We start from the raw sequence: 121,896 nt of genomic DNA, 5'->3' as shown, positions 1-121,896 counted from the left end.
CAGGAAGGGCCCCCTCCTCCCTGTGCCCGAGGTCCCCAGAGGCGGGTGCACAGGTCGCCCTTGCCCCAGCCGCCACAGGGCTGTGGAGGGAGGTGGGGAGCTGGCGGCATCCGGCTGAGCAGGGGGAGGCAGGGAGGGAGAGGGAGGGTGGAGGTTAGCGTGGGAGTGGGAGGGAGTTAGGGTGGGCTCCTGGGTCCCTGGAACCCCAATTCCCCAAAGCCGGTGAGTGAGCCTTCTCGCCCTGACAGCATAGCATTGGGGCAATCAATTGCTTGCTCTGCACTTCTGTTTGTGTGTCTTGTTCTCTTTCCTCCTTCAACATCTTGTCTGTCTTTCCTGAACTCGTTTTCCCACCCCCTTCTCCTCCGTCACAGCCAGAGGCAGAGAGTGGCCTCCTTGGACAGCTGCCCCTCCCCCCTGCCCCCTTCCCCAAGGGAGGCAGGGCAAGCTGGTTTCTCAAGCCCCCAAAGTTCCACAACTGACTTACTCTGTCCTAAGCCCCAACTGAAGATACCTCCAGCTCCCCTGGCCTCAAGCACGGTTCCAGGCCAACCAGAACACAACTGGGGGACCACCCAGAACTAGAGGGCCTGGGGCAGCTTTAGCTCTTCTGTTGGACTGTCTGCCCCCCCCCCCCCCACACACACACACACACTCCTCCCACTACACTGTGGTGGGGACAGAACCAGGGCCTCCAGGACCTGCTACTCCTGGATGCTCTAGAGAAGTGGTTCTCAACCTTTCATCTCATGGCACACATAAATAATGAGTAAAATCCCTCAGCACACCAGTGTGTGTGTGTGTGTGTGTGTGTGTGTGTGTGTGTGTGTGTGTGTGTATGCCAAAATAGGTATACCTTTGACTCGTTCACACCAGATGGCTATTGCTGTGTTGGCTGTTGTCCTTTTTTATTTGACAATCTAAGGGAAAGAGGTCATTGCCCCTGACTCCATAGTCAGGTACTGCGTGTTTAAAAATACTCGCAGACAGCAGTGTGCGCCGGCACCCCAGTTGGAAATGGCGGCCCCGGGTGTCAGGGAAGCATCGCCGTTGCCCTCGCGCTTCCCTGGCCCTCCCGGCGCCACCTGCGAGCACTCACACCTGCACTTTCCTGGAGGTCTGTCTGCCAGCCTGTCTCGGGGAGTCCCTGATCGCCCCCCCACTGCTGGACCCCCTGTCAGTCAGGGTCTGGGTCAAAGCCTGTGAGGCCGCTCCCTAGGACCGACCCAAAGCCCAGGAGGATGGTGTCCCTGTGGGCCTGGAGGCGCAGCGATCCCTCGGCTCCCCAACAGCTCCTCCCGCTCAGAGCCGGCACTGGGGACAGAAGCGGCCTGGGTAGGGGTGGGGTAAGTTGGCTGCGGCGCGCTGGGCTGGGCAGGGCTGCGCTGACCCCTCCCCAGCCGGGGCGGGACCCCAGGAGCAGCGAGGGAGCCAAGCCCCGAAGAGGACCAGACACCGGAGAGGCGAGATGGCGGGAACCGGTCTCGGGGCCCGCTTGTACCGGCAGATCAAGAGGCACCCCGCGGTGAGTTCGGGCCCCGGAGCCACAGATTCTAACGCCCAACTTTTCGCTGCCCCGGCGCTCCCCGAGTCCCCAGTACCGTCTTGCCTACCCCCCCCCCCCCAGTGCTCTAACCTTTTCCAGGGTGTCCTCAACTATCCCTGCAATGTGCCCCTCCCTGCGTCCCTGAACCCCCCGGGAGAGGCCCGCCGTGGGGTGGGGTGAGGGAGACGGGGCTGGGTCCCAGGTCCCCGCTCCCAGAAGGGAGGGAGCAGGCCCCTAGGCGGGGTGGGGGTCGCCCGGCAGGAAAGCGCGTAAAGGGCGACGGGAGCTGCGGGGAGGGGCGGCGGGGGAGGGGACTGACGGACAGTGTCCCCGATCTTCCCGCAGCTCATCCCGATGATCGGCTTCATCGGCCTGGGCATGGGCAGCGCTGCGCTCTACCTGCTGCGGCTCGCCCTGCGCAGCCCCGACGTCTGGTAAAGGCCGGGCTTGGGACGTTGGCTTGGGCCCTGGATGGGGCAAGAGGGGGCAGGGCAGGGCGCCTCTCCGGAATGGTGGGAATCGGTGGGCCTGGCAGGGACCCCCTGCAGCGCCCCTGCCCCCGCCCCCGGCACCACCGGGCTGGAGCCCCTCTCCCCCTGGGCCCACCCAACCGAACCGCACTCTCCTCTGTGGCTCCAGACTTGCCCCGGCTGCCATGGCAACGCTGTTCTGCCGCCGCAGGCGGCCTATGGGTACCTCCACATCCCTGCGGGGCCTGGGGATGTGGCCAGGCAGCGTCTGGGGGTGCGGAAGGGGTGATATGAGACTACACTGCCCCCCCCCAGGCAGTGGGGCTGGGGGGTCCTCTGAACTCATCGGGACAGCCCCAAGTTGTCAGAATTGGGACACATCACAGAAGCCCCAGCCCCTCGGATCTGGGCTCCGCTGGGCTGACCCAGGGTGGCCAGGCGCAGTCGGGAGCCCCTGGGCTGGGTTGTCAGTCCCTCCTGTGGTCTCGCTGACAATGGTGACAGCCTTCTGGTCTCGTCAGCCACTGCTGATGTTCCCCTCCCCGTCAGTCTTTGGGAAATGCCCCCCCCCCCCCAGGGTAGGGCCGGGGTGCTGGGGCAGAGGGAGGGATGCTGGTCTACCTTCGGCTCTAGAGTCCTAGTTCCCACAGAGAAACCCCAACCCTCCCCCACTCTCCACAGCTGGGACCGAAAGAACAACCCAGAGCCCTGGAACCGCCTGAGCCCCAACGACCAATACAAGGTGCCTGCAGGGGGCCCTGGGCTGCACCCCCATCCTCATTTCTGGGTCCTGGGACGACCCCTTGGCGCCTCCCCCCCCCCTAAAGGGAGGCCTGGGGCACTCAGTGCAACGCCCCCCCCCCTTCCATAGTTCCTTGCAGTTTCCACGGATTATAAGAAGCTGAAGAAGGACCGGCCAGACTTCTGAGCCTGGCTGGGTCGGGTGGATGTCCTACACCGACGTCAGCCAGCCTCCTCCTTCCCGCCACTCAGCCCCCAGCCTCCAGGGCGCACGCTCACCGCCCGGTCCAGCTCCTGAGTACACAGGCCTGGTTCCCACGCCTGCGGGGAGGCGGCTCCACCCCCACCCTCTTCCCTTGCTCCCTGCAGCGGAAGCACCCCTGACCCTCAGCTTGAGTCCCACGCAGGGGGGTGGGGGTGGAGGGTTAGGAGGTGGGGCCCCAGTGGGTTGACGCAAAAGGCCCGAGGGGGCCCCTGTGCTAGGCTACAGGAGCCTCAGAGGGTGTGGCGCAGGCTACGTGAGGAGCGTGGCAGACGTGAGCCAAGAGCAAGCAGGGGCCTCTGAGTGCCAGGCGACGTGGCAGGCCCCACGTCTGCCCAGGCTCTGGGCTCCCTCCCAGGGAGGCGCTGCTCTAGCTCATTGCCTGCGGCCCAGCCTGCTCCGGAGGAGGCACCGCTAAGCCCAGGGAGGGGCGGTGGAGCCAACCCGCACCCCCTCCAGCCTCGCACCTGGGCCTCCCCCTGCCATCCCACCCCTCCTCGCTCCCCTCTGTCCCCTGGGATCAAACAGAAGCAGCCATGGGCAAAATACAATTTCATTTAACAAATTGAATTTGCTGCGCCTGCTAATCACGTCTGGTGTCGGCTCTGATCAGAGACAGAGAGAGGAGGCTGCAGCCCCCCGGGGTCCTTGTGGTGGTTGTGGGAGGGAATCCAGGAACAACACATGGAGGGAGACAAATCGCCACTGGCCCAGGGGACCGCTCCCACAGTGATAGACGCTCGGGTCAGGTTAGCATTTTATTAGATAAAAACAGAAAGGAGGGTGTCTACCCACCCCTTCCTCTGGCTCACGAGGGTGACCCCCTGTCCCCAAGAAAGAACAGGGAGGCCATAACACTGAGATAACGGGAACCCGCAGGGCAGAGAGCCCCCGCTTCCCCGGTCTCCTTCTAAGTTTTCTTACAAAAAGGAATTTCAGCTACAAATTCTGGGAAGGGAACTACATTTGGCTCTTCCCCTAAGTGAGAGGCCTTCTCTCCACCAGCACAAAACTGGAAGAGAGTTGACCCCTCCACTGGTTCAGCTGAGGGAAGGAGAATAACTCCAGTCTCTGAGCCTCATCTCCTTGGTCCCTTCAGTGCTCATCAAAACCAGGCATGGGGAAAGCCCTGGCAAACTGCTCCACCCGCTGCCTGAGGTCAGCCAGCCGTTGTCTTGTTTCTGGGTCATTGAGCAGGAAGGATTTGAAATCCTGTAGTTTGGCTGGAGAGGGGTGAGGAGAAGTGGTCAGAGCTTTAGGGAAGGTGTGAGATCACGGGGGAGGCAGACAGTGAGTGTAAAGGGGCTGGCAGGGGCTGGGGTGGGGTCAGCCTACTCACTGGTCTTGCTCTTCACATCCAAGCCAACCTTGACCCCTTCATCTATAAACGCCACAACTCTCCGGAAGTCATCCTCACGGAACTGTCGAGAGGTCAAGGCTGGTGCCCCTGGGAGAGAGGCAGAAGAGGATTAGCATGGCCCACGCCCCCCTCGCAGCCACCCTCCCCCCTGGACCCCGGGTCTCACCAAGCCGAAGGCCCCCTGGTGTGATGGCACTTCGGTCTCCGGGACAGGTGTTCTTGTTGGCTGTGATGGACACAAGCTCCAGCACCCGCTCAGCCCGAGCCCCATCCAGGCCCTTGGGCCGCAGGTCCACCAGCACCAGGTGGTTGTCGGTGCCACCTAAGGGGGGAAGAGTAAACAGAGAATGGTGAGTCCCGGGCCTTTGTCTGGGGCTACAGAGGCTCTCACCCAACCTCCTGGCTCACCAGACACCAGCGAATAGCCTCGATCTAGCAGGGCATCAGCCATGGCCCGAGCATTCTTCAGAACCTGCAGGGAGTACTCCCGGAACATGGGGCTGCAGGCCTGGAGAGGAGACAGCAGCACCTGGGACCCCGAGTCCTGCCCCTTCTACTCCTCCACCTCCAGCATAGTTGTGACTTGTCTTGAGGCCTCCCCTCCTGGCCCCTCCCTCCCAACAGCTCCGTCTTCAGTTAGCAAGAAGCCGGGTCTGAGCATCCAGATGCCCACCACCCGACAATGGTAGGCTCCCCAACCTGCTTTAGGGCCACGGCCACGGCAGCAATGGCATGGTTGTGGGGGCCCCCCTGCAGGGACGGGAACACCGCGAAGTTGATTCGGTCCTCAAACGTATAAGGGATCTCCCGGCCAGTCTTGGGGTCCACAGACTGCACCCCCTTCCGGTAGAAGATGAGTCCTGACCTGTGTGGGAAGAGAGTGGTCAGAATCTAAGCTGAAAAAAAAAGGGCAAGGGATGGGGAGAGCAGAGGAAGCCGGCTGGCCCGCGCCCCCGAGGGCATCAGGCCACCTCAGTTGTGCCGGGTGTGCTTGGCTCCAGGGGTTGAGGGGAACAGAACCTTCCTCCCACCTCCCACCCTCCAACTCCCTGCCGGGGAACTGCCACATGGGCAAGAAAAGGAGAATCCTCAGACTGGGCAGAACTCTTTAGGTGGAATGAGTTCCTCCCTGATCCACCAACAATGCCCTGGGAATACGGCACGAAGGCAGGGAAAGGCAGGGCCTGACCTCGGGGAGCCTGACCTGGCCCCTCGAAGGGTCTTGTGAGTGGTCGTGGTGACAACATCCGCATGCTTGAAAGGTGAAGGGATCACCTTGGCAGCCACCAGGCCACTGATGTGGGCCATGTCTGCCAGCAGGTGAGCCTTGACCTCATCACACACCTGGGCAGGAACAGGAACAGGCCTCAGTCTGGGGAGGGTCCAGACAGGCCTGCCCCAGCCTGCCCCTCCTCCAAAACCTCCCCACCACCCCTGGGGCAGGGGCAGGTGCCCCAGCCCTCCACCAACCTCCCTCATGCGGGCGTAGTCAATGAGGCGAGCGTAGGCACTGGTACCAGCAATGATGAGCCGGGGTCGGAAGAGTCGAGCAGTGACTGCCAGCTGGTCATAGTCAATGAGGCCAGTTTGGGGCTGGACAGACAGACAAAAAGCTAAAGTCCTTAAAAAGAAGCAGTGCAGCTCACCTTCATCCTGGACCTTAAAGGCTGCTCAGGGCTTCAGCCTCTTGCTTTTCCCAGGAGAGGTCCCTAGGCCTTGAGCAGCTCCCACCCCAGACCCTAGAGCACGCACTCACATTCAGCTTATAGGGCATAGACTCAAAGAAGATGGATGTGGCTGAGATCCGCTTGACATCAGACATATAGCCATGGGTGAGACTGGGAGGGGAGGAGAGGAAGTGAGAAGGCTTCTAAGTGGAGTAAGACCCACTCCTTTCCTGCCCTGCTCCGAAGGCCTCGTCTCTGGAACACCGCTCCTAGCATGCACCACCCTCACTGCTCTGCCCACTCTGTGCTGGGCACGGGTTACTGGGGTCTCAGCTTCCTCCTGCACTGTACCTCGAAGGACAGGGAGAGGCCTGTTCCATCTGCATGGCACATGGCAATAAATAACTCCTCTCTCATCACCATATGGCCCAGTGAGCCTGTCAGCCACCCACCCCATCCGTACTCACTGGCCACCGTCGGGCAGGTCCAGCCCCATGATTCGGTCGTGAGGCTGTAGAAGGGCTGTGTAGGCAGCCAGATTGGCTGGGGACCCCGAATAAGGCTGGACATTGACTCCCCACTGTGCAGGATCCAGGTCAAAGGCCTCCAAGGCCCGGCGCTGACACAGCAGCTCGATTTCATCCACTACCTCTGCTCCCCCGTAGTATCTGCCATGGGAGGGGGGCATATCAGGGCAGAGAGAAAGGGTTCCACCATCCCCCTCGAAGTAGCAAAGGAGCGGGAAGGCTACTCCTCTAAACGCACTGGGAGGGTGCAGGCAGGTGTCCCCCACTGGGAGCACCAGCCCGGAGGCTGCCCTCCAGCCCTCTGGTGCCTAGCCCTCACCTCTTGCCAGGATAACCCTCCGAGTACTTGTTGTTCAGACAGGACCCCAGGGCCTCCAGCGCAGCTCGGCTGCAGAAGTTCTGGGGTGAGGGGTGGGGGCAATGTCAGAAGGTACAGAGCCCCTTTTGAGAGACTCCCACAGCCCACCCTGCCAGAGCCCAGGCCGCAAGGAGCTGAGCTCTACAGAAAGCTCTGTTCATTCAGGGTTCCTTGTCAGGCTTGGGGCCCGGCCAAAGGCAGCATCCTCAGAAACCTAGCTGCCATGATAGGTGTCCCCAGCAAGCCCACCTGTCCACGCGTACCTGTGCTTCCAGGTTTCTCTTTTCTCTTGGGACAGGGAAGGGACCAGACTTGACTGTAGGGGCCCTGGAAGGCTCTGGAAGCTCTCTAATGCCCCCATCCCATAACCCAGGCTGCCTCTGCCTCTGCTTCAGAGGACAGCAAGAAGAGAGAGAGATAAGGCCCAGCAGGAAGGCCCTGAGTCTGAGAGGGAGATCTGGAGAAATAGCAGTAAGATGACCTGTGGCTTCCTGTACCCATGGTGGCCCAAGCCTTGGCCCCTCTCCCCAGACCCCACCTCTGAGGCAATGAGTTCTAGGCCACGACACTGCCTGTCCTTCTCCCTCTGCAGCAGCTCCCACATCTCAGGGTCACTATCCGACAGGCTCTCCTGGCCTGTCCAGCCCCTGCTTGCTTCTCCAGCCTGGGTCTGGGCTGCTTCACTGTGCTGGCGCCGCATGGCCATCCGGACCAGCTGACCATGTCTCCGCAGAGGCTACGGCAGGAAAAGCCAGGGTCAGGTAAAAGGGTTCCGACAGTCTCCCAACAACCATCAGCCATGCCTATGAGGCCCTCTGGCTCCAAACCCAACAGCCAGCTGTCCGGCCGGCCTGTTCCAGTTTTCACCACCCCCACCTCCAAAAGCCAGTTCTAGAGCCAAGGCTGAGATCAATGTCCAGGGGGTGGTTCTGATTCCATCCATTCACCTCACCGCAGAATCTCCCTCCGCTAGACCCTGAACTACTCTGCAAAGCCAGAGGACAAAGTTTGTGCTCTAGAAGCTAGAGGTTCCAGAACCTCTCCACTCACTGGAACAAAAGGGTCTTCCCTGTAGGGGTTCCATAAACTGATATCCCAGTCAGCGGGGAGGAGACCAAGTTGCAAGGGATTCAGAGAACAGGCTCACCATAGTTAGAGGTGGTTTTCAGAACATTGCGGGTAGCCATCCAATGTTCTGAAAACCAGGGTAGATTTTTAGCAGTCCCAGGGGGAGAGTGGTGGGGGCGGGGGTGGGGGGCTGATGGCAGGGAAGCCAAAAACCACACTCAGTCCTCTGCCCGGCTCCTTTCCACCTCCCTCCAGCCCGCAGAGCCGCAGGACCCCTGATGCAAGCAGTAGGGCTCAGTTGCATCATCTGCACGGCTCAGAGCTTGCAGGGAAGACAGCTTGCTGGTCCAGACTGGGAATCCCGCTGTTCGCCGGCACAGGAGCCGCGGGCAACTGTTACAGTTCCCTCCCCAACTGCCACGTAAAATGGATGGTCACATGGCCCTGGGGCTTCTGATTACCGGAATGGAGGAGGGGGGGTCCCCAGTATACCCCGCGTGCACCCGAGGGTCTCGGGGATTCCCTAGTTGCGCGTCCGCTCCCGGAAGACCCAGACCATGTGAGTGGAAAAGCCAGGAGAACCCCATAGTTTGTGAATGGATATTACGGTAGGAGGGGAACTTGCTTTCAACTGATCACCCAGACTCCGGAGCCCCATTCTTACCCGAGTGGCCCAGAGCAAAGAGAAAGGCAGCATCGCAACCCGAAGTCGCAGGAAGTCCAGCCACCAACTCTAGCTCGGAGAAGCAAGGGGTCCGAAAAGGCTGACCCAAGAGCGCATGCGTGAGAACTGCGGCCCTAGAAGCCACAGGATTAAGGGTAGAGGCCTACGCATGCGTGAGGCGACTCCTTTATGGTCTTCTGGGAATTGTAGTTTTTCCACCTTTCTTCCGCTTCCTTTCCCGTCTGTAGCCCTAGGGTCAGAGGCTCCAGTCTGAAAGAAAAGGGATCTACTGCCGCCCCCTCTCACTGTCCTAGATATCTTCAGGTGATCCCCACCCCGCGCCCTGTCGTCCAGACAACAACCATTTATTGGATGCCTACTGAATACCTAGTATTATTAGGCTCCCTGGGAAATACAAAGACTACTATACAAGCTAGAGAGCCATGGTGGACTGGAAGTCACCTGGTTTGGAAGGGTGAGAGGCAAATTCAAGTTCCAGCTCTGGGACTCACTAGCAAATTAGCCTATCTGGCCTCAGTTTCCTCACTTGCAAATCAATAATAAAATAACATGTGGTGGGGATTAAATGAGACTTTGTTTGTACACATGCTCTGGAATGGGTTGTCCTCCCTTCCTCCTCTGACTTACTAACCTGCCTCCTCCTTGGCCATCTCCTCCTTCTGGGACACCCTGGAGCTGAGTGAGATGCCCCTGCTTGTCCTTGTACGTGTTGGAATTTGTTTACTGTTCACCTCTTGCCTTCCAGGCAGTCAGTGAGCTCTCTGTTCCCCTGGGGCTATAGATACTTGGAACAGGAAGGGATCTTCCTTTTAGCTGAGTTCCTCTGACCTCATCCTTTGGGGGAGGGACTCATTGACCTTTCCAGGAGTAGGTTCCCAAACCTGGGCATCAGAATTAGCTGGGAAATCTCATATAAATATGAGTGTGGAGCCTTTCCTCAGATGTTCTAATTCAATGGATCTTAAAGAATAGTGGACATTTGCCCACTCACGCTGACACGCATTGAAACCTCGCCTCATGATTCTAATAAGCAGTGATTTTGAGAACCATTGCCCCACATAGCAATATTACACATTCATTCATTCAACATACATGTTGAGCTTCTACTCTGTGCCAGGCATGCCATAGCCCTGGAGGTATAAGAATAGATTACTGACTGCTGGGACATCAAGAAGTGAAAAAAATGCAACAAGTGCAATTCCAGGCAGGGGCACCTCACTCTGCTCCCACAAGTCCAGATGTCTGAAGAAAAGAGTGGGAGGAGGAGGAGTAGGAGAGGATGACCTTGCCGGGAGAGGGGAGGACGATCCATCACAAAGCAAGTTCATATGCAAAATCGCATACTATTTTATTATTGCTTTACAAATGAGGAAACTAAGGCCCAGATGGGTTAACTTGCTAATTCCAACCATTCTCACTAGATTCTCATACCAGGCCTCATACCCTTAGCTCTATTTTAGATTCTCATACCTTTAGCTCTACCTCATTCCCTCCCACTCCTGCTCCAAGTTTTCTCATGTCTTTCCAGCAATAGGCCTGTGATAGGAGTCCACTGAGTTCTACTTCCTCCAGTCTCTGACCCAGAACCACTTCCCACCTCTCTCCTCCTTTCGGCACCTACCCATCCATTCATCCATCCATCCGATAGTTATTTCCCCTTACCGACTTTTCACTCCCAGGAATGTCTTTGACTCAGTTTCCTGCTGGAGCCAGTGGGCAATCCCCTGGAGAACACTGGACCCAGGACTAAAGGCAAAGGAAGGCTGAAGAGGAGGCGCCGTTCTGTGCCGCAGCTTGTCTGTACTCCCTCCTAGCCCCCTTCTGGGGTCCCGAGGGGAGGGGGTGATGGCTGAGCTTGAGAACTGCTAATGAAGCCGCAGCCAATTAACGCCCAGGCCAGGGTAGGGGGCGGATAAAATTAGCAGCCGCGGCTGCAAGTGGGAGCTGAAGGCTGGAGCTGGAGACGGGGGTGGAGAAGGTGGGCAGCTGGCTGAAGGGGGCCTTGTTTGCTGGCGGCTTGCAGCCACAACGAAGCCCCACTCTCCGAACTCTCTTGTCCCTTCCCCCACCCCCTCATCTCAGGCTCAGGCTTCACTCCCTCTCTCCCTCATCCGTCTGCAAACTCAGCGCCCACGAAATTAGGAAGGAAAAGGAAGATCGATGACTCCAGATGCCGCAAACACCGTTCCCCTTCCCCCCACCTGACGCCTCCCGCCAGCCCCACGGAGCTTAGCAGGTTGTCAGCGCTCTGCTTACGAAGTCCCAGCATCTCCTTGAATGGGAATTCAAGGCCTTTATACCTCCTCCCCCAAATCGTCCCAAATAGCCCGCTAGGAGTCCCCTCTCAGGTTCAGTCCTCATCCTATCTGCTGCATTTCGCTCTGCCCACCTCTGGGAGGAAAATCCCCCCTCTAGCAGGGCTCCGACACCAAGGGTCGTCCTCTTCTCTGTGTGCTCTGGTTTTGAATGACCTCCAAGGTGCTAGCTCCATCAATATTTGCCTCAGTTTCCCACAAGCCACGGGGTAGAGGGGGAGGGGGCCTGGCCCGGCCTCTGCCACACGTTAAAATCCACACACACCCCTCCCCTACAAAGGTCTCACAGAAACTCGTATTGGATTTCACTTTATTTTGTTTTGGAGTAGAAAAAATATCACTGAGAGGAAGCAGCCGGAAAGGGGCAGGTGGAGCAGGACTGCAGGGACGGGAGGGAGGCAGGCAGAGGGCAGGGGCCAGAGTCATCGCCTAGGCCCGGGCGTCTGCTTCCACTACCCTAATTGGGGTGTCGGAGAAAGAGGGACAGGCGTAGGGCAGGCAGGGGGCGCGGGGGAGGGGCCGCGGCTTACACACGCACATCTTTACAGTCTTTTACACGGGGACAGGGTGGAGCAGAAGAACAAGAGCCTGGGGTAAGGAAGTCAGGGTGGGAGGAGGGTACCAGGCTAGGCGTGATTAAAGCTGAGGGCAAAGGGCGTGTCCAGCCCAGCGCCGGGGACGTAAAGGGGACCCAATGTGGACACAGGGGACGCTGGGACCGCCTTTTCTGGGGCTGCGCTCTCGTTCCTTCACTTTGGGGTGTAGCTGAGGGGGCCTCAAAGGCACCCCCCCCCCGTAAGGAAAAGGGGACCCACGCCAGCAAATAGCCCCCAGAATGGAAGGGTGAAGGGGGCCACAGGAGTTGCGGGTCACTGGGAGGAGTCTCACTTAGGGAGGCTGGGATTCGGCGGGAAGCTCAGGGCTGGGGCGAGGGCGGGGCGCACTATCCAAAGTAGGGGTGCTCGCTCTGGAAGTTATAGTCTGGGCACACCTTCTGCACAAGTTTATAGTCAAAGCTGAGGAAGGAGACGAAGATGCAGATGACTTTAAAGGGCTTGGCGCAGAGCCAGGCGGCCTGACTCTGCGTGTGCTCGGTGAAGCACACCTGCGAGGGGTCGTACAGGCACGGGCGGTGCTTGCGCGCGCGGTTTGTCTTCTCATACTCCACGTGGCAATTGAAAGCGCGCGACTCTTTCGCCCCCGGCACGCCCAGCGCCCCCCCGAGGGGGCCCGCCAGAGCGCCCCCTAGGCTGCCTCCGAGCCCCGCCCCAGCAGCAGCTAACCCCAAAGGGGGCCCCAGCCCAGGGAGGACGCCCTCCAAGGCCAGCGTGGACTGCAGGGGGTGGGGGGCGGGGCCGGGCAGCCAGACGCCCCCGAACTCGACGCGCTTAGAGGGCGGCACGATGCTGACGCTGAGGTTGCCCAGGCTGGACGAATTGTGGCGGAAGTACACGCTAAAGGTCCCGTTCACGTGGTCGACGATCTTGCCCGTCACCAGCAGCGAGAACTTGAGGGTATGCACCCGGAAGTAGAAGTCCCCCCAGCCGAAGATCTTTTTGGCGCGGGCCGCTTTGATAGACGGCTTTCTCTTGGTGCGCTGCGCCGGGAGCGCCCCCACCGCCCCCACCCGGGCCAGGGCCCCGGTGTGGTTAGCGGGCCAGGCCCAGCTCCAGGCGCGGGCGGCGCCCAGGCCCTCGGAAGACTTCGGCGCCTGGAGCTGTTGGACGGGGGCGCCCCCTCCGGCCGCTGCGGGGCGCAGCTCCATGTACTGCGGCCTCCCGGACTCCGGTATCTGGGCACTGACGGCCTGTGGACCAAAAAAGAGGAAGAAAAAGAGATGCTGGAGTTGTCCCCGGCCACCCTACCCCTGGCCACCCAACCGGGGCCTTAACCATGCCAGCCCCTTCCCAAAGCCACTAGGAGACCGACTGGAGCCCAGCAGCCCGCGGGAGTGCTTTGGAGCCCTTTCAAGCTGTGTGGTCCTGGCCAAATCACCCCACCTACCCAGGCCTCAGTTTCTGCATCTGAGATGAGACTGAGAATCCCTATGTTCTTCCAGATCTCCCAGGCGGCTGCAAAAGCCCAAGCCAGTGTGGGTTTGAATAGGGGTCAGGGACTCCGTCTCCTCCAGCCCAGCCGGGAGCCTGGTTGGTTCAGGGCAGCGATTTTCAACCTTTTTCATCTCATGGCACCCATAAACTAATGACTGAAATTCTGCAGCACACCAAAAATATTATTATGGCCAATATAACAAAAAAAAAATAGGCATATTTTTTATTCATCCATACCGGATAACTATTGTTGTGTTGGCCATTGTCATTTTTTAACTTGACAATCTAAGGGAAAAGAGGAGGTCAAAGCCCCTGACTAAATAAATAGTCAAGTACTGCATGTTTTAAAAATTCTCGCAGCACACCAGAGAGCAGCGGCACATCGGTTGAAAATCGCTGGTTCAGAGTAATGAGCCAGGGAGGAGTTGGACTCAGGCAAGTGAGGCCATGACCGTTGTCAACATCCAGCATCAAGGAAGAGGTGAAGCCCGAGCGGCTTTGGCTCAGGGGATAGAGCGGCGGGCGGCCTGCGGACTGAAGGGCCTGGGTATGATTCCAATCAAGGGCACATGCCCGGTTGCGGCTCCATCCCCAGTGCGGGGGTGTGCAGGAGGCAGCCAATCAATGATTCTCTCTCATCATTGATGTTTCTATCTCTCTCTCCCTCTTCCTTCCTCTCTGAAATCAATAAAAATATATATATTAAAAAAAAAAAGAGGTGAAGACCTCCAGATGCCTCTGTGGAGACTAGAGCCCCACCCCGGCCTCATCCTCTACTCCGTCTGGGGAGGAGCATGGGAAACCAGCACAGCTAGGGAGAGCAGTGGAGAGTCCGTAAGGCTTGTGGGCTACGCGGGTGCTTCTCCCGCCTCCAGCGCTCCTGCTCCTGCTCAGTGGGGGAGGCCGACTGGTGGTGCTTCCGGGCTCGGATGGAGCGGCAGGAGGAGCCGCCCTGGCCCGCCCCCACCCGTCTCCTTGTGTCTCAGGTGGCAGCGATCTGGGAGACAGCGAGGGCTCGAGTACAAGATAGATCGAGAGGCGGGAGCGGTGGGGCCAGGCCTGGGCCATCAATTATCTGGTGGGGGGGGGGCAGGGGTGGCCAGGAGCGAAGGAGACAGTCGGTCAGAGCGAGCGAGAGGAAGAAATATGGAGATGCCGCTCCAGCCCGGGGAGAGGGAGGGAGAGGAGCTGTACATGTCAGAGTGTGTCAGTCAGACTGTGCTGGCTGTGCTGTTAGGGTGGCCCTCACTGCGTGTGGGTTCAGATTGGGAGGGAGCACTGCGTGTGTCAGTCTGGTGTGGTTGTGCTGCTGTTAGCCTAGGATGGTTGTATTGCGGGCCTGTCTACCTGGAGTGATGCCTGTGCCTGCGTGTGTGTGTGTGTGTGTGTGTGTGTGTGTGTGTAGCTATGGTGATGGGTGTGTGTCTGCCTAGGGTGGCTGTGCATGGTGGTTATGTGTGTGCCCTGGTGACTGTGTGTGTGTGTGTGTGTGTGCCTGCTTGTGGTGGCTGAATGTTTGTTGTGTCAGTCTGTGTGTGTGCGTGGGTTGTATGTGTACCTGGTTGGCTGTGTGTATTAATCTGAACAAGGCTGAGGCTGTGTATCACTTTGTGGCAGGTGCATCTGTGTGACGTGGGCTGGCTATGTGTGATCTCTGGGTGTGTCACTTGTCCTGTGTGAGTTCCTATCATCCTGTGTCCATGTGTCCAGCTCCTCCTAGAGGGTGTGTGTCAGTGCAGCCACAATGATAGGACAAGTGCGCTCCCTGACTCCCCGGGGGCGCATGTGTGAGTTGTACATTAGTGGCCCCTGCTGGCTGGGCTTGGGGTAGGTAAAGAGACCTGACAGCATGGTGTCTCCTCTGTGTGTACACACCCATGTGTATACACCAGGTGTCCACAGGGAACAGGAACGGCAGAGTCAAGCTGCTGGGCTAGAATCTCCACCGCCTGGTCCCCATCCCCGCAGCGCTGCGATCCTGGGTTATTAATGCGGCTGCCGCCACCCGATCGTCATACATATTTATCGCCCCCCACATTCCTCCTCCCATCCATACCTCCTCCCAGCTCAGGTGAGGGGTGCGGGCCGCAACAGTGATTGACTCAGACAGACGTGCTGGATGGAGCTGGCAGCTAACGCCCGAGGAGGCTGGGCCTGGGAAGGGCTGGGGAGAGGGTCCTGGGCCGCAGCAGGAGGGGAAAGGACCTCCCAGGAAGGGGCTTGGAGAGAGCAGAACTGAGCCCGGAAAGGGCACGGGAGGCGGGTGTGTGAAGCGATGAGGGAAGGGGAAGGGTGGGGAGGGGGGCCGTTTGAACTCTGTCACCTAATCTTCTCACCTCTCTGGGCCCAACCACTGCTTTTTTCTGGGGACTCCCATCAGTCCCTGAGGCCTGCTCCAACAAACTCCAAATGCCTCTGAGTCACCCCCCCCCCCCCCACACACACACACCCAGCAGCACCCAGTGCCCTGCACCCTGCCCAGGACCTGAGGGGGGCTGGCTCCGTCCAGCAACTCCTCCCCGGCAGGGGCTGGGACAGGGAGGCAGGTTTGGCTGGGTGGTGGTGGGTGCCGGGTGCCCCCCCCTCCCCCCGCTCTGATCCCAGACAAATTGACGTCTGTGCTTCTCTGATCCCTAGGCTTTGGGCACCTGCACCCCTCCGGCCATAGGAGACAGCCAGGATAAAAGGAAGAGTTGGGGGGGAGGGGCTTGGACAGGGAGGAGCGAGGGTCTGTGAGGAAACGAGCCGAGAAATGGGAACACGGAATAAAATAAAATAAAATCCTCCCTCTGGCTTCCTTGCTCGCCTGCTCCCGCTCCCTCTCTCGCTCTCCCTCTTTCACTGTTTTTCCATCTCTCTCCCCCCCCCCCCCCCCGCACTTTCAGTCTCTTTTTTTGCCTCTCAGTCTCTTCCTCACTGTTTCTAATTTTCCTTTTATGATTCTATTTTTCTCCCTGTTTATGTCTCGGTGGTTCTTTCCCCTCTATCCTTCAGGTTGTCTGTCTCCAGCTGTGGGTGGGAGTGGAAGTGAGGGGAAAGCAGGGTGACAAGGGAGCCCCTCTTTGTCCAGAACCCAGGGTGCCGTCCTCCCCCTTCCAGGACTGAGATGAGAGCAGGGTATTGTCCGCGCAGGGTCCCCCTCAGTCCAGCGCTGGTTTAATTAAGCTAATTAAACGCGGTGACATTTGCGGAGGGGAGAGGCTGGCCGGGCTGTGGGTGGGGATGGAGGGGCGCGGAGGTGTTTGGTGGCAGACAGGGATGTGGGGGTGGTGGGGGTGCGCTTCACCAGGTGCCTCCAGGCCCATGCGGGGTGGGAGCCGAGCCAGGAGCGCTTTGTCCCCAGGCAGCGAACCCACGCACCGGAGGGGAGTTGAGGCTGCCTCTTGCTGCTTAACAAACTCCATTGGGGGGGGGGGTGCTGTTTTGGGGCAGGAACGCTGGGAATAGGGGGAGGATGAGACGGTTGGCCCCCAGCCGCATTGCAGGGTGCGCCTCCCTGGGGCCTCCAGCCTGGTCGGTGGCTTCTCTCCTGCTTCTCCTGCTTCGTGGGTCAGGCAGGGCCGCTTAGGATTCCCATGGGGGGGTGGGGAGGGCGCCCATGGCTGGGGCAGGACCAGCTCTGGCCTGGCTGGGGATGAAGAGGGGAGCGTGTCCTGAGACCTTGCACCTAGAACTAGGCGGGGGCACTGCAGTCAGGGCGGGTGAGCAGCTGGGAGCTGGCTGGGGCCCAGGGATGGAGACAGGAGTGAAGACAGAAGTGGGGAGGACAGGACAGGCTGCGAGAGGAGCGGCCCAGAAATGGGGGGGCCCTGGGAGTGTGCACCTGGAAGGCCGGGGCTGGGTACAGCGATGAGGAAGGAACAAGAGTAGGATCAGGGGTGAAGATGGGAACAGGGAGGAAGAGGAGTTCAGAAATGGTGGATGGGCATTGGGCAGAGCTGGATGCCGAGAGGGGGGGACCAGGGGAATGGGATGGGAACCAAAATGAGGGTGGGGAGCAGGGATGGTGGATGAGGGATGGGCTTTGGGGAAGGGCAGGAGTGAGAAAGGGCCAGGGGCTGTAGGATGGGGAGGGGGTGCCGGTGGGAAGGGAAATGGGGGATGGGAAATGGTTACTGGGCAGAAACAGAGGTACAGAAACCTAGGGGGTGGGGTGGGGGTGGGGATGGAGACTGGACTGGGAAACCCGGGACCCGTGGGGAGAGGAGGCCAGGGAGGAGGCAGCTGAGGACAGGTGTGGGAGACGAGCAGAGGACGAGGGAGAAGCAGGGCAGGAGCAGGCTGTGGGAGGGGCCAGGCAGGTAGAGGTGCAGAAACCTCCTCCCAGACAGTATTATAGCCTGTGTGTGGAGGGGGGGACCGCTAGGGGGGCAGGCTCTGCCCTTGGGCCGGGTACCCCTCCCCCTCAGCCCCGCCTGCCCGCCTGCTCTCGGCCTGCAGCGCAAGGCTCACCGTTATCTGAATTTTGATTTTATTTTATTTTATTTCCCTGCTTCCTAGAGCCGGCGCGGTCCCCCCGGGAACGGCGCCCCCCGCCCCCCACCCCGCGCCTCACTTTATTATTGCAATAAATGTGCCTATAAAGGCGCGGGCTCGGGGCGCCGCGCGTGGGGGGGCGGGAGCCGCGGAGCGGGGATGTAATTTCCCGGAGCCGGAGCCGGAGGGGGAGTGGGCGGGGTGGAGGGGGCGGAGGGGGAGGCGAGGGAGAGGGGGAGGCTCGCCAATTTCCAGCACTCCAGGCTGCGCTCCCTGCTCTCCAGCCGCCCTGAGGTCGCTCCCACCCCGCGTCCTGAAACTCCCCACTACTCCCCAAAACGCTTGAGTCCTGGGACCCCTCCCACAGGACCCGCCGTCTCTCTATTATCTGCCCTGCCCCCTCCTGGACCCCCAGCGTGGGGAGCTGCAGGGCTCTGAACAAAGTTCCCCATCTCCTGGCCAAGGACCTGCCTCTCTGACCCTGCAATGCCCTCTCCACCGGCCTGGTCCCTTTCAGTGTGGTCTCCCCCCTTCCCGGCGACCCAGTCTCTGACCCTCGGGGTCCTCCTTACCTTGCTTCTGTCCCTCCCCTACTTCACCTCTTCTCCACCCGCCCTGTCCTGGACCCCCACCTCCGCCCCTGCGCCCACCTGAGACCCTTTCCAGCGGGTACCCCTCCCTCCCATGCTCACAGGCTTCGGCCAAAGGGAGCTGTCACAGCAACCCCCTCTCCTGTGCCCCTGGCCCAGCTGCAGCCCTGATTACCCCCAAATCCCTACCCACAGCGATGGGCCTCGCCTTGGCTGCACGTGCCTAAGTGGCCCAGCCAGAGATTAGCGGGGGGCTAGAGAGCGTTATTGGGAGCGGGAGGGGCAGGCGAGACGTGTGGCTGGGGCCAGCTGGCTCGGAGACGCGATTGGGCTTAATCATCCCCCAGGCAGGATAGAGCTGGGAGGTCCCCCAGGGCCCCACCCCTGCCCTCCCCCAGCTAATTAGTAATTAGTGATTAGTGATTAGTAACTATTGATCGCCTGCTGCTTCTCCCAGTAGACAGATGCTTTGGCAAGGAGTGGGGAAGACAGGGACAGAGAGGGGGAGAAGGAGTTGGAGACCTGAGCCCGGACCATATTAGAAAGATCCTGAAGAAGGCCTGGCCAGAGGGCAGGGCTTCAGGGTCAGCGGGAGCCGGGAGTCCCAGGTCCTGAGAGGAGACCAGGATTCTGGAGCAAAGAGGAAGGAGAAAGCTGCAGGCAGGTGACCAGGGCGGGGAAGGCAGGCTTGTGAGCACGGACAATTAAGGTTTCCCAAAGAGCTGTCCTGTAGACTGTCCCCCAGCCTCTTACCCAGTGTCAGCACACACGCACACAAGCTACACTCAGATACATGGACTCAGCCTGAGGCTTACAGCCCAATGCCACACTCAAAGCCACAAGCACGCAGACCCACACTCACAAACCCTGCACACGCACACAGACCACACAGAGGCTGCAGCACACAGGTGCACTGGAGATCCACCCTGGGGTGCACATGTGTGCACAAGCCATACTCACACGTGCACACAAGTACACACCGATCGGTACTCTGACAGACACACCAACACTTTTCTACATACACTCCCCATGCACAGTGAGAAATATCCTCACACCCACAGTCTGTACACACAGGTAACCCCCTTCTCACACACACATAAACTGGACTAAATGGCAGATACACACTTCCCCACTGACTCCAATACAAAGACCCACAGCTGCAGCTCACACACACTCAGCCAGGTCCCCGCTGCTCACAGCCTCGTGCTTACTCTCCCTCAACTCTCCACCAGATGTTTCATTCCCCTTCAGGGGGCAGAGGAAATTAAAGCAGATCTGTCCACAGGGGAGTTGATGTGATGGGGAGAGTGGAGGGGGGGGGGAGTTGAAAGGAGGAGCAGGGAGTGCCATGCCTCCCTCCTCTCCCCCAGGCCTTCACAAACAGTGGGTTCTGGGGCACGGACCCCCTGCAGTCCTCCAAGGGCAGAGCTGGGCAGCAGGTGCAGAAGAAGTCCCCGCTAGCGGAAGCAGCTTCTGTGGAGGGGGCTCCTCTGTCCACCTTCCAGCCCCTCAAGGTCACCAGGCTGGTTTGGGAGAATCGGGAAGCTCCGTCGCCAGGCTCACTGGGCAGCCCCTGCCCCGCTGGAGCAGCTGAGTGTGATTTGGCCCAGCCGGTGGGGGTCCAAGTGTTGGGGGCAGAACTACACCCCTTCACACTCTTCAGGGGCTGGGGGTTGGGTGCAGGGAGTAGGGGTTTAGGGAGCCACCTGCTTGCCCCCAGAGTAGCTAGGTCACAGAGGGAGTGCAGGAGACAGAAGTCGTGGGCCGGGGAGCTGATTGAAGGAGACCGGACCAGGGCCTAGGTCCCCCTGTGGGACACACAGCGGGGCACAGATGGCCGCGCTGTGAAGCAGGCACTTGCACTCGCCCCTTCAAAGCCAGCACCACGCACCACCCCAGCGTGCCCATGCACCCTGGTCCCCAGCCCTAGACACCCACGCCTGGCTGCCCCGACACACATGTGCACACGCTGCCCCACACTCCACGCCGCTCCGAGGAGCACGCCGCTGAAGCCTCCAAGTCAGGAGGAGGCAGATCAAGTCGGGGCTCCCTTAGCCTCGGAGTCCTCGCCCAGGAGCCGGAGAAAGAGGCAGCTGAGGAAGGGGAGGGGGGCATGCAGGGGACGGGAGGAGAGACTCCCCTTCCAGACAGCCCCTGCCCCCTGTCAGCCGGCGCCACCGAGGGGCGTGCGTGTCTGCGAGGTTGTGCAGGGGCGGTGGTGTCTCCGCGGGGAACGGGGTGGGAGGCTGTGGCCAAGTTCGGCCGCATCGGTGTGCGTCCGTGCGCGCGCGCGTGTGCTCGGGCTGTGCAGGTTCGGAACACAGCGCCCACCTGGCATGGTGACAAGTGCAGAGGGAGATGCGAAGGCGCGAGTGGAGCGGTGGAAGGACAGACAGCGCGGGTGGCGAGCGAGACTGGCGCGGCGAGGCGGCGAGGCTGACACCCTGCTGGCTTGTCGGTCTGTCTCGCACTCCCGCTCCGTCTGGCGCGCTCTGGGGTCGTGCCGCGTCCCCTCCCCCGCCGCGTCCCCCGCCCGCGCCGCCGGGTCCTAGTCGGGCCTCCACCCCGTCCTGCCCCCGACCCCCGGCCAACTTGCCCCGGGGAGCCCTGTCCTGGACGGGGAGTCTGTCTGTCCGCACCCCCCACGCCCCGCAAAGTTGGGAGCTCAGGCTGGGGGCGGCGTGGGCTGGAGGGGCCCCTCGCACTCCGGCCCTTCGCGTCCCGGACCCGGCGCGCGTCGCAGCCCCGCTGCCCTTACCTTCCTCAGGAGCCACGGGCCAAAGAGCAGGAGCAGCCATTCCGGGAGCAGCCGCATCTTCCCGGGCGGCGAGCGGGGCGGGTCCGGGCGGCGGGAGCGGGCCGAGCGCGGGGGCTCCGGGCTGGCCGCCGGGGGGACGGCCGGGGCGGCGGACGGCGGCCCGCGGACTGAGCGCGAGCAGCGAGCGCGGCGCGGGGGGCGGGGCGCGGGCGGGGGAGAAAGTTGGGTCGGACTCGGCGGCGGGCGGGGGCGGGGCTCCGCGGCGCTCCAATCCGGCCGCACCCCGCGCGCCCCCTCCCGCCCGGCGGGGGGCACCGAAGGTGACTTTCACCCCGACACGCCCCGACACGCCCCCGGCGCAGGTGCGAGGGAGAGGGCGGCGGCCGCGGCCCGGAACCCGAGGGGCTGGGTCTGTGCCCCGGCCAGGGCCAGGGCGGGGCGTGGGGCCCGAGCTCCCGAGCGGTGTCCCCGAAGGGCCCAGCTCCACCCGAACCCCTCGATGCTCGGGGCCAAGGTGGGTCCCGGGGCGAGACCAGGGCCGGGGCGAGGTGCAGGCGGGCGGGGCCTCGGGCGGCCGCCGCCGCGCGCCGCTGACGGGGATGGATGGGCGCCCCGCGGCTCATTCGGCCGGGAGATGAGAATCATTGATCACGGACGGAAACCCCATCACGTCTGTCAATAGGGCTGACAAACGGCGCCCGCCGCCGGCCCCTCCCGCCCCCAGGGCACCGCCGCGATCTCAGTATTCCTCGGCTAGACCGGCCTTTCACCTTTGCCCCTCACCCCCCCCCCCGTGACCCCCCGGCGCCCCAGTGCGCCCCTGCGGGGGGGTTGGGCAGAAAGCCCCCCTCAGCGCCGCCTTGCCTGGCCTATTGGTGTAATCTCTATTCCCTTCCCTCTCACTGTCCCATCTTTCACCATCAGCTCCTCTCCATCCCTGTCCCCTTGCTGTCTCTGTCCTTGTCTCTGTCCTCAGCCCTGTCTCTGTCCCTATCCTCTTGGCTGTTTCTTCACCAGCTCCTTCCTCCTCCTAGTCTCTCTCTCTCTCTCTCTCTCTCTCTCTCTCTCTCTCTCTCTCTCTCTCTCCAGCCCGGTCTTCAGCTGTCAGCTGTTGCTATGCACTGATGCTGTGGCTGAGGTTGTGGTATGACCCACACCTAGACAGCTAGAGAGAGGGACAAGCCAACAGATCGGAACAAACAGAGAGATAGGGGCAGGGAGAGAGATAGAGACAAGCAAAGAGACAGAGAGGCGCATACCCTGAGACACCAGCACATACACCCAGCCATGCACACAGGCAGGCCACACCACGGAGCTGAGCACACAGGCAGAGTGAAACACATTCACGCAGAGGCCAGACACGCTAGAGGCACACGGACACACACAGCTGGTTTACACGCCCTCGGGAGTGGGCACAGACAGAGACAAATGCACAGCTGCACCAAGAGACAAGTACACCCACCAGGTCTTCAGAGCCTGCCCTGCTTCCTCGCCTGGGCAGAGAGGCAAGCATCCAGACAGACGGACACACAGGCAGGTGTACGCTGGCACTGCCAGTCCAGAAGATAAGCCCAGGCGCGTACAAGCAGATAGATAGAGGGATGTGACAGACACTCACACAGAAGATCAGGGAGGCTGCGAAGATGAGGCGGGCAGGCAGCCGGCCAGCCAGGGGCAGGAGTCTGGGTGCCAGTGGAGCAGAGAGGAGGAGGCAGGAGTGGCCAGGCCAGAGGCTCTGAGGCTCCAACCAGAATCCTGAGCCCCGGCCTCAAGCCCAGGGGTGTGGCAACAGTGGGTGGGGGCCTTGGGTGCCCAGGACGGATGCCCATCACTAGGGTCTTGATCTTCTGGAGCCCAGACCCACCCCATCTTCCCTCCTTCTGCTACAATCTCAGGTCACCCACTTCTCCCTCCAGCCACACACACACACACACACACACACACACACACACCACTCCCTTCCTCCCTTCTTGGGGTCTTTGCCTGTCCCTGTATTTCTCCATCTCTGTATCTCGTCTCTCATTCTGTCTATATCGCCCCTGCCCCGGGTTCTGCCCCTCTCATCCTCCTGCTAGACCCTCTCCTTGCTGTTCCTGGGGGGCAGAGAGAGGATGCTGACTGGAGGGGTGTGCCTTCCAAGCCGCAGCTGGGGGCCCCTCTCGCTTTGCCCAGGATCTTGAGGCGACAGGCAGAGAATCAGTGGCTCCCCGGGGGCGCCAGATGTACGGCTGGCAGAGGGAGAGAGTGAGGGGGTGGGGCTGCTGGTGGTGTGGTGGGGGAGCAGGCGGGGCGCAGGGGGAGCAGGCAGGCGCTGGGGGAGGGAGAGGAGCCGCTGGCGGAGGGTGGAGGGGGTGTGGCAGAATAGCCCCTGGGAAGAAAGGGAGAGGCAGGGCTGGGGTCCGCCCGCAGGTGCATAATTAGTGTGTTGGGGAGGGGGCTGTGCTGGGCTTCAGGATGAGCGGCGCTGCAGGAGTGCATGCGCCACCTGGTGGACAGATGGGTGCACAAACCTCCCTCTCAAAGATCAAGGACTCCCCTTCTCAGCAGGATCCCTCTGCCCTTGGGCCCTTTGGGGAGACGGGGCAGTGGAAGATCTCAGAGGTGGCTTGGAGGCCGAGGTTGGAGGTGAAATCTCAGAGCTAAGAGGGAAGGGGAATGAAAGGCATGCTCCCCCTTTGGGAGTTGGGTAAGGGGCCTTTGCAGCCACCCTAAGCTCATATTTCCTGTTGAGGGGAGAGTGGGACTCAGTGTAAAGCTGTGTGACCTGCAAGAGGTCCCCTTCTCGGGTCAGGGGTTGAAGTAGACCGGGGATCCCTTTGATTGCAGCTGTCCTTTCCTGTCCACCCTGGGATGTCTAAACTGATGGATAAACTAGGTCTGCTGGTGGCCCACGGGGCCTGGCAAACTGGTTTTCCCTGCTCTCCTTCACTCCAGGACCCCCTTCTCCTGAATTCAGGGTTCTACTCTTGGCATCTGATTAATTGGTCTCCATGACATGTGAGATGGTAGCGCTTTAAGAACAACTTCAGGCAGAGAGCTGTATGGGACCACCCTGAAGGATGAGCAACCCCCTCACAAACCTAGTGTGTTCATCTCTCGTGGTGGGACTTCTCACTGGGGGATCATGTGGGTAGGGGTGGTGGTGGTGTCCCATAAAAGTGACAATGCAGAGAAACAGATCTTGGGGTTAGTATCCCAGCGCCAAGGGAAACAAGACCCAGAGAGGTGAAGTCACCTGCTCAAGGGCACACACAGGGGAGAAGCAGATCTCTCCTGTCAAGTCCAGTGTCACCCCCTTCTGCCACTGCCCAGGTGGAGGGAAAAGGGCACTCAGACTCTCAAGCCTGCCTCCAGCATGGCATGGAGCAGGGCTCCCTCTGGTGGCTGAAGCCAGAAAGCACAGCCCAGCTCCCAGAATCTCACACTCAAAGGTAGACACAAGTGGGTTTTTTTTTCTTTTCTTTTTTTTCTTTTTTTCTTTTTTTTTTTAACAGTTTTATTTATAACAATATCTGTTATTTAGTTGTAAAGGAATTCAGCAAAAATTATTAAAACGTTCCTGTCCCCAAAACGGGGCTGCCCGCGTGCCCGTCCTCTGTGTGCCCCACCTCCTCCCCAGGGGAGGGGAGTCTGGGGGACTGTTTACCAAAGTCTCCAGCCCTGGGAGCCATGTGGGGGCACTGGAGATGGGGTGCCTGTCTGGGAGGGGTACTGAGCGTGGCCATCTCAAGGTTGCCCCTAGAATGGGGACTGGGGCATGGGATGGACGCCCCAAGAACTAAAAACTCCATCCTTTCCTTCCTACCTCAGCCAGAGCCAAACCCTCCAGACAGGGGCAGCGAGGACTCTCCGCCCCAGAATCAGCCCTCAGGGAGCCGGGGGGGGGGGGTAAAGGGGGGCTACAGGGAGAGCCCTGACAAAGGGTCTTGACCAGGAAGGGGAGGCAGCACCACCAGCTCTCCCAGTGGAGGTGCATTTTGGTGGGAAGATGGGAGGTGGGGGTCCCTTATACCTGTAAGCCAAAGGAGCCCCCAGAGCCCTCCATGTCCCCCCTCCCTGAAGGCAGCATTGGGGGGGGGGTTGCTGAGGAGTGGGCAGGAAGGAGAAGAATGAAAAGAGATAATACTGTGCTCGCTCGCTTGCTCACTCACATATAAAAAGTAATTCCTTCATTTTTACATTTATACATCCCGGCGGGCCGGGCAGGGCTGGCTGGGCAGGAGGGGGCTGACGGAAGGACTTCTCTGGCAGGGGCAGGAGGCTCTCTGGGGGAAGTCCGACGGGGCGGGGGCCAGGCCTACGCCAAAGGGTCCCCTATCTCATCCTCAGGGCCCCGGCCCAGGAGTTCTCTCTTCTCATCCGTGCTGGCCAAGGAGTGGCGGCTGCCGTGACCACCCATGTAGAGTGTGGCGTACACGGGGTTGGTGAAGTTGGTGGGCTGTAAGGTGACAGAGGGTTCAGGTGGGACTCCGAGGCTGGGCTCCCTGCCTTGGCCTCCCACCCCCAAACACCCTTAGTCATCCCACCCGCAGCCTCTCATCCCTGCCCCAGAAGCCGACTCCTCTGTCTTCCCAGCCCACCTTGTCAGGGTCCAGGGCGAAGTCAGCATCCAGCAGGCCTCCCACGTCATCAGGCTCCCCGCCCTCATACATCTTGTAGGTGGGGTTCCCGATCTCCACGTTCATGGCCCCGTTGGTCATCCGCTGGTGCTGGAAGCCCTTGGCCCTGGGGAGAGGCGGAAGCACAGGGGCAGGGGCTCTAGAGGTGGACGGCGAGGGTGGTCATGACTAGAATTTCCCAGACTCCCCAGAACTCACCCCCGGACTCGCCGCTTGTACCAGAATACCACTCCAGCTACCAGAAGCAGCAGTAGCAGCAACAGCAGGGGGATGAGGATGGAGGCCATGTCTAGAGGGGAGGAGACGGGAAACAGTCCAGAAGGCACAGGAAGCAAGTCCCCCCTCCCAGTTCCAGGTCCCGGCAGCCATGCCTCCCCACCCCCTGCCACCTACGTCCGGACTGCTGTTGGCTGACCACTTGCTCTTCACACCGGGGTCCTGCCATGTGGGGTGGGCACCTGCAGACAGGAGGGCAGAGCTGAGCAGGCACGACTTCGAGCCATGGCTGCCAGGGAGATGGAGAAGGGCCATGGGATCCTGATGGTCCCACTGAGATTTGGGGAAGGGGATGACCTAGGCCTCAGTGAGGCTCAGGCCCAACTCACTGGCACTCAGGCATCATTTTGCTGTTCATGGTGCAGGACCCGCCATTGCTGCAGTGGCCAGCGCAGGTCAGACAGCTGGGGGCCACCCGGCCATCCGAGCAGCTGCAAGAAGAAGTGAGATGCTGGGCAGGGCTGGTACAGGGTGTCTGAGAGGCTGGGGCAGGGGCAGGGCAGGGCTGGTACAGGGTGTCTGAGAGGCTGGGGCAGGGGCAGGGCAGGGCTGGTACAGGGTGTCTGAGAGGCTGGGGCAGGGGCAGGGCTGGTAGAGGGTGTCTGAGAGGCTGGGGCAGGGGCAGGGCAGGGGCAGGGCTGGTAGAGGGTGTCTGAGAGACGGGTAGGGGAAGGGCAGGGCTGGGAGGAGCAGATGGGGCATAAAACTGGGACAGGGCAGGGTCTAGCCAGGCACTCACTTGCAGGTGACGTCCCCACTCTGCTTGTTGACCGTGCAGGTTCCATCGAGACAGCGGCTGCACTTATTCACTTCGCACCTGGGCCCCTCGAAGTGGGTGGTGCAGCGGCACTGCCGGGAGCCGTCAGCAGCCATCTGGCACGTGCCGAAGTTCTCACAGTAGCCAGAGCACTGCCCTGTGGGTTGGTGGGCGGACAGGAGATGCCTGAAGCCCCACCCTCATGAGGGTCTCCCATGTTGTATATGTGGGGGGAGCTGGACGCCCCAGGTCTGGGTGATGCCCACCTCAGAGGCTCCAGGGGACAAGGATGTCCTTGAGCATCCTGACCGGGCACTGACTAATCCTGATGCCAGAGGGCTCACTTGCTCAGAGGGCGTGCCCACACCCCCAGGGAGCACCAGCTACCTGGCCTGGCTGAGCTACGAACGGCCTTCCTCCCTGGAACTCACGCCTGTGGCTCCCATCCCGGGCTCTCAGGTCCCCCGCTCCCCTCGCCCGCCCCGGGGCCCGGGGGTGGCTAACTCACGGTATTGGCAGCGGTCACCCAGGAAGCCAGGTAGGCATCGGCACTGGGGCTGGTTGCCCTGGTTGACCGTGCAGGTGCTGTTGTTGGCACAGTAGCCCGCACACACCTGCTGGGTGCACCTGGGGCCCGTGAAGCCCGTGGGGCAGCGGCACGTGGGCACGCCTGCGGAGAGGATGTGTGAGTGGGGCTGCGGCCCACGGAACTCCCCGGCCCCACTGCGGAGGAGCAGGGCTGTGAGGCTCTGGGCGGGAGGCAGACAGCAGGGGGCGGGACCCTGGGCTGGGGCAGGAGGCGTGCAGGAGGCAGAGGGGAAGGTAGGGCAGGGCTGGGGATTTGCCTGAGGCGGCAGTGGGTTTGGGGGCTCGGGCCGAGGGGCTGGGAGCAGTCCCGCTGGGAAAGCGGAGGGCGTACCCGAGGGGGAGGCCGCGCAGGTGCCCCCATTTTGGCAGTGCTCCCAGCACTGGTCCAGCTCGCACTTGTCCCCCGTGTAGCGGGGCTGGCAGCGGCACTTGGGCTGCCTCCGGGCGTTGAGGAAGCAGCTGCCGCCGTTGAAGCACTGCAGGTTACAGGTTCCCGGCCGAGGGGCTGCGGGGAGGACCACAGACAGAGCCAGGGAGGGGGGAACTCAGGGGCTGCGGGAGGAGGGCCTGGGCAGGGGACGGGGCAGGGAGGGCCGAGCCTACCGTCGGGCGGGGGCGTTGGCGAGGGCACAGCCACGCAGGTGCCGTTGTCCAGGCGCTTCCCGTTGGGGCAGGTGCAGACGGGGCCGCTGGGGCTCAGCAGGCAGAGCCACTCGCACTTCTTGCGGTCACAGGGGTTGGTCACTGCAGGTGTGGGCCAGGGCAGGAGGAGGCTGAGCCCTGAGGACCCAGAACGCCCCTGCCCACCGGGAACCGAGGCCACGGCGTGGAGACTCGATGCCCCCTGCCTTCCCGCCCCCGCCTGGGCCTCCCCCCGCCCACCTTCAGGCTGCTTGTGCTGGTGGTACAGGACCACGTCCGAGGCATGGTTCAGGCCCCCCGTCAGGTTGACCAGGGGGCTGTGTCCAAACTTATGGATCTTGAAGACACGATTATTGATGTAGGTGACACCGTAGATGTAATCCTCAAAGACATCGATGCTGAAGGGGTGACTCAGGCCTGGGGGAGGACGTGGAGGGGACTCAGGCCCTGGTCACACTCTCCAGGACACTGGCCTCATGGTTCCCAGGCACCTCCAATCCAACATGTCCCAAACCACGTGCCCCAGCCTCTCCTGCCTCCTGTGGCGACCTCCGGCACGAGGCCCATCACCCCTAGACTTCTGGGGCCAGGACTGACTTCTGCTGCCTCTCCCCACATTTGCGAAGTTCCTACTGCCACCTCCATGCAGCTCAATATCCATGGATGTAATGAATGAATGGACAAGCGGGCCAGAGGGTCGGAGTGGGCCTTGGGCCTGCAGGGCTGGTGCAGGGAAGGCCCCGCAGGGTGGTCGGGGGCCGGGCCGGGGAGGACAGCGGGCACCGGGGAGGCCGTGGGCTCAGTGGAGAGGATGGAGGCCCGAGGTCGGGGTGGCCAAGGCTGCTGTCAGACACTCACCTCGTTTGCTGTCAGCAGCCACGATGGGGTCAGTGCCGTTGAGCCGGATGCTGCCGATGACCGAGAGCTTGGCATCCGCCCAGTACAGCCGCTCATTGTGATAATCCACGGCCAGGCCTGGGGAGACAGCGCGGTGAGGCCCAGGCTCCCCGCCTCAGGCCGGGGAGACGCAGAACTGTCTCCGTGTGGGGACCGCCCCACCCCGTTCCCACAACCACCACCCATCGCTCTTTTGGAAAAGCTCCGCCTGCCCATCCGTGGGAGCTGTCCCCTCCCCAGCTTTCGTGTGACTTCGTCGCATCCGCCCCTGCCACGCCCTGCCCGCCGCCGCCACAGACCTGTGGGCCACTGGATGTTGTCCTGTACCAGTGTCTCCCGCAGCGTCCCATCCATCGCCGCCGTCTCAATCTTGGGGTGGTTCCCCCAATCCGACCAGTACATGGTGCTGGGGAGGGAGAAGGCGTGAGTACGGGTAGGACCTGAGGAGGCCGGCCAAGGGGGCCAGCAGGTTCCTGGCCTGGGCACAGGGCCTTCTGGGCCTTCGGAGGGCGCTCTATCTGCCTCCTCCAGAGAGAATCAGGGGAGCCAGGTCCCTGGCCAGGTTAAGACTCTTCTTCAAAAACCACAATGTGCTGATCCAGGTCCGCTAGGCGGGAGAGCCGCCTCCGGGGGCCGAGGAGCAGCCCAGACCCGGGCCGCCCAGGACAGCAGCCACGTGGCAGTCAGGCCCCGGTCTGAGCAGCCAGGCGGGAGTCCTGGGCACAGGCAGCAGGGGAGGGCCAGGTGGGGAGACCTGAGGCCCAGGAAGACTCACGCCCAGGCTGGTCTGGGCGGCAAAAGAGTGCACCTGGGGTGTGGGGCCCCACCCCCACCCCTGGCCCAGCCCAGACGCCCCCCCCCCAGAGCCCTGCCCACCCCCTCAGCGGGTCCACCACGATGGCGTGGGGCTCGTCAATCATGCCGGAGATGAGCGTCTTGCGGTTCTCGCCCTTCATTTGCGCCACCTCGATCACGTCTCGGCCGGAGTCCGTCCAGTACACGTTCCCGGCCACCCAGTCGATGGCGATGCCCCTTGGCATCTTCAGCCCTGAAATCTGAACGGGGGGATCACAGTGTCAGGGATGCCACCTCTTGTCTTCCTGCCCATTATCCACGCCCCCCAACTCCGCCAGCCATTCTCCGCCAAAAACTCATCCCAGACTGAGAGCTAATCCCCGGCTTTGAGCAGATTCAACAGATAATTACCTTACGGGCCACCCTTAGCGCTCCCACGTATTTTGCTGGATTAGCTATCATTACGCTGCTTTATTGCGGAACAAAGTGAGGCCCAAAGAGGCCAGATAGGTTGGCCAAGATTGGCAGTGGGTGGCATGGGGACCGGGAGTTGGATGCGGCTCTAACTGCAGCCTGTGTGCCCAGTGCCCTGTCCGGGGGCCGCAGACTCGCTGCCCTGCCGCCTGCGGTCCGTGCCTCCGACGTATCCTGACCGCCCCTCCCTTCAGTCGCACCCCTGCCCCTCACTGTCCTTGTCAAACTCTGCTCAGAACCCGCGGCTCTTTGGGCCCCACCCCGGGCTGGTGCTCACATTCAGGTGGGTGACACCCCGGTCAATCTCTCGCCGGTGACGGTTGGAAGTGGTGGGAGGTGCCGCGGGGGGCAGGCTGCGGTAGGAGATGGTGCCCGTGTGCCAGTTGGTCCAGTAGACGCGGCCGGCCTTGACGTGCACGTCCATGGCGTCGATGCGGACGCTCTCATCGCCCTGGAAGGCCTGCTCGTAAGCCGAGTGGGGGTGGCTGGGGAACAGGCTGCGGATCTCGTTGTCGTCGGCGATGTACAGCACCTGGTACTCGGAGCCTGGAGGGCAAGAGGCCAGCTGTGGGGTGTGGGGAAGGCGGGGGCGGGAGGCCGGCCGGGGGCCGTCGGGCCTGGTGCTGGGAGGGGTGTGCCCGAGACGCGCTCCTCACCCAGCCCAGCCCCTTGCACACTAACAACGTCTTCGCTCCTCATCAGTCTCCTGGTCAGAAGCCTCGGCTCAGCCCAGCGCCCCGTGCCAGCCCCAGCCCTCGGAATGTCCTTCCTCCTCTCCTCCTCGAGCTTATCCAGGGGACCTGCCCCCCGGAGGCCCCGGCTCCCCCAGCCCCACGGGCCTCGGCTCCTCATGGCCTCTGGCTGTCATCACCAGGCTCTCTCCTACACACTGTCTGACGTGTGCTCACGGGTGCACACGCGTGTGGGCTTATGCGCACAGACATGGAGGGGGGTAGGTATGCGTGCGCATGGGAGTGCACTTGGGTGTGTGGGCGTGCTTCTGCACAGGCACAGGACGCTGCAGGTGTGTGTCTAAGCTCACGGGCGAGAACTTACGTGTTCAAAAACAAAAGGTAACGTGTGAGCCGATGGGTGTGTTAATGAACTCGGCGGGGGGAATCCTTTCACAAGTTGTACGTGTATCAAATCATCACCTCGTACACATTAAATACCTGACAACTTTCCTGCTTACATCCCAATAAGCTGACAAAAGGGAAGCATGAAGGGGACACGCAAGGGGGTCCATGTGACTGCAAGTGTGGCGATGTGCGTCCGTGCCCCCCGGAAGTGGCGGGCGGGAGGCACGTGTGGGGGGTGTGTGCTCAGCCTTCCTGGATGAGCCGGCCCACACCGCCCCGTGTGGCCACCAGCACAGAGCGGCACCTGCAGCTCTGCGTTCCACACTTGGCAGGGGTGTACGGAGGACAGCACCCCACCCCAGGTCCGCCCCATGTATATCCTGGCGCTGCAAGCCCCGCCCCCGCGCCTTGTCCCCGCCCCCCGCGGCCCCGCACCTTCAGCCTTGCAGGTGTTGTGCGTCTTCATGAAGTTGCGCGCGCAGCTGCAGAGGTGGCCGCCCTTGGTGTTGTTGCAGAGCTGGGAGCAGGTGCCGAAGCGCAGGCACTCGTTGATGTCTGGGGTGACAGGGAGGGTCATGGAGAAACCCCATGTGGCTGCGGTTTCTGCCCCCCCCCCCCCCCCCCCCCGCCCAGCCCGTCCCCCCTTCCTACCCTGGCATCCGGGCTGGCCCGGCACCGTGTGGAAGCCGGCGCGGCAGGCACAGTAGGCGGCTTTCTCGGTGCGCACGCAGCGTGCCTCATCCCCGCAGATGCTGGCGTTGGTGGCACAGCTGGTCAGCTTGGGGTCTGTGGGGGACAGAGAGTGGGTCCCCTCCCCGGAGCCGCCCCGGGCCCGGGCTTTGGCTCTCTGCCCCCAGCTGCCCCGCACGCCCCCCTCACCGATGCTGCAGTCCTCCTCGTCGGAGCCGTCCCCACAGTCGTCGAACATGTTGCAGCGCAGCGAGGAGGAGAGGCAGCGCTGGTTCCGGCACAGAAACTCCTTCTTGTCTTTGCAGTGGGGGGTCTGAGCCGTGGGGGGCTCTGCGGAGAGCGGGGCTTCAGGTCCCGGGCATTCGCCACCCCGCCCCTTCCTCCCAGGAGCCAAGGGTAAAGGGGGGACAAGCCCAGCCACTTGTCAAGCTTGCAGGAGAGGCTGGTTAGACATTGTCTCCACCTCCAGGCCTCGGGCATCAGGAAGCCGCCAGCGCCTCCCTGGGGGAGGGCCCCCACGCTCCCAGCCCTGGAACCTCCCCTTCCAGTAAGTCCATTCCCTGGACACAGCTCCCACTTGGCCCAGCCCTCCTCCCCGTGCACCCCCACCCAGGCCCCAGCTCCTCCTCACTGGCCCTTGCTCACCACAGTCCTCCTCATCAGTCCCGTCCCCGCAGTTGTCGGTGCCGTCACACTGGCGGCCGATCCACAAGCAGACGCGGTCGTTCTTGCAGCGGAAGGGCCGGTTCGGGGGGCACACAAACCGGGCTGCAGGAGACAGAGCCGGTCAGCCCTGGGCGAGCTGCTGGGCCCTGGCGGCCGGAGCCCCGCCCCGCCCCAGCGCTCTGCCCTCGCCTCAGAGCCTCAGAGCCTCACTCACCGCACTCCTCAGGGTTCTCGTCGGAGTTGTCCCCGCAGTCGTCCTCGCCGTCACACTTCCACGCCAGGGGCTTGCACAGGGTGTTGTTGCACTGGAACTCGTCCAGCGGGCAGGTCCGCACTACAGGCCGGGGGCAGAGAGCCAACAGCGGCTGAGCCCAGGCAGCCAGGGTCCAGGGGCAGGACCCGGCCCAGACCCGCCCTCCACCGTGGAGGCCAAGCCACGGGCCGGCGGTGGGACAGCCGGACGGGACCCAGGTGTAGTTTTCGACCAGTCGGGGCAGCTGGGCAGAGCTGCCTCCTCTGCTATTTCGGGGAGAAAAGGCCTTTGGGAAGAGTGTCCAGGAGGGTCCAGAGAGCCCTCTCTGGTGGTGGCTGCAGGACACGGGCCCCCTCCAGGGCGAGGAGCTTGGGGCTGGGAGTCGGGAGGCTGGGTTCCAGCCCGTCCTCAGCCCCCAGGGCAGAGCCAGGATGCCTGCCCTCCCTGTCGGGGTCTCACCGGCTTCACAGGCCCCTGTAGGCTGCGGAGCCCCCCAGGTCAGCAGGCCCCGCCTCATTTCCCGGGGAAGGAGATTGAGCAGAGACTCTGTTTCTCAGGGCAACCGACTGCCTTCTGGGAACGTATGGGCGAGGCCGGGATGGACATAGCCCGCCGTTTCTGCTGGATTCCAGCCCAACTGGCTCCTGGGCCAGGGCTGGTGTGGGTGGGGGTGGGCAGGGCTCACCGCCAGTGCCGCAGGCTTCCTCGTCGCTGCCGTCCATGCAGTCAGCGTCCGCATCACAGCGCCAGCGCAGGGGGATGCAGTGCCCGCTCTTGCACTGGAACTGGTCCATGTCACAGCGGGGCGTGCAGTCCTTCTGTGGGCCGGGGAGCGGCATCCTGGTCAGACCTGGGTCCCCGGCGGCCCTGCTCTGACCGCCCCCTTCCGGTTTCCCTGCCCACCTCGTCCGAGCCATCCGCACAGTCGTGGTCCCCGTCACATTTCCAGCGCCCAGCGATGCAGCGGCCGTTGGCACAGGAAAACTCACTCTCCGAGCAGGGGCGAGGGGCTGGGGAAGGACGAGACAGGCCCCGGGAGGTGGGCGTGGGCACCCAGCCCTCGAGGGCACCTCCAGCCCTTGGCAGAGGAAGACCACCCATCGCTGTGTTCCTGAAGGCCGCAGCTGACTGGCACGACGACCAAAATGCTCAACCAATCCCGTGCGGCCACTGGCTGTCCTCAGGGGGCCAGCCGGGCACAGAGGGCACCCACTCACCCTTGGGGCACACACAGGAGGGCGGGCACGGGTCCCTGGCCCTGCCCTCGGGACACACTGTGTGTGGGGAAGGGCGGGGAGGGACAAGACCACTAAGACAAGCACCAGGGTTTAGGGAGCGGCCAGTCAGGGACGATGGGCTGAGGCACGGCACGGGGATGGGTGGGCTGTGGGCAGGGGCGGGGTGTGGTGGGAGCACAGCACATCGGCGACACCTACCTCTGTAACCCCGAGAGGACAGTGTGAAAATGGAGAGAAACATGAGATGAGGTGAAATGGCACAAACTCAAATACACAGCATGGAGCGGGGTGGGGTGGGGGGCTCCTGACCCCCAGCCCTGGAGGCAGCTGCCCTGGTGCAGCTGGGGGCGTGCGGGCAGGGCGGGCGCCTGCTGGGCGGTGGGGAGGGGACGTACTGCAGCTCTCCTCGTCGGAGTTGTCCCCACAGTCGTTGTCGTAGTCACACTGCCAGCGGCCGGGCACGCAGCGGTTGTTCTTGCAGCGGAACTGGTAGGGCTCACAGGTGCGCTCGTCTGGGGAGGCAGGTTGGGGCCGTCGGGCAGAGTCGGGCAGACGTCAGGGTCCACACGGGGGGGGGGGGCAGGGGAGTGGGCGCTCCAGCCCGAGACAGGTCAGCACAGGAGGCCGTTACGGGGCAGGAGGGACACGCGTGGGGGAGCTGCCTCGGGAGGGATTAACGGGCCTCACGGGTTCCGCACAGGCGTGTGCTGAGGAGGTGCAGGGGCTCCAGGACAGGGAATCCCACAGGAGACGCAGGAGACGCAGGAGCCGGGGCGAGGCCGCCGGTGACCCCTGGGCAGGCAGCCCAGCTCCACCCCACCCTATCGGCGGCCGGGGCCCACGCCCACCCCCACCCGGCAGGATCCTTGCCCTTGAATCTGGGGCTGGGGAGCTCACCACACTCCTCCTTGGGCTCATCAGAGCCGTCCCCGCAGTCGTCCTCCCCGTCGCACTTCCAGCGCGCCGGGATGCAGCGGCCGGAGTCCTTGCAGCGGAACTCATCCACCCCGCAGGTCATCTGGGCTGCAAGGGGGGGCGGGCGGTGAGGGGAGGCGACTCAGGAAGGTGCTGTGAGGGTGGGAGTGGGCACTGAGGGGGCCCCAGGGGGCTCCGGGCTCCCCAGGCGCCAGGCCACTCACTGCAGTTGGCAGGCTCGTCACTGCCGTCCACGCAGTCGTTGTCCCGGTCGCACACCCAGACGCGGGGGATGCAGCGCTTGGTGATGGAGCACTGGAACTGGTTGGGGGCACAGGTCACCTCGGCTGTGGGGGGGGGGGGGCAGAATGAGGGCTCGCCTTGTGTCTCCCACCGCCGTCCAGTCACCGCGCCCGGCTCCCCAGCCCGCCCGGCCCTGCCTCCTGCCAGCACTCTCTTGGGGGGAAGAGACAGTCTACCTGCCTTTGGTGCTTTGTGCTCCTGGACCTGCCCATCCCTCTACCGAGCGCCATGACTTTAGGAGCAAACCCAACACCCCGTACAATGCACGCTGCCCTCTGTCAGCGTTCCTGGAGGGCAGCAGGCCCCGAGGAGCAGTTTTCAATGGGAATTGTGGTTTCCCACCACCCCCTTCCCTGCCACAGCGGAGGGGGGGGGGGCGCGGGGAGAGGAGGGAAGGGGGGCACTCACGGCAGTCCCTCTCGTCCTCCCCATCCCCGCAGTTGTCCTGCCCGTTGCAGCGGAAGATGCCGGGGATACAGCGGTTGGTGTTGGTGCACTTGAACTGGCTGGGCAAGCAGACGTGGATGTCTGGGGGAGGGGAGGCGAGCGGGGTCATTGGTGTGGATGAGGCTCAGGGCCTGGAGGCAGCCGGCCGGGCTGAGCTTGCCCTCAGAGCGCAGCACGGAACCCCCAGATCCCAGGGAGGCACAGGGGGCGGAACCCCCAGACCCCAGGAGGCACAGGGGGCGGGACCCCCAGACCCCAGGAGGCACAGGGCGGGGGCGGCCTCACCGCAGTTGGCCTCGTCACTGTTGTCCTGGCAGTCGTTGTCCCCGTCGCAGATGAAGGCGGGGTTCGTGCAGATGCCGGTTGAGCACTGAAACTGCCCCGGGCGGCACTTGAACTCGTCTGCGGGGGGAGGGGGGGGGCTCCGCATCAGGAGCGGGGGCCGGGGGGCTGCCCCCCCCCCGGGCCCCTGGCCACCCGCCGGCACTCACGGCAGTCCGGAGGCTCGTCCGAGTGGTCCCCGCAGTCGTCCTCCGTGTCACACTTCCACCAGAAGGGGATGCACTTGTCGTTCTTGCACACAAACTGGAGGGCAGGCGGGGCGAGAGGGGTTGGTGGGGGTCTGGGGGACTCGGGGGGTTTCTCTGAGGGGCTGGACGCCTCACAGGAGAAGCAGGGTCAGGGTATTTTGGGGGGAGGACGAGCTGGGTCGAAGGCTGGGGATACGATGAGGGCAGGAAGGCCAGGTGAGGGGGTGTCTGTGTGGAGGGAGGGCTGGGGGTACTAGTGAGGGAGGGTCAGGGTTAGGGTGTGGGGGTGTTTGTGTGAGGTGACGGGTGTAAAAGTATTGCTGTGGGGAGACAAGAGGTAGGCAAGAAATGTGGGGGTGTTAGCGTGGGAAAACCAGATGCGTGAGGACATTAGAGAGGGTGTTGGGGTCCAAAGGAGGAGTGGGGGTACTGGTGTGGGGGCCGGGGGATCAAGGCATTGCTGAATGGGGGTCCAGGGGGACGGCCTCACCTGGCTTGCCGTGCAGTTGGACACACAGGTGCGCCCGTCGCTGCCCAGGTAGAAGTTGGTGGGACAGGCACACTTGTGGCCGCCCCCGGGGGACAGCAGGCACAGGTTGCTGCAGCCGCCGTTGTTGACCTTGCAGGGGTGGTTGGGGACTGCCGGAGAACAAGGGGGTCAAGGGCGGCGACTGGGCCCAGCGGACGGCCCGCCCCTCCTGAGCCCCGGCCCCGGGCAGAGCGCGGGCAGCGCTCGCGGCGAACACCTGCTCCGCCTCGCAGCGGCTGCCCAGCCCTCGCTCCCGGGCAGGGGGGAGCCAGCTAATCCTGCTCTCCCAGGAGGGAGCTGAGGCCAGAGACAGGAGAGAGCCTCTCGCGGTGCCAGGATGAGGCCAGGCCTGCAGCCCACACTGCCTCCCCTGTGCCCTCCCTCAGCTATGGCCGCCGCCTTCGGGGTCCCTGCACCCAGGCCCGCCCTGCTTGACCACCCTCAGGGCCTTGGGGCTGAGACTCCAGGGCGGGACCCAGGATGGGCTGAGCGGCGGAGAGCCGGGCCACGGCCTGTCTACAGCCTCTGGGATCTCCCGGTGCTGGAGAAGGGGTGGGCAGGAACCCCGGGGAGACTGGGAGGGTGCCAACCTGCGGGATGAGATGGCACCCCCACCCGCCCCCACCCGCTGCGGCTCACCGTCGGGCTGGCGCAGGGCGTGGAAGACGTGCAGGTCCATGGGCCGGTGCAGCGTGCTGATGAGGAGCGTCTTGTTGGCGCCCGTGGTCTTGTGGGCTCGGTTGATGGACTTGGTCTCCCAGTCGGTCCAGTAGACGTAGTCCTCAAACAAGGTCAGTGCGAAGATGTGCGGGATGTCCTGGTTGAGCACTGCGGACGGGGCAGGGGACGGGTCAGCAACTCCGTGAGGCAGGTGCCAGCTCAGCCCCAGACGGGGCAGTGGCTTCCCAAGGCCGCACGGCTAGTAAGTGGCAGCGCTGGAACCCCTGGGACCCCAACCCGGCCTGTCTGAGCCGGCTCCTGCACCCCAGCATCACATGGTCTCCTGTCAGGAAGGGGGGTGCTAGAGTACGCCAACCCCAGGCCCCCACGCCCGCCTGCCTCGGGGCGTCATCTGGAACCGCGCGGGGAAGGGGTCCTCAGGCCTAGGCCGCCCCCCGGACCGTGCCCTCTGGCTTTTATGCCCACTCTTGCCCTGCGTCCTGATCCCGAAAGCTTCAACCCCCAGCCCCATCAGGGCTGGCAGACTGACCAACGTGGCGATTGGAGCCATCCAAGCTGGCAAACTCAATGTAGTCCTCCCGAGCGTCGGCCCAGTAGATGCGCTCGGTGACGTAGTCCAGGGTCAGGCCGTTGGGCCACGTGATCTTGGTGTCCACGATGACGCTGCGGCCAGACCCGTCCATGCCGATCCGGCCGATGAGCGAGTGGTCCCCCCAGTCTGTCCAGTACAGGTACCTGGCAGGAGGGTGGGCAGTGAGCCCGAGAGATCCAGCGACTGGTCCCTCCAGCTCCCACCTGCACGCGGGGAGGCGGGGCCTGGCCGCCGGCCGCCTGCTTTCACCGGCTCCCGGCTCCCGCCACTCCTAGCTCCCTTACCCGTTCTGCACATCCACCACCAGAGCCCTGGGCTCCCGGAGGCCGGAGCTGACCAGCACCGTCCGGTAGGCCCCGTTGAGCTTGGACACCTCGATGGTGTCCCGGCCTTTGTCGCACCAGTACAGGTTGCCGCCCACCCAGTCCACGGCCAGCCCGTCGGGGTTGCTGAGGCCGGTCCGGTGCAGCACCTTCGGAGGAGGAGGGAGGAGCCTGAGAGCCCTGGGTGGCCCCTCAGCCTCAGCTTCCCGCATGGACTGGGGAGCGTGGCTGTGAGGCCACGGGACAGCCCGGCCTGGGGTCTGGGGCAGCGAGGCGGAGGGAAGGGGTCTCGAAATGAGAGACCACTCCCTCCCCCAACGGCACGTGCCTGGGCGCACAGGCGTCAGGGAGGTCAGACACCAGGGGGACGCACTGAGGATCAGGCAAAGAGCAAGAGGAATCTCCCAGACCTTCCGCCGGGCGGAGCGGAGGGGGAGAGGCAAGGGCAAGCGGCCACACAGGCCTCAGCGGGAAGGGGGAAGGAAACCTCTGTGGTAGGTGGGTGGGAGAAGGGGAGACGGCCTTGGAATGAAGAGCGCCCCCTGGGGAGGGGCGCTGGGGGGCTGGATCTCCGCGCCCCATATGGCGGCTGGGCGTGGGCTCCCCGGCCGCACCTGCACGTCGCTCCCGTTGAGGTGCATCCTGCGGATCATGCTGCCCTGGGTCGTCACATCCGTCCAGTAAATCATCTGCTCGCGGTAGTCGAAGTCCAAGGCGACGGCGTTGTTCAGGCCCTGCGTGGGGGGACAGGGCTGACTGTAGCCGGGAGGGGGTGCTGGAGAAGCCAGGGAGCGGGATGACCGGGCCCCGCGGGAGGACAGGCGCTCTGGGCCGGGGCGGGGCGGAGGCCGGGCTGGCACCTGCTTGAGCAGCGTGTAGTTGGAGCCGTCCAGGTTGAGCTTGCGCAGGTAGTACCGGTTGGCGAAGATCAGAAATGGCTCCTCATCTGGAGACAGGGGAGCCTGGCTCAGCGGCGAGCCGGGGCACAGTCTAGCGCCCCCGGTCCCGGGCCGTCCTGAGCTCGCTGTCCCACCCCTCCCTCCACGGCACCCAGCCGCCCGGCCGGCTCACCGGTCACAGCCTTGCAGCTGTGGGGGTCGCCGCTGCGGGGGGCGTAGCCCTCCACGCACAGGCACTTGTAGCTGCCGTGGGTGTTGATGCAGAGCTGGCTGCAGGGGAAGGTGGTGCTGCACTCGTCCACGTCCGCGCACGTGCGGCCGTCATCCTTCAGCCGGAAGCCGGGGCGGCAGCGGCACTGCGGGCACAGGGCGCCTTGGCTGGGGGCCGTGCGGGGGTCTGGGCCTCCCCGGGGCTGACGGCCCTTGTGGGGCTCCGGTCCCTCCACTAGGAAAACCCAGACTTCCCACGGAGGCAGGCAGCACGCAGGTAGAGCCAACCGTGCCAGCGATCAGCCCTCACCCCACCAGAACCACTGGAGGAGCCCCCGACGCCAGGTGTCCACGTCCACCGGCAGGGCTCAGGCCTCATCGGCGTGGCCCTTGGGCGCCACTGGGCAGAGCTGACCATGCTCCTCTCGACACTTTCCTCGCCTGTGCTCAGCCCCAGCTGCTCGGCCGCTCCCCACACCTCCCAGCCCTCGGGGGCCAAGCACAGGGCTCAGGCCTGGGGCTTCTTTTCTGTCTGTGCTCGCTCCCTTGGGAATCGGATCCAGACTCATGGACTTAAATGCCATCTCCATGGTGATCACTCCCAGTTTCGCTCTCCTGTCCAGCCTCTCTCTCAAATTGCACCCTGGACATCGTCCACTTGACACCCACATGCCCCCTGCCCTCTCAGCCTTTCTCACGTGTGCCAGCACAGCCTGCTGGCCCGACCTCCCACACGATGCAGAACCCACCCCACAGCGCTCACTGCTTGGTCACTGCTGACTCCCCACTGCCCAGCATGCTGCCGGGCAGAGTGGGTGCTGCAGGAGCCCTCCTGGATGAATGAATGAGTGAATGTATGGGTGGTGGAGAAAGAGCCTTCCTGGATGAATGAATGAATGGATGAATGGGGATGGAGAAAGAGTCCTCCTGGATGAATGAGTGAATGAATGGGGTGGAGAAAGAGTCCTCCTGGATGAATGAGTGAATGAATGAGTGAATGGGGTGAAGAAAGAGTCCTCCTGGATGAATGAATGAATGAATGGGGTGGAGAAAGAGTCCTCCTGGATGAATGAATGAATGAATGAATGAGTGAATGGATGGGGTGGAGAAACAGTCCTTCTGGATGAATGAATGAGTGAATGAATGGGGGTGGAGAAAGAGCCCTCCTGGATGAATGAATGAATGGATGGATGGGGGTAGAGAAAGAGTCCTCCTGGATGAATGAATGAATGAATGAGTGAATGAATGGGGTGGAGAAAGAGCCCTCCTGGATGAATGAATGAATGGATGAATGGGGTGGAGAAAGAGTCCTCCTGGATGAATGAATGAATGAATGAGTGAATGAATGGGGTGGAGAAAGAGTCCTCCTGGATGAATGAATGAATGAATGAGTGAATGAATGGGGTGGAGAAAGAGTGCCCGTCTGGCTCCCCGGGGGGTGTGGAAGCTCCCCCCCCCCCCGGGGCGGGGCACACCTTGAAGCCAATCTTGAGGTCCTCGCACTCCTGGCTGCAGCCGCTGAGCTTCCGGCTGAGACACTCGTTGACGTGGCAGCCCCGCTCGTCGGAGCCGTCGCCGCAGTCGTCCTGGCCGTTGCAGAGCAGCGCCTCGGCCACGCAGCGCCCGCTGCTGCACAGGAACTGCGAGGAGGCGTAGCACTTGTGCTCTGGGGGCGGGGGCAGAGGCCAGGTCAGCGGGGTCCCGGGACAGGTGTGGGGCGGCGGGGGAGCGGGCGGCGGGCCCACCTGGGCTGGTGCAGTGCGGGTTCACGGGGGCCTCGTCGCTCTGGTCGTGGCAGTCGTTCTCTCCGTCGCACTCCCACTGGCGGGAGCTCAGGCAGCGCCCGTTGGCGCAGCGGAACTCGTTGGGGCCACAGGTCGGGTACTCTGGGGGCGGAGGGGGAGGCGGTTGGCCTGGGCACCGTCCATCCGTCACGGGAGGGCAGGGTCTGCTCCCCGCACGGCCCCGGGCTCACCACACTCCGGGGACTCGTCGGAGCCGTCGGCGCAGTCGCGGTCGTGGTCGCACACGAAGTGCTTGGGGATGCACTGGCGGTTCTGGCACATGAACTCACGGTCGTCACAGGTGCTGTTGTACACTGTGGACGGAGGCGGCATGCCCCTCAGCCCCCGACCCCATGCCGACCGTCACCCCAGGCCTTCCGGGGAGAACAGGCAGAGCACTGGACAGGGGTCCGGGCGCCCGAGCTGGAGACAGGGCTCTGCCACTGACCCCTGAGTGACCCCTGCTGCAGCACCGCCTCTTCTGGACCTCAGTTTCCCCCGTGGCTACTTGCTGCCCACCCCACTCCTCACCCCCCCGCCACTCACGGCAGCCGGCTGCCACGCTCTCGTCGGCGCCGTCGGCACAGTCCTTGTCGCCATCACAGAGCCAGCGCTCGGGGACACACACGTGGGTGCCCGGGCAGGAGAAGGAGCTGGGGCCACACGTCTTGCCCTCTGTGGAGGGAACAGGGAGCCGCTGGGACCAGGAGCAGGCAGAGCAGGGCGCGTGTGGATGGGTGGGGTGGGCACCGTGGCCCCAGCCGCCCTCACCACAGTGAGCCGCCTCGTCGGAGCCGTCCCCGCAGTCGTCACTGCCGTCACACAGCCACTGCTTGGAGATGCAGCGATGGTTCTGGCACTCAAACTGGGCCTCCGAGCAGAACTTGTCTGGGGCAGTCAAAAGCCTCGTTAGATGGGGGGCGGGGGAGGGGAGACCCAGGCACCCCTCTGTGGGGCTCAGCAGGAGCTGTAGAGGGGACCCCCTCTCCTCAGGGTCCGAGTGGGGTTCTGGGTGAAGGCCCCAGGTGCCTCCTCCCCGGAGGGAGCTGAGAGCAGGGCCTGGACTGGGCCTTAGGGGCTGTAGGAGCCCTGTCCCCGCAGGTGCTCGGGCTCCCGGCTTCGGGACGGGGTGCGGGCCACTCACTGCAGTGGGTCTCGTCCTCGCCATGTTCACAGTCGTCCTCCTTGTCACACGTCCAGCTCATGGGGATGCAGCGCCCGCTGGGGCAGGCGAAGTAATTCAGGGGGCACCTGGGGCGCTTCACACCTGGGGGCGAGAAGGGCGTGAGGGTCCTGCTCTCCGCCAGCGCCCGCCGCCCGCCGCACACCTGCCCGCGTCGGGACCTGGGCAGTCTCGCTCGTCGCTGTAGTCCCCGCAGTCGTTGGCGCCGTCGCACACCCAGCTGGGCGCGTAGCAAAGGGAGGTGTGCTCACAGGGCTGGAAGCGCACGCCCTTCACCCCCAGGCGGAAGTAGCTGCTGCAGTCGGTGGCGCCTGGTGGGGGCGGGGTGAGGGGTGACACCAGTTCTCTCCAAACAGCCCCCCCCCCCCCCCCCGCAAGGCAGCGCCAGGCCATGCGGGCTTTTGTGTGTTTTGGAAAGTTGGACGGGTGTCCCTGAGGTGGGGTGCTGCCCACACCTTCCACTCACTGCCCCTCCCTGAATCCCAGGGAGCTCGGGCCTGGAGGCAGGGAGCAGGCCGGGGGGCTGAGGCCGCCTGTGGGCCAGAGGGCACGCAGAGAGGAGCACCGGGTGGGGGAGCACGGCAGGATGGGGGAGCACGGGAGAATGGGGGGGCACAGCAGGATGGGGAAGCACGGGAGGATGGGGGGAGCACAGGAGGATGGGGGAGCATGGGAGAATGGGGGGGCACGGCAGGATGGGGGAGCACGGCAGGATGGGGAAGCACGGCAGGATGGGGGGGCACGGCAGGATGGGGGGCACGGGAGGATAGGGGAGCACAGGAGGATGGGGGAGCACGGCAGGATGGGGGCACGGCAGGATGGGGGAGCACAGCAGGAGCCAGGCCGGCCCGGGAAGGGCACCACTCACTGCAGTTCATCTCGTCGGAGGCGTCGTCACAGTCCACGAACTGGTTGCAGCGGCTGGAGTTCCCGATGCAGGTGCCGTCCCGGCAGCGGAACTCGCCCGCTCCGCAGGCCGTCTCTAGAACAGGGGCCCCCGGTGCCATCAGGCGAGGTCCTCCCTGGGGGGCCAGGACAGCCCAGGCCGGAGCCCTGGTCGCAGAGTGCCCCGACCCAGACCCCTTGGGGCTGGGACCCAAAGCTCGGCAAGGTGGGGTGGGGCAGAGGCCAGGGTCCGAGGCCGGGCACGGCGTCCCACTCACTGTTGCAGGGAATCTCGTCGGAGCCGTCCCCGCAGTCATCTGCCCCGTTGCACCACAGCATGTGGGACACGCAGCGCCCGTTGTTGCACTGGCGGAAAGTCTTCTTGCAGCGGCGCGAGTCTGCGGGAGGGTGGGGAGCGGGTCAGCAGCAGCTACGGCCGAGGCCCTGCCTCTGCGTCTGCTGAGCTGCAGGCACTCGTTCCCTCAGCAAACCGCAGCCCTGCCACGGGCCTGCCTGGCACAGGCTCGGGTGGTTCTGCAAAACGCCTTCTGGGCCCTGGGGCTTTGGCTCCCTCGCGCCCGCGCCCGCGGCCGGCGTGGAGGCTGGTGCCTGGCGGCCAGGGGTCTGGGGAGGCTCCTTACTGCAGTAGGACGGCTTCTCGTCGGACTTGTCCTTGCAGTGGGAGACGCCGTCGCACGTCAGGCTGAAGTGGATGCACTCGCCGTTGGCACACTCGAACTCGTCTTGTATTCGGCACGAGGAATTCACCGCTGGGAGGGAGGCGGGAGCTTCGTGAGCCAGGGCCCCGGCAGCATCCCTCCCCGCACCCGGCACGCGGGCATCCTCAGTTTCTCCTCGGTGAAAGGCTGGGCTATGGGGGGTCTGAGAGGGGCCGGTCCCAGGGTGCACCCAGGTCCCCGCCAGCGCCCTCCCCCTTCGCTCTCACCCCGGCAGGTAAGGTCCTCCTGGAGGGTGCGGCCCCCGCGGCAGGAGCAGTTGACGTGGCCTTGGTGGGTGAGCAGACACAGGTCCTGGCAGCCCCCGTTGTTGATGCGGCAAGGGGAGAGCTCACCTGAGGCCGGGACGGGACGGGGGCAGTGGGCAGAGTGCACAGCGGAATGCGCACCCACTCCCCCAGCTTCCCTGAGCTCCCGGCACGGCCGTGGCGGGCGTGTGGTGGGGGGCCGGGTGGGGTGTTTGGGGGGCCTGAGAGGGAGGGTGTGCTCTTAGGTGGGGTCATATGGAATTCCAGGGGTGCTTTGGGGCGAGTCAAGTCTAAGCAGACTTCAGATCATGTGTGTAATGGTGGGGGCCCAGGGCCTGTGTGAGAGGCCCGGGAAAGCCGCAGTCTGTGTGGGGGACATGCAGTCAGCCAAGCCCTGGGTGTGTGTGTGTGTGTGTGTGGTGGGGGGTGTCTGCACACGATGCCGCTGGTGGTGCAGGCAGAGCCTGGGCTGAGAGTGTGCGATCAGGTTCCGGGGGATTCGTGGTTCTGGGTGGGAGGAATGACAAGAGCACGTGCTGGAGGTCCACGGATTCGGACGAGACCCAAGGAGGGTGGTATGAGTGTGTGTGAGTGTGCATGTGTGTGCATGTGTGTGCACGCTGGCAGGATGGGCAGGACAGCAAGGCAGCGGCCCACTCACAGCTGTTGGTGTCATTGGCCACGGCGATGATGCCCATGGGCTGCTGGGGGATGTCCACGCGCAGCAGCTTCATGTCGCTGCCCACGTACTTGTTGGCTCGCTGCACAGCCCGCCGCACCCAGTCGGTCCAGAAGATGTGCTCCCCGTACACGGCCAGCCCGAAGGGGTGGACTGGCTCCGACTTCAGGATCACCTGCGGAAGCAGCGCCATTGCCGTCACAGGCATCGCTCGGGCCTCTGGCCGACTCCACCCCTGAGCAGGCTCCGGGCCGAGGCCCCTCGACAGTCGGAGTGGGAGGGACCTGCAGAGGCATCGTGCCACCTCCCTCGCGTAACTGATGAGGAAGCCCGCCTGGACGGTGAGGGCCGCACAGCTAAGAGGCAACGTCGGGGCCTGGGTGGGGCGCCTCGGGCCCTCCTGGTTCGTCCCACCACGTGGCCTCCCTCTCCGCGACTCTGCGCCTGGCGTTCTTCTCCTTGGCTGACCGGCCACCCCCGACCCAGCCCCCTCGTGCCGCCGTCCGCCTGCCCCGGAGACTCACGTAGCGGTGGGAGCCATCATACTCGCACCGCTCGATCTTGTCCAGGGTGGCGTCGGAGAAGTAGAGCTTCTCGGCCCGGTGGTCGATGGCCAGGCCGTTGGGGGTGCGGATGTCCTTCTCGATGAGAGTCAGGGCGTTGGCTCCAGACAGGGCCGCTCGCATGATGCTGGGGTGCTGCTCGTTCCAGTTGGTCCAGAACATCAGGCTGCGGGGGGAGAGCGGGCCTCAGGGAACGGGAGTCAAAGCCACGGGGTCCGCCGCGGAGGCCCAGGCCTGGGAGGCAGACGGCCAGGCCCAGGTCGGCCAGGGAGTGAACCAGAGCCCGGGCCCCAGGCGAGCTCCCAGCTGCTAAACCGCACAGCCCCGGTGCCGGGAGGGGCCCGGCCATCTGCATCTTCTAGGACAGTCAGCCAAGTGAGTTAGGCTCTGGGGCTCCAGGCCTGGCCCCGCCACTCGCCAGCCGGGGACCTTACCACGTGACGTGGCCTCTCCATGCCTCAGTTCCCTCCTCTGTGAAGTGGAAACTACTCCCTTCCCACGGGGCGGTTTGAGGACGGAACGAGTTAGTATCCGTCTGGGCGACAGCCAGCAAACGCCCTGCGTTTCCTATTATTTCATTAACGCTCTCGTCTCCCTGCACCAGGAGCCCTGCTGAGTGTCTGCTTTGTCCGAGGTCCTGGGGATGCACGGATCCTGCCTCACAAAGTCCTCGGGAATCACCTACACAATTTAAGGCCTTTGCATATTTGAGGTCTGAGCCCCAGCTCTGCCCCTGAACGAGCCTCTTGGCCGGCTCCCCATAAAGGAGGTGGGGGCCGGCCAGCACGCCGTGCTCGCCTCCGCTGGGTGTGGGAGACCTCAGGGCGGGTCGGGCTCCGCAGTGTGTGAGGGTGCGGTCCTCACAGCGCCTGCATCGGGTGACTCTGGGTTCTCGGTCTCAGAGATTCACTTAATGAGGCCTGGGGAGGAGCCGGGGACCAGCCACGCCCAGGCCAGCCTCACGCACCCTGGGGTCCGAGAGCCACGGAGCTGCACGGGAGTCAGTTCCATTCTCCGGTTTTTTTCAAAGGATCTGCCATCCCCGCCCCCGGTGCCTCTGCACCCCCTCCCCCTGCCCCTCTGACGTTCTGGCCACAGAGCTGTCCTCCGGCCAGTGGACCTGTCTGGCTTGTGTTCTGGATTCTTTTGCAACCTCAGCCCCCACCCCCACCCCCCACCGTAGGAACCTCTGGGTTAGGCGTGGGAGGCCCCTTGCGTCCCTCCCTACCTGGAGCTCTCCCTCCTCTGGCTCTTTCTCAAAGCCCTCCCGTCTGTCCGGCCCTTCCCTGCCTTTCCACCCCAGGCCCTGGGCCAACCCGCCTCCCGGATGCCTCTCGGCGATTACAGGGCCCTGTGAGGCCATCTCGCTTCCCGCCGTGACTGCCCTCCCCGGCTGGTGGCTTGAACAAGCCCAGCTCAAGGGGTGCACACACAGGTGTTCTGTGGACGATCTCTGCCTGAAGCCTGAAGTCCCAGAAAGACACAGGACCTACTATGCGCCTCGCACATGGCTCTCTGATGAACCATGGACTCCTCACCAAGCCAGAAGGTCCTTCACAGCCCCCTTTCTGACCCTCCCCTAGGCTCCGGCACCCGGAATGTTACTGTCCTCACATTACAGGTGAGGACACGGGAGCTCAGAGAGGTCCTAGAGCTGGTCCAAGGTCACACAGCACGGAAGCAGCTGAGCTGAGGTCAGCGCCAGCCTCTCCCGCACGCCCTGCCTGGGTCTGCCTGGGTGGTTTCTACCCCGAGGCCCCGCCCGCCAGCCCCTGCTGCCCGAGCCCGGCAGCTCACTTCTGGCACTCGTCCAGCACGAAGGCCCGCGGGTGGTCATCTCCGGACATGGTGATGACGGTCTCGCGCTCGAAGGCCCCCGTGCGGGTCTGGTCCACCGTGTGGCGGGTGATGGTGGACGTGGTGTAGCTGGTCCAGTAGAGCGTGTCCCAGGCGCGGTGATAGGCCAGGCCTTCCACGGAGCCCACGTCTGCGAGGAGGAAGGAGCAGCCAGGGGTTGGGATGGGGCCAGAAAGCAGGGCTGAAGGGACAGGCTGGGCAGGAGCTGAGGGGGCAGCCGAGGGCACCCCCTTCCTGACCCAGGTGGGGTTGGAAGAGATATGTGGGAGCTGGGAAGCTGCGGGGGCGGGCGACACAGCCCTCGGTGCCCCCAAACCCTGTGGTATCACCCTGTTTCCCACCCAAATGACCCGCGGCCCAGCTCCTGGCCCTTCTTCCTGCGTCTCCCCATTGTGGGTAGATCGGACTTGATCGGACTTGATGTTGCCGCCACACTTCCCTGGAGCTAGAGTTCTGCCACGTTGGGTGCGAACTGGATTTACTGGGAGCTTCCTGCTTAAAAAGGCCCTGAACCAGATGTTTTGTGAACACCTTAAACTCAGTGAGAGACAGGCACCGCCTTTAGGAGGAAGAGACTCAGGGGTTTCAGTGGCTGCGAGCTGTAGGACCCGCGGCTGCCAGAGGCCACGGCAACGCTTGAAGCACCGCAGCCTGGACAACGGGGAGGGCGGGCCGTTCTGCAGCCGCTCCGATCCAGCCCAGATGGCAGAGGATCGCGTTTAGTTTTGGACACTCGGTGTTTAGACAGATGTGTGGCCTGGACCCTGTGAAGCAGAAACTTCCAGAGGGGCTGAAAGGACAGCCCGTTCCTATCACCCCTGCAGCCCGGCCCTGGTTCGCTGTGGGGCAGGTCTTTATGGCGGGGAAGAATGAACAGAGGGACACGTGAGTGTGTCAAAGGCCCCGGGGCACCCAGCCTGGAGCAGAGGAGACCGCAGAGGAACAAAACAGTTGTCAAAGCTGGAAGGCCGTCCTAGGATGACAGCTCTAGCGCCCACTGCCCTTCCCGGCCGGCCTGTGCTGGCCGAGCGCACACCGCCGCCTCCGTGCTCCTCTCTACACAGACAAGGCGGAGGCTCGGGGAGACAGGAAACGTGCCCAGCTGACTGAAATCCCGTGTCCGGGCTTGAACCCGGGCAGCCTGGGGGTGAGCCAGGACCAGCGGGGACTGAGAGGCGAGCCCACTCTGCCTCCGAAGGAGAAACGTCCCAGTAACAACAACGGGCACAGCGTGACCCATGGCCCCTGCCAGGGACCCCGAGGCAGGTGGGCTTCGGGGGGCAGGGCAGGGGGCCGGCTGAGGTCTGCCAGCTCTCCCACCCTGAGTCTGAGCCGACCCTCCCCACCCCCCTCACCCCCACCCCCCGCTTCCTTGGAAGATTTGGAATCTGGGCTCACTCTCCACAATGGTGGTCCTCCCGGAGCCGTCGTCATTGATCTGCTGGATGTTCCCGAAGTGGATGTCGCTGAAGAAGATGCGGTTGGGGGTGCCCGGGGAGGTGCCCGCTCGGTAGTCGAAGGCCAGAGCAATGACGTTTTTCATGTGCTTGGAGTCCTCGAAGGCCTGCACGGGCGCGTTGAGATTGCGCTCGTCCGACAGGTGGATGCTCTTGAGGATGGTGCGCTCCGAGTAGAGCAGGTAGCCAGCGTACTCGCGGCACGACGCCCCGTCTTCAGCCAGCATCCCGTGGGCGCAGGCGCAGGCCCGCTGCCCGCCACCGCGGTACAGACACAGCTGCTGGCACCCTCCGTTGGCCACGGCACACACGTTGGTGCCTGGGGGGGGGGGGGGGCGCGCGGGGGAAGGAGGAGGTTACGGAGGGCGGGGCCTGCCTTGGGCGAAGACTCCTGGGCGCCTGTGTCATCTCAGCTGAGGTGGAAACTCTGGGGTCCCTGCTCTGCCTCCCCCAGTTCGGGCAACCCTCCAGCCAGCACCAGCTCGGCCCTAGGCTCCTCAGCCCCTGCTTGCCAACCCGGGTCTCCAGGGCCACCGGACAGTGCCCCTTGGGGTCTTACTCCTCCCAGCCCCCTCACTCTGGGTTCTTGGGGGGCGGGGGGAGCACTCCAGGCCGGGGCCCTCTGGCCTCACCTTTCTGGCGGTCCCGGTTGAAGACCTTGATGTCCTTGAGCTGCACGCCGATGCCCGTCCGCAGGGGCACTGCGTCCGTGGCGTTGTCTTTGCTCCCGCGCTTGATGGAGCCGTTGGCGTGCGTCCTGGGGAGGGAAGGGCCGCGGGCCGGACGTCACCGGGGCCGGGAGGGGGCACAGCCGGCGGCGGGCGGAAGGCTGGACGGACGCCCTCACCTGTCACTCCAGTAGATGAACTCCTCAAACACGGACACGGAGAACATGTCCATGTTGTTGCTGGACAGAACCACCTCGCGGTTCTCCCCCGTCTCCAGGTCAATCCGCTCGATCTTGTCTGTCCGGGCGTCGCACCAGTACAGCTTCCCATCCTACAGGCCAGGGGCACCTCCTCACCTCCAGCCCCAGGCCCCTCCGCCCCCACCCCGCCCCGTCACACTCACTCCTGTCTTTGTCCCACTTCCTCTACCTCTTCCACTCTCCGACCTGCTGATCTGCCGGCCTCCAGGGTTCCCTCCAGTCCCCACTCTGAGTGACCCGCCCCCACCACCTCTGGGGCTGCAGGAGTCCTACTCTGGGTGGGGACTGGGCCAGAAGACCCCCCAACTCGCTGTGTCCAGATCTTCCTACCAAACGGGGGGCCATTACAGGGGGACGCGCAGGGGAGCAAGGCATGGGATAAGGGGAGCTTCCCCCAGAGCACGGGGCCCTGCCCCTCGGCCCCTGGGTCACGCCTGCATCCACACCTGGTAGTCCACCGAGATGCCGTTGGGCCAGCTGATGCTGACGTTAACCAGCACCACGCGCTCGGTGCCGTCCAGCCGAGACCGCTCAATACGTGGGTACTGGCCCCACTCAGTCCAGAACAAGTACCTGTGGGACGGAGGGGCACCTGGGCTCAGTCCCCAGCACATGGAGGAGAGGGCCCTGTCAGAGTGGGCTGTGGACTGGCCCGCCTGCCCGGCTCCTCACCCCTTCTCCGGATGGACAGTGATGGCCCGGGGCTTGTCCAGGCCCTGGGAGATGACCACGTAGCGGAAGGAGCCATTGAGCCGGGCGACCTCGATGACGTCAAAGCCCTGGTCCGTCCAGTAGATGTTGCCTGAGGAAGGGGTAGATGCTCAGGGGGTGGGGTGGGAGCATACACACTGGGGCCCCTCCCAGCCCAGGTGCCCCTGCCGCTCCCCCATCTGTTCCTGCCTGCCCCTTCTCCTCAGACCCTTCCTTCCAGGACCCCACTTCCCCATCCTCTGCCTCACACGCAGCCTGCACCCTGCGTGGCTCACCTGCAATCCAGTCCACGGCGATGCCCTCCACGCGGCCAATGCCATTGGTCACCACGTCCTCACGCCATGTCTGATCCCGCTTAGCCCGGCTGATGGTGCTCAGGCCCATGTCCACCCAGTAAATGGTGTCATTTTCTGAAGGCGGAGAAGCCAACAGGGTGGGGATGCCGAACAAGGCAGGCCAAGTGGGGGGTCAAAATCACATGGGGTCAGGACAGAGGTGAGCGACTGCTGGGGGGGCCTTGAAGGGCAGATGGAGGGGGGTGGGGCAGCTCTGCTAAGTGCCTGAGGTCAGGCAGCCCGACCCTGGACCCCTAAGCACACCACCCCCAAAGGTCACGCTTCACTCCCTCCTGCCATCCAATGGCTCACCAGCATGGAAGTCGATGCCAACGGCCAGGGAGGTCCCGGACACTGGGACCAGGGCGTCCGACTTGTCGTTGGGATCCAGGGGGATTCCTCGGATTCCCTCATGCACAGAGTACAGGAGGAAGGAGCCCACACCTGGAACACAAGAACACTTCAGGCATGAGCCTCACTGACACCCCTTCACACTTGGCTTCGGGCACCCTCACACCGGATCTTCTTACGGCCCCTTAAACATACACACACACACACACACACTGAGTGGCCAGGTTATTCTGATCTCTGAATGCATAATAATCTGGCCACTCAGTGTGTGTGTGTGTGTGTGTGTGTGTGTATAATAAAAGCATAATATGCTAATTAGACTGGACAGCTGAACAACCTTCCGGACGTCCTTCCAAACAAAGCTAGGGCTGCGAGGGCTGAGCCCCTTGCACAAGTTTCGTGCATCGGGCCTCTAATATATATACACTATATATATATATTTCAGAAAGGAAGGAAGAGAGAGAGAGAAACATTGATTGGCTGCCTCTTGTATGCCCTACACTGGGGATTGAGCCCACAACCTGGGCATATGGCCTGACCCGGTATCGAACTGTGACCTTCTGGTTCATAGGTCAACACTCAACCACTGAGCCATGCCGGCCAGGCCTCTATGCATCCCTTTTGATATCCGCCCTTCCCCTCCCCCCACCGCCCAAGCTATCACGCTTCCCCCTCAACACACATATATACACACACCCTAGTCTGGGCTGGGAGGTCAGCTCTCTGGGAGTCCGGAGAGGAACACGCTGGGGAACTACCTGCAAGACCTCCATCCCTCACTAGAGGGCAGCAGAGGCTGGGATTTCTCTCCCTGTGCTAGGCTCTCCAGGCCACTTCCCTCAGTACAACCCAGCGGCCTCCGAGGCCATGAGGGAGAATCTGGGAAGGTTCCGACAAGACAGTTGCACTGCACTGACTCCCACATTTAGATTTCCACCCTAGTTTCCTCTTTGTCCTTCCCTCTCCAACACCTGAAACGCAGCATTCCCAACACCTCACTCCTGAGCCGGTCATTCCGTTTCCCATTTCTTATGGGGCGCCATATTCACGCATCCCAGAGTCCTCCCTGGGAGGATATTACCACTCGATACAGTGTGTCCCCAAATGGGCCTCGGTAGCCCAGGCTCCGTGACAAAAAGGACTCATGGTTGAGTGAGTTGGGGGAAACTCCAAGCACCAGAGTCTTCCCTGGACACATTTTCAGCGCGGATGAGCATATGCGAGGCTCTGAGACATTCTGCAGCAAAACCCCTTCAACGTTGTTCAGCCCGGTGTTGGTGTCTGTGACGTTCACCCACATCAAAGAGGGAGGTGCCGTCTCAGGGCACGGGCTCGTAAATCAGTCACCAGGTTCTTGTGAAACGTCTCTGCCTTTCATCTCCTCCCTGCGGCCGGCCTCGGCCCCGTCTCCTAACACCGGGATTACTGGAACAGCCTCCTAACTGGTCTAACAGCTCGGGTTCTCCCTCCCCCACCCAGCCGGTGCTGTGCCGCCAGGTTAATCTGCCCCAAACACCACTTCCCAGGCTCTCCTGGCTGAGAACTCACGGCCCCGCCCGACCTCACAGCCTAGCACCCCGACCCCCCACACTCTGCCCAGCACTCGGGCTTGGCACCTCAGGGCCCTCCTGCTGCTATGGACCCCTGGCCTCTGCCTATCACCCCTCCCCGTTGGGCCACACAACACTCACACCCTACTTGTCCACAGAACCTGGCCCGGAGCACACCTGTGCCATGAAGCTGGCCCTGCCTCTTGTTCTTCCCTTTCTTTTTTTTAATCCTTACCCAAGGATGCTTATTGATTTTTAGAGAGAGAAGGGATAGAAAGAGAAACAGCGACGTGAGAGAGAGATCAATCGGTTGCCTCCCAGACATGCTCCGACTGGGGATCGAACCCGCACCCTGGGGATGTGCCCTGATAAGGAATCGAACCCGCCATCTTTTCAGTGATTGACACTCCAACCAATGGAGCCGCCTGGCCAGGGAAGCGCTGCCTTTTGACATCTGTTTCTCCAAAATCCTACTGAAGTCAGAGCCCCTGCATGGGCGTTTCCCCTGCACGCTAGCCCCCCCTCCTGGTTAAGACTGCAGAGCACAGGGACTTCGGGCCCCTGGCTTCCCCGTGGCACCCGGCACAGGGCTTCCTGAACATCCCACTCAGAAGGCCCTGAATGACACGTGACGAATGCGGTCCTGTTGCCAGGGCTGTAGGTAGGACGGTCGGGGTTGGAGACCTGGGTCACCGCGGGCAGAGGCAGGGGCACTGACCCTCACAGGCCTGCTGGCCGCTCCGGAGGCTGTAGCCAGCTGTGCACATGCAGGAGCGGGTTGACTCTGACGTGGGCAGGCAGAGCTGGGAGCAGTCCCCGTTGTTGACACTGCAGGGGTTGGTGACCTCATGCCCTGGGGGAGAAGGTGGAGGCAGAGGAAAGGGTCAGTAGCCCTCCCTGGGGCCACCGTGTCCGGCTCATGCTGCTCAGGGACAGGATAGTCACTGCCTTCACCCTGGACCTTGTGGGGGTCACCACCCAACTCAGCCCTCGGGTCATCTGTCCTCCAGGCCCCCGGCCCGGTGACCGGGTGGCTGGGAGCCTCCATGGTGCCTCAGTGAGAATTAGAAAGGGGAGCCCCTTTGGGTGGTGAGCGGAACCCACCCCGTTTTCATTCCCATTCGCTCGCTTGCCCAGGGGTTCCTGCCGCCTTGACCTCTCTGACCCCCACCTCGCCTCCCTGCCCCTCGAGCCCCGTCTCACCCAGCTGGATGCTCTCGTCATAGACCTTCATGTGCATCACCAGGGTGGTGCTGTTCCGCAGGACCACCGACCCCGAGCCGTCCGCCTTGTTGCACGTGCCCATCTTCTCCGACACCTGATCTGCCCACCACAGCTTGTCCCCTGGGGCAACAGGAGGGGGTGAGACCTGGGGAAGGCCCTCCCCAGCAGGCGGGCTGCCCCAGGCCAGTCCCCGTCTCCCCAGCCCGTGCAGCCCGGCCTGCCTGCTCCTGTCCCTGCTCCCGCCAGCGGCCTCACCCATGATGGCCAGGGCTGTGGCCTTGCCCAGCTGGTTCCGCATGGCGTCGATGATCTCGAGGTCACTCCCGTCCAGATTGCAGCGGTTGATGGTGTGGTTCCCGGAGCTGATCCAGTAGAGTTTGCTTTCAGGGAAGTCAATAGCCAGGCCTGGAAGGGGGGGGGGGGGGGGTGTCACCGCCGGGGAGCCGGACACCAGGGCTGGGGTCCCAGAGCCTAACCCAGCCCGGCTGCCACCTCCAAGGACGTGTGTCTTGTGGGGAGGGTGGTAAGGATAAGCACTAAGCTGGGAGTCTGGGGAGACAGAGGGGCAACCGGGAACCCTGAGAGCGTGTCCTGGTCGAGGAACGCGGGAAGGCCGTGGGGCAGGTGGGGCAGGTGGGGCAGCTCATACCCACAGGGCCCCGCTGGCCGCTGAAGAGCAGGGTGCGGTTGCTGCCGTCCATGTTGGCCATGCTGATGTTGTCACCGTCGGTCCAGTACAGCTTCCTGGGGGAGGAGGAGGGGCTCAGCGTCCTCGTCTGCCCCTCACCTCACGCCCCCGAGCCCTGGCCCTGGACTGACCCACGGAGGGGGTGGACGACCAGGCCATGCGGCTGCTCCAGGCCCTGCACCACCGCGTTCTTGAAGGAGCCGTCCAGCCGCGCCACGTTGATCTGCTTCTTGTTGGTGTCGTAGCTCGTCCAGAACAGGTTCCGGGACACCCAGTCCACGGCCAGCCCGTGGGCGTTCGGCAAGTCTGGGGGCACAGGGGGCGGTGGTGGCTGGGGGTTTGCAGGGCAGAGGTCGGGGTGGGGCAGCCCGATTTCTGTGGGGAATGGGGGTCAGGGCACCCGGCCGCAGTGCCCCGAGGCGCGCAGGGGCACAGGGAGGGGGCGCTGGGGACCCGGGGGGGGGGGGGGGCCAGGGGCCAGACAGAACCTGCGGAGACGACCGTCTCCACGCCGGTGCCGTTGATGAAGGCCCTCTTGATGGCCTGCGTCCGAACGTCGGACCAGTACACGCGCTGCTCGCGGGCGTCGAAGTCGAGCACCGTGACGTTGTCGATGTCGGGCACCGTGAAGGAGATGATGTAGTTGTAGTAGGGGGCGTCCAGGTCCACTCCCCGGATCTCCATCTGACGTGCGTACAGCAGGAACTTCTTAAACTCTGTGGGGCACGGGGTGGTCACTGAGGGCAGCCCTGCCTCCGTGCTTCGCGCCCCCCACCCCACCCCCCGCACCAGAGCACGGTCCCTTCTCCGCGTCCCTTCTGTGGGCTGCTGGCCCTCAGCGATCAGAAGCGGCGCTCCCACGGGGGATGACCTCCCCGCGGTGCCAGCCTGTCCTACGAGGCTGCCCCTGGGGCCTCCCCAGCGGGTCCCGCCCGGCTCACTGTCCACCTGCAGTCACCAGGGTCCGCCCTGAGCCTGTGACCACTGGCCCTGCAGGAAGGGCTCCTACCGTAGCAGGTGGTGTTGTCCTTCTGGAGCTTCATGAGGTGGGGACAAGCGCAGGAGACCGTCCGGTTGTAGTTGATGAGACACAGATGGGAGCAGGGGCCACGGCCCCCATTGGCCTCGCAGGGGTTGGGAGCTGCGTTGGGGGGGGGGGGGAGAGAGGAGAAGCAAGAACATCCTGTGACTTGCTAGGCCCTCCGTGGCCTTTCTCACCTGAACCCCCCCTTCTCCTTCTTTTTAAAACACATTTTTATTGATTTCAGAGAGGAAGGGACAGGGAGAGAGAGATGGAAACATCCATGATACAAGAGAATCTTTGATGGGCTGCCTCCCGCACGCCCCCTACTGGGGAACGAGCCTGACATCTGGGCATGTGCCCTGACCAGGAATCGAACCATGACCTCCTGGTTCATAGGTCGACGCTCAACCGCGGAACCACGCCAGCCGGGCTGGATCACGCCTCTTCGCCCCTTCCCATCCTCCCTGTTTCAGCCCCGCCTGCCGCCAGCCCTTCTCTGCCAGCGGGCTGCGGTCCAGCACAAACCCCTCCTCTCTCACAGGCCGCTGACGGGCCGCTGGCTCCTCTGGCCCTTACCCATGGGCTGCCGGGAGGGGTGGTACACCTGCAGGTCGAAGGGCTGGGTATTGGTCCTCTGCACCACGGTGACATTGTGGCCGGTCCACTTGTTGGCCTTGGCCAGCGTGTTTGTGCGCCAGTCCGTCCAGTACACCTCCCCCCCGTACAGCGTCACTGCGAATGGGTGGGACAGGAACTCGTGTCCCCGGAGCACCTCCATGTGGCCGGAGCCGTCGTAACGGGCCGAGTAGATGGCATCGGACCTGAGGGCACGGTCGGGGCCGAGTGAGGGTGCCGGCTGGGGCCGCAGCCTGAGGGCACCCTGCCCCGGGCGCCCCTCCTGGCCCTGGCCCACAGCCCCCACTTCGCCACACCGGAGCACCCCTCCTCCACCCCTGCTGGCCAGAGAAGGCAGACAGAATGGCCGAGCAGGGGACCACGTGTGCCAGGGCCAGGATCCAGCCCTGTCACCAACTCCCACACGCACACTTCTCCTCAGGGCGGCCCTGAGCACACAGGGCTTTGGTGAAGGTGACACAAAGGCACCCCCTCTGCAGAGACCAGTTAGACTGAGCCCCAGGAGAGTGCACAGATCTGAGGGGACAGGAGGGTGTGTTTCAGCCCGCGGCTGGGCACCCTCTTCTCTCCGCACCTGTCCCCTAGCCCAGCCCCTCCCTCACTGCAGCCCTCTGCTGGGCCCCGCCCTGGGCCTCCTGGTTCTGGATTGAGGTCCCCAGGCCTTCTTACCACCCTCCTCACTGCCAAGCCCTGGGACCCTGGCCCACCCTGGCCCTGGAGGGGCGGGGGATGGAGGCCTCCCAGAGCTGGTGGAGGGGCTGACCTGGCATCGATCCAGAGGATGCGCTTCTCCAGGTAGTCCACGGTGAGCCCGTTGGGCCAGCCGCCTGAGCCTGTCTCCCGGTGGATGGTGCGGCGCCCAGCCCCGCTCATGGAGGCCGCCTCGATTCGGGGCAGGCTGGCATCCCAGTCTGTCCAAAACAGGATCCTGGGGAGTGGGGAGGGGGTGAGGAGGGACCAGCAGGGGCCTGGGGAAGGGGCTGTGGTAGGGTCTAGGTAAAAGGCCGAGGGGGTTGAGAAGCATTAAGGAGATGGGTGTCGCTGGCCAGAGGCTGAACAAGGCTTTGCAGGGACCATGGGGTGAGGGCTAGGCAGGGTCCTCACCCATCTCGGGGATCCAGTGCAATCGCCCTTGGGTGCTCAATGTCACCCGCCAGCAGGGTGGTCCGAAGAGTCCCATCCAGCTTGGCCACCTCAATCTGGTCCAGGTTACTCTCGACCCAGTAAATGTTGCCTGCAATCCAGTCTACAGCCAAGCCCTCGGGCGTGGCCAGGCCGTACTGAATCACCACCTCAAAGCTGGTCAGGGCTGGAGAAGAGAGGTCGCGGAGGTCAGAGTCCCATGGGCAAGGCTGGACTGAACTCGAGACATCCTGGCACATTCCATGACCCCTCACCCCTCACGCCTCTGATGGGCTCCAGATTCCACTGGGGTTCCCAGCCGCCCCCACCCCCACTGTCACTCAGGCCCCCCACCCCACCAGGAGGTCAGGCGGGAGTGCAGCCTGGCTTCGGGAACCCCGGAGGAAGGGGTCACCGCTACCACCTCTGCGTGCAGCTCCCTGGAAGGCTAACATGGGAGGAGGTCAGGGCAGAGGGTGGAGGCTTTGGGGGGCAGACCTAGACCCAATGTGAGGAGGAAGGAACTTTCTAGAAGTCACTCCACAGACTGTCTTGGAGACTTTTTCATGGAAAGACATATATACGTGGACCGCATTATTTCAGAAACTGTCGCACAGTGTGAACACGATCCCAGTCTGCTTAGCACCCCCTTGTTGATGGGCATTTGACAGCATATTAACTATCCTGGACCCTCCAGCGTTTCCCCTACGACACAGGACAGACTCCTGCAGTAAGGTGAGCGTCTTCCGAGTCTTTGCTCAGATGTCACCTCCTGAGGGGGCCTCCTCTGCCTGTCCAGTTTAAAACGTCAACCCCCTTCCCGCTACCCCCTGCCTCTTTCCTCCTGACCCCCAGCGATGCCCTCCTCGGTCCCTCCGCAGGGCGCTCACTGGCTCTGCTTACAGCTGGCGCTACTGGCACAGAAGCTCCAGGAGGGCAGGCATTTGGACCGGTTTTGGTCACTGCCGCCTCCCAGGGCCCAGCGGGTATGGCAGGGGCTCAGAACGTGTGTCGACCGAATGAACAAAATCTGTGATGGGTCAGGCTGCCTTGGGACGGTGGCCGAGTTCAGGTACCCCCACCCCTAAATGACGTTTTTATTTTCAAGCTGTAATGCTAGGCTCTGGGGAGCCGAGCTGCAGGCCTTTTCAAAGGAAGGCTGATCATTTTGTTAATTATCAGGCTGGCAGCCCTGCCGACGACGATAATTACGGGGCGTCAGGCACTGCGACCCACAGCAAAATCTAACCAATTAACAGGAGTGTGGGGGGTGGGGGAGCCAAACGCCTCTGCTGGGGGCCGAGCGCGCAGCGCCCCCTCGGGGAGCCCTTCACCTCCGTTGTCCAGCAGCTTCCCGCGGTAGATCTTGTCCTCCACCACGTCGGTCCAGTAGAGGGAGCTCTGGCTGAGGTGGAAGTCCAGGGCGATGGTGTTGCGCAGGCCAGGCACCAGGACGCTGTAGTCCCCCTTTTGCAGGTCAATGCGCCGGATTTCGTGCCGGTTGGAGAAGATGATGAAGGGCTTGAAGGGGTCTGGGGAGGGGCGCGGCGGCGGTCAGCAAGGGGCTTGCTGCCTCCGTGCCCCCCTGTGCAGGGGTCACACACTAAACCTGACCGGCATGGTGGGCCCGCCAAACTCGGAGACTGAAAATCACCGCCCAGGGTGGTCTGAATGCACAAAGTCCTCAGGGAAAGCGAGTCCCAGCGGCCGTGGCTTCCCTGACAAGGCCGGCCTTTGGGAGTGAGCCTGTGGTCTTCCTGCCTCCAAGGTGGACACACCTTTGGGAGGTCAGAGGACCCTTCTTTCCAGACCCTCAGGGCACAGCCCCGCACGAAGGAGGCCACAGGCCCCTGCCCTGTTACTGTGTTCCCCGGTGCCAGCTCTACGTGCTTACATCGCAGTTATTAACTCTCCTGGACCCTCCAGCTGAAGTATGTGCCTCCCTTCACGTTTTATCTAATCCCAGGGAAGCTGTGTGTTCTCCCGCCCCTTCATCTGCCACCAACGGATTCCACGAACCTTCCTTACGCCTCTCCCTTTTAGTCTAATGCATAAAGTAAACCCGCCCTAACCGGTGTGGCTCAGTGGATAGAGCGTCGGCCTGCGGACTGAAGGGTCCCAGGTTCGATTCCGGTCAAGGGCATGTACCTTGGTTACGGGCACATCCCCGGTGGGAGGTGTGCAGGAGGCAGCTGATTGATGTTTCTCTCTCATCGATGTTCCTAACTCTCTATCCCTCTCCCTTCCTCTCTGTAAAAAATCAATAAAATATATTTTAAAAAAAAACAGAAAAAACAACTGCCATTCCCTGGAGCATTTTCTCCATCTATGGAGATTTTACTTCCCAGCAATGGTCAGTTTGACTCAAATAAACTAAGAAAATTCTCTACAGGTTTGGGCGTTCCTTCTGTCGATAAGGGGAGGCAGGGTATCTGTTGGCTCTGGGGCTGGGCCCGACGGACACCTTAGCCTCTGGCATCCAGCCGCCCACAGCCAGGGACCTGCCTCGGCCTGCCCAGCGCCGGCTGCCACCGCCACCCTCGCCCGTGTCTCACCCAGGCTGCGGCAGCTCTCGCCGTCTGGCTCCAGCACCCATCCCTCGTAGCAGGAGCACTTCACGCTGAACTTGTTCTGGTCGCACTTCTGGCTGCACTTGAGGTGCTTGGCACAGTAGCTCTGGATCTGACAGGTGTGGTTGTCAGGCCCCAGCTCCATGCCCAGGGGGCAGGAGCACACAATGCCTTCCCCGGGTGCCACCGAGCAGTTGTGGCTGCAGCCTCCGTTATTCAGAGAGCACTGGTCTGGGGGGCAAGGATCAGGGTCAGGATCCCAGAGGGGGCAGGACCATGGCCCTGCTGGGCCCCAAGTCCCGGGCAGCCCAGGCACGCTGCCCCCCCCACCCCCGCATCCTCCTTTTCCATTCCCGTCAACCCTCTGCCCCACTGCTTCCCAGGCTTTCTCAGGACCAGGGTTGGGACCCCCTTCCCACACCATGTCTGCATCTCTCTGGTCTCTACTTCCTTGCCACTTCTGAGCCCACGGTGGGGGCCCCAGCTTTTTGCCTCTCTCTGGGAGGGTGGGAAAGCCATTCGCTTTCCCTCGATCTCTCCTGATTTGGGGTGAGGGGCAGTAGGGAATGTCCCACCCTGGGCCCTGACACGCCAGCCCTGACAGATGACCCCGGCAGCGTTCTCAGGCCTGTCCGAGCGCCTTATCTCCCACTCCTCTCCTTTCGGGAACCCGACGCTCTGCCTGGAGATAAGGCGGCTCCGCTCCTCACCCGCAAGCCCCACCATGTGCCCCGTCCTGACCCCATTTCTTTTGATCTTGAATGCACACCCTCCTCCCCCCACGTTCTCACTCCCCCTGAGAGATCTACCGTCTTTGAGAACCCAGTTAAATCCCCACCTCCTCCGGGGAGCCTGCCCTGACCACATCCACACTCAAGCCGGCGCCTTCATCTCAAAGCCAGCTCTGCGGCGCGGCGCGTGTGGATGAGGGTCTGTGCCGGCAGCCAGGGGCTGCGCGGCGCTGTCTCTGGGGCACTTTAGGAGCTGTGTGACCGCGGACCAGTTACGTAGCCTCTCTGCGCCTCAGTTCTCTCATCTGTAAGGTGGGGTACGTAATGCAGCTGCCTCGCAGGGCTGCTTCGTGGGTTGAATGCTAGAATGGTGTGATGTGTCGAGCACAGCCTCTCGCGAAGGTGAGTGGTAAGTCAACGGGGGCAGTACTCGCCCAGCAGTCAGCGCTGCCCTCGCCTAGTCGCAGACCTCGCCCCACACAGCCCGCCCTGTTCCACTCGGCCCGGCCCGGGCCCAGACCCCTTCCCCAGCACCCTCCCCACTCCTCTCCTGGGGCCTCACCGCACAGCTCTCCCTCATCGGAGCCGTCTCCACAGTCGTCCTTGCCATCGCACAGCTTGTCGGGGGGCAGGCAGACGGAGGTGTTGTTGGCACAGGGGTGCGAGGGGGGCCTGCAGGCCAGGGCCTCACAGTTCTCCTCATCCGAGTTATCCTCACAGTCACTGTCGCCATCACATACCCATGCTTTGCTGATGCACCGAGCTGAGGGGTGGGGATAGCATGAGGGGCCAGGCCTGGGCATCAGGGCTCCCTCTGTCCTTCCCAGACCCGGTGGAGCCCTCCAATAGGGTCACGACTGCAATGCCTTACGGTCCACGAGGACCCGAGGCCTTTTCCGTGACATTCACACGGCACAGGAGCTGAGGGCTGGGGTTCCCAGGGCCCTCAGTGCAGGCCCTGCCCCTTCCTGTCTCCCCCACGCATCATGCACCAGCTCCTTCTGTGCGGGCTTTTGCCGCAAGGCCCCCACCTCCATCCCTCACAGCTCAGTGCTAGCTCTGCTCTCAAGATGGCTTTCTCCCGTCCATGTCGCCCCATTCCAAGCTCCCCGCAATGTTTCCCTTTACCAGAGTCCTTGCAGCCGAACTTGACGTTGGGGTCACAGACGTGGGTCACTCCCTCGCAGCTCTTCTCGTCACTGGAGTCCATGCAGTCAGTGTCGCCGTCACAGCGCCACCGCAGGGGGATGCACAGCCCATCCAGCCGGCACTGGAACTCATCACTGTGGCAGCCACCAGGGGGCCTTGTCGCTGCAGGGGGAGGGCGGGGGAGGGCATCGGGTGAGGTAGGGGCTTCAGGTCGGCTATTCCCACCTCTGCCTTCCCAGCCCCCCTGATGCTGTGCCCGGCCCAAGGCTATGAACAGAGACGGAGATGGAGCGCCCTCTGAGCACCGCTGACACTCCTTGAAGCCCTAAATGAGAGGCAGGCAGGGCTGTCACAACTCTCCGACCCCAGACCATCTCACCTAACCCCCTATTTTACACACGAGAGCGCGATTGGATAAGCAGTTTGCTAGGCCAGAGCTCCAACGCCCCCACCATAGCCTAGCCTCATGCATTCGTTTATGCCACAGACCCTTAGTGATCGCCGACTGTGTGCAGGCACTGTGTCAGGCGCCAGCACGAGCAAGACTCCGTGACGGTCCTTACCGCCATGGGAGTGAAGCTCTAGTGGGTACTGTGAGTTAGGACTTTGTTCCCTAAAGGAGATGCCGAAGTCCTAACTCACAGTACCTGCTAGAAGACACAGACAATGAAACGCAACACAGAAATCCAGGATGGGACTGCAGGTAGTGGTCAAAGCTGTGGACACAAAGCCGGCGGGCCAAGGCTAGCGAGGGAGGAGGATGCTGCTTTAGATGGGGCAACCAGGGAAGGTCTCTGAGCAGGAGTCACCTGAGCAGAGGCCTGAACAGCGTGAGGGGTATTCCAGGCAGAGGGAACAGCTAGTGCCAAGTCCGAGATAGGACGACGCAGGGCGTGCTGGACAAATGCCCAGGGCACGGTTGAGGCTGCACGGCCAGAGCGGAGCGAGGAGGAGACGGGTGGCAGGAACACAGGCCAGAGAAGGGGGCAGAGCCCTGCAGGCCTGGCAGCCACACGTGGTGCTGATTCTACGTCCGCAGGGAGCCGTGCGGGCTGGGGGCAGGGCTGGGCATCATCTGTCTCAGGGCCTGCAGGTTATGTGAGACAGGACTCCGGGGGCCAGGGAAGGAGCGGAACAGGTGACTGCACCTGCCTGACGGACATCACCGCCTGCCCCGAGCGTGGCCACGGCTCTCCTCTGGTGCCTGGACGCCAGCAGCAGCCCCCACGCCGATGCTCCTTCCTTGGGGCCCTGAACCGATTTCTAATCAAATCCCCTTCCGGGACCGTCTTCCGAAAGACCTCCTACATCGTATCACCTTGCAGCTTCGAAATCCTCTGAAGGTCCCCGGCGCCCAACTTTCCTTTGCTGTAACCTGCCCCCTTCGAAACAGCCTCATTCCTCCACCCCTCCAGCCCGAGGGGCCCCACCCGGCCCCACGGGCCCCTGTGGGAGTGCTCAGCTTCACCCTCTAAGTCCTACCGCTGGGTTCTCCGGGCCACCCCACCCCCACCCTGCAGACCCTCTGGCTTGTCCATTTACCCACAGTCTAATCCCTCATCAGGCCCCGGTTCAAATCCTGCCTCCTGAATGGTCCCAGCCATTTCAGCTCACAACCATAGTTAAGGATTGCTACCAACCATGACATCCCTGTTCCCACGTGCCGGGCCCCGACCCGTCTCCTCTCATTTCACAGAGAAGGAAGCGGAGGCTTGGAGGAAGCAGCTTGCCCGAGTTCGCCCGGCTTATAAATGGAGCTTTTCCCACCAGGCCACGCTCACGCCTCCAGGGACCCCTTCCCAGAATCCAAGGCTCTATCACCTGCTCTCCTCACCCAGCCTTTGTCAGCCAGGGCCCTGGGAACCGACTCTCTCCTGGGCCTGGGGACTCCCCCTCCTCCCTCTCACGCTCAGCGCCGCTCCCACTATGTGCACCTAACTCCACGAGGCAGAGGTTGTAGGCCGGTGACCCGGCGCCAGATGAGGCCTGTGGGAAGATTTTGGCCTGCGGTGTGTTTTTTAAGCTTTTAAAATCAATTGCCAGTTGTCACCGTTTGACTTGTGTTCCCTAAAGGAGATGCCGAAGTCCTAACTCACAGTACCTGCGAACGTGACCTTATTTGGAAATGGGTCTTTGGAGATGATCAATTTAAGATGAAGTCATTAGGGTGGGCCCTAATCCAAAAAGACTGTCCTCCCATAAAGAGGAGGTACGGACACAGAGACAGACACACACCCGGGGAGGATGCCACGTGAGGACCAAGGCAGAGATCGGGGTGCGACACGCACAAGCCACGGAACGCCGAGATGGCCAGCAAACACCAGAGCTGGGAGAGGGCCCTGGAACAGTCCTCCCTCACAGCCCTCAGCAGGAGCCAGCCCTGCCGACACGTGGGTCTTGAACTCACAGCCTTCAGTAACGTCAGACCATACATTTCTGTTGTTTACGCCACTCAGTTTGTGGTACTTTACTGGGGCAGCTCTAGGACACGAATGTATGTATTGTAAAGTGGGAAGATTTCACATAAAAATTTCAGACTTCCCTTGAAGCCAGGGCAATCCTGGGTCCGCATTCTCCCATCGTAACAACAGCCACAGCGAGACGCCCAGCTCCCGCGAGAGGGTCCGTGCCTCCCCGTAAACTGAGCTCCACGGCCCCTGGCTGGGGCCTGGGGGCCTGGCACTAGGGACCCTCACAGAGCCAACCCCTCTCTGCTTTGGTCCTCACCGCACTCATTCTTCCCGACCCCCTGAGCATCCCTTTCAAAGCTACGAGGTCCCAACACAAGCCACGGGCTGAGTGCTTGCTGAGCACGGCCTCACTGAAACCCCCACAGCAACACCGCGATATCGCCGCGATATCGGTGCTATTATTATCCCCACTTTGCAGATGAGCGCAGGGGCCATTAAGTAACTTGCTCAAGGCCACCCAGATAGTCAGCAGAGCCGGCGCTCAAACCCAAAGCCACCCAGCTGCAAAGCCTGCAATCTTAACAGCGTGTGACACAGAGTTGTGGGCAATCTCCCTCTCCCACTGGGCTGGAAACGCCTGCAGGATAAGAGCCACCGCTGGGTTATCTCGGCTCCCAGATGGCAAGGACATGCAGCGGGAGGAGAGATGGACGGGTGGATGCTGAGTGACGGGCACGTGGACCGTCTCGCCCCGCCGTGCGGGCTCCAGGTGCCTACCCTGATTGGTGCAGTTGGCGTGGGTCTCGTCGCTGTAGTCCCCGCAGTCATTGTCCCCGTCGCAGGTCCAGTGCTCTGGGATGCAGCGCCCGCTGTTGCATTTGAACTGGGTGCTGGAGCAAGAGTGGCTGCAGCCTGCCTCGTCACTATTGTCCCCACAGTCATTGTCTGGGGGGGGAATGGGGGGGCGGGCAAGAAGGGGAGAGGCAAGGAGCGGGTCAGCAAACAGCCTTCTCTGTGACCCCAGGTGGGGCCCCCACTCCCACCTCCCGATTCCCACCTCCCCACCCCAACCCCCCCACGGAGAAAAAAACAAACGGAAAAGACACAGAAACTGCATAGACTGCAGCATGCACCATGGCCCACATGGGGGGAGGGGCGGCGGGCGGGCTCCAGGAGGGCCCTTCCCTGAGTCGGGGGAGGCTGGGGGAGGGGCACAGGGCACGTTTCTTTCTTTTAGGCAGGGTGTGGGAACGGGGGTCTGTTTGCTTTTGGGGCAAGGCAGGGATTTATCTGGTTTTGGAGGGAGGGAGATGGAAGGAGTGTAGGTGAGGCCTCTCTGGGGGGTGGGCGGGGGCGGAATCAGGCCCTGCCCTGAACGTGGGCATTGCTGGGCACAGCTCACAAGGGGCACTGCCTGCAGCTGGGGGCTACTGGACTTCCCTCCACACTTCCCGGACACTGGGGAAGATGGGTTTGGCTACAGGGCCGTGTTCCTGCCTCTTCCACCTGCATGTGCTTCTCTAGCTCTCTCCTCCTCCCCCGCCTCAGTCTCCTGTCCCCTCCTCTCTCCTCCGAGAGGTGCCTCTGCCCACTCGGCTTCTCCCTTCCCACGGTCTGCTTTCTCCTTCTGTCGCCTCCCCCCTCTCTCTGCTCGCTTTAGCTTTTCCTCCACATCCTAGGAGCTCTGGGAGGGGGCAGCCTGGGCGTCCTGAGGCAGCCAGAGGCCAGCTGGGGCTCTGGGGTGATGGTGCATGTGCTTCTATGCACTGACCGGCAGGCTCAGGACAGGTCTTTTCGTCAGAGCCGTCCCCACAATCCTTCTCTGAAACACAGAAACCGCCAGGGCAACCATTGGCACACGAGACACGGCAAAGGTGAGGGGCAGCATGGCGCTGGCCCAGTCCCTCCTCTCACACGTCAGCCAGGGCTGGAGCCACCGTGCAACACGTCACCACACCACACAGACACAACCCGAGCCCGAGACGGCACGCACACGACAATCCCCTGGCCCGTGGCTCAGGGCTGACATCACCTGGTCCATGGCTGACCGCCAGGTGGCTCCTGAGCCTAGAGCAGGAGCCTGGAGGGTGCACCAAGGACTTGAGGAGACGGGGTTTGCCGGGAGAAGGGAGCTGGGCCCTGGGCTCTCATTGCTCTGTCCCTTCGGCCCACTCCTCCCAGCCCTGCTTGCTGATCTCTCCCCGGCCCCCGAGCCTCTGCCGGGGGTCAGACAGCTCAGACCCTGCCTGGGGAGGAAGGGTGCAGATGTGATGGGCCGGGTCCCCCTCAGCCGGTCTGGGTTCCCCCACGGCATTTCTGGCGTGTCCTCCTTTTCCCCATCCAATCCAGTGGGGCTTTAGCAAACTGGAGGGAGGCCCTGCTTGGTTCTAAGACCCCTTGGGCCTTACACCCCGGGCTGCCTTCTAGCTCTCCTGGGAACCAGGCAGGGGAAGGGAGTTTGCTCTTACCATTGTCACATCGCCAGTTGATGTTGATGCATCTGCCATTGTTGCAGGTAAACTGAGTCAGGGGGAAGCAGGTGGGATAGGCTGTCAGGGAGAACACGTAGCTGAGTCAGGCACCCAAGACTGCACAGCATCGCAGCACCGAGCACGCGTGCAGGTGCCTCTCTCTGGTAACCAGCAGCCCTCGGTGTGGGCAGACGGGAGAGAGGCTGAGCAGTCAGCCATGCCTCAGCCCCCGTATCCCCACCTCCCTGAGCACCGCGTTAAAGCTGGTCGTTACCAAGCACGGGCCCCCACATCCCCACATTCTCGCGGAACCCCCACATCCACACGATGGCACTGGTGGTAGTACCATCCCCGCTTTGCAGGTGAAAGGCACAGAGGCCACCGAGAGTGACTTGCTCAAGACCACACAGTACGAACGTGCAGGGTCTTCCAGGCCCCGCCGCCCCTGCCCCCTAGCCGGGGGGATGTTCTCGGGGTGACCTCCTCCGGGCCACGGCCCGGCCTTCCCGCGCCCCTCTTACCGCACGAGGCCGACTCGTCAGAGCGGTCCCCGCAGTCGTCGTCCAGATCGCACGTCCAGGAGATGGGGATGCAGCGGCCACTGGCACAGGAGAACTGGTTGGGCGGGCAGGTCCGAGCTGCGGACAGAGGGGGCCTGAATGCTCCTGGCCCTGCCCCTTTCTTGACTTTCCTCCCCTTCCCTCTTCTGAGTGTAAAGGGAAGTCTTCCTCCGGGCTTCGCACCCACTGCTCTCGGAGAACCCCAAACCACCTCTGCGGCCTCACAGGGCTGCACCGCCTCACCTCTCGAGGGGGCTCTGGCACCCTCCAAGGAGAGGCCCACCCTGCCTCGCTCTGATCTCCCGTGCAGAGCTGTGCTCTGTCCCCTGCAGGCTCAGTCCTCCCCGCCAGCCTTGCCCTCAGGGGAAGGGGACAGCACCCCTCTCCTGCTCGGGCCCCATCCTCTCTGCCCCACGCCCTGAGTGCTTTCCTTTCTGTAGGCCCCTCCGTCTTCCCCAGCCTGGCTCCCCGCTCCCCCGCCTCCCTGACTTAGAGGTGCCCAGGGCGGTCCACCCCCGGTTCCACACCTGAGCACGTGGCATTGGACTCGTCCTCACTGTTCCCGCAGTCGTTGTCCCCGTCACAGAGCCAGCGGTTGGGGATGCACCGGTTGTTCTCGCACTTGAAGCGGTCTGAGGGGCAGGTGTGCTGATCTGGGGAGGGAACAGGTCAGAGGTCGCTGAGAGGGTGGGGCCCCGCTCCCCCGCAGGCAGGGCCCTCCACTGGCTGCCCTGCAGGCCCGGGCCGAGGAGCGGGCGGCGACTCACGGCAGAGGGCCGGGGCCTCGTCACTGTTGTCCAGGCAGTCGTTGTCCCCGTCGCACTTCCAGCGCTCCTGGATGCAGCGGCTGTTGGCACAGGCGAACTCGCCCGGCTGGCACTGGGGTGGGGGCACGTAGGACGGGTTCGCTGTGGGCACCACAGAGGCGTGAGGGGGAAAGTCAGGCCCAGATCACGGGTCAGGTGCTAAGGCCCCTGTACTTTGCTTATTTTATTAGTTAAAAAGAACGCACAGGGTAATTTCACCTAGAGTGTAATTCTTCATGAACAGTTTATCTGCTGAAAACGGCAGCTCTACCTCCAGCCACAGGCGATGCTCACTCGAACACGCCAGCTCCCGCGAGAGTGCAGAGCCCCACCCGCTTCGTGCCCCTGAGAGACCACTCGTCCCCCGTCCCTGCCATCTTCACCCACGGCTCCTGGGAAGGGGATCCTGGGGCCTTCAGGGCCTGCCCTGCCCTGGCTCTTCCTTCACCGATGCTCACCCACCGCAGGAGTGAAACAGGCCCAGAACTCTGCAGGCTCCACTCCTGTCCCCCAGCACCTCACCTCCCCGCCTCTGTCTGCCCTGCGCTATCAGAAGTAAAAGCACCGCGTCCTTTGTGTCGGCATCAGTAACCTCCAGGAGCCCAGGACAGCCCGTCCCTGGACCTTGCAGCTCTGTGCATCCCTTCTTGGCCCACCTGCCATTCCCACTAAGCCTTCCCACGGCCCGTGGGCGGCTGTCTTCTCTCCCACAGCCCACGGACCACTGAGCCTGGAGGTGTCCGGCTTGCTGCTCCATCCTGCTTCCCGACTATTCTCCTCTCTTCTCTCTGCAAAATGCACACTGACTTTCCTGTTATCTGACCACCCCACCCCTACTTCTACAGGCCCCCAGGCCACTCCCTCTCATCCTTAAGGGTTTTTAGATCCTGGCTCCAGCGTCACTCTTTCCAAAATCATTCTGCTTCAATTCTTGGTGATTCCAACGTCCGTGGAAGGATCTTTCCGTTACCCTGGCCCCCCAGTTCCTCTCTTTGCCAACGCCCTTGCCCTCCACTGGCCTCAGTCACTCACTCTTAGCTGTGCCCCAAGGCCCCGCTACCCAGTTGCACTCTGGGATTCTATGTCAGGAACTCACTCAGAATATGGCAAAGCATGCAGGTGTGAGAAATAGTAGAGTGGGTGGTTAAGAAACGGGATCTGGGTCGCACTTCCTGGGTTCATATTCCTGCTCTAACTTTGGGCCTCAATTTTTTTATCTGTAAATTGGGGATAATAAAAATATCTTTCCTACAGGAACATGTTAAGGAATAAATACATTACTGCATGGGAAGTGCTTAGAACCGTGCCTAGTACATAGTCTGTGCTCAATAGATGTTGGCTGTGATTACAACAAAAAACTGGAAATAGTCCGACCAGTGTGGCTCAGTGGTTGAGCGTCGACCTATGAACCAGGAGGACACGGTTCGATTCCCGGTCAGGGCACAAGTCTGGGGTATGGGCTGGATCCCCTGTGTGGAGCGTGGAGGCAGCCAATCAATGATCCTCTCTCATCATTGATGTTTCTATCTCTCTCTCCTCCTTTCCTCTCTGAAATCAATAAAAATATTTAAAAAAAAAAATAAAAAATAAGGAAACAACCTAAACATCCAACAATAGAGAAATGGTTAAGCAAATTATGGAACTTTTACTAATGAAATCTACTTCAGCCATTAAAAATTCTGCTTATGTTTTCATGACATACTGTCCAGTGACGAAAGCATGAACTAGGACAGGATGTGCAGCAGGATTCCAGTCAGGAAAGGTGGAAGAGAAATGTTTGGGAGGATGGCTTCCCAGGTGGGAACAATGGTATCAAGGGGTGGTGGTCTTCGGGGTGACTTGTACTTTCTCCTTCTGTTTTCTATCATGTTTATGTATTTATTTTTATAATGAGCATAGCCTATTTTTATTTTTTAAAATATATTTTACTGATTTTTTTACAGAGAGGAAGGGAGAGGGATAGAGAGTTAGAAACATCGATGAGAGAGAAACATCGATCAGCTGCCTCCTGCACACTCCCTACTGGGTATGTGCCTGCAACCAAGGTACATGCCCTTGACTGGAATCGAATCCGGGACCCTTGAGTCCGCAGGCCGACGCTCTATCCACTGAGCCAAACCGGTCAGGGCGGCATAGCCTATTTTTATTTAAAATAATGCAGGAATAACACAGAAAATGCTGTGACACATACGAACTCAAAAGGGCAGAGGATAAGTTGGTAAGATTTGGGCTTTTTTCTCTTCTCCATTTTTTTTTTTTAAATCCTAACCCGAGAATATTTTTCCACTAATTTTTTTTTTTTTAAGAGAGAGAGAGGGAAACATTGATGTGAGAGAGAAACATCGATCCATTGCCTCCCATATGCACTCTGACTGGGGATCAAACCCCCAACCTGGGTGTGTGCCCTGACCAGGAACTGAATGTGCAACCTTTTTGGTGCATGGGACGATGCTCTAACCAACTGAGCCACCCGGCCAGGGCTCTAGTACTTAGAACTATTGATATATTACTTTAATGATGGGGGAATAGAGATTAGTTTCCCCTAATCTTTGTGCCTCTGATTCCCGCACCTGGTCCCCAGAGCCTTCTCTTGCCCCATCACTCAGCTCCTGTTGCCCCAACTGGGCCCTCTTTGCCTCCTTCATCTCTTACTGGGCCCCGTGGCCTCCTCCTGCTGGGGCCTCTTCCCTGCCTCCCACCCCAGCTGGGCCCCTCGTACCCATGCAAGTGACACCGTCGGTGCCCAACACCTGGTCCTCGGCGCAGGCACACTGGCGACTCCCCGGGGTGGCCAGGCACAGGCTGCTGCAGCCACCGTTGTTCACCCGGCATTTGTTGGTACCCACTGTGAAGGGGGGTCGTGGGGAGGGGTCAGGGGAGGAGGGGGAGGACAGGGGATGGAAAGGAAATGAGAAGATAGGGGACGAGACGCATTAAAGTGAGGAGAGGGAGAGGGAGGAAGCATTGAGAGGACCATGAGCACATTGAAGAACAGGAGACGTAGGCACGGCAGGGAGGGAGACAGGAAAGGAAGGGCAGATGAGGTCAAACAAGCTGCCGGCAGACCCGTAGGACCCATGCCTGATAGGCCTGTGCGTCGCGCTCTAAGGGCGAGGGCTGGGGCCTCTCTATTTGGGAGCCTCAAGAGGCAGAGCCTAGGATCCCAGGGGGAGTGCCTTCCCCCGCTCGGGAGCCTCACCCCCATCTAGGTCCCACCCCGTCACCAGCCCCAGCCCCAGCCCCAGGGGGTACCTTGCTGCTGCTGAGCATCATACATGCGGATCTCAAAGATGGGGGGCCGCTCGCTACGCAGAAGGGTCACGGTGGGGGGTGCGCCTCCTGCACCGCGTTCCAAGCGGTAAACACTGCCGCTCCTGTACTCGGTCCAGAAGAGGTAGTTGCCGTGGTGACACAGGCCAAAGGCATGATTCAGCTCAGGACCTTCATATACAATCTAGGGATGGAGGGGAGGTTACTAAGGAGCTGGAGACAAACAGGGGGACTGAGGAGGCCCAGAGAGGTTACTGGTTTGTACCCTCATTTATCCACATCCTAGGTGGGCTCTTATTTCCTCCATTAGCCCGGGAGCCCCTGAGGCCCAGAGCTTTGCACAGAGTGAGGTGCCAGACCCTGAGCCCAGCAGGGGACCGATGGCGAGCTTGTCCACACTGTCTTCTCCCTCCAACACCCACGGGCGCGGGCGCGCACACACACACACACACACAGTACCGAGCCGACAGCCAGAATTCAAACTTGCATTTCTTCTCCCAACAAACACTTGCCAGGATTTATTAAAGGCCAACCCATGGTCGGCACGAAGAAATGAAAAAGACACGGGAATCTGGGGGAGAGGCGGAGGTGGCCCTGAGCAGTGTGCCAGGTGAGGAGGAGCTGGGCAGAAAGAACTGCATGAGCTCCAGCAGAGAGGGCAGCGCCTTCGGCTGAGGTCCAGCCCCCGGACAACAGGCCCAGTCAGATGTACTTTAATAGAGGCAATCCTCTAACAGCACAACACAACACAACACATGGGACACACAAGCACACAGATGTACACATCCATGGGGACACAGGTAAACACACAGATGCCCACACATTCACACAGAGCCTCATCCACACATAAAAGTGATCTGGCGACACATAGACGAACACCACACAGAGGCACGCCGGCCCACCTTCCGGTCTGTGCCATTGAGCAGTATGGTCTCGATGCGGTCATAGAAGGCATCCACCCAGTAGAGGCGCCCGGCTGGGATGTCCAGGCTCAGCCCATTGGGCCACAGCACTGTCTTGGAGGTGACAAAGATGTCGCGGTGTGAGCCGTCCATCCAGGCCCTCTCTAGCCGTCCTCGCCGACTGTCCTTGGGGTCCTCCTCCCAGTCTGTCCAGTACATCCACCTGTGGGCAGCGACTGGTCAGCACCAAGTCATTAACAATCCACTTGTGTTGTCCCAGAGCCCCTCACAGAGGTCTTCCTGTCCTGCTCAGCCCTGGACCACACATTTCATTCATTTATTCCTCCATTCAGCAAATATTTGATGAGTGCCTACTACAAGCTGGGCACAGTCTGGCATTTGGGGACCCAGAAAACACCAAAGGCCAAGCTGGTGTGGATCAGTGGATTGAGCAGCAACCCATGAACCAAGAGGTCACTAGTTCAATTCCCAGTCAGGGTACATGCCCATGTTGCAGGCTCAATCCCCAGTGTGAGGAGAGCAGGAGGCAGCCAATCAATGATTTTCTCTCATCACTGATGTTTCTATCTCACTCTCTCCTCTCCCTTCCTCTCTCTCTCTAAAAAAATCAATAAAAAAAATTTTTTTAAGGGAAAAAAGAAAAGACGAAGGTAGCCAGGGCTCCTGCTCCCCTGGAGTCCATATCCCAGCCAGGGAGACAGGTAAGAAATAAGCCAACCGATAAGATCTCTCACATCAAAGTGGTAAAAGCAGGAACACGAAGCAGGTGAGGACATGGAGAGTGACCGCAGCAGGTGAGGAAGGCCTCTCTGAGGAGGTGCGATGTGAATGCCGAGAAGGAGCTAGACCTGCAAGTACCTGGGAATTCCAGGCAGAGGGACTACAAGAGCAGAAGCCCCGAGGCAGGAACAGCTGGGGTGTCTCTCTGAGGCACAGACAAGGGGCAGTGAGAACAGAACTTCCAAGGGCAGGAAGTAAGGTGCAGATGAGGTCAAAAGAGCTGCAGGCAGACCCCCTAGGACCCCGGCCTGATAAGGAGTGTGGTCTCACTCTGAGGGCAGGGGAACCCCGTGGAGGGCTCTGGGCCGAGGGTGACAGGATCAGATTTCTATGTGTGTTTGAGGCATCACTCCCATTGCCCTAAAGATGGAGACATCTCCCCTTTCAGCTTCCCATTCTTGCCTAAGCATCCCACCTAGGCTGCCCTCTCCTGTTCACTCTCTGTCTCATCTGCCACTTCTAAGACCCACAGGGTGCCTGGCCCACCCAACCCAAGGCCCTGGGAGGACTCACCCATTGAGTGGGTCCACCACTATGGCCCTGGGGTGTGTCATTTTGCCCTCTATCAAGGTCTTGCGGGTCTGAGCAGCTTTCTCCAGCCTGGCCACGCTGATGGTCTTCTTGGGCCCATCATCCGTCCAGTACAAATTGTCCCCCATCCAGTCCACGGCCACGCCCTCCACATTGTGGATGCCTGCAGGGAGTGAAGGGGACAATGATGGAGAGACTTAGAGGAAGCTCAAACGGCCTGCCCCTGACCCTTGGGGTGCACATACCTTTGAGCAACTTGGCTAGTAGGGAGGCCTGGGAGCCTTGTATGCCCAAGACAGTGGGTGGGATGGGGATGGGAGGATGGAGGAATGAGCATTTGTGGGGGGTTTTGTTTTTTAAAAAATATTATTATTTTTATATATATTAATTTTTATTGATTTATTTATTATTTTTTATTGAGAGGAAGGGAGAGGGGGAGAGAGAGAAACATCAATGATGAGAGAGAATCATTGATCGGCTGCCTCCTATACGTCCCCTACTGGAGATTGAGCCCACAACCTAGGCATGTGCCCTGAGGGGAATTGAACCCTGACCTTCGAGTTCAGAGGTCGACGCTCAATCACTGAGCCACACCGGCCGGGCACAGGAGATCGTTTGTGTTGCCTCTCTGTGCTGAGGCACAAAGCTGTACGTGACAGCCAGCACACCTACGTGGTGGATGTGGGCTCCCGTGTGAGGGCATGTCTGGGCCTGGGCGAGGGTGGACAGCTGCGGCAACGTGCTCTGGGCACAAGTGTGACGCCACGTCCCAGCCCTAAAACTCCTGAGCTAGCAAAATGAATAAATCAGGAAGTGATTTTTCACTTAGCAAAAGGCTTTGTCTTCAGTGCCCTTTAAATAGCAGTTCCCCTAGCATAGGGAACCCCAATCTTTTCGTGATGAGGAATTACTTTTGATTTCTCCAAAGTCTTATGACTGCTGACTGCTGAGGTTCTCTGCCCTGTGGGGAGGGTGGTAACTGGTGTCAGCGAGTTGCCCGGTTAGGGAGCCCTGCCCCGGGGCCCGTGTGGAGCGGGGAATTCCTCACTCAGCCTGGGAAGTGGCAGAGCTCAGCCCAGAGCTTCCGTGCAGGTGGGTGTTCAGAAGACAGTGCTCTGTTGACGTGCCCCAGCAGCTCCGAGGAAAAAACTGACTCAGTCCACAAACACCATTTCCTGCCCCAGCGGGTTTTCTCAGTGGTTAGAGGGTCGGCCCATGGACCGAAAGGTCCCGGGTTCAATTTCCGGTCAAGGATGCATACCTTGGTTGCAGGCTCCATCCCCGGCCTGGGTCAGGGCATGTGTGGGAGGAGGCAGCCAATCGATGTGTCTCTCTCACATCCATGTTTCTCTTTTTTTCTCCCCCTCCCCTCTCCCTTCAACTCTCTAAAAACCAATAGGAAAGTATCCTCAGGTGAGGATTTAGACAAACAAACCAACCAACCAACCACACAGTTTTCTCAGGACGCAGAAGCACGCGGCGCTTGGCAGCACAGACCCTGCGTGTGCACGTGGTGCTGTGTGCCTGCTCTGATCCCAGGCTTCAGGCCGCTCCCGCTGTGTGCTACGTGCAGCTCCAGGGCTCGGAGCCAATGGCTGAGAGACCCTGAGTTTTCCCAAGGGCTGGCAAGGACAGCCCACGCCATCCATCCATCCTCCTGCCTCTTGTCAGCTCAGCCAAGAAGGGGGTCACCCAGGGGTCAGTCTGTCATCCCCTCATCTCCATGCCAACCAGCCCAGCCAGCCAGTCAGCAGAGGGCGAGGGCACCGGGACAGATGTCGAGGCCCCAAATCGCTTCCCATCCCAGGTGGGTGATGCCCCCTGGGAGTCCTAGCCACACGCCTCCCACCTCGGGGGCCCTTACCGTCCTTCAAGATGGTCTCCCGCTCGGTGCCATCGATCTTCTGGCGGCCAATGAGGTAGCTGGTGGTGTCGGCAAAGTAGATGAAGCCGGTCTCAGCGTGGAAGTCCAGGGCCCGGGGGTTCATGAGGTTCTCGATGGGGATCATGTGCTCGTCTGGGACCTTGGCCCCCATATCCATGCCCCGGATGATGCCTGGCCGGCCCTTGCCGTACACAAGGAACAGCTCGTGTTCTGGCTCTAGGGCAGGCACAGACGGAGGCACAGTCAGACACGCACATGCATGTGCACACACGGCCGCCCCCCAAGGGGCTGCAAGGCCCCGGCTGTGCTGGGCCAGGGGCTGTGGGGGCAGCAGAGGCTCTGGGTCATAGGGACCGACAGACACAGACATACGCCCTGGGGGTTTTACCTTCCCCGGGAGTGGGAAATGGGGCAAGTGCAGCAAGTAGCATGTGTTTAGTAAAGTGTACTGCTCAGTAATGAAAAGGAGCACCTTCAAAATATGTTGGAATCTGACCACTTTCCACCACTTCCTCAGCGAACGTCCTAATCTGAGCCACATCACTTCTTGCCTAAACTGGCGGCTGCCCGTCCCCACCCCAGCAGCCAGTGTGATGTCACTTCTCTGCTTGAAAGTCGCCGAGCCCACAGGGCCTCAGAGCCTGGGCGCGGTGGGTTCCCTCGGCCCTGCCTGCAGGCAGCTCCTCCTCACTCACGGAGTGCTCGGCGCAAATCCCATCTCTGCAGAGAAGTCTTCCCTGGCTGCTCTAGCTACACGGAGCCCTCAGGTCATCGCTAACTCTCCTCTCCATGTATTTTCTTCCTAACACCTACCCCCACCTGAAGTTTTATATTTATTTGTCTGTCTCCCCTGCCAGACTATACGCCCTGGAGGACAGAGATGACATCTACCTGTTCACTGCTGAATTTTTATTTTAGGACAGTGCCAGACACTCAGGACATGCTCACTACTTATTTGGAAGGAAGGAAGGAAGGAAGGAAGGAAGGAAGGAAGGAAGGAAGGAAGGAAGGGAGGGAGGGAGGGAGGGAGGGAGGGAGGGAGGGAGGGAGGGAGGGAGGGAGGGAGGAAGGGAGGGAGGGAGGAAGGGAGAGAAGGAGGGAGGGAGGAAGGAAAGGAGGGAGGGAGGGAGAGAGGGAGGAAGGGAGGGAAGGAGGGAGGGAGGGAGGGAGGGAGAGAGGGAGGGAGGGAAGGAGGGAGGGAGGGAGGGAGGGAGAGAGGGAGGGAGGGAGGGAGGGAGAGAGGGAGGGAGGGAAGGAGGGAGGGAGGGAGGGAGGGAGAGAGGGACGGAAGGAGGAAGGGAGGGAGGGAGGGAGGGGCCATTCTTCCATGGAGCTCGAGCGAGTGGGATAGTGGGAAAAGGCTTGTTTTCAGATGTGGGTTCCAGCTCTGTGACTGTCCCTTACTAGTGATGAAACTTCGGGTAAATGCCTTCATCGCTCTTCATCTCAGACAGCAGCGGTAGGGCTGTGGGGAGGCGGGTCGGGACACCCTCCCACCCACCCCAGCAGGCACGCACGCCCTTTACTCACTCTTGCATGACTTCCCATCACTGCCCAGGCTGAAGCCGGAGCGGCAGCGGCAGGTCCGCGCCTTGTGGCTGTTGGCCAGCAGGCAGATGTCGGAGCAGCCGCCCGGCTTCCCGTACTGGTCGTTCTCACAGGCGTGGCTCCTCACTAGGGCGGGTGGAGACGGGTCAGGACCCTCGGGGCCTCTGTGCCTCGGCCTGAGAAGGCTGCCTGAGTCTGCCCACACTCCCTCCTGCTGTGGTCGCCGTGCCCCTTGTCCCATTTGAGGACTCGGAAGCCCAGGACCGGAACGCCTCTGTCCCACCACAGCCCAGCCACGCAGGTGGGGGCCGCTGCGGCCGGGGAGAGGCCCACGGCTGCCCACGCCAGGGGCTTCTCCTCTGGACCCACCAGGGGAGGGACGGGAGGAACACTCTGTGCCCTTAGCAGAGGGGGAAGGGGCCGCCCGGGGGTGGGATCCGGATGCCGAGGGGCAGGAAGGGGCTGTCTGAGGAGTGGGTGGCCAGGGTGTGACGTGGTCAGGAGAAGCAGTCGTGATACGAGAGAATCGGGGGTTCCCACAGGAAGAACCTCTGCTCACCTCGGGGCTGGCGCCGCTGGTGGTAGATGTGGAGGGCGCCCCCCTTGTCCACGCGGGTGACGACCTGGTAGTCAGTGCTGTTGAAGCGGTTCACGCGGATCACGCTTGTCTTCTGCTGGGCGTTGGCGTTGTCCGAGTTGGTGGCGTAGAGGTAATTCTCGAACACGGTCAGGCCGTACAGGTGCTCAATCTGCGAGGGGCAGGCAGCACGGTCAGCAAAGGGAAAGAAGTCCGCCCTCCGCCTCGGAGAGCCCCTCGGCTTCCCGTCCAGCCGCCGTGGTCTGTGCTCCCAGCTCCACTCCATCGCCGCCTGACGCTGTGCTTCCCTCCTCCCCCGGCTGGGCTGCCTGTTCTTGAGCTCTTCGCTTGTCAAATCCCACTCCCCCTTCACGGAGCGTCTCCTCCAAGAGCTCCTGGAACCAGGGACGCCCACACGCCGCTGCTCTGGGTCTCTCTGCACTGTCTGGTGGTTTGTGGACTCAGCCCACCCAGTCTGCTCAGATCCCTGGAGGCCAGAAACCACGTCCCCCACAATCAGGCCCACAGTGGGGGATGGCATGATTCCGGTGACATCGGAGTTGGGACCTGAACTCTGTCCACAGAGAACATTCTTAACCCAACTCCAGCGCCCAGCTAGGGGAGGGTCGGGAGGACAGACTGGCCCTGTAACAGCCCTGCCGCCCACATAAGGTATCCATTATCTAACGTAACCAACTGTCCCAGTCTGTCCAGGACCAACGGGTTTGCTGACACCAGGACAGTCCCATGCAAACCGAGATGGCTGTCACCCCAATTATCCCAGAATGCAGTGCCATCTGCGCTGGCAGGGCTTCCAGACGAGGTCCGAGTGCTATTTCCTGTGTGACCTCAGGCAAATCCCCAACCTCTTGAGCCCTGCTGTTTCCATCTGCCAAACTCGAACTGTCACCTACCTGCGCATCCATCCCTTAGAGGCCATTGTAAGGATCAAATCAGAAAAGGGAAGCAAAAGGCATCTCTAAAATGACTGTTCCCATCCGAGTGGAAGCCATGTCCTGCCCTTCCCCAAAGCGCTCACGACCACCCCCGCCCCCCGGAGGGCCCTCCCCCTGGGGTTCCCTGCAAAGGCTCCCCCTCACCAGGATGCCCTGGATGATGGTCTGCCGGCCCTTGCCCTCGTAGTCCACCACCTCGATGTAGTCCAGGTAGGCGTCGGCCCAGTAGACGAGGCGGCTGACCAGGTCCAGCGTGATGCCATGAGGAAACACGATCTTGCTGTCGACCAGCTTGGTGCGGTTCTGCCCGTCCATGTCACAGCGCTCCACCTTGGGGATCTGCCCGTAGTCGGTGAAAAACACTTTCCTGTGGGCAGACGGCACGTTAAAGGAGTCCCGGCCGCCGGGGACCCACCCTCCCACGGCAGCTCCTGCCTCCCCCTTTGCAGGGCAGAGCCCTCTCACCCCATGGTAGGGTCCAGCGCGATGCCCTTGGGGTTGTAGAGCTCCAGGTCTAGCAGAGTGACACACGTGTCGCCATTCCGGTTGCAGACAAAGATCCTGTCGTCGATGTCATCCACAAAGTAGAAGTTGCCCGTCAGCCAGTCAATGGCCATCTGCTCCACGTCTGGAGGGCGTGAACGAGAGAGCTATGGGGGAGGTGCTCGCGTGGACATGCCCACCCTGAGCTCCTGCAGAGCCCCCTTCCTCTGGGTGTTCCCCCCCCTCCCCCCCGCAGGCCAGGGCCATCTCTGCCCCCTGAGCTCCTATGGGAGGTAGCAGAGGCAGCACACTTAGCCTTGTGATCTTTGCCACCTTTCCACCGATCTGGACTCTCCAAGGAGAAGTCTCCGAGGACCTTCCCACACAGCCCCGCTCCCCATGCCCAGGCAGGATAGGCACACGGGGGGCACGGGGTACAAGCTTCCCTGACTCCAGCCCCTCCCGGAAGCTCCTCTTTGGAGTCCCCAAAGACAGCGAGGACAGGTTCACCAGCTCATTTTAGGATTTTTTTTTTTAATCTGCTTTTATTTGAGATAAGAGCACTCAGGCTAATTAAAACATCACACAGTGTTTGGCCACTCACACAGTTCTTTATTTTTAGCTGGACTTTCACATATGGTAAGTCCCATGCTAGCCAGAGCACTGACTGGAAGCTGTTACGTGTTGCATGACTTTTGAAAAATGGAAAAGCAAGCACTTGTCAATAAATCCAATCTGAGAGAAAAGGATGCCAACGTGTGGGGCCCATATGGATGGAAACGGGAAGGTCCACGGTGGCCAAAGGTTAGACCCAGTGATACAGGCCAAACTTCCTCTATTCACCCCCACTCCTGGTTTTTCAATGTTCCTATTGCTCAATTTCCTGATGTCAGGGAGGGCTGGAGGAGAGAGCACAAGGACTCTGAAGGCAAACTGAGGCATGGCTGAGCAGGAGGGGGAGCTCCAGAAGGCCGGGTGTGGGGGAGGAGGGGGGGGTGAGGGCCACACTCGGTCTACAGCCATGGGTCTGGAGAAGACGCAAGAGGCCAAGAAGCTGAAGAGAGCAGGGGTGGGATGAGGGCAGCGGGAAATCTGGGAGGCAGCACGTCAGCGGCCAGGGACCCCTGCCCACCTCCTGTGGGCCCCTCTTCTCCAGGACGCCCTGGCCACCCACTGTCTTCTCCCACTACCATCCTCACACGTGATGCCTCTTGCAAACTGGAAAATTTCCAAGACAGGGACTCCCTGGGACCCCTGCCTTGCACTCCGCCTCCACAACAGGGGGAGAGAAAGCTCCGGATGGCCTGCCTTGGGCCCATCTCACCCCCTTTACTCACACTCCGCCCAGAGGGGAGCATTCTGCCCCGCACAGCGCCCACAGCGATAGGTGTGATGACTGGGAACTCAGCTCAGCCCCTCCTGATCCTTCCCCTCCCCACAGGGGCTCAGGGTCTGTTTCCCAACAGTGGGTGGGGGTGGGGACAAAGGGAACAGGAACATGGCTCCCAAGGAACTTGGCTGGGTCCTGCCACTGACTCACGGTCATAGGACTTAGGCTGGGGGAGGGGAGAGGGGAGAGGAAGGAGCCAATTTGAGATTCTCATCAAACTGGTTTCCTCTTCAGGTCCCCCCTGTGGAAACCCACTCCGAGGTGACTAGAGGAAGGTCACACGGAAGAGTTATCTCTGTCAGTGCTGATGCACCCGAACCCAGCCATTCCCTCCTCGGGGCCCTGGTGCTGGCCCCGGAGAGAAGGGTAGAGCAGCCTGGGATGTGGGTCCCAGGCCAAGTAGGAAGAGGGCCCAGAGCAGGGGTTAGGTGATCAAAATGCCCCACACACCGTTACCACAGAGAAATCAGATTACAGGGAAGGCGGCTGGGCTGCCTCCAGAGGAAGCCAAAGTCCCGAAGTCCCAAAGGGAGGGGGACCTGCCCACAGCCCCAGGCAGCCGGCAGCATGGTTGGAAGGCAAACAGGGCTGCGTGCCCTTTGCTTGGTGGGTGCGGCGGGGGTCTGGGGGCTGCTGGCATGTGGACGAACTTCACCATGGGAAGCTGTTTTCCCAGCACCAGCTGGTGCAGCTGGGTCCTTCTCTCCATTTCCTGAGGCTTCCCTGAGTCACTGCCCAGCCCCAGGGCTGGCAACACCCTGCCCTGCTCCCCACCCAGCCTTCCCTCAGCAAGAGGGGAGGAAGAAGCCTGAAGAGCTAATGCCCCTCATCCAGGTGCAGCCGATTCCCGGCTGAGCCCCAGGACAACGCTGACCTTCACCTTTGGGCCTCCCTCTGGCCTGTGTTCCCTCCTAGTTCCAGGAAGGGACCATCCCGCTCTCAGATATTTACCCTTGGCCGGTCTCCCCTTCCACCTCCCCAAAGCCAGGCAGGGCCCCACTCAGCAGGCCGGTGAGGAGTTGGCAAGAACTGGAGTCCCCAGCCCGGTTTGGCCTCCCCTCTGGTATTTTTGCAGCTGGAGACTATTAGTTGCAAGCAAAAATCCTTTGTTATCCAACCCCCCTCTACCACATTATTTTCCTCTTCCCTAAAGTCCAGATTCCTCTGCCCGCCCCACCACACATATGCACACATTCGCATGCACACACACATGCTGGGCCACTCACACAATTCTGAGGCCATCACCGAGATGGGCTCAGACTGAGAGAGGGCTCCCCTCTGTCCAGGGCATGGGGGGCAAGTGGAGTTCTGGGGTTGTGCCCGGAAGACCTGAGCATTCTGGCCCTGCAAACCCAGGGGGTTGGCTCTTCGTGGTCCAGCCTCCTCAGGGCTGACCCACACCAGCGCACCCTCCAAACCCTGAAGACAGGAGAGTCTCAGGCAAACCCAAGTGGAGAGAGGCTGTGTTGTGGGAGGAGTTTGGGGGTGGTCTGGAGTCCTAGGAGTTAGGGATGCCAGCACAGAGAGGGCCGCTCGCTCGGAAGCTGGGAGGAGAGGACAGACCGCAGCCTGCCTGTGATGTCGCAAAGGACTTTCAGTTCCAGGCCCCAGAATAGACCTGGGGTGTGTGCTTTTAGATGCTGAACCCTCCCTCTACCCCGACCCCCAGGCTCAGCATCCTGCACGCCCCACAACTCCGGTTTTTTCTCACCGTCTCCGTCATTCACAATGTTCAAGAGGCATTTCCCTAAATAGCGGCTGCTTTTCCAAAAACAACAGGCCCCACCCCATTCCCAAGAAGACCCCAGCTTCAGCTGCAGGATTCCAGTCACTCTCCCTAAAATAAATCCCGGGAAGGACGGGGCCTCTGAGCCCTGAGGAAATATCCTTAACACGTCCACACACCCAAATATTGTAGGGTAGGGTACAAGGGCCCGGGCTGAGGAAGAAGAATCCCATTAGCCATAACCATAACCCTAACCTCAGGGAACACATTGCATCTGGTCCTTATTTCAGGAACCTCCCCACCTCACTCATCGCTCTGCTCTGCCCTGGCCCAGCCTCGGTTTGAATCATCATCTGTCACCTCCTGCGGGACTATGGGCAAATTACTTAATGTCTCTGAGTCTCAGTTTGCTCATCTGTAAAATGGGATGGTGCATTAACAGCACATAGCACAGGGCGGGGCCGGCAATAAACAAGCCACAAATGGGAGCGATGGTTTGTACCATGGTCCTCCTTCACCTCCATCCTTTCCGTCCCCACCTTTTCCACCCAGTTACCATCTGTGCCTCCAGCCAGAGTCCTATGGCCTCCTGACTAAAGGCAGACCCTCCCCGTGGGCAGTTTAGAGGCTCCCATAGCCCCAGTACTTCCGTTTATCACAGCCTGTTTACCTGACTACAAATACTGAGAGACCAGGGCACTTTTATCTTTGTCCCCAGCTCCTGACACACATGTACTGATTCATTCAACAAATATTTATTGAGCACTGAGTCCTCACTCGGTCGTCCTAGTGTCGGGACATCACTTTTTCCCTTCCCTTTTACTGCCAGAATCCTCCTTCTCTGGCCTCTGGATGCCCAAGACAGTGGGAGAAGACATCTGTCTGGTAATCCTCCTGCTTGGGCGGGGGGAGGGCTGGGGAGATGATCAAGAGTCTGGGGCTTGGCAGAACATTGCTAAATGGCATGTCCTCACGATCCTGCTTCCTGCCAGGTCCTGACTTCAGCTCTTCTTGTTCCACCAGCAAGTCTGGGACTCGGCCACAGAGTGTCACCTCTGTCCCCGGGGCCCCCTCCCTGCTCAGAATTCCACCTGGGGGGGTGGGGGGGAGTGCCCTGCTTCCTTCCCCTGCCTGGCCCCCAGTCCACAAAGGATTCAGTCTTGGGATGAGATGGCTGGATTCTGCAGCGCTGATTCAGAATCAGAACCAGGTCTTTCAGCTGTTGAGAAATCCTTACTGGGCTCTAAAACACATCTCTCTTGCTTAAGTTCCTTCCTTTGGCTTGAAAACAGGAGGGAGGGGGTGTTGGGAGCAGGCTGGGTAGAGAGGCGACTTCAAGGAGACAGCGGGGGAGAAGAGGACAGGGCTGGAGCTATGCCCGAGACGCAGGGCTGTCCCTGGCCTGCGAGGGGGGAGGAGGGCTGCTACATGATAGAAAACTCAGAATGGGAATGGGAAGCAAAAGCACCAGGATGGGGAGGGCCCGAGGCCAGAGTGGGGTGGCTAGAGCCCCTCACTATTCTGACACCCCGTGGGTAAGAAAGGCCAAAGAAGGGGGTAGCTGGCTTTCTTACACAGTCTGTAAGTGTCCCGTGGGTAGGGGATGGGGGGCTGAGAGGGCTTGGGGGTCCAGTTCAGTGGGAAGACAGCTCCCCTTCCAGCTGGGGAAGCCAGTTCACCACAGGCTCAGAGACGCTGCTCTCTGCCCTCTCTCTGCCTTCCCTCCAGACAAATCACTACCCCATTTCCTGTTGTGACTTTAAATGCGAGCATGCACACACACACACGCACACGCACACACACACACACACACACACACACACACACACGAGGGAGGGAAAAGAAAAAAAGAAAAGTGAAGTTGGCCAGCTGGAATTGGGGACCCATTTCGCAACCTTGCTGCCTGCAGCCTACAGGGCCTTTTCTTCTTCCTAGGGGGTCCACCTCCTTCTTCCCCGCGCAGCATGGGGCAGGGGAGGGAACCCTAGGACCTCCGAGAGCCCCTCCAGAGCATCCCCTCATACACAGTCCAAACTAAGTGGCTTCTGCAAATCTTATTTCCTTCAAGGCTCTATCTGCAACCTTGGAACCTCTCCCAACCCCCGCTCCCCCAACCGCCCCCCGACACACACACACACACACACACACACACACACACACACACACACACACCTTCTCAGGACCCCAGTCTGCCCTTATTCTTCTTACAGTGAAAATATCCTCAGAACTGAAGGGATAGGTCAGTGGTGCACAGCTTAAGGAGTGCAGGCCTGGGGGTAGGGTGGGGCCAGGAGACTTGACCTCCAACACAGCTCAGCCCAGCATCATCCTTGGAGGGTGGGGGGGATGTCAGGCCTGTCTCAGGTACTTCCAGTTGACCCCTCTGGGCCTCAGTTACCAGAACTTAAAGTCTTTTGCATATCACTTTCAAAATATTCACCACGTTTATGTACAGTTGTACTATTATTTACCTACTATTTCTTTAAATCAACTTATTTTGCTGCATCCTAAACAATCTACAAAATCATAGATTTGATATGCTAGTTATAGGAGTTCCCTAATGAGTATTCAATAAAACATAACTACAATAATAAAAAATGTACATCTATGTGCGACAGAAAATCAAGGCATCCCTGCTTTGGGAAAGGCAGTATTAAAAACTGAGGGTCTAGCCCTGACCAGTTTGGCTCAGTGGATAGAGCATCCACCTGCGGACTGAGGGGTCCCGGGTTCGATTCTGGTCAAGGGCATGTACCTTGGTTGTAGGCACATCCCCAGTAGGGGGTGTGCAGGAGGCAGCTGATCAATGTTTCTAACTCTCTATCCCTCTCCCTTCCTCTCTGTAAAAAAGCAATAAAATATATTTTTTTAAAAAACAAAAAACAACAACACTGAGGGTCTGGCCCTGGCTGGTTTGGCTCAGTGGATAGAGCGTTGGCCTGCGGACTAAAGGGTCCCAGGTTCGATTCCAGTTAAGGGCACATGCCTGCGTTTCGGGCTCAATCCCCAGTAGGGGGCGTGCAGGAGGCAGCCCATCAATGATTCTCTCTCATCATTGATGCTTCTATCTCTCTCCCTCTCTGAAATCAATAAAAATATAAAAGAAAAACAACAACAACTGAGGGGCTGGCCTTGGGCCTCCCTAAGGGTCTCCCGTGACTCACTGTCGTGTTCTCAGTCATGGAATCAGGGTCCTCAGAGACCACCCATCCAGCTGGGAGGATGGGCCTTTGGGTGACGGCCCGGGAGGGCGGGGGAGCGGTCACCCCAATCCAGGGCGGTGAAAGCACTGGGGCTGCGCGAGGAGGGTGAGCAGCCTAGGCGTGGGTAAGGGAAGAAAGTGCACATACACACCTTTCAGGATGCTGGGGAGGTTGCTCAGTGGATGTCCCCCCCCCCCCCCCCACACACACACCCTTGAGTACAAACAGAGGGAAGGAGCTGGGGCCAAGACAGGGGCCAGTCCTGAGCCTGCTCCACAAGCCTCTCCTAGAGGCTGCACTGACCACTGGCCACCCCAGGCCTTGGAGGGCCGTCTAGGGCTCTCAGGACTCAGAGCAGGTCTGGCTCACTCGGGCCCCGAGACCCATGCCTTACTTCCTGGCCTCCTTCCTTCTTTCTATTCTATTTCTGTACCCAGAGTTTTCTTTGGGGCAGGCTCCCTCTTCTTCCCACACTAGCAGGCAGGCTTCCCTTGGCCTCTTGGCCTCTGAGCCCCCGCACCTCTCCACTGTCAGACTCCTCCCTCCCGCATGGGGCTCAGCCTAGGGGTCTGAGGGAGGTCACAGTCAGAGCCAAGAAGGGGATGATTGCAGGGAGGGCTCCCCCAGAGGGCAGAGAGAAAGCAGGAGAAAGCAGCAGCCTTTCTTCTCCATCCGCCGTGGGGAGCTAATTACAGGCCAGCAGCCCACTGCACAGGTGAGTGCCTGGGACCAGCCACCCTGCACACCAGGCCGGCCATTCAGCCTCTCCTGGGAACGGGGGATAAACTGGGGATGTGGGGAGGGCACTAGGGGAGAGACACTTCCTATTTCCTCAGTTCAGGGCCCATAATTAGCTTGTGGGATGAGAGCAAAACAATCATCCTCAGGGTGACAGCCAGACATTCAGGCGGCATGGGGTGTGGGGTGCAGGCAGGGCAGGGGGGAAGGGACAGAGGCTGGGGCAAGAGGAACCCACTTCTTCACCCCGCTAACACTTCTCCCCAGAACCTTGATCTCTTCCCGCCTCTTGGACTCTGCCCCAGAAGGGCCCACTGAACCTAGCAGACTGGGAGGCAAGGCTGTGTTTGCCAAGGGAGGGATACCCGCCTGAGGTTATTTCCGGCTTCTCCTGGGGAGGAAGGCAGGAGGGGGCACCCCTCCCCAGCCTCCTGCCCACCAGCCCACGGGGCTGGCCTCAGGGCCAGGGAGGGAGCTGCTGGAGCTGTTTGCCCAGACAGGCCTATTCGGTGGGGCCATCGACAAGGAGCAGGGAGAGGGGAGCTGTCTCACGGGGTCTCCCCCCAACCCTACCCCGTTTGCCATGGGGTTCCCTGAGCTGCCCATCCCCAAGAGCTCAGCCAAGCATGTGGGGCAACCCCCCGCTCGGTACTCCAAGGCGAACATGTCTAATCACAGGGGAGTTTGGTCACCAGCAGCCCGAGGACACCACTGGGATGCTCCGGATCTGAGGTGAGGACAGTGTGATGAGGCCACAGAGGGTGGGGCTCTCAGAAGAACATCTGCTGAAGCAGAACCAAGCCCTGCATCTTCCCAGGGTCTTTGTCTTCTGTGGGGATCATCACACAGGAACCAATAGGGAACTTCAAGATCTAGACAGGCCCAAGGTTCACGATCCTAAGCCTTTTGTTTGCCACCCTCCAGTTACCTCTGACTCTCACTTCGATTTATCGGACCCGAGCAGACAACCTCAATCCCATTTTGCAGATTAGAAACCAAAGCAGAGTTTACAGGGAACTCTGGTTTACTCAAGGTCACAGATCAAATTACCCGCCCCAGTGGGTCAGATCAACCACAGGCCCCATCTTTCCCTCAGCCCTGTGGTGCATTTCCTGGGAATGTGATGATGCCAGATGTTTTGTTTGTTTATATAGCAGCATCTGAGCTGAGCAGCACGGCCCCAAGCACTGTATCTATGCCCTGGCCCCATCCCCAGGGACACCCCTTAGACAGCAAAGTACAGCCTAGGGAGGGAGCCCCAAAGGGAACATCCCGAGTATCCTAAAACACTCAGGTGGTCCCAGCCTCACCGCTCCTCCTCTGTCTCATCCACTGCCACAAAGCCCCCCAGAAACAGCCCCAGGACCTCCACACCCATGCTACAGCAGGGGGTCTCTTCTGGCGACTTCATGAAGACAGACCCAGCCATTCCCTCAGGCGCTACCCGGCAGGGCTCTTCAGCCCTGGCTACCACTTCGAGGGAAAGCCCCTTGGAAATCTAGTCAACAGCCTTCTCTCTGAGTAGGGACAGTCCCTGGTCTCTGGAGATGGCCCAGTCATTCCTCCTTTGAGGCCCTCTCAGATCTGAGCCAGAGAAGCATGGCCTGACTCTGCCCCTGCCCCGGCCTCCGTCAGGGGCTTCTTGTTTGGGCTCCAGTGCCTGACAGGGGTCATCCTGTCTAACCATCTGCTTCTGTCCCCGCCAGGCCCCACTTCCCTTGCCCTTCTGCACCCTCCAAACTGGGAGCAAGCAACTCACGGTGCAGGCTGAGGGAGATGTTTATGGTGTGCTCATCCACGAAGCCCTTCAGGCCAGGCATGCGGGCACACTTGAGCTGCGTCTGGGCAGCACTGTCCCCAACGTGCACCCAGCACACAGTCTCGTTGGCGTAGCTGAAGTCCATGGCTGTGGTCTGCCGTGTGCTGGTGGGTGTGATGGTAGACACTTGGGCCCCACTCAGGTACGTGGCCAGGATGTTTTGAGAGTTGGCAATCAGCAGCACAGGGGGCCGGTCTACCGGCTCTGTAGATGGAGGAGAGGAGGGTCAATGCAGCAAGGGTTCCTAGGGCCTCACAGGCTATTCTCCACCAAGGAACAACACGGAGGGCACCTCTCATTGTGGCCACCTGGGACCCCACCCACCATTCTTGGCCTTGCAGGAACGGTTGTCTGGCTGCAGCAGGTAACCTTCCACACAGCCGCACGTGAAGGAGCCATCCGTGTTGGTGCAGAGCTGGCTGCAGGTGCCGTACACCGAGCACTCATCAAAGTCTGCCAGGAAAAAATCAAGGGCATGGTCATTTGCAAGGTGATGGGAGCAGGGAAGTGTGTGCCCTCAGACACTACCACTGTCCATCCCTACAGCTATGTTGGAGGACAATTTGGCAGAATATGACAACAATAAATGTGCAAACTCACCCCGCAAGTCCAGGCTTGGAGAAAGCCACATAGGTGCATACCATGCATTCATTCAGAAAACATTTCTTTAGTGCCTACTCAGTGCCAGAACTGTCCTAGGCTCTGGGGCTACATCCGTGAATAAAACAAATTCAAACTGTTCCCGCATAAAACTTAAATTCTGACGATAAATGAAATACTGTTATAATAACAAGAAATACAAAAGAGAGAGAAATTGTAGTTTTTGAGCTGCTAGTGCACTGGAAAGTGACTGGTGCTGTGGGAAAACACTAAGCAGAGAAAGGGGAGAGAGCATGCAGGCGGCGGGAGTGTGATTTTAGAGTGGCCAGGGGTGGCCTCCCCGAGAAGGTGGCATTTGTGCAAAGGCTCGAGGGAGGCAAATTTAAAGCAGAAAAGTTTGCATTGTTTGTAACAGAGAGAAATTGGGAACATCTTACTCATCAATAGGGCGATGGCCAAGTAAACTGTGGTAAGAGTCATACATCACAGTGGTTTTTAAAAGAACGAGGTAGATCTCTACGTATTAACATGGAAAAATCTCTAGAACGTGCTGAGTGAAAAAATTGAAAACAGACATGTGCAGGATGATCTTATGTAAAAGAGAGCAGATGCGCATAAACAGCACTTTCACTGAGGTTTTTCCATGAGTACATGCACACAGATGTACAGAAGAAGCCCTGGAAAGAGATAGCAAACCGATAACAGAGTTGATCTCCACAGAGATGGGAAAGGGACCAGAAATGAAGAGGATTTGCCGAAGTGGACTTTAGTTTTATCTGTAGTGCTTTAAATTTTTTACAAGAAAACTCACATGTGACCTATATAATTTTAAGATGAATTTTTAAACGTCTGGTGGGAGCAAGTGGGCTCAGAGTCATGCCCAGAGGCTATATATAGGGCCTGTAGCCACGCCTCCTCTCTGGCACCTTCCATCTAACTCGCTCCTACTCCAGCCAGGCCCACTGGCCCTGCCTCCCTCTTCCCACCACCATCACACAAGCAGTTGCACTCACCTTTGCAGGTCTTCCCATCTGCCTGCAGCTGGAAGCTGTTGTTGCAGTAGCAGGTAGGCCCGTTGAGCGTGGGGACACAGTGGTGCTGGCAGCCCAGCTGAGAACAGTTGCCTATGAGCTCTGTGAGAGGGCAGGAGACACACACTCAGGCCCTCAGACCTGGCAGCCACCCCCAGACTGTACCCTTCCCCCGACTCCCGCCAACCCTTCAGAAACCACATTCAAGGCCTGCAGTGTTGGAGATGAAAGGGGCTTGGGAAGCATCGACCATATTTTGCAAGTGGGGAAACTGAGACTCAGAGAGGGTATAAGACAGGCCCAAGGTCCAGGTCACATAACCAATTAGGGCTCACAACCATCTCCCTGCTCTGGCCTCCCTCGGTCCCATGGAGAGAGGGGTGGTAGTTTGTTGGGCTCGAAGCGAGTGTGGGCAGTGAGTCTTACTCCCTGCATATGCCTCTTATTTGCACTGCCCGGGGACTACGATGCCGGCTCCAGGGCTGGGGGTGAAGAGTGGACATGGAATCGAATCTTCCCCACAGGATCCCAGCTCTGGCTTGGAAGCACCCCTGCAACTTATCCCTTGATCCTAGAGGCTTCTGAGAGAAGCCTAAGTGAAGTCCAGGCGGAGGAGGGCAGGAGGAGCAAATTTGGTTCCCTCAGGATTCTTCTCTAATCTTTCTCCTGCCACTGACCCACTTCCACAGGGGAGACACAAGGGAGTGAGACAGGAGGGGGAGAGGTGGGAACAGCTGCCCCCCCAAACCAGCGACCCAATTAATGGCCTTGCGTGGGGCCAGGCGGCCTGGCCACAAAGACCCCTTTGTCCAGCTGCCTCACCCCCACACCGAGGAGTGAGAGCTGCCCCAGATGCTAAGACGTTCAGAAGCACTAAGCCTGCCAGGCAGAGCTTGGGTGGGGGGCCAGACCTCAGCTATTCCTTTTCCTCCCCACCTCCACCCGAGAGCCCAAATGTGCTGTCTGTCCAGCCTTCCACCATTAAGCGGGTTAGTATTGTTTCTTCTGGAAAATCTAGAAGAGTTTCTTTCTGGATATGGTTGAGCAGGGGCGGGGGGGGGGAGGGGGGGGGGGAGGTGGCGCGTTGAGGAGAACCATCGTCTGTAATATCAGAAAGGAAGTTCAAACCCTAGGTTTTTGAGGTTCGTTGTTGTTTTTAAAACTGAAAAGGTATCTGAGGTATTCCAAAGGAAGCAAATTTGAATATGCACCATCCGACTGGATGGGATGTGCGTGGTAACTGAAGTCAACCCCTGGGCCCACACTGCACCACATCCCAGGAGCTTCAGACAAGAACATGCAAAACCAACCAAAGGAGAGGATAAAAATCTTCCACAAACTCCCTTGCTCCACACTCCCTGCCCTGAGTGAAGAGCACCCAGAGGTGTCTCCTCCCATAGGCCAGGGAAGCAGGCGAGCAAAACTTCAGCCCCCCAGCCCCAGCTTTAATCACAGAGTTTGCTCTTCTCTGTTCATACTCATGTTGCATGTAAGAAACCATTTGGAGAAAAGATCCCACTATTTACAAAAAAAAAAAAAAAAAAAAAAAGTATGAAAACACTGATCTAGTGCAAAGCTTTCATTTTACAGGTGGGAAACGAGGGTCTGGAGAGGGGTGCTGACTTCTCCAAGCACAGAGAGAAGCCCAGGCCAGGGACCATACTTGGACAAGCTCCAAGCCCAAGGGGCCCACGGATTTTGGCCGCTGTCTGGTGGCAATTCTATTTAGGGGTGTAGGACAAAGCCTTATCCCTACTGGAGATGCAAGGACAGTCCTCGGAGGGCAGGCCTCCAAACCCCTCAGATGCCCAGCTGAGAACTCATTGCATGCACCTGTGAAAGGAGAGGTAGAAGAGCCCTTACCTCGGCAGTGGGCCCCCTCGTCCGAACCATCCATGCAGTCCTGGACCCCATTGCAGAGGCGGGACATGAGAATACACAGCTCAGTGCCCAGGCAATTGTGCTCGTTCGGCTGACATCGCTGGGCCTTACTCTGTGGGCCTGGGGGCAGATGGAGAGGTTAGCATTACCAAGCTGGCAGTAGCGGCTGTAGTTGGCCAGCTGTGCCCTGGGAGAGGAAGAGGGAACTGAGACTTGGGTTTCAGACATCTGCATTTTTGAGATCTTAGGAGGCCTCAGAGTTGGTTAGACTCTTCCATCTAGAGCTCTTCTACACAGCAGTCACACACCTGGGAGCGCCAGGTGGAGGGGACAACTAGGCTTTCAGCCAAGAGTCCACTCTCAAATGTCCCCTGCCTATGGACCCCAACGCCTCCACATTGCACACTCAGGAGACAGGCCAAGGTTAGAAGTGAAAGGTTTGAATGAGCCAAGAAAAACAGAGTCCATGGTAGAAAAGCTCCAATGACAAAGAGCATCTCCTTCCCATAGCTTCCCGGGTCACAGAATGAATGGGCTGAGAGGCGGACGGACCAGGTCTTCTGGAACTGCACTGTCCAATATGTAGCATCAGCCATAGGTCACTACCGTGCACTTGAACTGTGACTAGTTGAAAACGTACGCATAAAATACACACTGGCTTTGGAAGACTTAATGCCACACACAAAAAAGAATGTGGTCCAGCCGGTGTGGCTCAGTGGTTGAGTGTTGACCTATGAACCAAGAGGTCACGGTTCAACTCCCAGTCAGGGCACATGCCCAGGTTGCTTGCTCAATCCCCAGTAGGGGATGTGCAGGAGGCAGCCAACCGATGATTTTCTCTCATCATTGATTTTTCTATCTCTCTCTCCTTCTCCCTTCCTCTCTGAAATCAATTTTAAAAAAAAGAAAAGAAAAAAATATGCCGAAACCGGTTTGGCTCAGTGGATAGAGCGTCGGTCTGCGGACTGAAGGGTCCCAGGTTCGATTCCGGTCAAGGGCATGTACATTGGTTGCGGGCACATCCCCAGTGGGGGGTGTGCAGGAGGCAGCTGGTTGATGTTTCTCTCTCATCGATGTTTCTAACTCTCTATCCCTCTCCCTTCCTCTCTGTAAAAAAAAAATCAATAAAATATATTTTAAAAAAAAGAAAAAAAGAAAAAGAACGTGAAAGATCTCATGAATACTTTTATATGAATATTATACTAAAATGATAATATGTTGGATACAATAAATAAAATTAAAATTAATTTCACCTGGTTGTTTTTTCCTTTTTAAAAGTGGCTACTACTATCCAGAACTGAAATATCATTGCTGTTATGTACACATAAACAACTGTTGGACATAGAAATCGGGACTCAAAAGAACTGTTGGCCCAGAAAGAAACTCACTATAGACTAATTCATTTGCCTCTCAACATAACCATTATTGCTTGTCTCATTTTCGGTTCCTATAAGTGTATTCCTAGTATCACATGAGCTCACTCATCTAGGGGAAAAGATGAACAATATAGACTGAAGAACAAGAACAGCATTGATCAGACTATCAGACCTCAGAGGGAAGGTAGGGGAGGGTGGGGACAAGGGAGATAGATCAACCAAAGGACTTGTGTGCTTGCATATGAGCCTAACCAGTGATCCTGGACAACAGGGGGATGGGGACATGCGTGTGGGGGGGTTTGGGATGGGAATGGGGGGGGGGTTGATGACAAATATGTGATACCTTAATCAATAAAGTAATTTAAAAAAATTAAAATAAAATAAAAGTGGCTACTAGAAAATATTGAATTGCATTATATTTCTAGTGGACAGCACTATTCTAGATCCCCCAACCCCAGAGAGGCCTGTCTGATAGAAAGATTTGGGAAGGGTCAAAGGTGCTAGCCCGCTGGTGATGTCTCTGGTACTTCCTTTGTTGCCCAAGAAGATGGAGTTGGGGTGGCTGTTGAGCTCCTCAGAGAATTGTCAGGCCTTGCAGGCTAGGAAGCTGGCAGAGCCTATGAGCTGGAAGACAGACTACTATCTACTGGCTCGCAAACCTGGAGGGGGTGTGTGAGAGAGTGTCTCCCCGTGAGTGAGCTATCCTGTGTGCCTGGGCAGGAGTCTGCATGCACAGGTGAGGGCGGTGTGTGGTGTGGAGTGAGGGGATATCTGTGCGTCTCCATTTCCACATTCTTTGGGGATTGAGTCTGGTTTTGTGTGTCTGTCTGAGTGCTTCTGCACCTCCCCGTTTTGAGTGTTGACTCTGTGTTGCTGTAAGAACATGTGCTTTTGTGTATGTCGGGGTGGAGGGTGGACAAGTCAGGGCCCAGGAGAGGCTGTGTGTGTGATGGGTCTGAGAGTAAGAGTGGGGATGTATATAAGGTGGGGTTTGCTTCAAAGGAAGAATAGATAAAAACAGCCAGATCTGGCCTCTCTGCAAGGCTTTCTTAATCCTTAACCCCAAGCATCAGGTCAGAAATGTGGGGGGTGCCCAAACCGGTTTGGCTCAGTGGATAGAGCGTCGGCCTGTGGACTTAAGGGTCCCAGGTTCGATTCCGGTCAAGGGCATGTACCTGGGTTGCGGGCACATCCCCAGTGGGGAGTGTGCAGGAGGCAGCTGATTGATGTTTCTCTCACATCGATGTTTCTAACTCTCTCTCCCTCTCCTTTCCTCTCTGTAAAAAATCAATAAAATACATTTTTTTTTTAAATGTGGGGGGTAAAGGTGGCATCAGACAAGAAGGCACTCCAGGCTGAACCACCCCACCATCGACCACTTGTAGAATATCCCCGGCCCCCAGTCCTCCAGGGCAGAGAGAGCTGGTGGCTCCCTTTCCGGCCCTAAAATTACCCCTGATAATTACGGCTGAGGGTGTGGGGAGAGCACAGGGGATGGGGCTGGAACAGGATAAACCCAGGAAAGAGAACAGAGACAGACCTAAGAATGCTCGGGCACCTAGACCCTGGCCGAGTTTAACAAAGCAGGGGAGAGGCTGAAGGTGGAGACCCCAACACTCTGCCAGCTGCCCAGGATTCTGGGGTCCAGCCAGCAAGTCCTCCACCCCCCACCTCCCACCCCCACTGGCAAAGTAAAGACTGGGTGGGGACCTTTCTCCCAGTTTAAACAGCTGCCTCTGATTACACCACTTACTGGGGGCAGGGGAAGGCGGGGGTGGTGGGAAACGCACAGGGGTGGGGCTTCTGGTATAGAGACTGAGCAAGAGTTGGTGGCCTTTGGCCTGGGACTCTGAGGACAGAAAGGGGACCCGGCTGGACCTGTGGGCACTCAGCAAGGGTCGGGAGGCTTTGAGGCGGGAAAAAGAAGGACAAGCAAAAGAAAAGGGAGGTTGGGCTCTCTCCTTCCAGCAAAAATGTCAGTGCGGCCCTGGCTGGTTTGGCTCAGGGGATAGAGTGTTGGCCTGTGGACTGAAGAGTCCCGGGTTCGATTCCGGTCAAGGGCACATGCTGGGTTGTGGGCTCGATCCGCAGTAGGGGGCGTGCAGGAGGCAGCCAGTCAGTGATTCTCTCTCACCACTGATGTTTCTATCTCTCTCTCTCCCCCTTCCTCTCTGAAATCAATAAAAAATATATATATTTTTTAAAAATGTCAGTGCGCCCTAACCAGTTTGGCTCAGTGGATAGAGCCTCGGCCTGCGGACTGAAGGGTCCCAGGTTCGATTCGGTCAAGGGCATGTACCTTGGTTGCGGGCACATCCCCAGTAGGGAGTGTGCAGGAGGCAGCTGATCGATGTTTCTCTCTCATCGATGTTTCTAACTCTCTAGCCCTCGCCCTTCCTCTCTGTAAAAAATCAATCATATATATATATTTTTAAAAATGTCAGTGCGGAGAAAACAGTCTCTGGAAGACTCGCGGTGCAGCGGTGAGTGAGCAATCCCATGTGCCCTTTCTGAGCAAGCCAGGCACCCTGCCGGGCACATGAAGGGGGGAGAGGGCAGGTTTAGCTGTGTCATGGACAAACAATCACAGAGCAAGGTCTACACCAGGCTAGAGATCAGCTTGTCCTCATCCCAAACTGCCTGGGCCAAAAGGGAAAAGATAAGTCGGGAGTTTTGGGGGAGGGGCCCAGAAAAGTACTTACAGATCTCAGGGGCCTCATCAGATCCATCCGGGCAGTCCCTCTCGCCATCACACCGCCAGCCCTTTGAGATACAGGTGATCTGGTCTTTGCAGGCAAACTGCTTGGGGCTGCAAGTCTTGGGGACTAGGGGCAAGGAAAGAAAGCAGGGTGTAAATGAAGGGTGAAAGCCAACTCTATGGCCCTAAAGCCGCCCCCCTCCCCGTACAGCTGCTCCTCCTTCCCTATCATCAGTCTCCATTTGGCCCAGACTCTGAGTCACAGCCCATGGGGGGTGGGGGAGAGGCGGCTGTGTGTCACTCCTACAACACTGTATACCTGTGGTGGGGGGAGGGGGGGACCCAGGGAGCACACTTGACTGCCCCTCACCCAGCTCCCTAGGCTGCCCCGTCCAGTGCGCCCCTCCTCCAGCCCTCAGGGTCAAAGCCCTTGCTGTCTGGGTTACTCTTGGCCACGCACCAACACCTGCAGCTTTGCTGACCAAGAGGAAGGATGGGGCATTTACAGAACATTGACATGTTTTCCCTTATCTTCCTCTCCCTCCCACTGGAAGCCCAGAGCTGATCTCCTGTAACCTCTCTGCTCCTCTGCCTTCTGGGAACTCCTGGTCCTAGGAACCCATCACCCCCTCCTCCATCTCCAACTCCTAACTAACCACCAGGCCCCCAGACGGGAAGTGTGTGTGTGTGGGGGGGTGCCCTTGGTATACCCGTAGCTTGGAGATGGCATCAGCAGAGGTACTGGAGGGCAAGACTGTGAGGGGGCGGGGGGGTGGGGGGGGACAGGGAGCCCCACCTCCACCTCCATTTTCTAAAGAGATAGCCTCCCTGTGCTTAGACCTCAGGGAGGACTTTCAGCAGATGTCCCCAAGATAAGAGGCACCTAAAGATTGCTCAGGGTGATGGCGTTGGAAAGCCGAGGCGGAGAGGGCTGGGGGGACCTGAGGGAGCTGATTTCAGCCCAGCCAGACCATGAAGTTGCCACATGCAGGACCTCTTTGCGCTGTCCCTCACCCCCACCAGCCTCCCTGTGCTCCTCGCCATCCTCTTACCTCATTCTCTAAGGAGGAGGGATTAAGAATGGTAACACTAACTCCTATCGCGGGCTCCATATGTGCCAGGAATTGTGGTAAACCAGTTCTTTCTCTGTGTCATCTTATTTAATCCTCCCCACAATATGAGAAAGGAGGTACTACTCCTACCACCATTTTACAGACGAGGAACCCGAGCCTCAAGAGGGTGGGTCACGTAGTAGGCAAAGGACAAAGCCAGGGCTCAGTGTTTTGAGCTGACTCCAAGCTTTTAACCAGTGCAGCCTACACTAGCCTCCCCATTCCCACTAAGACACACTCCAGCTGTTCCTCCCGACCCCATCACCACGTCCTCCGTGGGAAGGAAAGTCCTCCCTGTCCTTTACCCCCACCCAGGGCTGGGTTCCCAATCCCCCAGCTCTTCATCGCCTTCTCCTCGTCCTGTGTCAAGTCCATTTCTATTCAGCTGGCATGCACTGGAGACCAGCTCTGTGCCAGGCACTGCCTAGGCACCAGGGTGCCAAGGAAGAGTAAATGGCCCTCAGGAGCCCCAGTTCCCTGGGAAGGCAGCTGCACACCACGACCTCGAATGCAGGGCAGAGTGAGCTCAGGGCTGGGACGGAGTAGAAGTAAAGTATGTCAGGGCTCGCAGGGAGGGACGGAATCTGAGGGGGGCCACATGGAGAAGATGTCCTCCCTCCCTAACCTCCATCACTGGCAGAGGGCACTACACCCAGGCCCCTGACCAGGATGAGAGCCGAGTTCAGGAAACACATCAAGCATGGCCGGGCCAGGCCCTCCCCCCCAGCGTCCCCCTCCCCTACCCCCCACCCTGAGCAGGGAATAAAGGCCCCTTGAGGAGGTGGATAATACTGAGTTCATTGCCCCACTGGGCCAGCTGTGAGGTCTTCCCGGGGAACCCGCCAGCCTAGTTAGCATGCTGGAGAAGGGTCCTCTTCCCCTGGCCAGCGAGACTGTCTGGGGGGGGCTAGAGGGGGCTGGAATGGGACTCAGAGGCAGATGGGCTGTTTGAAGCCCAGAAATGGCCTCCTTAGCCCCACCGTGCCCCCACCCCCACCACCACCACCACCACCTGGACGTAGTCCACACCCCCACGCCTCCTAGGCCAGAACTCACAGACTAGGCCTGAGGTCACTGGTTGGTCACTCCAAATTCCCCTCCATTCTGCGTCCCAGCCATGATCCCCCCTCCTTTGGCCCTTACTTTGTCCCCCCTGCTGTCCCCCACCCCCATTTTTGGCCTGAACTCGACAGAGGAAACAGCAGCTGGCAAACTCCGAAAGCTGGAATGAGAGAGATTCACAAACCAGATGTGCTCTTGCAGAGTGAAGGGAGTGGGGGATGGGGGAGTGAAAGAAGAGGAGCCCTCAGGGCCCCCTCTCCCACAGAAGCATCTCTTCAGACCCAGGGACCGAGGGGCTTGGGGATGCACATCTCCCAGGAGCCAGGGCAGCACGAGGATCGTGGAGAGATAAGTGAAAGAACTTCCTTCCTGTCAGGGATGGTGGAGAAAGCCCAGGGAATGTGGAGTTTGAAGGCTGAGGCCTGTCTTTGATTTCCTTCAGGGGGAGAGGGGAGGAGAGAAACAAATAACCTACTTTGGGGCAGTCTACACAGCCCAGGGAAGCCCCACTGGAGTGGGAGGGAGTTGCCATGGGGGTGGGTAGGAAGCTGGTAATCTGCTTAGAGCCTCCAGCCAAGCCCACTCCCCCGGGCTGAGCCTTCTGCATCTGATACCAGCACCCAGAACACCCATCTCTGTGGCCTGCAGCTAAGAAGAGGGAGCAGCACAGCCCTAAGTTCAGCCCCCGCTTTGGGATCAACTACTGGCCTCGGCGGCCGCTGCAGGACCTACCCCTCGTGAGACTTGCCCCTGCTTAATGACATGAGCTAACTAACACTTCACATGGTCACGGTGAGTCAGCCACTGATCAGAAGCACTCTGTATTAACTCATTTAGATCCTCACAATCCTGTGAGGTGGGTACTGTTGCAATCCCCATCAGACAGAAGAAGAAACCGAGGTAGAGAGCGATTAATAACAACAACAGGTGGAGAAGGGAAACGGCAGGGAGCATACTTTGGTCCCCCGAAGCTGGGAGCGGGAGCAGGGTCACAGGGGGTGGTAGTGGCCTTCAAGGCTCATCAGGGAGGAGAGGGACAAGAACAAGACAGCAGAGGGAAGAAAGAGGAGCGAGATGAAGGAGGAGAACTAAAAAGGAAAGAGAGCAAGCGAGGTTGCAGAGAGAACGCCAGGACACAGGGGCCGTCTGTTCTCAGCTTTGCCTGGAGATGAATGTGACCGCCATGCTAACTCTGGCCAACACCCCTGCCCCCCCCCCCCCCCACTCAAATCCAGGCACTCGGCCCAGCCATGGCCCCCAGGGCCACCAAGCTGGAGCCAGGACAGGAGGCGTAGGGTTGGGTGTCCCGGGACCCCACTGCCCTGCTTAAGCCTTGGCTGTCCTCCTCTATCCTGTTCTGGGACCTTGGGGGCGGGGCGGGGAAGGGGGCTTAGAGTGCCTGGCCAGAGAAGGGAGCATGAGGAGGTCTTCTCCAGGGGAGGGGCCCATTCTTTGAGGGAGAGGGAGAGGTGAGACCTCAGATGGTGCTTCCTAAAGGACCAGGAGACCTGAGGCAGGAAATTCATGAAAGAAACCCTTGAGCAGACACGGCAGGCAGCGAGAGAGAGATTGTGTGAAGGGATGTTTTCTAAAGGGAACAACGTGATATATCTAAGGGAAGAGGAGCCAGGGGGTGGCCAAGGGGTGGGGGGCAGAGCCTGCAGGAATCTAAACTTTCAAACATGGGGGTGGGGCAGCAAGGGCCTCCCAAACCCAAACCAAGAGCTTTTCACTGAATTTTATGTATTTTGGGTGTTACCCGGTGGCTCTTTCCCGCAGCTCAGCGAGGCTCAGACACATTTTTGTCATTCCTGAGTCTGGGCCTCTGCTTTGCGGCCTGGACAGACAGACAGACAGGATGGCCTGGACTGCCAGGGGAGGGGAAGGGTCTCCCCCTACATCTTGAGTCAATATTGACTCAGCAGCGCATTAGCCTGACAAGTGACCTCCCTACCATCTTTTCCTTTCCCCCACAAGTAAGATTCAGACCCTTCAAATGTCCCCAGAGACCATCGTATCTCTCACCAGGCCTTGATGAGCCCTGATCGCCTACCCCCAACACACACACAGGGCTTATCCTCAGCAGAAGGAAGAGCTCTAAGCTCCCGACCCATTCCCCACACCTTTCTCTAGTTCTTAGGTCATGAGGAAGTTCTGCCAGAAGTCTAACCTCCCTCCTTCCTTCTGAAATATCTCCTTTCTCCCTCTTACTCAGTCCACAAAGGGTATCAAGTTCCCTCCTTGCAGAAACATTCTCTCCAAAATCCATTCCCAAAATTAGTGGAGGGGGAAGACGAGAGAGGAACTTGAAGGAAAGTGGAGAAGAATTTTCACTGCCAAACTGGATATTCCCAGTCTGGCCTGGGAGGGGACGAATAACTACAAAATTTCGAGCATTTGAGCAAGCCCAGGAGATAGCTTTCAGGATACCAAGAGGCCTGGATGGAAGGGATGGCCACAAACAGAGACAAAGCAAGCGACAGAGATTGAGAGACAGGGCAGAGAATGCCACGAAGGATGGGCAATAAGAGAGATAAACCAAGAGGATGAGAGTTTCTGAAAGGCCAAGAGGGCACCAGTGACAGACAGACAGAAGCAAATGACAGACAGACAGAAGCAAAAAAGATACAGTGGGGTCTCAGCCCAAAGGTTGCCAAGGCAATGACACAGTTATCTTGGGATAAACATGTGGACTAACAACCGCCCTGAGATCCAGATTAGGGTGGGGGCAGCATCTATCCTGATTTAGGGAGACAGAGTCCCTGCCTTAGCAATGTCTGACCCAAGGGAGACCCAGGATGGGGACTACTGCCTCCCATAGGACCGGGAGGGTGGGAGGAAGGGAAGACAGGGCTCTTCAACCTGGGAAGCCAAGGCCTGGGGAGGGTCTTAGCTCCCCAGGAGGAGCAAGAGGGGCAGCAGCCTCTCCTCCACCATTCCTCACTCTCTCCCAGGGAAGGTTTACCCTGGTGCCCTTCAGAAGCAAGCACGGGAAGCACTCCAGAGCCAACTGCTTCCTTCTCCAAACAATGCAGGATCCTGCTCACCGGGCTGAAATCTGGGACTGAATACAGAGGGGTGGGACTAGGTTCTCCAAATGCTCACATCCCACAGTTTGCTCCACCAGGTCAAGGGACCCTTGCATGGGACTCAACCGGGCGATTCAGAGCTGGAGGACTTGAAGGCTGGAGAGTCCACGAAGTGGGGGGCAGGGGGAGCTGAAAAGAGACTCCTGCGAGGGAATCAGCTTGGGGTTCTAATGTGCAGGCTGAGGCTGCAACAGGAGGACAGAGAGTTGGACTTGCATAAGGAAGAGCTCCCAAAGGTGAGGAAGGAGTCTGGAAGAGTTGGGGCATTTGGACACGCTCTGGCTCTGGCCAGGGCCCTGACTGGCATCCTTGGGCGGCCTAGTGCTGGGGAAGTGGTTGGGAACAAGAAACGATTGGAGAAAATGGAGGAAGGGGGAGCAAGAATGGGAAAAAAGGAAGTCTTATGAAGCAGCCTCAAACATCAGAATATCCCCCCCTCCGAACCCCAAAACCAATGTCCTACATGTCCCTGCTTTGTCTTTCGTGTCTCTGCTTTGAAAGATCAGGGTAAAGGGAGATGTTCAAGGAACTGGGTCCAACCAGCGATAAAAGGAGTTTGGAACCTTTCCCCAGAGAGCCAGGAGGCAAACACCTCCGTTTCATAACTCCCTTCAACTGTCCAGCTTGTCTGATAAGTGGTCACACACTGCTCAAGGGTGTGTGTGGAGAGCGGTTGGAGAAAGGAAGGCAGGCAGCCTTCTCCCTGAGCCGGATCTGCCCGGGGCAGCCCTCCTCACTACAAAATGTTCTTCATCTCAGCAGGATCCTCAATAACCCTGCTCCCCACTCCCCACCCCATCTGTTTCCCCATCCTCCCCATAGCAAGTGCACTCAATTCTGTCTTCTAGCAGGGATGACATTGCTCCCCAAAGAGAACGGGACCCTGGGGCAGGCTCAGGCACAGCAGAGAAGGCAGAGGAGGTGGGGAAGACCCAGGCTGCTCCCCTGTGAGAGCAGCAGGAAGGAAGGTTGGATACTAAGTCAGGTAAGCTGGGGCCAGGAGGTTTCCTTCTCTCACACATGTCTGTGGGCTTGGGGCTTGGGGCTTGAGGGCAGGGGTAGGAAGGATAAGGAACCCCTTAGGCTGCCTGGATAGCACTGGCCCTAGCAATTCCCCTTCCAGACCCAGAGTGGGTGGGTGGGACTCACGATTCAGAGCCCCATTCCCAAGGTAAGAAGAGTAGTGTGTGCTGGGGGAGGGGTCCTTTCCCTGGAATTTCGGGTACAGGTTGTTTGAGCTTGGGTTACAGCCGTGGGCTGAGTGAAATTTTAAGAAAGGGTAGGGAGGCATTACGGAGAGCATATCCGGTCTCCCTCTTCCACTCACCACCAACCAACTTGGTGTGGCAAATAGCCCCGCTTTGGAACCCCGGGGGTGACACTACCTGGGCCATTCCTGACTGGGCTGGGGAAACGTTCTGTTCTCCACAGACTCCTGGTGGTCGGTCTCTCTCTCTCTCTCTCTCTCTCTCTCTCTCTCTCTCTCTCTTAATTTTTTTTCTCTCCCTCCCAGAAGCTTCTATATCTAAACCCCTCTGCCTCAGTTTCCCTTCCCACCTCACAGAACTGATAACAAGAGGAAAGAACATGCATAAGAGGAACGCCATGAGCAAGGGTTGGCTGTGAGGGCTGGTCAGGAGACTATTCAGGACAGATCCTCTTTACTCCTTTTGGGCAGATAATTGAGGTGGGGGGTGGCAGAGGAGCGGATAGTCCCCAAGACAGAATTATTGAGGGCCACGGAATATTCTGTTTTCCTGGCACAGCTGCTTCCTGACTCCCTAACCTCCCCCTCTCAAATGAAGCAATCTGGGGATAGGGGAAGAGCGGGAAAAACTTTCCTAATCCCAACCTCGAAAAATTTAGAAGATGGAGGAAGGGTGCATGATGGTATTGGGCCCAACTTTTCCCGGATGACGGGAGTAAAATGACAGGAAGCGGTGAGATCCCACCCCTTCTCAAGGCAGGGGCCCAGCCCAACCCCATGACCCCAGCTCAAAGCTTAGGCAAGACTTGAACCAGTGACTCACAAGTAAGAGGGAAAAAAAAATAGCTGACATAAAAGGGGAGGGGGCACTTCCCCAATCGGACCCAGTTCTAGCCCAAACCCAACTGTAGTATTCAAAGTGTGTGTGTATATGCGGGGAGAAGGGGAATGGTAGAGAGAAATAAACACATTTACCAAAGGAGCAGGGAATTGGGAAGTGGGGGCATAGCCATCACCCCCATCCAACCTCCAACTCTCCTACCAGTCCCGACGTGATCAAGCCAGAAGTCGGCAAGAAAGCAGCCTTCTTCCGGGCTCCCCCCTCAGCATTCCAGGCCATTCTCCAGTCCCCTTACCCAACCATGACATCTGACGTTTTTCCCTTCAAAGCTCCCAGGAATTAAGAAGGAAAATTCAAAGTCACATAGCATCTCCTGCTGCTCCTCTGCCCCCCAAAACAGCCCTATTCAGGCTCCTGACAGAGGCCCTGAGAGGGGGAAGTGCTCCCTTCGGAACCCAGGCGGGCAGCCGGCTGGATCCTGGACCCAGGCCTCCAAGCCTGGTCTCCCAGGCCCAGATTCCACACCCAAGCAGGGGGGCCTCTCCATGGCCCTCCCTTTCCACCCACAGCCATCTCGGGCCTGCCTGCCCTCTTCCCAGCCAGGCACTCTTGACCTGGCTCCCTCTTCCAGATTCAGAGGCCACTGCAAAAGTCCCTCCACCCCCATTTGCAGCCCTATATTGCAAATCCGGATTCCTTCACAATTCAGACGGGGGTGGAGGGGTGGAGGATGTAGGGGAGGTGGAGGCCCTCCCCAACCAGAGATAGGAAGAGAAGGCCTCTGGATCCCTGGACCAGAAAAAGGGGGAACCCTCTTCTCTCTTCCCAGGCCTCTGGTCTTTGTTTGGGCTGGGGGCCCCATGGAAGCATCATTTACCCAGGGCCACATCCTCCAAATTGGACCCCCATCCCCACCCCCAGTCGGGACGCTGCTGTGTCAGCTGGACTGTGATAACAAAAGGCACCCCCTCCCGCGTCTCCCTTCCCCATCCAAACGCAGGAGTGGGGGCTGGGGAGTGGGTGTCCCCAGGGGTCCTAGGGGGCCGCGGAATCTCACTTACCGTCGACAGCGGCCGCGACCAGAGCCGAGAGCAGGGGCAGCAGCAGCAGCTGCGGCGGGGTCAGCATGGTGTGGGCTGATGCAAGCAGCAGCCCCCTACTCTCGGGTCCTGCTACTTCTCACCGTCGCCCCCCCCCCAATTGGGGGGTCCCCCTTTTTCCTCCTTTCCTCCTCCCCTATTCTTATCCTATCTTTCAGCAACGCGCACCAGGGGCGTGGGTGAAGAGGCAGAGTTCGGAGCCCCTTGTGAAGGGTCTGCTGACGAGGGTACGCCCCCTGACCCCAAATCCAAACCCTTCACCCCCGGCTTTTCTCTTCGCTCCTCTTTCCCCCGTCCCTGGGCAAAGCTCACAGCTCCATCTCCGAGCCGCCTCCGGCTGCAAAAATGCACAATTGGGAGGAGGCAGGGTGGGGGGTGGGGGCGTGGACCGGGTTGGGGAGCCCTCGGAAGGGGCCTGATGGAGCTCTGGGGGCTCCCCTCGTTTCCGCCTCCTCCGTGCACGGGCCTGGAGCTCGCACCACTGTTCCCCCGACTGAGGTGCCGCGGGGCGGGCTGAGGGGGAGAGAGGGAGGGGAAGGGTGGAGGAGGGAGGGAGACAAGGGGCGGGGAAAGAAAAAAAGGGAGGGGGGAGAGCTACGCGGCAGCCCTGGGAGTGCGCATGCGCCGGTTTGGCGCGCTGCCCTGGGGAGGGGGAGTCCGGGCAGCGCCGAGGGTTGGAGCTCCGGCCCGCGGTTCGAGATTGGGGGTCCCGTGGCGTCGCTGGCCGGTTTGGGGCGGGGAGCGTCCTCCCCCTGACGGGGCCTTTCTCTCCCCACCCCCTGCGAATTGCTGAGGGAACAGGGGTGCTGGGGCAGGGGGCGAGGGGAGGGGAGCGGCTTCTCTCCTACGATTGCAGCCGGGTCTGGGGACCCTGATTTCCTCGCGGCGCCCCGACTGTGCCCCGCCGGCCTGGGGTGGGGGCAGCGGCCGCCATCGCGGGGACGGTTCGGGGAAAGGCTGAGCTTGGACTCAAGACTTTCTGAGACGGACCGGGACTGGGGCCAGCGGCGGGGGGGCGGGGAAGGAGGGCCCGCCAGGGCCCGCCCCCACCTCGCTCCGGGACTCGGAGTAAACAGGGACACCCGCGGGGACACGCCGCGGCTTGTCCGCCCTCCCGGGGCTTGGGGATGGAGCCCACCTTAGTCCCCGCCTCGCCCGGCCCGCCTGGCACCGAGCGCGGGAGGGGCCGGCGCTGGTTTGGAGGGAGGTGAGTCACCAGCGGGTGGGGCTGCCCCCTTCGCCCCGAGAGGTCGGGGCTCATTTGTTTGTATTTTTTTATACCTTCTGACTGGCTTCCCACCAAGTCGGGGTTTTAGATTCCGAGCAGCAGGGGTTTGGAATAAGATGAGGGACTCTGGACTCGGGTTCTAAGGAGGTGTCTGCGGAGCGCTGGACCTTGGTCCGGCCCGCAGCCGGTCCGGGAAGGCTGCTTTCAGCCCCGAAGGCGCCGGGCGGCTTCAGGGCCCCGCGAACGCCTCCGGCCACTGCCCCCTCCGGGGCGGTGTGGTAAGCCTGCGCCCGGGGGCGTCTGGCTTTCGGGTGTCTGCAAGTCAGAGTTCAGGGAGACAGCAGGCGGCTTTGGCTGCCAGAAACCGATGTTAAGATGAGAGAGGGTTGTACCCTTTTAAAATTCTAGTCAAGGGAGCGTTCTGCGTCCTCCAGTCTGTCCCTGGCAGAGAGCGGAGCAACACTGAGAACTTGTCCCTTGATGGCAGTGAGAGCAGCGGAAGAATCCAGAGGGAACTAGACCTTTTGCCCAAACCAGAGCTCCCTCTGGGCTCGGGATTGCTCCAGGCCAAGGCCACCTACCTTTAGTCTTCCAGGCTAGAAATCTCAGACTCTGCCAATTTTGTCTAATCTTGCAAGTCTGTGCTCAAGGTCTGTCATTTTTTCCTTTGAAATAAAGCTCAGATTTCCTCTGCCAGAGTGCCTTCACACAGCGGTGGAATCTTATTCATCCCATTATACAGCCCTCATGGGCTAGCACAGGGACAGACACATGGTGGCAGGGACTCACTAAACGTTTTTTTATGAATGCCTATCAGATTCCTTCCTCTCCCAGGACCCTCTCCCAATATTATGGTCCAAATGAAATCAGATTGAAATAGATTTCAGACATCTTTGAAAGGAAAAAGCTAGACGGAATGACCATATGTTGCTTGTAAGGGGGCAGTTTCATTCCGCTCCCAGCTAGTTACCTTACAAAGTGAGTCTTTCTAAATCTGTTCTCCCTGTATAGTCTCTTCCTGGATGGCAAACCTCTACTGGGTGTCTGTAGACAACTAAAGCAAGTATGAACTCCTCTCCCAGCCACAGACTTCCAAAGTCTGGCCTCAGCCAGCATGTCTACACTTCGTGTGTGTGTGTGTGTGTGTGTGTGTGTGTTTTAATATATTTTATTGATTTTTTTACAGAGAGGAAGGGAGAGGGATAGAGAGCTAGAAACATCGATGAGAGAGAAACATCGACCAGCTGCCTCCTGCACACCCCCTACTGGGGATGTGCCCTCAACCAAGGCACATGCCCTTGACCGGAATCGAACCTGGGACCTTTCAGTCCACAGGCCAGCGCTCTATCCACTGAGCCAAACCGGTTTCGGCTGTCTATACTTCTTATTTGCTACCTCCCAACTCCTACAAGCTCATGAATGTGAATGTGTATTTATTTTTAACTTCTATACTAATAAAAGGGTAATATGCTAATTAGACTGGGAGACCGGACATCTTCCGGATGTCCGACTTCCTTCCAGGCAGTTGGGCGACCAGGTCCGCAGGGGGGCAGTTGGGCCCCCCCCCCCCCGGCCAGGCCAGCAGGGGGGCAGTTAGGGGGCAACCAGGCAGGCCAGCAGGGGGGAAGGTGGGAGGCAGGCAGGGTGGCAGTTGGGGGGCGATCAGGCAGGCAGGTGAGCCATTAGGAGCCAGTGGTCCCGGATTGCGAAAGGGATGTCCGACTGATTGGAGAGGGTGCAGGCCGGGCTGAGGGACCTCCCCTCCCCCGCCCCCCATGCATGAATTTCATGCACCGGGCCTCTAGTTATCTTATAAAAATGGTAATAATTAGTGGTTAAAAAAAAAACCTCAGCATATAGGAAGGTATAAGGTGAAAAGTAAACTTGCTGCTCTCCACACTCCCATTCTTCAGTCTCACCCTCAGAGTCACCACTACTGAGAGTTCTGTGGGTCTCCTTCCACGAGGTTAAAGAAAACCCACAAGAAAACAAATATACATAAGCATCATTTAAAACCACAAATGAGCTCATTCAATATATACTAGTCTGTAACTTACTTTTCCAATTAACTTATCTTGATCCCTTTCCACTTTGTACACGCACATCTAGCCCTCATTTTACATTGGCTACTTGGAATGTCCTTGCTTGGATTCTACACAATCCATTAGGGCTGTTGGACACTTGGTCATTTCCAGTATGTGAACTGCTGAGGGTGTCCCTAAAAGTTAGAGAATGCATATTTCTACCTGAGCCTTTAATTATACTGTTCTCCCAGCCCCTCCTCACCCCCCTTAGAAAAGCCCTCCTGTTACTCTCCCTTTGCCCATCTCTCCTGTTCCCAACTCGCACTCAGGGTAGCCTCAGCACCTAGACCAGTGGTTCCCAGCGTGGGGCACACGCCCCACAGGGGTGCAATTTGATTTTTTAAGGGGGCACTTTGAGAATGAGTAATTAACAGTGATTTTTTTTGCATTTCTTATGGTTCTAGGGGCCTCATATACAGTATATAAATATATATTGTGACATATTTTATGCATTTTGGTTCTCTTATATATTTTGAAACTATTTGCTATTTTTTCATATCACTTCATATTATTATTTTTAACAATTTCTTAGTGATTTCTTCCTCCGTACTTCACCTGTCCTTTCGTTCTTTTATGTTTCTCTTTCATGGATGCCATGTTCTTTGGAAGCTTGTTTAGACCAAGTTGATGGCCTTTTAGACTTCCTCCACATGAATAGGAGTTCACTTTTTGAATAATAAGAATTATATGTTACGGGGGGGGGGGACATCAGGATTTTAGAGGTGCTTAAGTGGGGCATGGCCAACAATTAGGAGCTCTTGATTAATTGATGGGATGGCTGACAAAAGTGTTAGGACCAGGGGTGTCTGTGCTGGTTGAGGAGACAATCATAATTAATTCCTTTCAGACGGCTGTGACTGTAAACATCTTCTCTGTATTTCTCCTATAGCATTCATGAATCCCTCTCTGCCTCAGCATCTTCTCCCACTTCTATTGTTAAGAAGCATTTTCAATCTTCAAATTCTTGAGTTGAAATTATAACCAAAATAGTGAGAAATCAAAGAAGAATTTTTTGCAATCCATAATCAGGATACCTAGAATGATGACAGTAGGAAAAGAAATTGGTGTGAGAGAGGGTATCTTCTTTTTTAGATCTTCCAGCAAACCATTAAACATCTTTTCCTGTCTGAGTGTAACAGGCACTGGGATTGGGGCAATAAGGGGGCTGCTCTGGGATTGATTGTCAGGCCAGAGGCTGACACCACCTAGTGGTCAGCTAAAGAAGTGTAACAGGAAGGGTGTTTCTGAAGGGTATGGTGGAAGATGGGAAGAGACCAAGATTTATTGAGCTACTATTTACCATGTACCAATTCAAGCAATGGGTTTTACATGGATTAGCTCACTCGAGTCTCATAACCACCTATGGCATAGCTGTTATTTCCAGTTTGTAGAAATGGGAATAGAGATGCCGAAACCGGTTTGGCTCAGTGGATAGAGCGTCGGCCTGCGGACTTAAAGGTCCCAGGTTCAATTCCGGTCAAGGGCATGTACCTTGGTTGCAGGCACATCCCCAGTAGGGGGTGTGCAGGAGGCAGCTGATTGATGTTTCTCTCTCATCGATGTTTCTAACTCTCTATCCCTCCCTCTCCCTTCCTCTCTGTAAAAAATCAATAAAATATATTTTTTTAAAAAAAGAAAAAAGAAATGGGAATAGAGGCTCAAAGAGGCTCACAATGCAGATTGGAGCCCAGTTTTCATACATGTAATAAACATTTATTAGGTACCTCATATGTGCCGAGCATATTGGTAGGCACTAGGGACAAGAAATGGAAATACAAAGTCTCAGATTTCAGGAGCATATAGATTAGTGGAGTTGTGCGATAAGATGACTGAGTTATAACACAGTACCTTAGTGTCTATAACAAAGGCAAGTGCAGAGGGCCATGGGAACCAGGGAAGGACACTTATTCCAGATAAGGGGGTCAAAGCACAGCAGTGTAGACGGTACCAGGCGACATGCTGAAAGAGAAGAGGGAAGTGACAGGCAACGGCAGGAGGAAAGTTTGTCTTAGGTTGGTGGGCAAGCAAAGGCATGGAGGCACGAGGAAGTTTAAAACACTTGAGGAAGCTTTCTGATCTGCCATCCGTGGTGGAACTGCCGCCAAGATGCAGATTTTTGTGAAAACCCTTGTGAGGAAGACCATCACTCTCGAGGCTGACCCCTTGGATACAAGAGAAAATGTAAAGGCCAAGATCCAAGATAAGGAAGGAATTCCTCCTGATCGGCAAAGACTGGTCTTTGCTGGCAAGCAACTGGAATATGGATGTACTTTGTGTGACCATAACCTTCGAAAGAATCCACTCTTTATCTTGTGTTGAGACTACGTGTTGGTGCTAAGAAAGGGAAGAAGTCTTACACCACTCCCAAGAGGAGTGAGCATAGAGGAAGAAGATTAAACCGACTGTCCTGAAATACTATAAGGTGGTGAGAATGGCAAAATCAGTTGCCTTCGTTGGGAGTGCCCTTAGATGAATGTGTGCCAGAGTTTTATGGCCAGCCACTTTAACAGACATTGTTGTGGCAAACGTCTGACCTATTGCTTCAACAAACCAGGAGACAAGTAATTGTATATGGGTCATAAGAGGCATCAACTGGCCCAGCCGGCATGGCTCAGTGGTTGAGCATCAACCTATGAACCAGGAGGTCATGGTTTGATTCCTGGTCAGGGCACATGCCCAGGTTTCGGGCTCAATCCTCAAAGTGGGGCATGCAGGAGGCAGCCGATCAATGATTCTTTCATCATTGATGTTTCTATCTCTCTCTCCCTCTCCCTTCATCTCTGAAGTCAATAAAAATATTTTTAGTTAAAAAAACACACACACGAAACTTGTCACAAAGTAGTTAAAAAGAAGACAACTAACATTTAAAAAAAACACACTTGAGGAATGACTAATATGGTATGGCTGAAGTTTAAGGTACTTATTGGGGAGGGTAATGGATGAAGTATTCGTGAGCCTAATTATAAAGGGTGATTTTAGGCACACTAAGTAAGAACTTAGACTTTTTTTCTAGAAGTTGTGGGAAGCCAGGTGAAAAACTGATGAAGTTCTTAATGCATCAGTCATAAAGCTGGAGAGGAAGAGGATTCTCGACTAAGGAGATAGGATCAAGTTTACTAATTGGTTTACCATGTTGCCCTAGAGCAGGGGTGGGGAATATCCGGCCCGTGGCGGCTGTATAAGGCCCACAAAATCATTTGGTCTGGCCCTGCCAAGGCATTAGTTGTGAGTTAATTAAACGTTTGACCAAATATACTAGTAACAGGCTAATTTTTTTTTTTAAATCCTACAAGGTGTTTTGGGCCAGGATTTGGCCAAGTGTGTGCTTTTTTGTTTTTAAATGTTTTTATTGATTTTAGAGAGAAAGGAAGGGAGAGAGATATAGAGATAGAAACATTGATCAGCAGCCTCCTGCACATCCCCCACTGGGGATCGAGCCTGCAACCTGGGCATGTGCCCTGAGGTGAATCGAAATGGTAACCTCTCTGTTCATGGGTTGATGCTCACCCACTGAGATACACCAGCTGGGCACAGCAGGCTAATTTTTAAGTTGATAATTTTGTATGGCCTGTGAATAATGTGATAAATATCCAATGACCCTTGGCAGAAAAATGGTTCCCCACCCCTGCCCCAGAAGCTAGGGACAGAGGAAGCTGGTCCTGGCAACTCTGGCTCACAGTAGAATGTTCTCAAGTTTGGGCTGCACATTGGACTCACCTGGGGCGCTTTTAAAATCCCAATGCTAAGAAAAACTGGAAGACTTACACTGCTTAACTTCAAGACATACAGGCTACAGTAATCAAGACAGCGTGGTACTAGCATAAGGATTGACAGACAGATCCATGGAACAAAACAGAGGACCAGAAATAGACTCACACTTAATGGTCACTTTATTTTTGACAAAGGTGTCAAAGCAATACACTGGAGAAAGGAATGTCTTTTCAACAAATGGTGCCGGAACAACTGAATATCCATATGGGAGAAGTAAATGAACCTTGACCCCTATCTCACACCATATGCAAAAATTAATTCAAAATGGATCATAGATCTAAACCATAAAAGCTAAAATCATAAAGCTTTTAGGTGAAAACACAATATCTTTATGACTGGGAGATAGGCAAAAATGTCTTAAGTCATTGAAGGCAATAATCATAAAAGAAAAAAATAAAAGAAACATCAAAACTTAAAACTTTTGCTCATCAAAAGATACTATTAAGAAAATAAAGCCAAAAAAGGTAAGCAAAATATTGATCTGACAAAGGATGGGTATCCAACATATATATATACATATATATATATATATATATATATATATATATATATATATATATATATAATTTCCTATAATACAGTAATAAAAAGACTGTAATTTTTTTTAAATGGACAAAAGATCTGAGCAGCTACTTCATAAAATAACATATATAAATGGCCAATAAACCCATGAAAAGTATTCAATATCTTTCTTCATCAAGAATATGCAAATGGCCGAAACCGGTTTGGCTCAGTGGATAGGGCGTCGGCCTGCGGACTTGAGAGGTCCCGGGTTCGATTCCGGTCGGGGGCATGTGCCTTGGTTGCGGGCACATCCCCAGTGTGGGGTGTGCAGGAGGCGGCTGATTGATGTTTCTCTCTCATCGATGTTTCTGGCTCCCTATCCCTCTCCCTTCCTCTCTGTAAAACAATAAAATATATTTTAAAAAAAGAATATGCAAATTAAGAGCACAATGAGCTAATTCTCCACACGAACCAAAATGGTTAAATTTAAATAACTGACAATATCAAATGTTAGTAAGAATGTAGAGCCCTAGCTGGTTAGGCTCAGTGTCAGCCTATGGACTGAAAGGTCCCAGACTCGATCCCCAGGGGCGGGTGGGGGGCATGCAAGAGGCAGCCAATCAATGATTCTCTCTCATCATTGATGTTTCTATCTCTCCTCTCCCTTTCTCTCTGAAGTCATTAAAATTATGTTTTTTAAAAAAAGAAGGTAGAGCAACTGGAACTCTCATAAGTGTTGGGAATGTAAAATGTACTATCTATTTGGAACAATATATACCCGCTCCTTATAAAACTAAGCATATACCTGCCTATGAACCAGCAATTATATTCTTAATTAGCTGAGACAAATGAAAACATACAGGTGTGAGCAAAAGTAGACTTATAGTTGTGAGTACATGAAACACAGAGTTAATAAAGCTACTGTAATAATCATAACTTGCATGTCCTTTTCCATATGAACAACTGTAAACCTGCTTTTGCCTACCCCTGTATATTCACACAAAGATTGGAAGAAGAATGTTCATAGCATTTTCTTCATAATAGCCCCAAACTGGCTACAGCCTGGGTGTCTATCATTAAGGAAAAAGAGGATAGCCTGGCTGGGTGGCTCATTTGGATGGAGCATCCTCCCGTACACCAAAATGTTGGGGGTGCAATTTCCAGTTAGGGTACATACCTAGGTTATAGTTTTTATCCCCAGTGAGGTGCATATGGGAGGCAACTTATTCATGTGATGTTTTTCTCTCACGTGGATGTCTCTCTCTCTCTTTCTCCCTCTTCCTCTCCCAAAATCAACTAAAAAAACCATACGCTCAGATGAGAATTTAACAAAAAGAAAGAAAGGATAAACAAATTGTGGTATATCTCTATAATGGGATACCACTTAGTAATCCTATATAATAAAAGCCTAATAAGCTAAGTGTCCGGTCATCTGGTCAGCCGTTCAAACAATCAAAGCGTAATATGCTAATGATATGCTAAGGCCATTCAACTGCTCACTATGAAGTGCACTGACCACCAGGAGGCAGACACTCCGACTGGTAGGTTAGCTTGCTGCTGGGGTCCAGCTGATTGGGAGTGAGCGAGATGGCTGGACATGCCCTGGAGCCCTCCTGTGGTCCCTCCCTGGCTGGCCAACCTCCCACATCCCTCCCCGGCCCCAATTGTGAACTGGTGGGGTCCGTTGGCCTGGGCTGTGACCTCTCACAATCCAGGACCCCTTGGGGGATGTCAGAGAGCTGGTTTCAGCCCAATCTCACAGGCCAGGCCGAGGGAACCCCCTGGTGCTCGAATTCATGCACCGGGCCTCTAGTAAAATATAAATGAACAAACCATGGATAAACACAACAACATGGATGAATCTCAAAACACGGTGAGTAAAAAAAGCCAGACACAAATGCTCAAAGTCACTAATCATCAGAGAGATGCAAATCAAAATGACAATGAGGTATGACCTCACACTTGTTAGAATGGCTATCATCAACAAATCAACAAACGACAAGAGTTGGTGACGATGCGGAGAAAAGGAACCCTCGTGCACTGCTGGTGGGAATGCAAACTGCAGCCACTGTGGAAAACAGTTTGGAGTTTCCTCAAAAAATTAAAAATGGAACTCGCATTTGACACAGTGATTCCACTTCTAGGAATATATCCTAAGAAACTAGAAACACCAATCAGAAAGGATATATGCACCCCTATGTTCATAGCAGGGCAATTTAACAATAGCTAAGATTTGGAAACAGCCTAAGTGCCCATCAGTAGATGAGTGGATTAAAAAACTGGTACATCTATACAATGGAATACTACACAGCTGTAAAAAAGAAAGAACGCTTACCATTTGCAACAGCATGGATGGACCTAGAGAGCATTATGCTAAGTAAAATAAACCAGTCAGAGAAAGATAAGTATCACATGATCTGACTCATATGTGGAATATAATGAACAACATAAACTGATGAACAAAAATAGACCCAGAGACATAGAAACATTGAACAGACTGTCAAACCTCAGAGGGAAGGGGCGGGGAAGGGGGCGGAGGAAGAGATCAACCAATGAACTTATATGCGTATGTGCATAACCCATAGACACAGACAATAGGGTAGTGAAGGCCTGGGTGGGGGGAGAAGTGAGGGAGAGGTCAATGGGGGGGGGGGACATATGTAATACTTTCAACAATAAAAATTTTTTAAAAAAGAAGCCAGACATAAAAACGCATCCTGTTTTATTTCATTTATATGAATTCTCAAACAGACAAAAATAATCCACTGTGAAGAAAATCAGAACAGTGGCTCTCCTGGGGGAGTTGGTGTGGCGAGGCTATGATCTACATCTTGATAGGGGTTTGGATGACATACAGCAACCAAGTGGTAGGGCAGGGATTTGAACCTGGGTGGCCTGACACCAGAGGCCCTGGTTTTAGCCACCATATTACATTGCTTTATAAGATTACACAGGAAGAATCGCCTGTGAAGACAGGAGACTGAGAAGGAGCACCCTGAGAGGTGGGAGGAAGACCAGGAAAGAGGAATCATGAAAACCCATGGAGGTAGAACTTACTCAGGAGTGGCTAACAGTGTGGAGTATTGCTGAGAGTCCATCGAGAGAAGGACTGGGGCAGGCATCATTCTTGACACCTAGGAGGGCATGTGTGACATGGGCCAGACAGTTGCATTGGACTGGTAGAGACAATGGCCAGCTGGCAGTGTACTGAGGAGGGGAGGGAGGAAAGACAGTGATTGTGAATAACTTTCCCAAAAAGTTTGGCTGGAGGGAGGGAGGGAGGGAGAGAGGGAGAGAGAGAGAGAGAGAGAGAGAGAGAGAGAGAGAGAGAGAGAGAGAGAGAGCGCAGTAATTACAGTGCTAGTTAGAGGGCTGGAATATCCTTGGAGAGGCTCAATCCTGACCACAGCTGGCACCATTCAGAGATGTTTGACTTTGACTTTGCCCACCCACCGGGGCTGCTACTTGTCCTTCTGGGAGATGAAGGTCTGTTGACCACAGTAAGCCTCTGACAGCACCAGGACTTCATTTGGAACCTTGAGATCAGCTGAGCCCGCCACTGCTCACATCCTGTCATCCTTGGCAGGCTTCAATGGGCGTCTACCCTTCTCCACTCAGCCCAGGCTTCCTCTTCCTGACCACCCTGTACTGCTTTCCACCCCATCCTTGCACAAAGCTCTGGGCCACCTTCAATTCAGATTGTCCTTGCTCCTCTTTGCTTGTCTGAGGACTCTCTTCCTTTAAAGACATATGTCACTTATTCCTCCAAGTCCACAAGACGAGTGGTGGTGGGATCATAGGCAGTCATCCCACGCTGGGCTCTCCATTTCTTATAGTTAGTATGACGCCACCACGATCTCAGTGAAGGCCCAGACGGCGTGGCTCAGTGGTTGAGTGTCAACCTATGAACTAGGAGGTCACAGTTCAATTCCTGGTCAGGGCACATGCCGGGGTTGTGTGTGGGCTTGATCCCCAGTAGGGGGTGTGCAGGAGGCAGCCGATCAATAATGATTCTCTTTCATCATTGCTGTTTCTATCTCTCTCTCCCTCTCCCTTCCTCTTTGAAATCAATAAAAATATATATTTTTAAAAAGATCTCAGTTAAGGATGCATCTAGCAGCAAGTAACAGAAGACCTGCTTAAAGCAGATTGAACGAATGAGGAGGTCTAGAGCAGGCTGAGGACTGGTTGACTCATTGAGAGGTGTTGGTTTTTGTTTTTACCTCTTTGCACTGTTATTCTATCCCCAAACGTTGATGGTATCTCTCTTCACAGTTGCCACATGGTTGCAGCTATTCCAGTCTCACGTATGGACTTGCCATTGAGGAAGAACAAAATCTTTCCCAAGAGCCCCCTAAGGTCCTATTGGCCGGGGTATGGAAATACTGTGATTGGCCAAACCAAAGAGATTCATCCCCTGAAGCATAGGAAGGGAACACCTGTACAGAATCCAGACTTTGCCTACAAGGGAGAGAGGCTTACTGCTAAGGAGGCACTATCGGTGCTTTCACAGATAGTCATATACCATAAATTCCTCTTCCTTTATAAGGGCCAGCTATTTCACCTTCCACTGAGAATATGTGCAGCATGCAGCTGCAGGGCAACGGTGTTTGTGCCAGACTAACTGGATTTCAATCCCAGCTTACGTGCCAGCTCTTTGGCCTCAGGCGGGTTACTTAACCTTTCACACTGCAATCTACTCATCTGTAAAATGAGGGCCCTCAGTATTATCCAACAGAACTTTCTGTGATGATGGAAATGTCCCATGTCTGTGCTAATATAGTAGCCATTAGCCATATATGACTATTGATCATTTGAAATGTGGCTAGTCCATCTGAGAAATTTAATTTTTAAATTAAATAGCCACATATGGTTATTACTGTGTTGGGCACATAGTTCTACCTCATAGTACTGTAGGATAAAATATACAGAGCTTAAGATGTTTTTAAATTTATTTTTTTTTTATTTCAGAGAGGAAGGGAGAGGGAGAGATAGAAACATCACTGATGAGAGAGAATCATTGAATCATTGATTGGCTGCCTCCTGCACGCCCCTTACTGGGGATCGAGCCCACAACCTGGGCACGTGCCCTTGACCGGAATCAAACCCGGGACACTTCAGTCCGCAGGCTGACGGTCTATCCACTGAGCCAAACCGGCTTAGGCTTAAGTTGTTTTTAAAGTTGGAATTGAAGTAATACATAAACCCTCACTAAATCTTAGTTATTATTTTTGCTATCATCCACTGATGGCCCGGTCACTTTCCCATGCTCCTTGAAGACTATGACATCTGACTCACTGTCTTCTTGTCTATCTTCAGGTCTTTTGCAAAGCCAGATGGCTTTAATGTTCATGCAGGTAGTCCAGCAGCACCCTGATGACATTACCATAACTACTCACTCCAGTGGCCACAACCTGTACCACACCCTGGCAAGGAAACTGGGCTGAAATCTTAGCCCCTTGTCTCTGACCACTACATTCCTGCCCTCCGGATCTTTCTCTCCCTCGCTCCCAGGAAGGCTGGTCTTTAGGTCTATGAATACTTCTAGTTCATTGACCCTATTCTTTCCTTACCCACTGGCTCCACATGTCTTTACTTCTCTTCTTAAACCAGCCTCTGTTCCTCACGGCTTCACCTCCATTCCTTCAGTAAATGGTCTCCTCCATCTGAATTGTTCTCCTGGCTTCAGACTTACACTTTAAATCCTCCTCTACATTACAGCTAGGGAGGTCTCTCTACTAAATCTCATCATATTACACACCTACCCTAAGTCCTCTATTGCTCCCCATTCCCGACTACTACTCATTTCCAGAAGGTACTATGCTCCCATCGTATCCATGCTTTTGCATATGCTAGATCATCTTTCTGGTTTAACCCTTTCTTGTTCTTTGCCTAAATAACTCCTATTTTTCCTTCAAGATTTAGTTTGGGCATCACCTCCTCCAGGAAGACCTCCCTGGTCTCCCCTATTCTCTACTTAGTCTAGGTGCCCCTCCTATGCACTCTCACAGCACCCTGTGTTTCATTAGAGTCATAGTCCAGATTGTTGCAGTTTGCCGACCACTGTCCTATAGTATCACTGCTAACTAATCAGACTCCCCCTCTCAGCTTTTAGAGCCTAAGAACAGACACCTAACAAATTTTTGTTAAATCAACTGGACATAGATTCTGGGCAGATTTGTTTTGTTTGCTTACTATACTTTTTTAATTTTTTTTTTAAGGTGGGAGAGATTTGAACATGTTTAAATGCTGAAGGTAAAATCCTTATATAATAAAAGGCTAATATGCAAATTGACCATACAGTGGAACAACCAGTTGCTATGATGCACACTGACCACCAGGGGGCAGATGTTCAATGCAGGAGCTGCCCCCTGGTGGTCAGTGCGCTCCCACAGGGGGAGTGCCGCTCAGCCAGAAGCCCTGAGCTGGGCTCATAGCTGGCAAGCGCAGCAGCGGTGGTGGGAGCCTCTCCTGCCTCCGCAGCAGCGCTAAGGATGTCTGACTGCCGGCTTAGGCCCGCTCCCCACGGCGGGCCTAAGCTGGCAGTCAGACATCCCCCGATGGCTCCTGGACTGCAAGAGGGCACAGGCCAGGCTGAGGGACCCCTGCGAGTGCATGAATTTCATGCACCGGGCCTCTAATAATTAGAAATGAGACGTTGCAGATTTGTAGGATTGAGGACACAATGAATGGAACTGTGCTTGGAGAAGCAGAAGGGAGGGGCCCTGAGCACAGGTGGAGGAACATGCCTTGGGCAGGGGCAGGGATACCCTCTCCTCCGAGCCTGAGGGAGGGCACAGGTGCTGGTGAGCATGTCTGTTGGCCGGGAGCAGGAAGCGGAGGGAGTTTCCAATCGAGGGCCTCTGTTTGCTCTAATCTAGGTGGTGGGTTGGTATCGAGGTGGATGGAAATTTTGGGACAATGGCCAAAGTCTGAGAGACAGAACTGGCTAGGGGCCCACAGCTGCTTCCCACTTTTCTTCTGTGACCTTTTCCTTTTATCCCTCAATCCTCCACAAATCCCAGCCTGCTGCCCAGTGCACCTGAACATGGCACCCACTCGTGTTGTCTGTGTAATGTACTGAACTCCTGCCATCATCATTAAGTTTAGTCCTCATGTAAGAGCGTGTACATAAAACATTTAGCCCAGCGCCAGGTACACAGTAAACACTCACTAAATGGTAGTCCTTGTATTTACTGGCAAGAAAAAATGTTGTCTTCTCTAGCTACACAGCAGTGTTTGCAAGAAAGGTGATCCCCTGTCCTCCAGGAGCTTATGTTCTTGTCAGAGAAGGGTGTACCCATAAAATAATTAAAAAGCAATGCAAAGAGATTTGTCATGGTAACCAACATCCAAATGATGCTTAGAAAGACAAATCACAACCTGCACTGAAATGTCTTTTACATCAAGACCTAGAACTCAAATACATATATAAAACAAGCAAGTTTCATTAAACACTACTTATCCTTACTTCTTTGTGTGATGCATTCTGGTATTTTTTAAATATATATATATATATATATATATATATATATATATATATATATATATATATATTTTTGAGTTTTTACAAAGAGGAAGGGAGAGGGATAGAGAGTTAGAAACATTGATGGGAGAGAAACATCAATCAGCTGCCTCCTGCACACCCCCTACTGGGGATGTGCCAGCAGCCAAGGTACAGCATGTACCCAGTAGGGGGTGTGCACAGGCCGACGCTCTATCCACTGAGCCAAACCGGTTAGAGCGAAAATTCATATTCTTATAAGGTACCCCCAGTACCTCAGGATGCGGCCTTATTTGGAGATATGGCCTTTACAGAGGTAATCACATTAAGATGAGGTCATTAGGTTGGGTCTTAATCCAATCCAGTTGGTGTCCTTAGCAAAAAGGGGACATTTGGAGATAGACTCGCACCACGTGAACATGAAGACGGCCATCTGCAAGCCCAGGGGAGAGGCCTGGAACAGAGTCTCTCTCACAGCCCTCTGAAGAGACCAGCCCTCCCAGCACCTGGATCTTGGACTTCTAGCCTCTAGTACGGTGAGACAATAAATCCCTGTCATGTAAGCCGCCCAGTTTGTGGTGTTCTGTTATGGCAGCCCCAGCAAATTAATACACTCACCAAATTGATTTTGTGATTCAGTTGGGTTGCAACTGACCACAAACTTTGTGGGCAGTGCACTGACCACAAACGTCTTTTTTCCTATGCTTTCTTTTGTGCAATCTTAACAGCCACTTGGTGGACGGTAGGACCTGGAGGAGGGTGTGGCACGTTTGGCACTCACTCTCAGGGTCATGCAAGTGGGAGTGTCATTACTGATAGTCTAGCCAAGCTGTGCTGCAATTGCACAACCTGAGGATGAGTGCCTCCTTAAATTTTGCATCCTAAACACTTCCCTAGCCTAGTCCATGTAAAGTAGATGTAACTATTGTCTCTATTTAAGGGGTTGACACAACGTCCTAACTAAATCAGACCCAAGCTGATTTGCTTCTAAATTCTGGGTTCTTTCCATGACATCACAGCATCCCCATCAGTGGAATCAGTTGGAGAGTGTGACAATAAATATTGTTTTCCTACGTATTTGCTCTTCACCTTCCTACCCCCGAAAGGAGGCAAAGTTAGAGACTGCATTCACTCCTCCCCTTCTCTTGCAAAAGTTCGGGGGGAACTTGGACCTTCTGAGACCCTTAGTTGATGAAGCCTGAATTCAGCCACTGTCTGTGGATGTCTGCAGGCAGAGTGGGCAGCTGGGAGCACTTACAAACTATGTGTGCTGTGCGTGCCTATGCGCACACACCGTGACCCTAGGACAGATCCCCTGCTGGCCAACTTCACCCCTGCCCCCCTCCTTTTCAATTCACTGCCTTCCAGACACAATCAACACACATACCGCCCCCCCCCCCCGCCAATAGGCTTTGTCTTAGTGGAGCTAATATTTCCCCCAAACCATGGACCCCAGTGTAGGATGGAGGCCCTGCTGCCTTCCTCATGTATGGTTTATCCTGGGCCATACAAATAGTGCCTAATGTTGACTATGTCCCAGGCCCTGTTCTAAGCCTTCACATGTTTTAGCACATTTTACTCTTACAACCTCATGAGTTAAGAGTATTATCTGTTCCATTTTACAGATGACAAAACTGAAGCACAAAGAGTAAATGGCCCAGAGTTGTGTAGTTAACAGTGTTGGGAAGATCTGAACCCAAGCAGCCTGTTTCCAGAGTCCCATTATTTTTATTGGTTTCAGAGAGGAAGGGAGAGGGAGAAAGATAGAAACATCAGTGATGAGAGAGAATCATTGGTCGGCTGCTGCTTCCTGCACGCCCCCTACTGGGGATCGAGCCGGCAACCCTGGCATGTGCCCTTGACCAGAATCGAACCAGAATCGACGCTCTATCCACTGAGCCATACCAGCCAGGGAAAGAGTCCCAGTTCTTAACGGCCACCCTCTGTTGCCTGGCAGAGCCCACACATTCTGAGTTCTTGAACACTCATGCCCATCCACATGGAGCTGAATTCTAGGTATCAGTTCAGACACCAGAGGGCAGCATAGGCCTAGCTTTGGCCCCTCAGCCCTGCCCTGTTTAGGAAGGGGTGGGGGCAGGGGGAGTAGAAACTTCCTCCCACCTCTGGGATCCCCCAGGGACTATCCTTTCCACATACCACTGTCTCTCAGGTTTGGGGGCGTGAAGGCCTCTCTAGGTCTCTTGACCCCCTCCAGCTCCTCCTTCAGCAAAAGCTGCAGAAATTACCCATTACTTATGATGATGACTCAGAAGCTGAGCAAGCCTTGGGTATGTGTGTCCTGTGGCTGTATGTGGCTCTGAGCGCTGACATGTCTGTGAACCTGCCTGCATGTGTGTAAGCATGTGTGTGTGGTCTGTGGCCAGGGAGTTGCTCATGTGTGTTTGCTTCTGGGTGTGTCTCAGTGTTTACTCCAGAAACAGGAACTTCACAAGGCTGCACAGCAGATTCGTATTCCAACTTGTCCCTTGGGAATCTGCAGGCACCAACTCCAGCCCACGCCCACGCCCACTCCCACCAGGGGCTGACGAGTAGCACCCTGTGAGGAGGGGGCAGTCGGAGGCACTCTGGAGTTTTCCAGAATTCTGACCTTGGGGGTCCCCCCCCCCCACTCCCTCCCATCAGTGGTCACGCGACCTCTAAGGCGTTCCCTGCCAAAAAGGGAGGGGGACCTAGGCGTTCCTTCCAGCGCCGAGCTCCCCAGCTGCTCCTCAGGGTCCTCCGCTGGAGGGAGTGCAGAACCCAGAGGGACTTGCTTTTCCAGAGGCGCCGGGGAGCCCCGACCCTCGTGAGCCCCAACGCTGGAGTCCCTGTGAAAGTCTGAGTATGGGAGAGGCAGTTTGGGGCGGCATGTCTCTGCTTGATACTAGGTGACTTTCTTGAGAAAAGTTGATCACTTTTGAGGGAACAGAGTAAGTGGGGATCAGTCTCCCCTCCAGCCAGGCCCAAGGGCCCCCAGCCCCAGTCCTGTTTCCCCCCACTTGGCACAGGAGGTACACACACTCACCCACTTTCTTCCTCTTC

The 121,896-nt window shown here is 58.4% G+C and overlaps 5 protein-coding genes and 1 pseudogene across 9 annotated transcripts in view; 3 read left to right on the top strand and 3 right to left on the bottom strand.

The window, feature by feature from the left end:
- The first annotated feature begins 1,373 nt into the window (after positions 1 to 1,373).
- On the top strand, positions 1,374 to 3,556 carry NDUFA4L2 (NDUFA4 mitochondrial complex associated like 2). Its single transcript, XM_079775693.1, has 4 exons — positions 1,374 to 1,525; positions 1,892 to 1,980; positions 2,698 to 2,758; positions 2,888 to 3,556. Exons 1-4 carry the CDS (start codon positions 1,469 to 1,471, stop codon positions 2,942 to 2,944), a joined length of 264 nt encoding a protein of 87 aa, XP_079631819.1. The 5' UTR covers positions 1,374 to 1,468; the 3' UTR covers positions 2,945 to 3,556.
- A 70-nt stretch (positions 3,557 to 3,626) lies between these two features.
- On the bottom strand, positions 3,627 to 8,727 carry SHMT2 (serine hydroxymethyltransferase 2). Its single transcript, XM_079775454.1, has 12 exons — positions 8,664 to 8,727; positions 7,470 to 7,667; positions 6,893 to 6,972; positions 6,514 to 6,714; positions 6,136 to 6,217; positions 5,850 to 5,972; positions 5,584 to 5,723; positions 5,079 to 5,244; positions 4,788 to 4,887; positions 4,546 to 4,701; positions 4,359 to 4,466; positions 3,627 to 4,242 (listed from the first exon to the last, which is right to left on the bottom strand). The coding sequence occupies exons 1-12, from the start codon at positions 8,694 to 8,696 to the stop codon at positions 4,115 to 4,117; spliced, it is 1,515 nt and encodes a 504-aa protein (XP_079631580.1). The 5' UTR covers positions 8,697 to 8,727; the 3' UTR covers positions 3,627 to 4,114.
- A 2,606-nt stretch (positions 8,728 to 11,333) lies between these two features.
- Positions 11,334 to 21,027, bottom strand: NXPH4 (neurexophilin 4). Its single transcript, XM_079775432.1, has 2 exons — positions 20,875 to 21,027; positions 11,334 to 12,806 (listed from the first exon to the last, which is right to left on the bottom strand). Exons 1-2 carry the CDS (start codon positions 20,929 to 20,931, stop codon positions 11,943 to 11,945), a joined length of 921 nt encoding a protein of 306 aa, XP_079631558.1. The 5' UTR covers positions 20,932 to 21,027; the 3' UTR covers positions 11,334 to 11,942.
- A 3,289-nt stretch (positions 21,028 to 24,316) lies between these two features.
- LRP1 (LDL receptor related protein 1) lies at positions 24,317 to 104,637 on the bottom strand. Its single transcript, XM_079774360.1, has 89 exons — positions 103,725 to 104,637; positions 95,357 to 95,479; positions 91,261 to 91,398; positions 89,380 to 89,499; positions 88,091 to 88,219; positions 87,707 to 87,970; positions 78,873 to 79,035; positions 78,552 to 78,774; positions 77,434 to 77,623; positions 76,857 to 77,000; positions 75,306 to 75,542; positions 73,424 to 73,604; positions 72,110 to 72,332; positions 71,190 to 71,391; positions 70,657 to 70,782; positions 67,899 to 68,039; positions 67,659 to 67,784; positions 67,093 to 67,209; positions 66,569 to 66,649; positions 64,878 to 65,045; positions 61,669 to 61,851; positions 61,103 to 61,303; positions 59,795 to 60,040; positions 58,574 to 58,771; positions 57,222 to 57,426; positions 56,881 to 57,045; positions 56,058 to 56,302; positions 55,467 to 55,598; positions 54,946 to 55,173; positions 54,589 to 54,763; positions 54,419 to 54,513; positions 54,025 to 54,174; positions 53,749 to 53,889; positions 53,264 to 53,398; positions 50,957 to 51,088; positions 50,585 to 50,719; positions 50,271 to 50,400; positions 50,045 to 50,171; positions 49,518 to 49,669; positions 49,303 to 49,427; positions 48,612 to 48,989; positions 47,154 to 47,343; positions 45,318 to 45,522; positions 44,776 to 44,968; positions 44,076 to 44,201; positions 43,771 to 43,899; positions 43,408 to 43,527; positions 43,113 to 43,226; positions 42,406 to 42,555; positions 42,206 to 42,328; positions 41,833 to 41,949; positions 41,608 to 41,736; positions 41,253 to 41,375; positions 41,023 to 41,163; positions 40,753 to 40,943; positions 39,240 to 39,423; positions 39,029 to 39,114; positions 38,783 to 38,902; positions 38,130 to 38,317; positions 37,783 to 37,988; positions 37,212 to 37,400; positions 36,534 to 36,682; positions 36,005 to 36,098; positions 35,799 to 35,915; positions 35,475 to 35,594; positions 34,988 to 35,110; positions 34,746 to 34,871; positions 34,244 to 34,360; positions 33,514 to 33,620; positions 33,296 to 33,428; positions 32,572 to 32,691; positions 32,337 to 32,459; positions 31,881 to 32,021; positions 31,653 to 31,787; positions 31,437 to 31,556; positions 30,200 to 30,468; positions 29,530 to 29,708; positions 28,953 to 29,059; positions 28,615 to 28,731; positions 27,997 to 28,173; positions 27,718 to 27,858; positions 27,446 to 27,619; positions 27,035 to 27,196; positions 26,509 to 26,683; positions 26,099 to 26,200; positions 25,887 to 25,951; positions 25,692 to 25,782; positions 25,455 to 25,599; positions 24,317 to 25,312 (listed from the first exon to the last, which is right to left on the bottom strand). The coding sequence occupies exons 1-89, from the start codon at positions 103,789 to 103,791 to the stop codon at positions 25,172 to 25,174; spliced, it is 13,635 nt and encodes a 4,544-aa protein (XP_079630486.1). The 5' UTR covers positions 103,792 to 104,637; the 3' UTR covers positions 24,317 to 25,171.
- Positions 104,638 to 109,181: 4,544 nt separating this feature from the next.
- Positions 109,182 to 109,640, top strand: LOC307101890 (ubiquitin-ribosomal protein eS31 fusion protein-like; annotated as a pseudogene). The gene has a single exon. The product of its transcript is annotated as a ubiquitin-ribosomal protein eS31 fusion protein-like (transcript).
- An 11,915-nt stretch (positions 109,641 to 121,555) lies between these two features.
- Positions 121,556 to 121,896, top strand: part of STAT6 (signal transducer and activator of transcription 6) — a 14,682-nt gene continuing 14,341 nt past the window's right edge. The window contains exon 1 of one of the 4 annotated variants that reach the window (XM_079775637.1): positions 121,556 to 121,784. The gene's annotated coding sequence lies outside the window, so the exon portion shown is untranslated. The other 3 variants (XM_079775636.1, XM_079775634.1, XM_079775635.1) reach the window with 3 other exon arrangements.

Source organism: Cnephaeus nilssonii (assembly GCF_951640355.1).
Source record: "Cnephaeus nilssonii genome assembly, chromosome: 6".
In the NCBI taxonomy this organism is placed as follows: Eukaryota; Metazoa; Chordata; class Mammalia; order Chiroptera; family Vespertilionidae; genus Cnephaeus; species Cnephaeus nilssonii.
Note: the sequence above shows the minus strand (reverse complement) of the source record. Positions and strands in the feature narration are given on the sequence as shown.

Excerpts from the sequence above, each read along its gene's own strand:
- NDUFA4L2 (XM_079775693.1), top strand. The coding sequence starts at position 1,469 with ATGGCGGGAACCGGTCTCGGGGCCCGCTTGTACCGGCAGATCAAGAGG. Across the intron at positions 1,526-1,891 it reads AGATCAAGAGGCACCCCGCG|CTCATCCCGATGATCGGCTT; the intron begins GTGAGTTCGGGC and ends ATCTTCCCGCAG. Across the intron at positions 2,759-2,887 it reads GCCCCAACGACCAATACAAG|TTCCTTGCAGTTTCCACGGA; the intron begins GTGCCTGCAGGG and ends CCCCTTCCATAG.
- SHMT2 (XM_079775454.1), bottom strand. The coding sequence starts at position 8,696 with ATGCTGCCTTTCTCTTTGCTCTGGGCCACTCGG. Across the intron at positions 5,724-5,849 it reads ACTACGCCCGCATGAGGGAG|GTGTGTGATGAGGTCAAGGC; the intron begins GTTGGTGGAGGG and ends GTTCCTGCCCAG. Across the intron at positions 4,467-4,545 it reads ACCAGGGGGCCTTCGGCTTG|GGGCACCAGCCTTGACCTCT; the intron begins GTGAGACCCGGG and ends CCTCTCTCCCAG.
- NXPH4 (XM_079775432.1), bottom strand. The coding sequence starts at position 20,931 with ATGCGGCTGCTCCCGGAATGGCTGCTCCTGCTCTTTGGCCCGTGGCTC. Across the intron at positions 12,807-20,874 it reads GCCCGTGGCTCCTGAGGAAG|GCCGTCAGTGCCCAGATACC; the intron begins GTAAGGGCAGCG and ends TTTGGTCCACAG.
- LRP1 (XM_079774360.1), bottom strand. The coding sequence starts at position 103,791 with ATGCTGACCCCGCCGCAGCTGCTGCTGCTGCCCCTGCTCTCGGCTCTG. Across the intron at positions 77,001-77,433 it reads CCAGCGGCGCCAGCCCCGAG|TGAGGAGCCACGCCTGTGAG; the intron begins GTGAGCAGAGGT and ends CACCCGCCCTAG. Across the intron at positions 39,115-39,239 it reads CAGCTGCAAGGCTGTGACCG|ATGAGGAGCCATTTCTGATC; the intron begins GTGAGCCGGCCG and ends CCCTGTCTCCAG.